A 144,179-nucleotide genomic window follows, 5' to 3' on the forward strand; every position below is an offset into this window, starting at 1 on the left:
TCCAGGAAACGAATGCAGAGTTTTTAATAATGCCAGCTAATATTTTCAAGCATTTACTACATGCCGGTAACTATTCTAAGAGATTTGTGCCAACCAACTCAGTCCATGTGGCAACTTTATGATGTACATACTATTATTATTATTTTCAAAAAAGGAAGCAAAAACAGGTTGAGTAAAAAAAAGTTATGGGAAAAGAAAAGGAAAGAAATTGGTTTATTTTTTGTGTCTCCCGGTTAATCTCCTCTTTTGAGACACTTGAGTATTCTCCAGGGGCTGGTTTGGAATGTAAGAGGTCAGCAGGTTTTTCTTAATGTGAAAATTAAAGCCAATGGAAACCAGCAAGCCTGAAGTGAGTAATACCTAAACCTAACAATCGTGTCGCGTAGCCATCTGTTTCCGCGAGGATCTCTGGCTGTCTCATCAGGTGCTGATAGAGATCAACTTGAGGAAAAGATGGATTTCCCTCCCAGGTACCACAGAAGGTATATGTTTGAATGGAACCCTTGGTCTACCATTATGGTAAGAAATGCAAAGGACAGTCATGCATTTAGATGAAATGCAGGTGAGAATGTTGGATTCCTTACACAAGTTGTCAGCTTTATAACCATGTGGCCGGTCTTCCTGAAGGATAATCAAGTCTGGACAGCAAGGACAGAGCTTCCCCTGCCCCTCTTCATAGTGTTACCCAGGGCACGCGGAACACGGTAGAGTCCCCACTCTCTGTGGGTGGCTGCCTAAGGGCTTGATTTCCTCCCTGCCTAACTGTTAGGAAAACACATTTCCTCAGAAATAAATCCCCACCATAAACGTATATATGAGCTGAGCCTGTAAAGTTATAAGATGGATTTTCACTGTGGCTCGTGGAATCAGTTTCAAAAGCTGAGGAAACAACGGAGGTGATTTAGGCTGCCAAGACGGGTAAGTTTTAAGGGATAATTTATGTGATGCTGAGATATGGATAGAGTTGAGATGATGTAAATGAAGAGATTTTGGAAAGTACAAAGCACTGTATAAATATATTCCTATTCAGGATGGTTAATAATCCCTGTGCTATGCAGCACGCTGACTGGGAATTCAATTATTTTATATAAGCCTTGTATTTCAGGTTAAATATTATCCAAGATATCATTTTAGGAGTTGATTTCTATTCCAACTGGAGTAGTCCTCTGGTTTTTATTACTATTTTTATGTAATTGTCAGTGCACATTTGTACTTAACTGAGGAGGGTGAATATAGTGTTTCTTGCACCTTTTATCCAGAGATGTTGCAATATTTTACACCCAAGCATTAATTAAGCTTTGTTTGTGAATGTAAAAGCACAGAAAGGTTGAGGAAGCCACGAAATCACTCAGCAAGGCAGCCGTAGGAAGAGATTAGGATAAGCAGCCCTGACCCTCAATTATGTATTCAAGTCTCTTGAGCATTCTCCCTACGGCTAAACATTTTTAAATATTGTATTTTAACTTAAATAATAGCCTAATGGAGGCATTCAGGGCTCAGTTTTCAGTTTATAAATTCTTCAGTATAACTCCAAGTTGAGCCAGAAAAAATATCACACAAGCTAGCAGATTTGGCAAATGGAACCATACCATCGTGCTCATTAATATATGGCTGGTAATAAAGATAATCACAAGTTTGCATACTTTTAGCTATAATTTCCTCACTTAATTCTGTAATCCAGATATTGGTGTACTCATATTCTGGGAACACATATGCTTAAGTGTCATTCTGATTTTTAGCAATGATTTTTAATGTCCAAATGCCCAGATATTTCTTTGGGATATGTGTTCAGAATTCTAAAGAGTGAATTTCTAGGTTACCGTGAATGTGGAGCTAAGATAATACCTGGTTGATGTCTCAGGAAGGTATCTTCAGGAAAACGGCATCATTAGCTCGGGCTGTTATTACTGTGATGCAAATGTTCTGGCCACAAGGACTTTCATATCACATCATCAACAGAGTCTGGAGCAGAGACTAATAGGAACGCTGATTTGCAACTGGCCAAGAGATTTTATTTATTGTTATCTATCTATCTATCTATCTATCTATCTGGCATATTTTGTGATTCTGCATAGATATGTTCTGTTGATAGTCCATGATTGCTCTACCTTCATAAATGAGTATAAAAAATTACAAGTATTCAAAATTAATTTGGCATTTCTACTTTTCTATTATATACTTAAAAATAAAATAATAAAGTAACAACAATGACAAACAATAGGCTGATGTCACTGACAGCTATTTGCCAGGGAGAGAGTGGAATGAGAATTCACCTTGAATGAGGGCAGTGTTAGATTGTTACTTTGAAGTATTTAGAGAAGAGTCTGGGGATAATGGAGTAAATACACATAAATCCCTCTCTGCTTTCTAGAAGCAATTCTCTTTTTATGTTACACTACTTTGATAGACCCTGCATTATATTTGTCATAAAGAAAGAGGAAGTTATTATAAACTATAAATGAAAAACAACTTCAAACATAAGTACTACTGATACCATGAAACTAAACTGAACTAAAACAAAATTGTACATATATGTATACACTTATTACATACATGCATTTTTCCCTTGTATTACATCATCTTTTTGAAATCTTATATTCCTGGGGTGCCTGGTAGCTCAGTCAGTTAAGCACCCGACTTTGCCTCAGATCGTGATCTCCTGGTGTGTGGGTTCGAGTCCCGCGTTGGGCTCTGTGCTGACAGCTTGGAGCCTGGAGCCTGCTTTGGATTCTGTGTCTCCCTCTCTCTCTGTTTCTCTCTCTCTCTCTCTCTCTCTCTCTCTCTCTCTCTCAGAAATATATAAAGATTCAAAAAAATTTAAAAAAAAGGTTATTTGAAATTTTATCTTCTAAATGATACTGAAGAACAGGAGACCTTTAGGCGTGACTTGTTACTAACTCTGGAAAGTCATAAGTTATATTGATTTTTAAAATGGAGTATTCCCTTTCATTCACCTCATTATCATTTCATTATCATTTTACCTCAGTCAGATAACATACCAAAAAATATAAATGCTCATGTCTCAATCCTAAAAATACAATTGCCTCCAATGACTTCTAAGACATGGAAATATCTACGCCATGGATCAAAGATGACAATGTTGGCATTGATGGGCCCGACTCCCAAGTATCTGAAACTCATCACGAGCACATTTTTAAAGTATTCACATCTCATGTAACACTTTCAATACAAGCACACTCTCTAAAAGAGCGTAGGTAATATTGAAATGTACTTTGGTGCTATGTACCACACTGAATTTGGGAAACACTAACTTGGCCACCAAATGGCAAATTTGTAGTGTTACCCTGGTGAGCTATTTCATATGCCTTTTTGTTTCTGATACAACCGATATGCATGTGTCACACTTGATGCAGTGGAAGATCTCACTAAGACCTTCCAGGGTTTCAGTACGACTGACATCAGCATTGTGATGTGACATTCTATCTGCCTCACTCTCAACCTTGTGGGGTGGAGGGTCAGAATTTAGCTGGACAACATCCATATGATGCATGAGAGTACAATTTGTTTTATACTAACTCTACCAGGCTAAGTGTGTTTTATTTTTTTTTTAATTTTTTTTCAATGTTTTTATTTATTTTTGGGACAGAGAGAGACAGAGCATGAACAGGGGAGGGGCAGAGAGAGAGGGAGACACAGAATCGGAAACAGGCTCCAGGCTCCGAGCCATCAGCCCAGAGCCTGACGCGGGGCTCGAACTCACGGACCGCTAGATCGTGACCTGGCTGAAGTCGGAGGCTTAACCGACTGCCCCACCCAGGCGCCCCATGGCTAAGTGTGTTTTAAAGAAAATTTGCTGGTCAACTTATTAAGCTCACTTATCCAGAATAAAATTTCACAGTGAGGTAGGAAGACAAGGATACTTAAAGGGGATTTGTGATATTAGACAAAATGCTTTTGATCATAAGGAAATCGCCCAATGTGCCCATTTGAGCATGATTACGAGGGCTGTCTGTGCTGCAAACAGAGGAAAAGTGTGTCATTGCTGAAATCAGCACCTGAACTGAGCATGGGAACTCAGACTCTGTCCAAGCACTGTAGTCAGGTCCAAAATGAACACAAATCAGTGGAGAGCAAAAATTAATCAAATAATTGTTTGGACGAGTATTAAAAAAAAATCATTGTTTTTTTGGCTGAAGTCTTCTTATGATTATGATAAGGGTTCCTGATACAACCTCAGTTTCTGATGTTTCAAAACATGCTACTAGGAATGATAGTTTTATAAAAACCAGCATTTCAGGGACACCTGGGTGGATCAGTCGGTTGATCTTCCGGCTTCAGCTCAGGTCATTGTCTCACCATTTGTGGGTTCGAGTCCCGCATCGGCCCTGTGCTGACAGCTCAGAACCTGGAGCCTGCTTCAGATTCTGTGTCTCCCTCTCTCTCTGCCCCTCCCCCGCTAATGCTCTGTCTCTTTTCTGTCTCTCAGAAGGGAATAAATGTTAAAACACACACACACACACACACACACACACACACACACACAGCATCTCAAAGGAGATGTAAATCCTTGGTGCCAAACAAGATGAGGACAGTCTCAGGAAGCAGAGTTGTCGATGGCCCTGTGCTACTGGAGAGGTGGGGGTGACAGGGTGCAATGCTGGTTGACTGATGCAATGCTCCCCCTTGATATGGGGTCCTAAATATTAACTCAGGAATTTTGTCAAAAGCTCCACCTTTAAAGGATTTTCTCCCTTTCAGAAAAGACTTGGAGAATGACATATTTCCTTTCACAAAGTCCTGGATAGGTCTAGGAAATATCCATTCCTGCCTGTGTTAGCTTTTTGCTTTTCGGAGTGAATTCTCTATGGCAAGATATCATCCAGATCTCTATGACTCTGTGTGTGTGTGTGTGTGTGTGTGTGTGTGTGCGCGCGCGCGTGTGTATTTCACACACATATATTTTTAAATGACTCCTTTCCTCAAGTTCTAACACGTCAGAAGATTTAATTATTTAATTGTATAGCTTTCTATATCATGAATCTTAAAAAATACCAAAATCTGTTTCATCTTTCATCTTAACCCATTTATGGGCATGTCTGTTTTGACTGGACCTGATGGAGGAGACCATATTTACACAAAGAACCAGTTTCTTAAGTTGGGCATCCTATTTTACACGTAAGTAAACATCAGGTGATAGGGAATGAAATCAAAGTACAGAAGTAGAAAGATGAAATTTGGCCGGAAAGGAGTTTTGTCCCATTTATTTATTTGCACCGGATGGAAATGAAAAGGTGCCACTGACTCCTTCAGTGCTTCTTATGGTTGTGGGCTGACCTACTGGAGGCTTTTCACTTGTTCTTCATGTTACACACGGCTCACACACACACACACACACAGGCACACACAATAGATGCTCACTTACTATTTATACATTTTCATCTGCCAGGGTCTTTGCAATTTCTGTTTTGCATTAAAGACAAAGAATTCCTTCCTCTGACGGCTTATGGAGGCTTTCCTGACACAAGAACATAATTAACTCTTTACTGGCCTAACTAATTTCTGCATTTTAAGAAGTCACCAGATATGACAAAAGTGGAGCACTCAATCCACAGGGTGGCCATTAACTGCACTCCGTTACTGGGTGTTCTCAATTCAGACCACAATTACTGTCAGGGTATTGCACTGGAAGCTCCCCTTGTACGCAAACAGGAATACCATTCATTAAAGAGCACTTTCAATAAAACACAATCTCTATTTTTTAATGAATATTTGAGGAAGAAAATACAATCTTGGGCTCAGAAACCTGCAATATGGTGATTATTCTTTTAATAACAGAGGCTCTCTCATGTACATACACTGACAGATGCAGGAGAAGGAAGCAGACAGGAGATGACGGGCTTTAACACAGAAGAAATGAAAAAGCCGAGCCACGGTAAACTAAGTCAATGTTAAATAAGGGATCCCTGGAACCACCTCCTACAGCAGACACAGCTCTCTCAGGATTTTATTGATGCTCCTGAGACGGGAGACTCTATTTAAGTCTCTCAAGCTCAGTTAAATATGGGAACGTGGAGCACTTTGGAGACTTGGAAAACCAAGAGGCCCATCGAAGACTGTCCCTTGCTCCAAGAATCTGCCACTCCACACCCAATTCTTCTTCTCTTAATGTGTTTTTAATTTTAGTGACTGCAATTTTCATATTTTCAGACTGTTGGTTCTGATAAAATACCTAGTTGCAGTTTCTAGGAAATGGTACCAGTAATGTTTAATGCTCACGACAAATGTCTACAATTACTTCCCTTTAATGAACTTTAAATAGGACTCTGGACTAAGAAACCAAAGGCAGGGACGGAAGCGCGTGTGTCAGTGCGGGTGTGTGTACCCAGTATATGCACACACGGGCACACATACATTTGTAAGAAAAGGCACTGGTGGGTTTATTACAGGCAAGAGCAGCTTTCTCCGGTAGCGTTCTACGGTAGCCCAGCTCCATTGCCAATTTCTTCAGAGAGCAAAAGCACAAACAAGCATGTTGATATAGACTGAGAGTGTTTCTTTGACAAGAAAATTCCAGGAATTCTGCTGTTCAAACAAACCTCCCATTGAAAACCTAAATTGTGCTTCCAGAAAAAAGAAAAAAAAAAAAACACAACAAAAAACTAAATTACATTTTTTTAAAGGAATGAAAAATAGGTGGAAATCACCTCTTAAAGTATAATAAGCTGCCAAGGGAAAAAAAAAAATCAACATTCTTATTCCCAAAAAGGAAGGTTACTGATTTAGAGTCTCCAAAAAAAAAACAACTCTTATAGAAAAGCTTGAATTCACAGTGGGGTTAAATAATTTAAAATCATAGCATGCGAGATCCACTCCCCCACGCCCCACAAAAGAGATTGAGTGCCAGTTATTAAGATTATTGTCAACACGCTGGTGTTAATTTCGAATCATGTTTTAACTAATCAGACGATGGCTAATTTTGAAGTAAATCCACTGAAAATGAATGTGTATTTTGTTCTCCCTTTTATTCTCAGTGTGGTTACCTCTGAAGACCACGACTGGGTCGTGCGCTGATTGAATATTTGAGAATAGGGACACGGTAAAAATACTTTGCAGTATTTCCTAAAGCAGGTTGCTTCCCCTCCTGGCAAATGAAAAGGAAGGCTTTCGAATTTCAGAGACAGCACTTGGCCTGTGTGTGCCAGTTATGCATGGAGTGAAATGTGTTAACCTTTAAACAATTTGGGAGTGGATGCAGTTAATAGGTAGGACAGATAGTTACAAAGTCCTGATTAACTACAGAGCGCAGAGACATGTGGAAACTTGTCTGTGGTGAAAGGGAAGAGACAGCGCGATTATTTACCGTTCCAGAGACCAGGTCCCAGGGAACAGAATGAGGACATTCTGAACAGCAACATTGCCCTCTTTTGGCAAAACAGCGCACAATGTGTTTACCTCACTCGCAGGTGAAAGCGTTTCTTCGGGACACAGAAATTTTCCCTATCCAGAAAAACGACACCAACTGACACAAAACCCAACAGAGAGAGGGAAAGCGTTCACCCGTGTACCCATGAGCCAGACATGAATCCAGAGGAAAGGCGCCTAAGTGATAGGCTAACAAAGAAGCTCTTCGACTCGGTCTTTCTGTTGTCCAGTCCCAGTGACAAAACGGTTTCGTTAACCCCGGTATTTATCCCTGACAGCTTCAGGCCATCTGCAATGGAATGAGAACCATGTAGGGCTCAGAATGTGAACAAATAAAGCAGGAGCTCTCGCTCTTTTCCAGCTCCGGGTGCTTAAGTGTGCGGGGAGTCGTCTGCAGGCTGACTGAAGTCATGAATAGAGGGCTGGATCCGCAGAAGAGACGTCCCAGCGGCTTGTGCTTTGCGGTTCTAATGAAGCCTGTGATGAATTAGGACAGTGAAGGAAAAGGGCTTGATTACATCAAAAAAGGAAAAGAAAACTGTCAGGAGGAGCCACAGTGTTAAACTAATTAGTTTTATTCATGTTGGAGGTGCCAGGGCCACTCTTTAAACGATACTAATTTCAGGCTTGTCCTCCACCTCTAATTTCCTCTCTGTTCTTCAAGTTAGCGTCCTTCTCTTGCAGGATCCTTGTTAAGGGAATTTTTTTTTAAGGATACCTCTGGAATTCAAGAATATCTAGTACAAATGCAGGTGTCTTGAGTCAGTGTAGAAATTAATTTGTCATCGTTTTCTCTCCCTGCTTCTGAAACTCATCACCATTCCCTTCTAGTCCTAAATATATCACCTTTGCTAGCTCAAGGCTAAATTCATCTGAAGAAAGGTACAAGTTTTGTGAATGCTCACTGTTCTCTTAGGGACTAGGACAAAGCATGTTCCTCACCTTCCTTTCAACAGTTTGAGATAAAATTCACTCTATGAAGGGAGGGTGAACATTAGGTTGCGTTCTTCTTCATTTCACTGCTTCTCACTAAATAAAACGCCAGTAAGGAGCAATGAGTTTCTAGGAGAGAAACTCTAATTGTAAAGCAAACAATTTCCGTGCTGGGGTAGGGGAGGTCGCTCACATCTGCATTTGTAAACTGGTCTTTCTGCTTCTTTTCCTTCTTGTGTTTGGGAATATCTGGGTCGGCGTGTGTGCGTTATCTTTATTGTCAAAGTAGGATTTGAAGGGAATTAGAGTATAATGTTTAGATCACATTTTCCTCATAGGATTCATTTGCAAAAATGCTTGACTCACTTATTCGACATTGCCCTACATAAAAATTCTGAGAAACTATTTTGAGCTTTTTTTTTTTTGCAATCAATTTGGAAAGGTCAGTTAATTCTACTAGCGCTAAAAGTTTATAAATGGCTTTCATATAAATCATCTTACTTTATCTTTACAAAAACCCAGTGAGGTAAGTAAGGCTCTGTTATTACCTCTCCTTGGCAGGTGAGGAATTGGGAGATCAGAAAGTTAATGTAGCTGTCTAAGAGTACGCAAACCCAGGGTTCTAATTTTTTTTTATTTTTGTGCCCTTTTACTTTTCCTCACATGCGAGGTCAAAATAATTTATTTCTCTACCTGCCTTAAAAGCAAAGGGAGCGGAAAGCCAGGCCCCCAAAGCCTCCAAATGGCATGTAGAACTTGATATCGTATAGAAAAACATTTTAAGAATTAAACGAAACTTGGCTCCTCCTGTTCATTCATATTTAGACAGATTTAAAACTCCAACAGGATCCTCACAGAAGCACATTTCATAAGGAACCCCATTCCACGAGGTGAAAACAAAGTTTTCCACTTGCTCAACTCCTTCTGCAACATGAGTACGCTTCAAAGGGACAGAGCTATCCATTAATGCCCTCCTTCTGTCACAATCAAATTGACATTTATCTCTCCCACATCCAGTGACACCTCACCACATTGTATCTATCACCCTCTGCAGGATTCATACCTGAAGCAAAGGAAACTAATCTCCCAGTGGCAGTATTTGAGGGGCACCTAGGTGGCAAAAGCAATTGTATAGGTCTGCCATGAAACACAAACAGCACTACCTGGGTAAGCCTCGCTAGACAGCCTTGTTCCGTTAGACCGTGTTTTCACTGAATTCCCCTTTGAACCTAAGGAATTTGCTTACTATTACCTGTAGAAAAATATGTCCTTGTGCAAATTTCTCCCGGCCAACATATGCAAGCCCTTATTATGGTAAGAAATAGCCATCCGTGTCTTTCTGCATGAATGTGTTCATTGACCTTTGGGGCCAGCAACATAATTTTATGTGTGTGTATGGGGGTGGGAGGAGGGTGTCATTTCTTCCATGATAAAACAATAAAAAAAAATCAGCAAGGTTGTTGTTTTTCACATGTGGAAAGAGAAACAAATTTTTCCTGTCTCTCTGCGTGCTGACATAGACTCTACACGCTATAGATTTAGAGTAACTCCTGTGGCCGTTTCTTTTTCACGGAAGACATGTAATCCGAGCCACAGTCAAGTGACATTTTCCAACATGATGCCCAAGTGGAAATAATAATCATTCCCAGTTTTGATTCCCCTCCCCCCTCCAGATCAGAATGAATCCAAAATTATTGAAATAGGTATTGCTACTGTAATGTAATCAGTTGGTCAGTAGGAGTACTTATGTTAGTGGCACAAAATCTGAAAAAAAAATATTTTCACTTTTAAAAAGGCGAAATACGTCTAAATACTGGCCGGGAGAACAAGGGGCAACAAGATGTCTCACAGAGTTCATTCAAGAAAACTTTATTAATAAGACATTGTGTCTTACTGTTTTGTAAATACTTTTTCTGATGTCTTAGGGTTGCTTTCACTTCCTGATTTTTGAAACGTCTGTAGACATTTCATAAGCTGCCCAATGTTTTATATAGACGTTTCTTTTTGTTGTTACAGTCCTTAAGTTTGGCCATTCCACATTCTCCAAGTGGCTTCTCAATATTTTTATTAGTATTCCTTTGGCCTCCTGGTATCAGTGACCAGTTTGAATCACAATTTATGCCAGGCGAAGGAAAATAAATGAACTTCCAAAAATTAGCAGCCACTAGCTGCAAAGCTGTTTAGGTCAGAGAACAATGTGATTGATCTCCATGCGAAATTGCAGACTTTTTAATGCTTGACGGAGTGGAGCTGCGGTGCTTTTTAACCACGTAGACAGACAGTCCCCGCCTTCAGGATGGGTTATATTCTGGAAGTTCATCTGTAAGTCGTTTGTGTGGAACCCAGAATGTATTTCCCTGCAGCAACGATATCATAAAGGGGATCAGGAGCTCAGGCAAACCTCCCTCCTTCCCCCAACACACGATGTTGTTGAAACATTGTTTTACATGTTCAGAGAAAATCTATAAAAATTATGGGTGTTTTCATACCAGTAATCAAACAACACAGGGAAATAACAAAATTGAAAAGGACTGTTTTGGAAATGCCGGTGCTTAAGGAAAGCAGGTTTAATTAGAGGAGGATGAGGGTGTAGGTGGAGACTGTTGTGGAAATTCTGAAGGGGACTCCTGGCACCACTCAAGGGCTCTCGCGGTGCCCAGGGCCGGCTTGTGAATGTGTCTAATTTCACCTCACAATTGGAGGCTCTCCCTCACTCCTTATTACAGGTGTAACATGAGTGTTTATGAGCCATAATTGAGGCCATTGTTTCTCTCTGTATTCACAAATGGAAGGGATTGCTAAAGGGCAAAGGATTAATCTGAGGTAACAGTGCAGGGGATAGAAGAGGGGGGAAAGGGCGGGGTGTGCTTGGGAAGGAATAGCAATGGCAATAGCAATAGCAGTGACCACAGTGGCCACCGAAGTTTCCTGAGGGAAGCCTAACAGGCTATAAATGGTGGTTGAGGAGGAAAGTTGAGCAGACAGCATGTCCAGATTCCTGTGGTCCAGACAGATTCCCGCCCTAGATAGTGGATTTCCTTTAGGAAAGAACTAGGGAAAGGGAAAGTTAAGGTACCTGGGTATATATAGTCTGAGTAAGGGATTCTTTCTTTATCAGATACCTACAGTTTGGAAATGTCTATTTTTTGCCTACTTTTTTTTAAGGGTGCTATCATGGATGGAATGAGCTCCCTATGTTCGTCATGCTGTGTTTTAAACATTTGTGAGCTCAATTGCATATGTATATGTGAAATTTTGTATGTGTACATATATATGTAGATATGCAGACATGACTGAATTCACAAATTATCTGAAAATTTGTATATATGTAACTATTTTCTTTGTTGTCACTGTCTTCTGAGCTCACTATTGAATTAAATGGAAATATATTAATCACAACTAAATTAAATAAGATAGTCTTTTTCCATGCTAAGTAGTCTGAAAAAAAAGGTTACCCCATGGGTTTTCAAAAAGGGCTCCAGTTGCATATTCTTTCAAAATTTGCTCTTCATGCAAATCAAAACCACCACAAGATATTATCCCACACCCATCAGAATGGCTAAAATCAAAAACACAAGAAACAAGTGTTGGTGAAGATGTGGAGAAAAAGGAAATTCCGTGCATTATTGGGAATGCAAAAAGGTGCAGCCACTCTGGGAAACAGTATAGAAATTTTGAAAACAGTGAAGTATAGAACTACCCAATGATTCAGTAATCACACTAGTACCCCATAAAAATACAAACACATTAATTCAGAGGGATACATGCAACCCCATGTTTATTGCAGCATTATTTACAATAGCCAACTATGCAAGCAACCTAAGTGTCCATTCAGAGATGAATGGATAAGGAAGATGTGATATACATGTAATGGAATAGTATTCAGCCATAAAAAGGAATGAAATCTGGCCATTTGCAACAACATGGGTGGAACTCGAGAGTATAGGTGAAATAAGTCAGTCAGAGAAAACCAAATACACTATGATTTCATGCATACGTGGAATTCAAGAAACACAACAAATGAACGAAGGAAAAAAAATGAGAGACAAACCAAGAAACAGACTCTTAACTATAGAGAACAAACTGATGATTGCCAGAGAGGAGGTGGATGGGAGAATGGGTGAAATGGGTGATGGGGATTAAGGAGTTTGTCATGACGAGCACTGAGAAATGCTCATAATTTTTTTGTTTTTAATTTTTTAAATTTATTATCAAGTTAGCTAACATAACTTGGCTTCAGGAGTAGCTTCCCGTGATTCACCACTTACATATAACACCCAGTGCTCATCCCAACAAGTGCCCTCCTCAAATGCGTAGAATTGTTGAATCACTATTCTCTATACCTGAAACTAATATAATACCATATGTTAACTATGCTGGAATTACATCTCAAAAAATATAGTGCAAAAAATCCCAAATTTACTTTTCATAAGTTTGTTAAAAAGTTGGAGTGTTTCCTCAGAGGCGATACCAACAGAAATACGATCCTATGGGTCTATGTCACAGGTAACCCCTACTAGCTACCAATTTCTTCAATCTTAACTGTAAGGTATCACTAGGAAGATAGATACTAGTAACAGCAAAGAGAATGAGATAAAGAAACTGAAAAGTGAATACAGAAAGAAAGAAATTATCCAGGGAACAACAAAGAGTTTCTGATACACTGATGGGTTGCTATTCAAATGTGGAGACAACCTAAGCATCCATCAACAAATGGATGTATAAAGAAAATTTTATGTACACACACACCCATAAATGCACACACGCACACACTAGAGTATTATTCAGCCCTGAAAAAGGATGAGATTTTTGACATTTGCAGTTATATGGATGGACCTTGAGTGTATTATGCTAAGTGAAATAAGTCAGACAAAGACAATTATCATGAGATCTCATTTATATGTGGAATCTTTAAAAGAGAAAGACAAAAACCCTCACTGATACAGAGAACAGATATGTGGCTGTCAAAGGGGTGGGGAGTGCAGAGTTGGCAAAATAGGTGAAGGGACTCAAAAAGTACACATTTTGGGTTATAAAATAAATAACTCATGGGAATATAATGTACAGCATGTAATGTATAATGACTATAGTTAATAATACAGTATTGCATATTTGAAAGTTGCTAAGAGAGTAGATCTTGAAAGCTCTCATCACAAGAAAAAAAATTCTGTACGGATGGTGATGGATGCTAACTAGACTTACTGTGGTGAATGTTTTGCAACATATACAAATATCAAATCATTCTATTTTACACCTGAGACTAATATAGTGTTGCGTGTCAGTTTTGTCTCACTTGAAAAGAACCACCACCACCACCAACTACAACAACAAACAAACAAACAAACAATCAAACAAACAAACAAAAAGGTATTCCCAAAGAGAAATATAAAGACAAAGAGACAAAAATTATGGAAAGTGAATAAGAAAGCAGTCAGCAACCCAGGAGGTCCAACATCCACTAATAAGTGTTTATTTAAAAAATAAAAAAGAGAGAATAGTAAAAGTAGGCAGAGGGAAATTATCAAAGATAAAATAGAAGAGAATTTTCCAAAGGTGGTAGAAGATAAATTTTCTGATTAAAAGTGTACCTGACTGTCCTGTGAAATGAATTTTAAAAATCCAGTCCACATATGATCATATAACTTTGAAATCCCAAAATTTTCCAGAAGGCAAAACAGAAGAAATATGAACTACCTAAGTGGATTCTAGAATACTGCAAGTTCTAAATTTTCTGGAAAAAAAATTATATGTGTACGTATATATTCAAGATACAGTTCTAGAACCAATTAAAAAGACCCTTTTGTACATGCAAGAATTTAGAAAGTTTTCTTTGCCTGCAGACTTTCCAAAGGATGTTACTTAAAGGTATATTGCAGAAAAGCAAGGATAGCTTCTAAGAATGAGGAAGAAATGGGATCAACCCAGGAATATGTAGTTTAACTCAATTGGGCAGAAAAGGGAGAGTGACAACCATACACAATTCTACTAACAACCAGTCAAGACTGGAGCCAGAGGACAGAAGGCTCTGAGACAAGCTTTCACGGAAAGAGAGATACTCAAATAATGAGATGGTTTTATTAGGAACCTGAAAAAACTGTGTCTATAAAAAAAACAAATAATAATTTTTTAAATGGGACATAAACTCTAGGAAGAAAATATTTTCAAGAAAATCATGGCCAAAATATGAGACAACTAAAGATATGATCATGTAATCCGTAAGTGTCGCATAAAAAAATGGATCCATCTCTGCTGTTGTCAAAGCTAGGAACATTTTCTATCAAGTCATCCAGAGGTCACAACAGTTGAGCGAGAGATAAAAGTTTATATTTCTAGAATACTAACTGGTTCAGCAGTGCAAAACCTTTACATAGTCATAATAATATAATGCTGAATAGTGTTTTCCAATTTGTAGAGTCAATATGTGGCCAGAATTTGGAAGACAGCTTTGCTAGCAGAACAGAGTGTTAATGTTAAGAACATTAACAAGATAAAAATGGAAGAGCAATCGAAAGAAGGTAGGATACGGAAAGTAAGAGAAAAAGCAGAGAAAGAGGAGATAATGTCTTTATCAGACAAAGTGGGAAACAAAGTGTTATTTTTGGAAGTGCCGCATCAGACTTCACACCAAAGCAGTACAAATTCATGTTTTGAAATAGCTCCTTCTCTTCAAATCGTATAGCAATTCTTGACAATATGATTCCATGATCTGCTCTCAATAACCTCCTGGAAAAGTCTAATCTCCTTGGATCGCACCAATAGTGAGAGTGATCTCATCACCAAATTGCTACAATCACTTCTTTCCTGAACAGGCAGAATAATAAATCCCCCCAAAGAGGTCCATATTTTAATCCCCAGAATCTATAAATATGTAACCTTCCATAACAAAATATAATTTGCAAATGTGATTAAGCTAAGAATATTGAGATAGGATGATTATCCTGGATTAGCTCATGGTCCCAGTGTGAATACAAAGGGATTCCCTTATAAGAGGCAAGCAGGAGGGTTAGAGTCAGAAGGAAAATTTTAAAGAGGCTTTACTGTTGCCTATTGAAGAAGGATATAAGGGCCAAGGAATTGGGGTGGCTTTCAGAGGCAGGAAGGGTCAGGGAACTAAATTCTCCATTAGAGCCTCCCAACAGAACCCAGACCTGCTGACACCTTGGTTTTAGCAAAGACCCCCTTTCAGACTTTTTAATACAAGAATTATGACATAATAAACTTGTGTCGTTTTACAGCACTTAGTTTCTGGTAATTTGTTACAGCATTAGTAGCTCATTAAGAAAATGGATTTCTACCATTTTTCTCTTCAAGGTACTTGGACATACTTGAGATCAGGGACTGGAAGAGGACATCCCTAACCTGGAGAGTATGCTGACTGGAGCTATAACGGATCACTGACTGAGACTAAGGCCTGTATTAATTAAAACGGATATCTAAGGAAAGGGAGACGGAGACTCAACCCTGCATCTGAGACCTGGGTCAAGCCTTGCCCTTAGCTCACGTATCTGGATTTGGAATATTTGTAATTACTCTGAAGGATGGGAGTAATATACTTCCAACACAGATCAGATTCTGTCTTGAGGACCCCAGACAAGAAGCAATGTGTAGTCAACTGAAAAACTTCAGACAAAAATAACTGGGGGTAGAGAGAGAAAGAGAGAAAGAGAAAGAGAGAGAGAGAAAGAGAGAGAGAGAGAGAGAGAGAACTATTAAGTAAACTTAAATAAATTTAACCAATTGCTTTAAAAATAATTATATTCTTAAAAAGGAAGGTGCAATTAAAATTGAAGAATATAATGGGAAAGAAGTAAGCAGTATTCAAATACGCTTATTTCTTATTTGAGCAAAAAGTAAAAAATAATGAAGATCTTGGAATTTGTCATAAAAATATATAGGTACTTCTGAAAGTGTATACAACAAGAAATGCAGGTTGAAACATTTTAGCTAAATTTAGGTGTTTAGCCAATATAAGATTCAAACAAAATTTAAATACACATACGAGCAAAGAGAGGAAGGAGGGAGATAATATATGTGAATCAAGTAGATAATCCAAACAGACAATGGATTCATTGAACTTAAAGGGGTATCTGTTTGGAAGGTGTGATTTCAGTTTGAAAGGGGTGGGATAGGAGGGTTTTTTTTGTTTACACTCTTCCTTATTATTTTATTTGTTAAATTTTTTTTTAGATAAAAAATAAGAATCCAAGTTCATGTGAAGTGCTTGTGAGACATAGTGACGAATTTGCTGTAATACGGCAACACTTTACTGTCACTGATGTCAAAGGCGTTTGCTTATTAGAAACTGTTCTGCTATTAAATTAGGTAGCGCTTGCTTTTCCAGAATGTAGTTTGATGTTGCAAGGAACAGAGTTGGTTCTATTTATTTTGAAACTCTCTTTCCCGAAAACAGCCACGTTTTCCTAAAACTAAATGGGGTTAAAATAACCCCTTCAGTCTAATTAAGCCTTCCTGCTAAAATGAACAGAAGGCAAAGGAGAACAAAATAAAACCACCCAGGATTAGAACTAAGGGAAGCACTGAAGTTGTTGATATTCTCTAAGTGGGTTTTCAGGCAAAGGACTCTGAAGTTAAGTGACCCAATTCCACCTTACTAAAGAGTCTCAAGACAGATTTTTAAAAATTTCCTAAATTTAGATTCTCTTTTGGGATTGGTCAGAGAAACTATTTGAAAATGTCTGCCTTCTTCAGAGAGATTATGTAAAGCTATTTTATATATTTAGTTAGCTTTTCTCTCATTTTTTAAAGACTAAAATATTTTTTTAGAAAAAATTTAGATGTTTTAGGAAATTACAAGGAAGGGAAAATTACTCATGGTTTTGTCATATAATTTCAATTTTTATGAGTTTTACTAGGTATATATCCTCCCCCTTCTCCTTCTCCTTCTTCTTCTCACCACGCGTGGGATTGTGTTTGGTTGCTTTTACAATCTCTTTTTACATAATCGTAATCAAGCTGCATATTAAATTCTGCCTTTTTAAATTGAGGAGGACATCAATAAGTTTTTGCCCCTTTTAAATCTTTTCGCAAACTGCACACTTTATTTTTAATACATAGCTATTGCATTTATGTCTTCAATACCTATTTCCTGACACATAGTAGGCACTGATTGTTCTCGGTGCTAGAGAGAGAAAAACAATTATCTTCCCTCAAGAAGCTCACACTCCAATGGAGAGGTAATAGTGGTAGTCCTAAAGATAATAGTAATTTGCATGCTATGTTAGAAAGTCGTCTGTACAATGGAAGATATATATCTGAATAAGAGACATAAGGGGTGCTGGGGCAAGGTTCCAAAAAAGGTAGAGAAGAAAGGACTCACTGAGAGATAACATTATAGCAAAGGTCTGAAGCTGGCAAGAGAGTGGTGACTCCATGTTGATATCAATGGGAACAGTGCTCCAGGTGGAGGGAACAGCCAGGGCAAAGGCCTGGAAGTGAGAGCAGGCCTGGCATGTACAAGGAAGAACAAAGAGGCTAGAAAAGGATGATCAAGGCATAGGGCACTAGAAGAGCTTAGGGATGTAATGCGGGGGAGGGGCAGGTCATGTAGGGTGTGAAACACTAAGTTCTTGGACTGTTTACTCTAAGACGAATGGAAAGCCAAATTCATGGAAATTAGCTCCCAAGAAAATTTGAGCAAAACGTTTAATATTTAAAACCTAAACTGGAGAAAATACTATATGTTGTATTATAAAGAGAAAACTTTCAGGTCACTTCAGAAAGGACTGAATGACCTTTCAATCTTTTACTTCTAAAATTGGACCCTGTACAGTAACATTCTATTCAAAAATGTTCTTGGAGGAAAAATGCAATATGATGTGTCACTGAGTTATGACTCAGCAGGGCATTTACTCTGCCCTTGATTGAATCTTGAGACACTTGGTGCCAGGACATTCTGACTATGGTCTCTGCTGTGGAATTCTCTGTTCAGCTTGTCTTTTCATTTAAAATTAATTGAAAAAGTATCTTTTGTGCTGCTGTTTTCAACCACCTAAAAATGCAGAAACGTATTGTTGAGTATCTTGCAAAGTGTTCTTGGGCTTCTCTCGTCTTCTTGTGTATTTTGTTGATAGCTAAACAGAGCAGTAAGGTTAGCTGGGCCTTGGCTTTATCGTGAGAGTGGGAATCCTATAACTTTTAAATTGTGCCTTTGATTGCACTAATGATATTTGGGAGACACAAAAATATACATGAAGAGTCGGTATGAATAGGTTGACAGTGGTGAAAAGTATACCCATAATCTATTCTATCTTTTGTAATTGATATGACATTCACTCATAATATTTATCGAGTGCTTGCTCTGTGTCTGGGGCTGTCTTAGGCACTGCAGACACAAAAATGAACAGTAATATTTTTCCTGTCTTCGTAGAGTTTAAATTAGCAAGTCAGTGCAGTACGGTAAGTGCTATGATGATACAAAATGCGGTAAGATCATATCAAGGGGGTATGCCACCCAAGTTTGGATGTGCATGCAGTGTTATTCAAGGCATGCTTTGAATGCTCAAAGCACACGTACATGCACACAAAAACACAGGTTAGGCATTTTCCACATCAAACACCTAAGATAGCATACCCATGGGCTATTTTTTCTAAGCAGGCTTTTGGAACAAGAGAAATAGAGCTGGCTCTTATCCTGAAGAGATAATCAGAGGTTATCCTTGATAAAGTGAAGTGAACAGATATTTATCGTTTCCACAATATCTGCCAACTTTTGGATGTTTCGTCACCTCATTACAAACTCCTTACTCCTAGCAGAGTTTTAACCTGGGACATAACTGTGGCTGCTACTACCAGACTTCCAGATATTTGAAGTCAAGAAAATAGCTGACTTCACCATCTTCGTTACTGACAACTGGCCCAGCCATTGTATTACAGGTAGATATCCAATGAGCGACAGCCAAGAGTCATTTTGAATGGAAGCCTTAAAGTTCTGCAGAGAAAGTAAAATTGACTGCCTCAAATGAACAGGTTGGACGAGCTGGGGCTGGGATTGTCACTAATAATGTCACATCGGCAGCAGAGGCCAAGTCTCTGATTTCCCTTTCCTTAGAGGCTCCATGGAGATTAGATTAGATGTCAGTCCCACTGTACTGTCCAATGGTGATGGGAAAAAGAGTGTGCACGGTGACTTGTAGTTGTCTACTTAACCGAGAGCTGCAATATTATGTTTTTTTAATGCAGAGTTTTCCTGTTTTCACAAACACTCAACCCCCATTTAAATCCAACAACCTTAGGGGCACCTGGGTGGCTCAGTCGGTTGAGCGTCCGGCTTCAGCTCAGGTCATGATCTCACAGTCTGTGAGTTCAAGCCCCGCGTTGGGCTCTGTGCTGATGGCTCAGAGCCTGGAGTCTGCTTCCGATTCTGTGTCTCCCTCTCTCTCTGCCCCTCCCCTGTTAATGCTCTGTCTCTCTCTGTCTCAAAAATAAATAAATGTTAAAAAAAATAAAAAAAAATAAATCCAACAACTTTCCCTTGTGTTTTGCTGACAAATAGTTGGAATTTTGTTTCAGCAAACTTATAAAGTAGAAACATTAACTCCCATGCCCCAGAGGAGAGAGAATTAATCAAGTACCAAGGTGAAGACCCAACCCTTGCCATACTGGAAGGTTCACACTGTTGATTAGAAATCCCTGTATGTGTTAGAAACAAATGGAAAAAGTGAGGTCTAAGCGGAGTCCTGAAGGATGGGAGGAGTTAGTCCGGGAAGTGAGCTTCAGGCGGAGAGAACAGCTTGTGTTACCTGGAACCTAGAATGAACACAAAACCTATAAAGAAGTGAGGTTTCACAAATTCCATATGAACTGAGTAGGGGATGTGAGAGTACAATGTGCAGCCACTCAGTGACAAGGCCTGCATGACTCTTTGTAGAATTAACAGTGGCTAAATATGTAAGTTTGCCCTGGAGAGTTGCAATGCACCTGAATTGTGATTATGGAAAATTTGTGATTTTTAAGAGAAATGGCAGAACTCACTATAATCATTTTCTTGGAGAAGGGAATGAGATCCAAATTTTAATTCTTGGACAGAATTTCACATCCAAGGATCTTTTCATGGGATATCACTGTAAATAAGGGGATAAATCTGACTATATAACCCTCCAAATATATTTTATGTGAGTGAATCTATATAACAAAATGTTAAAGGTATGATGTTGTAAGAAAGCAGTGTTCAAAGACGTATTATATAAACGAAGAAGCTCTTAACCTCATAGTAAACAACATCTATCTGTAATACATTTTTTTCTAGCATTTTGATGATGCATTATTCTTGACTTTCTTTTTCTCCTATGTTACATTTTCTGGAATCAGATTAATTTAGCCTTCCTGTATTTGGAAATCACATACTAGGTCACCTCAAACTGATCCTTTTTTACTGAGAATATCATCTTAACATTTTCAGTGGAATGTGCATTCCAAAGAGTTGGTATCATTTCTATTTCTCTATCCTGTGCCCCTTGCTTGCCCGCAATATGGAAGTGCATGATGCTCTCTTGGAGTCAAAAAAGATGCATTTGATATTAGGCCGGAAGGGTGGTGTCTCCACAATTACAATAGGTTTCGGACACATGGCTTTAATCATTTCACATAGTGCTCTATGCTGGAAAAAACAATGTGGGTTCTAGGGACTCAGATCTCAGCTTGAAACGTAGCTCTTCATTTAAGATGAAAAACTCAGACATATTAATTACCCTCTCTACAAAGTTGTTTTGAATATTAAAAATTTAATGAACGTACATAAAGTGCTTGCAACATGGTCAAGACTTAGTAAGGGACAGTTGTTGTGACTACAATAATAATTAGCACAGTAGTTACACAAACCGGTAGTATTTGATAGATATTGAGCAAAGAATTTAGAAGTCTTAAGAAAATATTGTCTTTTAAAGAGCTAGGTGATACTTCCTTATGAATAATTTCAGTGAAATTAAGAGAGAAACATAAAATAAAAATTCAGATGTTTCCAATTATACATGAGTAGTTGTTGTCTCCATAATGGACTGAAGTGCAATTTGAACAATTTTAATATTTTTATAACCTAAAATATAGTTTTATTGCTTCTTCATTTCTGGCAGCTCCCCCATGTTCTGTAGGCTCGAAATGTTCTACAATTACACTTCCACTTTAATTGATTAAAGATTATAAAATGACTTATAGGTCAATTAGTGTAATAAAAATGAGAATCCTATTTTTTGTATGGTGGCATTTATTAATTTCTAATTATTTACAATTATATGATAGTATGTATACCATAAAGCAATAGCTACATCATGTCATCTAAATTACCAGGCTAACCCCAGTAGGGTTGCTGTGTCCTCCATCATGAACGAGAAAGAAATTTGAATTCAGACTTGGAATCGAGACATTGCTTTCTTAGCATAAGTTAGAATTATTTGGCAGTACTGATAAACAGGCTATGTCAAGAACTAGGAGAAGTAATCCCAAGTTTAAGAGGATGGCTTTTTCTTTAGATGAAATAAAACCTATACAACCTTGGAAATCAGGGGAATAGTCAAAAGCAAAGATATTAACTTACAATGGACAAATACAAAGGAACGCCAATAAGGCAGAAAACCTTAAATAAAATACAGGAAATATCAAAAAGTCTTCCAGATAAGGAACTAAAATTTATGAACCTCAAAGTATATTCTTCTGCTTATCTTTTAAAATACTTTTTTTATGGAAAAATATCATACATATAGACAAAATAATATAATTGTCCCTCATAATGATATAAATATATTATATAAATGTAAATATATTATATAAATAATATAAAAGCCCATCACACAGCTTTAATAATTATCAACGCTTAACCAATTTTGTTTTATACCCTAGCCACTTCCCCTTCCCTTCCTTAGATTATTTTGAAGCAAATCCCAGACAGCATATACTTTCACATGTGAAAATTCAGTATAAAAGGATACTATTTGAAGACGTACTCACAATACCATATTTCACTTAACAATTACTAACAATATATTAACATCATCATATAGCCCATTGGTGTTTGAATTTCCCTACCTGTCTCGGGTGTGGGTGTGGGGGGGTGTGTGTAGCTATTTTACATATTGACCTTTTTATTGCAATTGGTTGATAGGCTTCTTTGTCCTCTGACATTTAAACCTAGAGGCTAGATCAGACCTAGGTTCATGTTTAAACAAAATATTTATTTTTTGTCCAGTTTTATTGAAAAATAATTGATATGTGTTACTTTTTAAGTTTAAGGCAGACAGCATGATGGTTTCATTTACCTCCATTGTGAAATGATGACCACAACAGATTCAACTTATACCTATCTTCTCATGTAGATACAACAAAAAGAAAAGAAAAAGAAATAAGAAGAACATGGACGTGCAGATATTTTGTCAAACTAGTGTTTTTGTTTCCTTTGGATAGAGTCCCAAAAGTGGAATTGATGGAACATATGGTAGTTCTATTTTTAACTTTTTGAGTAGTCTTCATCCTGTTTTCCACAGTGGCTGCACCAATTTACAACCCCACAGTCAAAAGGGTTCCCTTTTCTTCACATCCACACCAGCACTTGTTAGCTCTTGTCCTTTTGGTGATGATCATTCAAACAGTCATGGGAGCTCACTGTGGTTTTAATTTGCATCTCCCTAATGACAGCTGATATGGAGCATCTTTTCATATACCTGTTGGCTTTTCATGCATCTTCTTTGGAGAAATGTCTACTCAGTCCTTTGCCCATTTGTTAAAACTGGGTTATTTGTTGTTTTCGCTATTGAGTTATACAAGTTTTTTTTTTTTAAATATATTATGAATAGCAACCCCTTATCAGATATATGGTATACAAATATTTTTCCCATTCCATAGGCCATCTTCTCATTTTACTGACGGTGTATTTTCTGCGTAGAAGCTTTTCAGTTTGAAGTAGCACCACTGTTTATTTTCAATTTTGTTGCTTGCGCTTCAGGTCTCACATCCAAAAAATCATTACCAAAACTCTTCTAAGGAGCCTTCATATTTTTCTGCTAGGAATTCTATAGTCTCAGGTATTACATTTAAGTCTTCAATCCATTTTGAGTTAATTTTTGTGAGTGGTGAAAGATATGGGCCTAATCTTTCTTTCACATGTGAATATACAGTCTTCCCAGCACCATTTACTGAAAGGACTGTCTTTCTCTCCATTGAGTATTTTTGGCTCTCTCGTCAAATATTACTTGACCATTTACACTCAGGTTTATTTCTGTTTTTTTTTTTTTGTTTTTTTTTTTTCTATTCCCTTAGTCAGTTTGAATGCTTTTATGCCTGTGCCATACTCTTTTGATGACTATAGTTTCATAGTAGAGTTTGAAATCAGAGAATGTGATGCTTCTTGTTTTGTTCTTTGTCAAGATTTTTTTGGCCATTTGAGGTCTTTGTGGTTCCATATAGATTTTAGAAGTTTTTTACTTCTTTTTCTATAAAAGAATGTCACTAGAATCTTCATAGGGATTGCATTGACTCTATCGATGTTTTTGGTAGTACTGACATTTAACAGTGTTAATTCTTCCAATTCATGACACGATACCTTTCTTTCCATTTATTTGTGTTTCCTATTTCTTTCATCAATGTCTTGTAGTTTTCAGAGTAAGGATATTTCATCTCCTTAGTTAAATTTATGCCTAAGTATTTTATTGTTTTCAATGCTATTGTAAATGGGATCAATTTCTTTATTTCTTTTCAGAATATTTGTTGTTGTGTATAGAAATGCTACCAACTTTTGTATCTTAATTTTGTAGTCTGTAACTCTCCAGGATTCATTGATTGGATCTAAAAGTTTTGGGGTTGAATCTTTAGGATTTTCTCCATTGCCATCTGCAAAGGGAGACAATTTTACTTCTTTCTTTCCAAGTCTTAGGGTTTTTATTTTTGACCTCGAGTAGGATTAGGTAAGACTGTTTGTGGTCTTCTGGTTCTCCTCATACCTTTCAGAAAAATATCTTCACCTGGCTTGCTCAGTCAGTAGAGAATGTGACTTGATCTCAGAGTTGTTCAAGCCCCACATTGGGCATAAAGCTTACCAAAAAAGTTTTTTTTTTTTGTTTTTTGTTTTTTTAATTAAAATAATGACAAAATCCTCTTCCATGGGCATAGGCAACTCATCACTAAGCAGTTATTAATACAATAATTCCTGGAATATGTCCTTTATAATACTGGGATATATTAGGCAGTGCAGCTCTATATTAACATCAGTCTTAATCTTGAAATATAGTAGGAACAAGGATACATACCGAGAAAATCTTGTAATCTTTCTTAACTGGAAAATTTCAGTTTCTAGAATCATAATCTGTTCTGTGCTACAATTTTGTAAAAAATATAGAAATATGTGAAAAAGACCACTTTCAACATCTTAGATAGAAACAATAACAAAAACCATATAATTTAGAATAGTAACAAGGGGAATATAAAACAGGGTGGACCCAATGATCCTAACTATTGCTCCAAATGACCTCAATTTCTCTCATGGTCAGCACAACATTTAGGTGAGATTTTGCATATGAAAATCTGAATTCTTAGAAGTGAAATAAAATATGCCATTGTCAAGGCAGAAAATAAAATGGCTATTTAACAGCACTACACACGCCAATAAATCACTGGGAATCTCTCCCTCCCTCACTCCCTCTCTCTAGTGGCATAGACATGGTTTGTCACATTCAGAGAATATTGTATACCATAGGAATAATCAGAACATATTGTTAGCTCCAATTTTCCGTCATTTATTTTTCCGTGCCAAACAAAAGTAAATCTCACCACACAGTTTATTCATGGGTAGAAAGAGAATTAGCCTTTTAATGGGAGCTACTGTTTTAAAGAGTAGCTCTTAGAAGTAGAAGATGGAAGGAAACACTGTTCAATTAGTGCACAATTGTTCATTGTGCTTACTCATGCTATATACAAAAGCCTCTTTAAAAAGTTTTCATTACTACGTATTTTGCATAATACCCATATTAAAAATCAATGCACTATTTTGCCTCTGAAAATACTGCAGCTGATCTGTAAGTCAGTTCGAAAGAAAACTGAACTCAATAGACAAAGACTGATTCGCCATCCATCTGACATGTCATGCCAACAAATGGTTTTTTTGTGCACTCTGTCAGTGTCTTAATCAGTGTCAAGACAGCCCCCAGCACCGACTCAGCTCTGAAAGCTCTTCTCACACTTAATCCTTCAACTTGTGTATGTTGTAGAGACATTCAGATGAGGCATGATAATACACATGATTTACATGGTTCTGTCAATTCTTGGATTTGTCACACATCAAAGTCACATAAGCTGAATTTCTCCCTTATTACCATCTGAGCTACTTTAGAATAAGTTGCAAAAACAAGTCTAATTGCTATGGGGAATTATTTATTGTAACTTCGTATTCGAATTTTTATAAAAATATTTATTTTTACTTTTAAAAAGAGGTTTCATAAGACGGTTAGTAAAATCTGACAGTAATTAGGTTCTCATGCATAGATGTTTGTGTGTGGAGTGTTTTCTTGCTTTTTGGTTATTAAATACACGTAAATTAATACATGGGGTTAGTGAGTAAAGGCTGAAAATGTGTTTGCTTTCTCCTAGGGACCTTTTCAGAACCATGCAATTTCAAAGCTTTTTGGTTAATACACACATATGAACAAATAAATTTTTATTTCAAACTCAATATAATGCCTATGTGTTTCAGATTAAAATAATATTCTATAAGAGGCACTATGGATGAAACAGAACAGTATATATCTATTAGACAGTTCAAAGTAGAGATTGGCTGTGTCTCTTCAATAACAGATGCGAGAACTTCATACTTGGATTAAAATGGAGAATACATATATATATAATATATATTGTATATATAATATACATTATATATACAATATATATAATATATATTATATATATTATATATATGTACATATAATATATAATATATATGTATATATAATATATATGTACATATAATATATAATATATATGTATATATAATATATATGTATATATAATATATATTATATATGTACATATAATATATATTATGTATGTATATATAATATATGTATATATAATATATATGTATATATATAATGTTTATTTCTTTACAGATCAAGACATTCCTGATTTAGGAGAAATAAAAGAATCTTTCTCCCTTCGGTGGTGACAGGATGACAGGAACAAATGAAAGTTTAATTCTATAGTTCACAATAGAACTGAAGAATCCAGTGAAGCTGAAACTATACCTACATTACTGTTAAAACTAATAAAAAGTGTTTGATTATGTAACAGGGTATAAAATAAATGTTTATAAATAGAAATATTTTGATATAATGGTAAAATTAGGGCCTTATAATTTAACTTTTTACATTTTAAATTTAAAAACTTTCTTACTAGCTATGGCATCACAGATAAGTTCTTTATCCTCTCTATGCCTCAATTTCCTTGTTTTTAAAGATGCAGCTAATATTAGTAATTGCCTCCCATATTGTGAAGATTACACTAGAGATTTCATGAAAGCTGATTAAAATAGTAGAATAGGTACAATAAATATTAATTATCATTATATTATACAAGTAATAAATCATTAGAAAATATAATGAAAACTGTCTCATTTACATCAGAAAAAAAAATACTGGGAAATAACCTCAACCAGAAATGTATGGGACACGGAAAAATCCATAAAGTTGTATTCAGACAAATAAAAAGAAATACTCAGCATGTGTAAACATGTAATTTTTCCCCAAATTGACCTAAAGGCATATTTGAAGGAATCTGACAAAGAATATTTAATGTGTATATATATATATATATATATATATATATAAGAATATATGGGAAAAATAGTCATTAACTTGAAAACAGGAGGGAATTAATGGATCCACTTATAATACAATTAACTTAGTGTCATAAAAATGGAAAACTTAAAAATCAAAAGAGCAGAATAGACAGTCCTGTTCTATTAACTAGATTGAACTATATGAAATTACTTATATTTAACTGCTTTTTATCTAGATCTATAAAACTAGTAATTTTATATTGTTTAATATATTATTTGGTATGATTAAAGGTAGCATTTAAATGAATGGGAAAAATAAAACAGTCAATAAATAATGCCTTAAAAATTAATTAGCTAGGGTCGCCTGGATGGTTCAGTCTGTTGAGCATTGACTCTTGATTTTGGCTCAGGTCATGATCCCAGGGTTGTGGGATCAAGCCCCACATCGGGCTCCACTCTGAGCGTGGAACCTGCTTGAGATTTGCTCTCTCTGTCTCTCTCTCTCTGTCTCTCTTTCTCCCTCTGCCCCTCTCCCCTTCTTGTGTGTGCTCTCTCTAAAAATTAAAAATAAAACTAATTAGCTAAAAACCATCAGGTTAGAGCCTTAGATTTCTTTTTGATGAGTTAGAATTAAATAATAAATAAACATAGAAGGTGCTTATTTATAATAACCAAATATTGCTTTCTGTAAGCAACTCATATCACCCACAGAAATGGTTAAAATATGGTATACCAATATGGTGGAAAACTATATTGTCAATAATAATGGTGTTTTGGTAAAAAATTAAAAATATGAAAAATCACTCCTTATATATAATGCTGGGACTGAAGTAGAATGTACTATTTTATAAATGATCCAAATCAATCAAATATTTACAGAAATTTATTTAGACCAATAAATTATATAAGAAAATCTATCTTTATGGTAAATATATTAATGTCAAATGTATATATACATATTATGATTATGTGAATGTTGTCAGGGTTTAAAGGTTGCCTAAAATATTGAACATTTTTCTACATTTTTTTTAAATTAACAAACATAGAATTTGAGCCACTTTCCCTTTGCCTTCCTTTCTTATTCTGAGGAAATCTGTTCTTGAATTTAATGTTTATTTTTCCCATATAATTTCTTATATTTTCTTTTTTTTTTAAATTTTTTTTTCAACGTTTATTTATTTTTGGGACAGAGAGAGACAGAGAATGAACAGGGGAGGGGCAGAGAGAGAAGGAGACACAGAATTGGAAACAGGCTCCAGGCTCTGAGCCATCAGCCCAGAGCCTGACACGGGGCTCGAACTCACGGACCGCGAGATCGTGACCTGGCTGAAGTCGGACGCTTAACCGACTGCGCCACCCAGGCGCCCCTAATTTCTTATATTTTCAAAGTAGTTCCTCTTAAATAGTATAAGTTCTTTAAATAGGTTTCAACTTTTATGTAAATATTATCAGGATGCATGTATCATTTTTATAGTTTTATTTACTTATTTGTGGATTTATATGTCATAAAATCCACCTATTGTAAATGTATAACTCTTGATTTCTTTAATTGTTGTAGAATTATGCAATTATCACCATAATCCAATTTTAGAATATTTGCTTCATTCCTCAAATTCCTTGAGCCCATTTGCAGACAATCCCAGTCCCACTCCTACTTCCAGAAAATCACTGATGTGCTTTCCTTCTTTACGATTTTGCTTTTCTGTTCATCTCATACATGCAAAATCACGCTTAGTGATCTATTGGATTGCTTCCAATTTTTCACTCTTATGAAAAATGCTGCATTTGTGGGGACTTATGTTTTCCTTTTTCTTGGGTGGATTCTTAGGAGTAGAATTACTGGGACATATGGCAATTTATGTTTAACTTTTGAAGAAATTGCCAAGCTGTTTTCCAAAGTAGTGGTACCATTATGCATTCCTTTTAGCAACATATGAAGGTTTTAGTTTTCCCACCTCTTCACCAACACTTGCTATTGTCTGTTTATTTTATGATAGGCAATCTAGTGGGTATGTAGGCAGTATGTCATAATTTTTATACACATTTCCTTAATGCCTACTAATGTTAAGCATCTTTTCATGTGCTTCTTAGCCATTTTTCTATCTTTGGTGAAATGTCTATACAAGTTTCACCCATTTTTTAATTGGGTTGTTTATGTTCCTATTCTGAATTGCAAGAGTTCTGTGTATTCTAATACGAGACCTTTATGAAGTATGTGATTTGCAAATTTTTTTTTCCAGTCTTTTGGTTGTCTTTTCATTTTCTTAAAGAGTCTTTTAAAGTGCAAAATAATTAATTTTAATGAAATTGAATTGATCATTTTATTTTATTATGGATTGTGCTTTTGGTGTCATGCCTGAGAACTCTGCCTAACCTAAGGTCATGAAGATTTTGTCCTATGTTTGTTTTTATTTTGTATTTTTAGCTCTTTACATTTATGTCTATGATCCATTTTGAATTCGTTCTTGTGTATGATGTGACGGAAAGGTCTAAGCTCAGTTTCTTAAATATGGGTATCCAATTGTCCCAGTAACATTGTTGAAAAGGCTTTCCTTTCCCTTGTTGATTTGCCTTGACACCTTCCTGAAAACTCATTTCATTTCTGAACTCTGAATTCTAATCCATTGATCTATATGCCTATATTTATGCCAATACTAAGTGTTTGGTTATTGTAACTTTAGAGCACATATTTAAATCAAATAGCGTAAGTCCTTCAACTTCGTTCTTTTTTAAAAGTATCTTTGATCCTGTTTCAGCTAAGGTTCAACCAGATGAGCAAAACCAGTAGGAGATAAATATGAAGAGATTTATTATAAAGAATTGGCTTCTGTGATTGCAGGGACTGCTCTGACCATTCCAAAATATGTAGGTCGGTCTACCTGGAAAGGTGAGTTTAAGCTCGCCTTTCCTGGAACCAGTTGAAGCTGCTGTCCACAGCAAAGAAAATTTTGTTTAGAGAAATCACAGCTCTGCTTTTAAGACCTGTTAGCAGATTCAGGGGCGCCTGGGTGGCTTGGTCGGTTAAGCGTCCGACTTCGGCTCAGGTCATGATCTCACGATCAGTGAGTTCGAGCCCCGCGTCGGGCTCTGTGCTGACCGCTCAGAGCCTGGAGCCTGTTTCACATTCTGTGTCTTCCTCTCTCTCTGCTCCTCCCCTGTTCATGCTCTGTCTCTCTGTCTCAAAAATAAATAAACGTTAAAAAATAAAATAAAAAAAAAAAAAGACCTGTTAACAGATTGAATCCAGCCTGCACAGATTATCTAGGAGAATCTCCTTTACTTAAGGTCATGTGATTATGGGCTGTGGTCACATCTACAAAATGCCTTCAGAGAAACACTTAGATGTTTGATTGAATAACTGAGGGCTCTAACCCAGCCAAGGGGATATAAGGAAAAACCATCACAGCTGCTCTAGGTCCTTTGCATTTCCATATACATTTAGATTCAATTTCTACAACCAAAAAACAAAACAAAGCAAAAAGTTTATTGAGCCTATTTTTCTGAATCACCTAGCCAACTTTTATCAGAAATTGCATCTCTAGGGGCACCTGGGTGGCGCAGTTGGTTAAGCGTCCAACTTCAGCCAGGTCACAATCTCGCGCTCCGTGAGTTCGAGCCCCGTGTCAGGCTCTGGGCTGATGGCTCAGAGCCTGGAGCCTGTTTCCGATTCTGTGTCTCCCTCTCTCTCTGCCCCTCCCCTGTTCATGCTCTGTCTCTCTCTGTCCCAAAAATAAATAAATGTTGAAAAAAAAAAAAAGAAATTGCATCTCTAGATGTTTTCTCTTGAGTAGTAAGTATTGACCATGTTAGCTATAAAAAGAAGTCACAAAATTGTAGCACAGTTGCAAATTAATAAGCTTGCTTTCTGATATTTTGCTTTGTGTGAATCAGGTTTTTTGTGAATGTGTGTAGTGAAATGTGTGTATTTTGATGTTTGGTACAGATATGAGTCTCATGGTGTTACGGTACTAGAGAGTAAGGCATAGGAAAAGAATAAGCCAGAAATTACACCCTAATGCTAGATATATAATAATACAACTTTAATAACATTCAAAGTTTTTTAAACATTTATTTATTTTTGAGAAACAGAGAGACACAAAGCATGAGCAGCGGAGGGGCAGAGAGAGAGAGAGAAGGACACACAGAGTCCAAAGCAGGCTCCAGGCTCTGAGCTGTCAACACAGAGCCCTCTACACGGGGCTTGAACTCATGAACCATGAGACCATGATCTGAGCTGAAGTCAGACACTTAACCAACTGAGCCACCCAGGTGCCCCCAGCTTTACTAACATTTAAATAAAATATAAATTTAAGAGTTGTAACAGGAAGTAGAGTTCCAAATGTAGATTCTAGGCTCCTACACTCCTTTGGTCATGCACATCGTATCTTGGGTTTTTCATGCAAACTTGCCCAAGTACCATTTTGAAAGATGTGATTTTTAAAAAAATTTTTTTTTCAATGTTTATTTATTTTTGGGACAGAGAGAGACAGAGCATGAACGGGGGAGGGGCAGAGAGAGAGGGAGACACAGAATCGGAAACAGGCTGCAGGCTCTGAGCCATCAGCCCAGAGCCCAACGCGGGGCTCGAACTCACGGACCGCGAGATCGTGACCTGGCTGAAGTCGGACGCTTAACCGACTGCGCCACCCAGGAGCCTCGAAAGATGTGATTTTAATAGAATGAATGGATTCACAATTTGAAGGACTTACCATTTTGTAACAGTGAGGTGTTTGTGTAGCTCTTATATTGCTTTTTGTTTTATGTTTGCTAAATGGCAGTATTTAGTCATATGATCAATATATAAATAAAAGAAGGGAAAAGATTAGAAATGAGAGGGGCTTGCTATACTATTTATTTTTTATGAATCTTATTTTATCCTTCTGTGAGAAGGAATGTTCTTTAATGACCGCAATTATCATAAATATATTTCTTAAGGCTTAATAATATTTGTCCAGACTCCTATTTCAAACTTTTAAATGGCTGTTGGACATCCCCATTTGTATCCTGAGCTGTCCCTCACACTCATCACGTCCTGAATGGAATTCATTAAGAAGCACTCTTTTCTAGTATTGTCATTCACGGTAATGGTGCCATAATTCATGCAGTTTTATAGACTCAAAATCTAGTCATCTTTGTCTCCTTCTTTTCTTCCACTGTTCCCTATCCTCGTCTATTCTACTAATAACAATCTATCATATTTCACGATGTGAAATTTTGAATTAGCTGATCTCTAAGGGCCATTTGAGCTCTAACATCTTAGGAAATATTTTTTGACTAGCTCCTCTCAAGTTAATTGCCACTGCTCTAATCTTAGTTCTGGACCTCCCATGCCAATCCTGCACTAAGTCAATTGTCTCCTATGTAGTCCTCCCTTCTTCCAGCTTTAGCAATACCTCATGCTCCACCCAGATTAATTCTGCATACTATTGCCAGAGTAGTGTTCATAAGACTATGTTTCATGTTTTAAGTTACTCTCCCGTTCAGGAACTTGCATAAGATTCCTAATTTCTAGCATAGCATTTCCAAAAATACATCCCTGGTTTGGTAGTAGTTATCTCTCTCTCACTTATAAATGCAAACACACACACACACACACACACACACACACACACACACAGAGTTCTGAAGTCAAAATATTTAGAAAAGGCAGGTTAAGGTAATTTAAACATTTATTTTATGAAAAACTTCTTGGACTCTTTCATATGCTAGTATCTAAAGGGAAGTCACATAGAAATTCAGCATTTCACAAATAAATTTCAACTTTTTCTTCTGTCATAAAGGATTTTGTGACACCAAGTGTTCCACGTGGGAAACTCTGCTCTAGAACATTAACTCTAACCTCCTCTGACTTGCCAGTGTTCCTCATTGTTGATTTCCCTTTTATATCTCCATCTTTTCTGTGCTCCAGTTAGGCAAGGATACTATTGACATCCTCTGAGAGACACCACTGACTGGCTCTTTTAAGATTCATTCCAACTTCCTTTTTGCCTTTTGTTTATCTCCAATAGACTGTGTGTGTGTGTGTGTGTGTGTTTCCTTCCTTTCCTTTTGTCTGTTCACTGGTTGTCAGCCTCCCTTGCAGCTAAGCACTGATTTCATGACAACATTCTAGCAAAAGACCTTAGGAAAAACTCAGAGTTTGAATGACACGCAAAGCCTCAATGGGAGCAAGCTCGTATCCTCCTATCTCCAACTTCCGTCCTGGAAGATGCCTATGGCAGCTTGAGAAGCAGCAGAAATCTTGTGCTCATGAGAGGATAAAGCATCAAAAGCTATCTCAGCAGTGTTTGCTCCCTGAGCCTATTTAGCTACAGCACCATTGGGATTGTGGAACATAGTAGTACTTGCTCTGACATCACGAAGACTCTGAATCGATACTAGAAACCTCTCACTTTGAATTTGTTTTGAATGAAAAAAATTGGTTCTTTTCTTGTATATGATCCCGTAATATGATTTATTCTTACTCATACCAATTTCAGGGCTGACTTTGATACTTCCTATCACACTGTACCATTGAATGCTTTTGTGCGTTTCCGTATATTATTGTCTATGCCCCAAATGATAATGATTCTTCAATTCAACTTTGTAGGCCCTGATCAAGCAACACGTACATCTAATATTATTTTTCTAAAATGAACAATTCGTATGCTTTATTATAAATTATTTTACCAAAGTAGGACAGATTTGGGGGGTGTAATAGGCATAATTCCAATGGCACCACATTTTTTTTTTCAACGTTTATTTATTTTTGGGACAGAGAGAGACAGAGCATGAACGGGGGAGGGGCAGAGAGAGAGGGAGACACAGAATCGGAAACAGGCTCCAGGCTCTGAGCCATCAGCCCAGAGCCCGACGCGGGGCTCGAACTCACAGACCGCGAGATCGTGACCTGGCTGAAGTCGGACGCTTAACCGACTGCGCCACCCAGACGCCCCAAGCACCACATTTTTTTTTTATGATAGAGTGACATCATCACATTTTATTACACATATATTGTAAATAGAATTTTAAATGATTTTTACTTATGATTTTGTATGATTTCATGGGTTACATATGTGAACAAATACCCAGCTTATCTTCTAAAACTGCAAACTAAGGTCAGAAGGCTGATATAAATCAAATAAAATAATGTAGCTTCTACTCAGGGCTAAAACTTCATTGATATTTATTATATATTCGCTGACTTATATTAAAATTAGAATATTTGTAGTCTGTGAATGTAACCCAGTTTAGTATGAGAAACATTATACCCATATTCCAGAGTATAGAAATATTTCTCAGCAGTATTTTTTTGGAAAAAAATGTATTATTGAAGCAGATTAAGAGTATTCACCAACCACAGTCTCCTAATATTGCTATTATATCTCCATTAATTACCTTCAGTGCAAGATTTACAAAATAACCAAGTCCAAAATGGTGCACTGAATATATAGAAATGTTAAAATAAAAAAAAAAAATGATCTTAGCCTTCAGTTTCTTGCAAGGAACTCCTAAAACCCTTGTGACTTCCTGAATGATGAGTAGTATGAGTATCGTTGTTCTAACGCAGTGACTCCCAGCAGCCTCTTTAATAGCTTCCAGTGTAAGAACTGGTCACCGGAAAGAGCAAGTCTTGGAATTTTTGACCCAACACATCATCCTCTGAGGAGGGGGAGGGGGGATGGAGATTGAGTTCTATAAAAACTTTGAACAAGGAGAATATGGGGAACTTCCAACTCCAAGAAGACAGGGTCTCCCGTATTTGGGGACTCTTCTAGGCCTCACCTTATGTACCTCTTAATCTGGCCATTTATTTGCATGTGTCATAATATACCGTAACAGTGAGTCTAGTATTTTCTTGAGTTATTTGAGTCATTCTGGCAAATTATTGAACTTTAGGGGAGAAAGGCATTTGTTGGAAGCCCTGACTTCATAGCCAACTCAGACAGAATTGTGGGAAACTTGGGGATCTGACACAGTTGTTACCTAAAGTGAGAGCAGGCTGGGGCTCCTGGCTGGCTCAGTTGGTACAGCATGAGACTCTCTTAATCTCAGGGTTGTGAGTTTGAGCCCCATGTTGGCTGTAGAGATTACTCAAAAATAAAAACCTTAATTTTTTTTTTTTTTTTTAAAGTGAGAGCAGCCTTTCAGAAGTGAGACCTTATATCTGTGGCTTTTCATGCTAACTCTGGCTAGGACATCTAATTGGTGCCAGAGAATCAGAGGGTTGGTTGGTGTGAGGAAACAAACAAACCTCTCAATATACATACCTTCTCTTCTTCCAACAAATCCCTAGAAATGCTACAAAAAAATCAACATTTATGTAAGAAGAACAAAAGGATGACCCCAGGGAACTAAAAATTATGACAAACATTTAAGGATGAAATGTAGCTGGGGTTGGAGCCATAAAGTAATTTATCGTCTAGGGGTGCCCGGGTGGCTCAGTTGGTTGAGCATCTGATTTCAGCTCAGGTCATGGTTTCATGGTTCATGAGTTTAAGCCCCATGTCAGGCTTTGTGGTGACAGCTCAGAGCCTGGAGCCTGCTTTGGATTCTGTGGCTCCCTCTCTCTCTGCCCCTCCCCTGCTCACGTTTTGTCTCTCTCTCTCTCTCAAAAATAAACATTAAAAAAATTCTAAGTAATTTATTGTCTAAAATACACACAGTTAAGAACTTTTTCAAACATTTGGAAGAACCTCTGCAGGGCTGGATAATTGATGTGGGAGTTACAGAAAGTATGAGGAACTGTATCCTTGGAAGAAACATGCAAGGTATTGGTGAATGTATTAAATTTATAGTAGCTACTCAGTTCACCCATTCTCTTCACACCAACTTTTATTTTAAGGGGTATGCACTTTAATGATAACAGTGAATATGAGAACATGAGGTGTAGAGATAGCAAAACACTGGGTGGCCACAAATGCCAAAGAGAAATAGAAAACCCATAGTCCATAAATCAATGTCTGGCTCCCTGATTTTATAGCTCATTCCACCTCTTCACCATCAGTGGAATCAGGATTCGGCAAATAGGAACAATAATCCCAAAATGGTTCATTGGAAACCTTAAAGCCAACAGAATTAAATTACAGAATGTACTAGTTTAGAAAACCATGCAAGAAGTATCCATCTCAAAAAAATAAAACAAAACCAAACCCAGAAAAAAAACATTACTGGAGGATACAACAATAAAGGAGAAATAAAAAGAAAAAAACAAAGGTAGATAAATATTTTATGAGGGATTGTAAATAATATCACAACCGTAGAGTAAGAACAGTATTGACGGAAAGGGGGAAAAATGAAAATACAAGTACTAAAATTTAAAAAGTTTAAAAGGAATTTTTCTTCCAATTGGGACGAAAAAAGCTTCAAGATAACATCATTCACATAACAACAACGAGAAAGATCAGAAAATCATAATTTTCTATATATTAGAGAAGGAAGATTTCACAAGTGAATTAATTCCGGTGGTTGACAAGCTCATTCAAGGGAAAACAAAATACATGAACTATTTCACCTTTCCCAAAACAGAAGAGGAAGAAGCAGCTGCCACAGACCAGCTAAGAAAAACAAAAAACTGAAATTTTAATAAACTCTTAAAGGTGAATATGGGTGACATGACAGCTTAGAATGACAGCAGGCTAGAAACAAGGGAAATATATGTTCTAGGCAGCTCTTTTCCATGGACCTGCACTGTAGGTTCATAAAGAAAACTGATTGCCCAGAAAGAAACCTGATGGAGTTCTCCTCAGTAATGCAGACATGTAGACTTGGCTTGGATTTAAGGGTGGGCAGGATACTTAGAAAAACCCATTTGGAGTCTGGTTCCTAAAGAAATATAATATGGTATTTTTGTCATTGTTGTGAGAAGGAACAGGCATGAAAATCACTTGTATTCTAGTCTCTTATGTCAATAGAAGAAAACAAGGAGATTCTCTCACCCTCTCATCACCACCCCTCAATCATTGTCCCATGCTAGAAAAAGACAGGCTGCTTCAGAAAGGGGGTAGGAGGGGTGCCTGGGTGGCTCAGTTGGTTAAGCGTCAGACTTCGGCTCAGGTCATGATCTCATAGTTTGTGGGTTCTAGCCCCACGTCGGGCTCTGTGCTGACAGCTCAGAGCCTGGAGCCTGCTTCAGATTCTGTGTCTCCCTTTCTCTCTGCTCCTCCCCCACTCATGCTGTCTCTCTCTGTCTCTCAAAAATAAAATAAAACATTAAAAAAAAAAAAAAAAAGAAAGAGGATAGGAAACCTAACCCTTAACCCTGCACCAGCACTGGGCAAAATCCATTTCAACTGGGGGAAGTTCAGAAAACTCATTTATTACTAAAATTCCTCCTGAAATGGGTCAGAGATAGTGAGGGAGGGACAGGAAAACTATGTGCATTCTAAACCAGCCCTGAGTAGGAGGCAGAGGCTGAGGGAGGGGCATGGATGTTGAGAAAGTTTCATCCCAAAGGAGCAGGTGCCCAGGGCCTGCCTAAGACTGGAGCGATAGAACTGAGAGATTCCATTTTACCTCCACCACGAGCCTTGGAATTAGTTAGTACCCAACAAGAATAGTATGTGCTAGGGAATGGGAAAGAACATTAAGAGAGACCCACCTCTTTGGCACAGGCCAGTTGTTGCTCTTTGGCAGCTGCTAAAAGTTTAAAGTGGAGCAGAAATTCTAAGAAAATATTTTCAGGCATAGAGCTCATTCTTAGCATGTTAGCAGCTGTCTACTATTGGAAGAATTTGAAGACTCTGGATTCAACCATTCATACAAATGGCTGAATAGGTCTATACTTATTTTCAAGCATAAATATTATTTACCTTGGTATCAGTTGTTGCTTATTTTTATACACAATATCTGACATCAAATCAAAAGTTACAAAGCACACACAAAAAAGCCAGAGAAAATAATCTCACATTAAGAGATAAAATAAAACTTCACCTGGAGATGGCCCAGATATTAGGAATTAGTCATCTCTATTAATATGTTAAAGAACGTAGTAGAAAAGGTGACCACATGCATGAAAAAGTGAAGAATTTTGGGGGAGATAGAACTGTAAAGAAAAGGTAAGTAAAATGCCAGAAATGAGAAGTATAGTATTAGAGATATTGCAAGCCTTAATCGAGGTATCCAGTTAATTACTAAATGTGATTCATAACTATATAAGGTGATGAAAATCAAAATAAATATGGTGAACTTTTTATTATACTGATACTTTAATATCCCTTTTGCATATTTCAACAACAAAGAAAATGTAAAAACTAATAAACATGAATTTTACAAGGTTATTTGCTTTCTAAGAAGTGTTCCCTCTTCCAAAGTTTCGATTCAAATGCCAGGTATTTGAACTCTTCTTTCCAGTGTATCATACCCAAAGTTTCTCTGCCAACTTCTGAACATTACTTTCCTTTTGTGTTCTGAAATGTATAACCATAGCCAGCTTTGCAGAGCATACCGAATGCGAAGTCAAGCGAGTCTTTGTTTGACATCCAGTTTGTCTGGCGTCTGACATTAGCATTGCTAAGTACCTAACCGCTAAGTGCTCCCAATTCAGATATTGTACATCATTCATGGACACTGGCAACCTTTTTTTTTTTTAAGGGAACACAATAGCAGCATTTTGTATAATATAAAACATAAGGTAACCAATTTGACAATAAATTTCATATATAAATAAAAAAAATGAAATATAAAAAAAAACATAAGGAAACATCATTTGGCTATATAAATGAACCAATTTCAGATACATACACACATACAAATAAATTATAGCAAGTCAATCACAGAAAACAAAAGTTGTTACATATTGAGGTAGTTTAATAAAAATATTGGAATTCTCTTTAGATTTTTTAAATCAAAATTTGTTGATCCTTAGGCAGGATCTGTTCCGTTTTGCCTGAAGAAAAGGGCTAGGATTAGCTCTGTTCTCAAAGTAAGGCACCTAACAGGGTAACAGTGAAGAAAATACTATGTACAGAGGGAGGTCACAAAGGAAAGAGAAGACTACAGTCTAACATTACAGGATAAAAAGTAAAAGGCAAAGATTTTAAAATATGTAATACACGGTGAGATTTGTCTCAAATCTATGTCCATGGACCTGTGTGAACACCAAGTACCTATCAAGGCGGCAAGTATTAAGGATAAGGGCAATAGAACCCACCGGAAAAGTTTCCGTGGAGCCTGGTGGAACATGATTGACAAGCAGTGACAGCCCATATGTTAGTGAAAGAGAACAGTCTGTATAAAAGAAGTAGGAGTGTGAAGGCCTAGAGGAGGGTTACTGGATTAGATTACACAGGAGATGACGACAGTCAACTAAAAAATTCAATTTAAAGACTGGAATAAAACAGGGCACCTGGGTGGCTCAGTTGGGTAAGCGTCCTCTTGGGCTCAGGTCATGATCTTGTGGTGCCTGAGTTTGAGCCCCACGTGGGGCTCTGTGCTGACAGCTCAGAGCCTGGAGCCTGCTTCGGATGCTGTGTCTCCTCCTCTCTCTGCCCCTCCTATGCTCCTGCTCTGTCTCTGTCTCTCAATAATAAATAAATGGGAAAAAAAATTTAAAGATTGGAATAAAAGATTTGAAATTGGAAGTTTGCCTTTTTTAATCATAGAGACAAAGTATGAGATCTAAATCTGGGAGATTGTGATGACGCAGTGTCGGTATTTAATAAAAAGGAAAGAAGGAGGGGGAGAGGAAAGGGAAAGAGGGAGAGAGGGATCTATTCTTGTTTCCAAACGTACATAATATAGTTGGAAACCAGGGTAGGAAGGAACAGAAGAAAGAAATAGAGATTCCATGAAAACTGTCAATTCTCGGACTTGGAAATAGATTGGGACATGCCCTCTACCACGTGTAATTTTCTTCAACCTTGGAGCACTCTTGCGGGTCATATAAAGTTTAGGTAAAATCTGACCTTGAAGTAAGAGGATGAACTGGATACCTTTCAATATGCTTTCCGTTCATGGGATAGCTAGTGATTCTATCTGCACTATTCTTTCAGAAAATTATGGCAGGTGGAAGGAAGGTATAGACAATTCTAATCATTATATAGTTTGAGATCTTGAATTTTCCATCCTTAGTAACATAAAAATATCCCCAAGAAATACAATTATATTTCAATCACCTTCTGAAATAGTTACTTGCTCATATGGAAAAAAAAATCTCAAGTGAATTATTGCAACAGTAATTGTGTCTGCATCGTCAATGCACTTCCCAGTGAATGTGTATGTTTTCTGCAGATGGGAAAACAGGAATTCTTTTTGAAAACACTACCCTGTGCTCTCAGCGGCGTATTTGGGCAAAGGCAAATGTCATAACCCAAAGGTCTCCAACAAAAGTAAGCACTGCTTAGAGACACTGCCATTGAAGAAATATGGCACTGTGGACTGCCAAGAAACATTCAGCATCCAAATCTGCATGAGGATTGTTTTATTTCATCGTCTATGAGACATGCCTGTGAGAAGCCTTTCAGTACATGCATACATTTCACTGTGAAACAGACTCTTGTGCCTTTCATCTACCACTTCCTTCTGGGGTAAAAAAAAAAAGACAGAAGAATTAACTAGTAGAATAAAATTGCTTATTTAAATCTTCATAGGCACTTATTAATTCTTATTCACCCGTTTACTCGGCAATTATTAATGGAAGAAAAAAATGCTATAAAACACAAACAATCTTAAGAAACAGAAGTTAAGAGTATAGTTCGAGAGATAAGACACACAGGGAACTTTGAAAAGCAAATGGAACCAGAAATCCTTTTATTACATAGATTTTATTTTTCATATCATTGCTCACATTGAATAAAGAAATAGGCAAGATTTGAATGTGTGTATTAGCTTACTTAACATTAGCTGATACAACAAAGCACCTTCCAAGTCTCAGTGGCTCAACAAAATGAAAGTTTGTTTTTCACTCACTTCCCAGTCCCCTGCCGGTCAGGCAGCTCTGATTGACAGATTTGCTAAAACTGTAGATAAGGACAATAAAATACAGCATCAACCCACATTATCCCCAATTCTCCTCTGTCCCCGTCTTTATCTATCAGCAGCATTTAACATGGTGAATTGCACCCTCATCTTGAAACACTTTTCTTTCCCCCCACACATTTTCTTGGACGGTGAGTTGCTACTCTGCCCAAAATCCCATCAATAGTTCCTGTTTCACTCCGAGTGGAAGCCGAATTCTTGCAAGGTCCCACAAAGGCCAACGTAATCTGACCCTCCAACAACTTTCTGACCGTATTTCCCTTTACTCCCCCTCTCTCACTCATTTCTACCCACACTGGAGTCTTTGCTGGTTTTCCCACACATCTGCCATACTCGACTGCTAGGTCTGCTCACGGGCTTCTCCAGCTGCTTGCAAATTCCTACTCCCAGAGAACTCATTTCGTATCCTCAGATCCCTCTATCTAAATTCATTTCCCTACTGAAGTTTTTCCTGATCATCTTATCAGAATTGCAATCACTCTTGTTTTGTTTTGTTTTGTGTTTTCTTAGCAGGTGTTTTATACAATATTTTTATACTTTACTCTTATGCTTACACTCTGACTCTTCTCACTAGAATAGAAGCTCTCATAGGCTGCTGTTTCTGTCTGCTCGTTCACGTTTCTAATTCCAGTTCTTAGAACTGGGCCTAGGGCTCAATATACATACCACGTTTTAGGAGATACGAGGAAGGAAAGGTTGAATGTCACATTTTGCCCCTTAAAGTTTTTCACAGAAGGGAATACTCTCATCAAAGTGTGGTTCTGGAGAGCAGGAGGACATGATGGCATGTGGCGTTATGGACAATGGAGAAAAATGGAGTCACAGAGAATAATTGGGGTTATTGAGATTGCTTGGGCACAAAGCCATAAAAAGAAAACATGCCAAAAAGCCTACTTTAATATATGGTCAGTTAGAAAGGAACAGAAAATAAGAAGGCAAGAGACATTGCGTACAAAATCCAGGAAGATTGGGTGAGTGTGTCTATGGAGTGCAAAGTGGAAAGAACTTTAGAGACACAACGGTGGGTAGAAACAGAAAGTGAGGAAGAAGAACAGTGTTGAATGAGGAGAATGACAATAATGATATATGCATTTCATGGTGAAACAAGATCTAGTATGAGTTGTCTGGCACGCTGGCCACGGTTGTGGGAGTGGAGACAAAAAATGGAAATGGAGAAGCTTGGGGGTTCCTCTGTTTAATGCAGTGAATTTACAATTGAAAGGCACATGGGCAGCCAGCTCAGAGTGTTGTCCCAGAACACCAACACCCATCTTCTCATGGGTATTTGGCTGTGCCCCCCACCCCCACCCGAGTTTCCTGAGAGGGCCCAGCCTTTTGTTATGTGAATAATACATGTCTCAGATGTCCAGATTTGCACTGCACGCGTGTAGTGTGAGGGGACCAATGCTCTTCTCAGTGCCCCTGCAGGTGTTTACCAGTTTTTTTCTTTTCCTGGTCACCTCTGCTCTGCTTTCCTCTGCCCACTTTATTCCTCATTCCACAGCTCATCTCGCCTTGTTCATCACCCACTCGCCTGAGGGTGGGGTATCACCACTAATGGATGGATGATATATTGAGGCTGATGTCGGCCCCATGTTACGTGATGGAAAGAGAAAGCTCAGCCTTATGCAGACTAGAATACAAGGCTGAACAGGAGACGCCAATGTCATAATCGTATCTCAGCCATTTTCCACCATAAGGAATTTCTCCCTTGCTTTGTCCTTCCCTCTGGGCCTTGGTTTGTTGACATCTTCTCCATCTTCTTCCCATGAAGCCTCTTCTCCTCCTCTCAAATCTGCTGAGTCTCATAGTTCGCAAATTCTTATCTCGCAGGAAAACTCACTCACAGGAAAAGCTCAACATGCCTGTTTCCTTCTCTCCTTTTTCTCCTCTGTTCCTTCTCTTTCCTTTCCGCCCCCTTTTCCCCTCTCCTTCCCTCCTTCTTCTTTTTAAGCACAATTTAATTCCCCTTACTTAAAACTTTTCCATCTCAACTATCGTTGCCTGGGAATGAAGCTCTTCAATCTGGGGGGGGGGGCGCAAAAGACGATTAGTATATTCTTCCTAAAGAAATAAGAACAATTCTCTTCCTAAGCAGAATTCCACTTACTCCTCCTGTGTATGAGCTACTCCAGCTGTAGTCAGCTTTTAAATTAACTAATTTATCTCTCTCCGAATCACATATATATTTTTCCTCTGTGTCAATCCACATATTATGGAATATTAAAGTTAGACAGAAACGTCCTTCTCCTTAAGGAGTAAAGAGCCAAATAAATTCATTCTGACACGTAAGCAAATAATCACACTCTTGTTAAATAAATGCTAAAGAAACATCCAAGGCTGCACTACTCAGGAGCCCAGGGAAAAGAGTGAGTGAGTCCCTGTGCCCAGGTTGGTGATGGAGGGGCCAAGCTGTGCTTCCCTTGGGGACAGATGTTGAAAGTGACTCCCCAAGGATGTGGAAGAGTCTGTCAATGACAGCTGAATCCTGAGGCATGGTTGAGGTCTCCGAAGGTTCAAGTTCAGGTTTAGTGAAGATCGCAGGTTAAGAGTTGAGTTCCCGTCACGTGAAACCGATCAAAGATTCCTGAATTTGGAAAATCGCTATTGTTCATTGAAACTGCAATGACATTTAAACGTTTTTGTGCAAACCCTTTAATACAACAGTGAGTACTAAATATATTTCGGCAATTAGAATTATGAAAATACAGGGGCGCCTGGGTGGCGCAGTCGGTTAAGCGTCCGACTTCAGCCAGGTCACGATCTCGCGGTCCGTGAGTTCGAGTCCGTGAGTTCGAGCCCCGCGTCGGGCTCTGGGCTGATGGCTCAGAGCCTCGAGCCTGTTTCCGATTCTGTGTCTCCCTCTCTCTCTGCCCCTCGCCCGTTCATGCTCTGTCTCTCTCTGTCCCCAAAATAAATAAACGTTGAAAAAAAAAAAAAGAATTATGAAAATACAGACATGGCCATTACAATGGAATGCAGGTAGAGAGGTTGGAGAACTAATTTACCCTTATCTGAACATAGCTGTGAAATGTCAGAGTTTCAGTAATATCGATTTTATACTGTGCACTATAAAAAGAGGATAACTCATGACATGATAAGGAGTAGCCTCTATTCTGTTGGAATCGAATGCTTACGTGTGATCAGTTCAACACATATTTTAAAGCACATTATGCAATACATTAAAAATAATGATTTTGAGACAAATTAAGCTGTAACAGTCTCAAATCAGTTTGCCCACACAGTTAATATGTTGATTAATGCCCTGTTAGGCCTGAGACACTCATTTTTGTCTCATTATTCAACCCAGTGTTTTCCCACAGCTATTGAATAAAAATCTAATTATTGCTCTAAATTATGTTATTATTAACTTTCACATGGTGTTTCTTGATAAACAGCAGCACAAAATAAAAGACCACAAGGAGCAAGTAAGTTCGAATAAAAACCACGTAAGGATATGGAACCATTTACTATTATGGGTTTCAACTATATTCAATGCTGGGAGGAAGAGAGGGTAATGTTTTTCTTTACAGAATTCCAATCAAAAGAGTGTGATATGAAGAGTTTTGAATATTGATGCCTCAAAGCCTGCATTTGTCAAATCAAATGCAGTTGACGATAATTCCAAATATCGAATTTCATTCTCAAAATCGGTGAATATAGGTAAAGTCTCTTCTCGTGTGCCTATATTTATGGATTCTTGACAGAGTGATCAACACAAAGGTCATTCACCCCAATATTGCCATATTTTCTTCTAATATCTGAAGTTTCAAAAGGAGCATTTCTTGGTGACCTTTACCTAAAACAAACACGACTTCAGAAACAGAGCTCTGGGATCAGATCTGCACCTGTGTACTTAAATGGAATACTTTCTTCTTCTATCTTGTCAGAGATATTATACAATGCAGAATCACAAAGCATTTTGGAATTCTCTAAAGATAATGTATCAATCCTCCGCTTGAGTTTTATAACTAAGATGGACCTTTTCAGAGTTATGCTTTTGACATTATTGTTATGCAAAATGGCATTTTCATGCATTAATCCCCACAAGAACACTGAGTGCTACCCAGTAATGTTATCACATTCAATAAAAGAGATTGCACCAGAGTTTGATGGCTGCAGTTTCTTTGGCTTGATTATTAGAAAGGATAAAGTGTTAAGCATTTCCATTTATATAGAAATGCCTGTATTTTAAACAATCCTAACAATATGCCAAGAAGCTAATAATCTGATAAATAAGCCTCAGTGCTGACATTCCGTAGTAGGTGAAGCTTAAGGCCTGAAGGAAAGCAGGGTCTAACTGAGAAAAAGATGCAGTCTTTGCTGAGTCAGTGTCCAGAGCTTTGGCACTAGTGACCTTTGGCTATAGTGCCAAAGACATAGAATAAGGTCAGAAAAATGGGAATAGAATTGAGTCGTAGAAGAGATATTTTATATAATGCTAATTTAACCCAAGGCTCAATGAGGTTATGTAACTTGGCCAAACTCACGCAACTGGTTGGTGTTAGAGCTTCTTCAAAGGACACTATATTAGGAATATCATCCATAGGAGGCTTTACCATAAACCATAGGAGGTCTGCTACAATCAGAACGTAGTGATGAGGACAAAGATTCAGGATCAAGTAGATAGCAGATGATACAGTACAACAGGTCAAAATAGATATGGTCCTTGGTGATTTGGGTTATAGTCAGGGTAACCATAAGGACCATTGTCCTGGCATGATTAATAGCTCTCATTTTACTCTCAAAATTTCCCTGAGTTCTTTGGACAATGAATTACATGGTTACCTTAGTTACAGTGGAAATAGCGAGAAAGCCTGAGTATGAGGAGATCTGCCTCAGGCATTTAACAGCTATCTGATCTTGTCCAAGAAAAATGAACTCCATCCTATAAAATGATGATAGGAGTTGAGGTTAGGCTTCATTATTGCAGCATCTAAGGTCTCCTTGCCTCCCTCTCATTCCACACATCCCCTCCCACCCCCCCGCCCCTTCCAACCTGCAGAAGCTTTTCTAGTCTTGGGTCAAAATGTGCTTCTTGTAAAAATCATCATATTCTTCCAAATGCACTGCCTTCTTCAAAGTCCTTTCTATATTTCCAAAGGCCTGAGCATGAAAACAAAATAGCTTGTCAAAACTTTCTATCACCTCTAATCCTTTTCTGAGCTAACAATCATGGAATGATTTAGCTGACAAACCATTCAGGGACAAGAAACATATAAGTTAATACTTTTAAAAAAGCATCCAACTATAATTATTTGCAAAGGCTATAGCTTTTTGGTTCTTAAATTCCAGAGTGGTAGAAATTCATCTCACCATCAGGATCTGCAATTGTGGGAAAAGATTCTTCAGGAAAATACCAACAGAGAGTGGTTGCAGGTAAGGCTTTGGTATATTAAAGTTGTTTAAGTGTGGAGTCAGTTATGTCAATAACATAGCTTCATATCTTTGTACCATTCAACCATGTTTAATTTGGTCTTTATTTTCCCCCTCTCTGCCCCCCACCCCCACAAAAATCCTGAACAATTATGTTGTAAAGCGTGTCTTTAATCACTTGTAGAAGTTGAACAAATTTGGGGCGCCTGGGTGGCTCAGTCAGCAAGCGTCCGACTTCAGCTCAGGTCATGATCTCACTGTTCGTGAGTTGGAGCCCCTCGTCAGGCTCTGTGCTGGCAGCTCAGAGCCTGGAGCCTGGAGCCCGCTTTGCGTCAATGAAAAGGAGAAGGGCTGTCTACTTCACATATAAGTACATTGTAAGAATCAGTTCATACACCCAGTTGCTATTAAAATAAATTCAACGAACTAAATTGTATTTGTGGTTACTAGAGTCGAGCGTAACTCCACCCCAGTATAGATCGTGCCGTCAGTAACTTACAGGGTGAGACTCAATTCCTTTTTCTCTGAGTCAGCCACAAATTGTCTTGAGTCTTTGTTCTTGGAGCTTCAAGGAAGCTAGGAAAACTCACATAAATCCTTAAATAAGTAACTAACTAACTAAATAAATAAAATAATGATTTTTTTAGTCCTAGGACAACTTCCCACACCTTATAAGCATTGTTTACGTTGATAAAACATATTCATTCTGTTACCTGAAGGCAGAAAAATGTGTGGCTGATGTGTGGGGATGGGAAATGAGAGATAAAATACAGATTGTCCAAGGAACAAAAATTGGAGGCTTGGTCCTGAGAAACTTGCACTTTGTATCCAGAAGAAGCCCAGATTCTGGAGCAAGAATGAATGAATTCTAAAAGAAGTCCTTTATGGAACAGTAGCACTGTTGATCTGTGCCTCAAGATCTGGTCACCTCACAGGCAATTCTTTGGTCCCTAGCCATGCTTCAACAGAAATCCCTTTGAGTCCAATGGTGGATGATCTCTCCGATTCTAACACCAGCTTCCTTTACTACTTCTGGCTCTGAAATGAGACGGCTGGTTGACTATAATTTCTTAAACATGGTAAGTGTATTTTTCCTATACTTCTATAGCCACAGTGCATCTTAGGGAGGTACCGCCAGCCATCCTCTAAAATTGGGACTGAATCCCACAGATGGTTTCAGTGTTTTAGAAGAAAAACAATGTTATAGGAGAAAATTGGGATGGGACAGACTTTCCGGAAGTCGCTCTACCCGCACATTCTCGTGGGATTTCACAGCAAGGAAATTAGGCCTTGCTTCTCTCAGTTAGAAGAAATTTATTAGACAATGAGACAGGATGTGTCCTATCACTGATATGCTTCATACCTTCTCATTAGATCTCACAAAAATAAAAGCATAGAAAGCAAACTTGCTGAGAGCTTCTCAAGGAATCCTTTGTAACATCGTTGTACTCTAATTCTGCTCCTCTGTGTTATCCATAACACCCAATTTGCCACAACTAGATTGAATCAAGTATAAATTCATTTAAAAAATATATTCAGGATTTAAACTTCAAAGAAGTAAATCAGCTGACATTGTCCAGCTAGGACAAAGTAGACTTGAGACGCTCTTGGGTAATCTCCCCACCTCCAAAAAGCTGAGGAGAACTATGACAAGGAAGAAAGTTTTTTTGAAAGCATACTCTGTGTCCTGTTATCTGGCCTGTCTTTGAATACAATTAATTCAACTATGTGGTAGGAAAAGGAAACATGAAGATGAAGGTTTTAAAAAAATAGAGGTGGTTTATAAAGAAATGCATTATGCCTCAGTTTTAATTACATAAGAACTGCTCAATGCTCACATAATCGAAATAAACACAGACCTTAGGTTGCTTTTCATGTGTGTTATGTTTGAAATTTGTCTAGCTTTAATGTTACTTATCCTGAAGTTTAATGTGCAAGCTACTAAAACACATGAACAGTGTGGGGATAGAGTTGAATTATGTGAAGTCCATTATAGAAAGAGTAGTCTTTGGGCTTGCTTTTTTAAAAATTCACCTGGAGTTGTCATGTAGTTAAATACCAATCTCACTTATTACATACAATCTGACTTAATACTTGGGATTTTTTGCATGTACTAAAAAGGCTTATCTCTTGTTTGTGTCAGGTCTGTGAACATAAATGTCAAGAATAAGAGATTCTTTTCTTTTGAAATGTGCCTCTGATCATAAGCATCTTGATCAACGTAAGGGTAATTCTCTTCATGCTAATATTTGAATTTCAGTTATAATAACTCCAGGAAGAGTTGGCTTTCACTTTCCTCTTTCAACCAAGACATGGAAAGAGATTCCCAAAGACCTGTTCATTCATGCTGCTGAAAAATAATTCCAAAAAGCTTCAACCTGCTTCCAAAAAAAAAAAAAATCAAATCCATTCTCAAATGAAGATTTTCAATCCTTAAATCTAAAGAACCAATTGCCGACCTGAAAGTAATTCAACAGAAACAATGACACTCATTTGTTTTTGTTTTTGCATTTTAATACCAGATTGCTTTAAAACCACACCTATTTTGGGGCGCCTGGGTGGCGCAGTCGGTTAAGCGTCCGACTTCAGCCAGGTCACGATCTCACAGTCCGTGAGTTCGAGCCCCGCGTCAGACTCTGGGCTGATGGCTCAGAGCCTGGAGCCTGTTTCCGATTCTGTGTCTCCCTCTCTCTCTGCCCCTCGCCCGTTCATGCTCTGTCTCTCTCTGTCCCAAAAATAAATAAAAAACGTTGAAAAAAAAATTAAAAAAAAAAAACCACACCTATTTCATTTCAAGAATTTCCATACATGTAGTCAAATTTCTTGTGTTTTCTCCAAATGTACATTTCCACAAAACTAGAAGAGTAATTTCCAAACATAACCACACATCAGAATCCATGAAAAAAAAAATCAATATACATTTTAGCAGTCCATCCCATATTTGCAAATTCATAAGTCAAATGCCAATTTTAGGTCAAGCATTTGAATATTACTCTCTAGAATATCTCTAATGTGATATTCTTATACTTGAATGCATTTGACAACTGAATAATCTTTTTCACATCTAGTAACGATGATTCTCTCTGTATTTTTCTTTTTTATCAAAGATAACACTGCCTTGGTTTTGTAAACTTCATTATATTGGTACCCTGTTATTTTTCTCTCCTCTCTCTAACAGATCTTAAAATGTAATCATTATAACTTATCGAATGTTTTATCTTTCTACAGTCATGACTAGTCTGCTCGTGTTTATAACAAGCCAAAAAACCAAATTAACCAACCAAACGAAACACCTTGTAAGATCCATGGTGACAATGAATCCCAAAGTTCTGAGCGGAAATGAGAAGAAACTATAGCTCAACGTAGCAGATGCTGGTGAGTAGATATGGACATCGAATGCAAGACAACAAGGCTATCTTTAATATCTCCAATAGCTTCCAGGTGACATTGGACTGGAAGCTAGGGTGAGGATCACTCCACGAGATTGGACCACTGAAGCCCCATAGTGGCAGAGTCACCAGGAAAGCAATCAATTAAGTGAGGCAGTTTAATTGAAGTGATGATTGGGCCCAAAAAGTAAGGCTATTTCTCAGCCACGAAAGAATCCTGGTGATACCAAGCCAGGCACTTCTCATAGTGACTTCACACATAGACACATGTGTGCACATATTTAGAGGTGGCACAAACTTCTTCATTCATAGTTACCCAGGGCTCCCGTTCCACCTTCGTGTCCCCATGCTTCTCTGGATCACCGAACTAGCAACAGCATTTAAATGTGGGTTATAAATGTTTCTAACGAAATTCAGGGAGAGACGGAGGAGATCCAGGAGAGAGCCATCTTCTCTGTTTCTGGATAAAAGTTGTATTGTTTGTGAATAAATCAGGATGGGTAAGTAAGTAAACACACACCCACACTCACACACACACAAAGAAATAGTGTTCTCTTTCTGTATAATAAAAAGTCAAACATTGTATCCATGAATTGGAAGACCAAAACGTTTATGAAAAATGATTTCTTCAGAAAACAGTAAGATTCAAACCATGGCTACCTTTTTTTTTTAAGTTTAGTTATTTATGTTGAAAGAGACAGTGCGCACGTGTGCACACACATGAAAGTGGGGGAAGGGCAGAGAGAGAGGGAGAGAGAGAGTCCTAAGCAGGCTACGTGCTGTCAGCGCAGAGCGTGACTCAGAGCTCAGTCTCAGGAACTGTGAGATCGTGACCTAAGCCGAAATCAAGAGTTGGACGCTTAATTGACTGAGCCACCAAGCACCCCCAACCTATGGCTTCTTCTAAATCTCCATAAAAAACAATAATTGATTTCTTTAAAAATAAAGCCTTGGTGAAACCATACAGGGGAAATGAAGAGGAAACCAGAAGAGATATACAATTTTTTTTAAAATAGTTAATAGGATAAATGAAGAGTTTAAAACAAAATAGTTAACCACACGTTTTGAAAATACAAGCAGTATTGAGCAGAATCAATAAGAGATACAAGAAATAAGAAGAGTTGAAGAATTTGGAAGAAAATTACTGAAGAATAAATACATAATTGTTTTGCGTCTTTGTTTTTTTTTTTTTTCTCAGCATCAACTAGAACGAAACAGAAGTGTTATTCAAAGATTGAAGAGAAGAAAGTTTCTCTGCATTTAAAATGCATACTACATACCAGAAAATATTGATAACAACAGTTAGCTATGTCCTAATCGAAGTTTTAAATACTGGGACATATAAAGACACATTTTTGTTTTATTTTTTTATTTATTTTATTATTTTTTTTTAATTTTTTTTTTTCAACGTTTATTTATTTTTGGGACAGAGAGAGACAGAGCATGAACGGGCGAGGGGCAGAGAGAGAGGGAGACACAGAATCGGAAACAGGCTCCAGGCTCTGAGCCATCAGCCCAGAGCCTGACGCGGGGCTCGAACTCATGGACCGTGAGATCGTGACCTGGTTGAAGTCGGACGCTTAACCGACTGCGCCACCCAGGCGCCCCATTTTTGTTTTAAATATTAGGTAAGAATCCAGGCTGAATGAAAGGCATGTTCTTTATGATGAATGAAATGTGTTGTTTACATGAAGAAAAAATTGAACTATTTAGAATAGTCAATGGAACACTAACTGCCATAGGAAGACAGAGAGAGTTCAGAGGTAAATAAAAATAAAAGTTCAACATCCATACATAAAACTAATATTTAATAACAAACAAAAAAATGTAATATAACCATTTAGAAGGTTAAAAATACTTTTAAAATGGTATTGAAAACAAAGGATTTGAATGGTGTCAAAGCCAAATCACAGACCCTTTCGAACGTTATGTCATTGAAAAGACTACATCATAACTTATAGACTGTGTTCAAATCCAAAATCACAGGAAAATTTATAACATAAAACATAGTACAATTATAAACAAATATAAAAATCATGTAATCCTATTCGGATAATATACATCATTATATTATACAATATACAATATGTATGTATGTATTATACAATACAATATAATATATTAATATATATATTCAGTTTAAAGGTCATGCAAAAAATAAATTCACATTAGAGACTCTCATAAAAAACTGAACATAAACAAATTTAAAGATTAATAAATTGGGGGAAAAACTTACTTGATAGATTTGAAGATGAATATCTGAAGAGATTTTAAAAAGTGATACATGTTCTGTAAGAACCCTTAGCCAAAGTGAAAAAGAAACTATAAATTTATAATGTTACAAATTAGAAACAGAATATAAGCACTAATGTTCAGAAGATCTAATATTTGTAGAAGAATATTATGCCAAATTTCAAAACAATAAATTTGGAAATCTTAGGAAATGAAAATTTTCTAAGAATATATGTATTAATATAACTGAAAGATAATTTTAACCAAATGTATTATAGCTTAAAAGAAATTTAGCCAATTAGAATTAAAGTTATCAAAGAACTACTCCCATGAAAGGAATTTTACTGAGAAAATTTAAATATAGTGTCAATCAGACATTAAAGAATAAGTTAATTACTGGATTTTTAAACTGTTTCCTGCATGTGTGCTGAAAAAGAAAGGTTTCTGAAGTGATCTTCTAAAGTTAGTTTAATTCAGAATTTAATCTGCGAAATTTGATAGGTAAAAATGTCAAATGAAGACCATCCTCACTTATGAATATTAGGAAAAATCTAAATATTTATGAAACATTTATCAACATAGTATCAATTAGATACATAAAATTTATTCTAATGATGATAGTATGAATCAATGTTAAGAAATCCATAATTCATCATGGTAAAGATCAATAGGAAAAAACACTTATCGTTAACTACACAGATACCAGAAACAAAATGGCTGAAAATACAACCATGATTGATTTTAAAAAACCAAAAACACATTAAAACAAGAACAGAACAATGAGTAAAAAACTCAAACCATCTCAATTTAAAAACGAGGATTGTCCTTTAAAAAATGAAATTGGGAAGAAGATGCACATGATTAACACCACTATTTAACCTCATCCTTAGAATAGTTACCTGATGCAATTGTTCAACACCATAATATTAGATATATAAATATTAAAAATATGATTGCTGTGTTATGGTTTATGATTCATGTGATGGCCCATATGGAAAATCAGTTAATTAAAGTGGCAAACTGTATAAAACAAAAGCACTCTTTTTTTTTTAAGTTTATTTATTTTGAGAGAGAGAGAGAGAGAGCATGAGCAGGGGAGGGGCAGAGAGAGAGGGAGAGAAAGAGAATCCCAAGCAGGCTCTGCACTGTCCGCACAGAGCCCAAGGTGGGGATAGAACTCATGAACCCTGAGATCATGACCTGAGCTTAAACCGAGAGTCAGATGCTCAACTGACTGACCCACTCAGGCGCCCCTAAAACAAAAGCAGTCTTAGGCAGTAAAACAAATAAACAAAAAAATTGCCTGAAAAAAAACATGTTCTCAATCTAATACTTAAACAGATACTTAAAATCATTTAAAAAGGAAACTGTTAAAACAGACTGAAAATTTCCAGGAAAAGCGATGATGGAAGATTTGCTAGTTTCGGAAACATATTACTATAAACTTAAAACAAAAAAATCCTGAATACATTGGTGCCAAAATAGAATGCTAAATAGCTGGAACCAAAAAAAAGGTTATATATATCCCTTGTGTGTGTGTTTTATTTCTCAAGGCCTTTTGAAGTCTCAATGAAGTTTTAATTGAAATATTTAACAAAAGACAGAATTGTGCATCTCCTTTGATCAGGAAATTAAATCTAATTAAATCTAAGAATTAGCCTTAGGAAAAACAATTCTCACAAATATGTCAAAATGTGTATGAAAATAAAAATAATAAGGAATTTATGAAATAAATCATGGGTATTGGCCAGTGGAATACTCTCTACAGCCACTAAAATAATGATATAAATTGTTAGTTTTGAGAGGGGAAGATGTTTATTTTTTACTACGAAGTGTGTAAAGCAAGTGTATTCAGTCTCATTCCATTTTTGTAAACATAAAATCAGCACATGCATATAAAAAATGTCTGAAAAAGTAAGTGTGAGAGAGATAATGGAAACGCTTTATTTTCTTCTCTGTAGTTTCAGACACCTATAAACATTTTTAAGTCTTATAATCATAAAATAATGCTGGTATTAGCATATTTTGAAGGTAATGAAGAAATAATTTACCGTTCCTCGTTTCTCCAGTTCATTCTTTAATTCTCTTCAGCATGTTTCAAAAATGTCTCTCCAGCATTCTTTTTTTAAAAATGTTTCTTTATTTATTTTGGGGGAGAGAGAGAGCGAGAGAGAGCGAGCACTAGTGGGGGAGGGGCAGAGGGAGAGAGGGAGAGAGAGAATCCCTAGCTGTCAGCACAGCCAGACTCAAGACTCTATCTCATGACCTGTGAGATCACGACCTGAGCCAAAATCAAGAGTCACAGGCTTAACTGACTAAGCCCCTCAGGTGCCCCCCACCTTTTTTTCTCCAGCATTCTTTTTTTTTTAATTTTTTTTTAACATTTATTCAATTTGAGAGACAGAGAGAGACAGAGCATGAGCAAGGAAAGGGCAGAGGGAGGGAGACACAGAATCTGAAGTAGGCTCCAGGCTCTGAGCTCTCAGCACAGAGCCCGAGGCAGGGCTTGAACTCACGGACAGTGAGATCATGACCTGAGCTGAAGTCGTATCCTCAACCGACTGAGCCACCCAGGCGCCCCTCTCCAGCATTCTTAAGGCAGCAATAATAATAGGATATGAACAGGAGGCCAGAATAGAATAACATGACAGGACACTTCCCCTGAGCTCAGGTGAATCACTATTATTCCTGGATATTCTTGGAAATACCTGGAGACTTTTTATGATTGTGCAGAAATTGTTCAGTTGGCCCTCAGTTCTTTTTCAAGAGGAATTGTTCTATAAATAGGTGTTATTTGGTATTTTCGGTGGAGGAGGTATGTTCAGGGTTTTCGTATGTCGCTATTTTGGATCAGAACCTCTGGAGACTTTTTTATGAATAAAGAGAATGCGATGAAACAGATAACAGCGTAGAGGTCTTGAGGTCCTCATATTACCATGAATGCTTTTGTATTCGAATCCCATTAATGTGTGTGACATATAAGCCATTCATATATGAAAGTTAACATTTCTCCTAATTGCAAACCCATTTACTTATTTAAAGAGAATTTCAAATCATTAATATATAAAAAAATTATTTCAATTGGACACTGTAAAGTGAATTTATACTCTAAATGAAAAATTAAATTCTCTTGACAGAAAAAGGTACTGGGCAAGTTTAAGCTCCTGGATTAAAATCTTCAACAGAAAGATAAATGTGCTTATCTTTATGTTTTTAAAAGCAATCGGTCCAAGAATAAGGAAACAAAGATCATCTATGTACAGTGGAAAATGATTAAAAGAAACCAATTGTAATTTTAAAAGAGTCAAAACCTCTTAATGAGACTTAGTGAGTGCTGAATTACCACTGGTTCCCTAAAATCAAATCTAAATTTAAATAAAAATAAGATTCATCACCTTAATAATATATGCATTTATAAAGTTGCATTTTGCTGCTGGAAGTTTCATTGTTATATGAGTCTAAATGCTAATTTAATCTGAAAAAGTATTATTTATAATGATGTGTCCCAAAGCAGGCATATCTATCAGAGCAAAAGAAATTTTTTGAATTGTTAAGGTGAAAAGAAATTTATAAAAAACCTTTGTCTTGGGGCACCTGGGTGGCGCAGTCGGTTAAGCGTCCGACTTCAGCCAGGTCACGATCTCGCGGTCCGTGAGTTCGAGCCCCGCGTCAGGCTCTGGGCTGATGGTTCAGAGCCTGGAGCCTGTTTCCGATTCTGTGTCTCCCTCTCTCTCTGCCCCTCCCCCGTTCATGCTCTGCCTCTCTCTGTCCCAAAAATAAATAAACGTTGAAAAAAAATTTTTTTTGAAATAAAAAAAAAAAAAACCTTTGTCTTAAATAAGTATTATTGTTTATATTCTGGTTATGAAAGTAACATATATTGTTGAAATTTGGAAAATAGAAAAAAGGGTAAAGAAGAAAATAAAGATCATAATCTCACTGTTCTAAGGCAATTGTTATTAATATTTTGGTGTTTTCCTTCCAATAATTTTTTTTCTTTTGGAAATAAATCTTTCTTCTGCCAAACTAAAATCATACTCTGTGAATTGCTTCTATATTGCTTTTTTCACTTCACGTTATATTATAAACATATCTCCAAGCTATAAAGAATTTTTCAAATACATTGTTTTTGTTTCATACTATTCCAATGTATGCAATACCATAATACATTTAAACATTCTATAAAGTTGGACATTTGAGTTGTTTCCAATTTTTTTATTAAAAATATCGCTTCAATAAGCACCGTTATACATATGTTTTGCCCATATTTTCTATCTTTTCCTCGGGAAAAACTCCTGAAAATGAAATTTCACAGTAAAAGTATAAGAAATGTCACAGATTCTGAACATAATTTCTTTTCAGAAAGCTATACCAATATACACTCTCACTTACTAGGTACACATATGCCTAACAAGAACACTGGGAATTAACCTGTTTGAAAAAAAATAGATTTTACTTGGTACCAAAAACATATTATAACACCTAGAGCAGTTTTTATACAGTTATTCATTCCATGACAAAGGGAATTCTCATAAGAAGAAGACCAAGGAATTTCTATTTCTTCCCCCAAACAAATCATTTCAATCTCCTTCAGAGGTAGTCCAAATTTCCCATTTCTTGGACATCAACTTGTCCTTCTTTCTTTTTGGTTTTCACCAGCTGCAGACATCTGCTCTAAGGAGCTTACATGAACTCTCAACTAATTGTCTTCTACAAAGGATTCATTATTTCCTATCATTGGGGCCATCAGCTGTGCTGTGTGTATCTAAACCTGTGTGTTCCTGGGGCGCCTGGGTGGCTCAGTCGGTTGAGCGCCCGACTTCAGCTCAGGTCATGATCTCACAGTTCGTGAGTTCAAGCCCCGCGTCGGGCTCTGTGCTGACAGCTCAGAGCCTGGAGCCTGCTTCGGATTCTACATCTCCTTCTCTGTCTGCCCCTTCCCCGCTCGTGCTCTCTCTCTCTGTCTCTCAAAAATGAATAAACATTAAAAAAAATTATAAAAAAATAAATAAAAATAAACCTGTGTGTTCCTTACCAAAGAAGGCATCTTGACTTGGAAGAAAGGACATAGACTCTGCACTGAGAAAAGAGTTCCAGGCCCTTCTTTTGCATACTGAAGCTAAACCCTCTGACGCTGAGCTTCTATGTTCAAAGGCTAAACGTGCCATCTCACAGGATTATTGTGAAGATTTGAAAATAATGAGGAGCTACCTAGAAACCAGTATTAATTAGGTACTGAAGAACCTTTGAGGTATGAACAAAAGAGCTAAAAATACGAGTTCTCATTTCGAACAAAATAAGCCACTCCCATTGTATAGGTAAACCGAACGAAAGGTTAATATGAGTTGTTCTTAGAAGGTGAAAACACCAATGGACTCTTGCATTTCAGATTTTTTTTTACTTATGTCTTTTAAAGGATTCTGTGTTTGGGAGAACAACACAAATTAAGAAGACACTGTAACAAGCCAAAAATTATTACCAAATCAGGTTCGCTACTCCTGCAAAGGTGGTTGCCTGGTTTTATGGTAGGTCTATTTCCAAACTTCATTAAAATTTATGTTTCTTGCTTTAAAAAGAAACCTGTGCCTACCAAAGCGCTTCTAATATGAAGCACGTAAAGAGTAGACCGGTTTCTATATTCTGCTCCACATTCTTCTTGTGGTCTCTGATAAACTAGGGAATACAGGGCTTACAGTTTTTTCTCTGGTGGCGGGAAGACTGGAATGAAAGAAATATTTTCCGAGCCATACAAATTGTTAAAATCCAGTAGATTTCAGCAACAATGGTATTCCTAATGAGTTTTAAGGGGAAGGAAAGGGATTGAGAATAGTCTTGATACTGTCTTATCTTTCACCAGTTGCTGCTAATCTTTTGAAAGGTTTTCTATTTTTGACCTACATTCAGACGGACCCTGCTGTTTGACAAAGCTTATTTTCAAGTCTGATTCACAAGAGCGTTGCAGGGACTCCAAGGCTTGGAGGTAATTCTCCTAGAAATATAAAAGTTTCCTTTGGATAATTAACCACTGCCACAGGAAGCTTGGAGTACCTAGAAATCTGACTTTCCAGGACAACATCCCTCTATTGGTAGAGCTGAGGAAACAAAGCCCTTATCCCAGCATGCTCTGCACTGAAGACCGAAGTTGGGAGCCTGTGGGGCAGAATCAATGCATCAGTGGGACACAAGAAAGCTAAGACAAACACTGGGAAACAAGATGCAATTACTGTATATCCAAACTATCCTCAGGCAACAAGACACAGATGTTTGAGCTCCGCAAACAATTTTTTCTCTCAGATGTTAACTGTTGTAAACTGGTGAATTGATCTGAATGTACGGTTGCTTAAAGATTTGGATTTTATGACTCCGTTTCTAAGTGATTGTATTCTACTTCCTTCTCCTTGTCTCTTATGTGCAAGGTCCATGTTCACTGTCACCTCTTCTCCTGATGACTGCCTTCTCTGAATTCTCATTTCATTCTACCGTTTAAATATGAATGGGATCTTTTGTCCTACTTTAATATTGTCATGACTCTTTAGGAACAGCAATAGATTTTGTTATCACCCCACAATAGACAAAATAATGTTTCATGAATCACACACCTGGGATTTTATACTGCTCAGTAAAAGAAGGAACTTTGAGACTGATATTCCTTATTTCATGACCCATCTTAGAAGTGTTTTCTGGTTTCTCTCCATAGGTTTCCAAGGAGAGGCCTTAGTTGGAGGGCTCTGCTTAACAACCAGAATCAGGCTTTCCAAGCAGAGAAATTCCTCTTATATCATTAAATATGGGGTTTTCACGTGAGATTTTTTTTTTTTTTTGACATAAGTCTTCTGCTCCAAACCAAAGCAAACTAACAAAAACCTCTAGCAGCAACTCTTTGGATGGTTTCAACAGATACTTATTTCTATATTCCTATTCAGTAGATGTGTACGGCTATTCATTAATTTTTAGTTTTAGGTATTTTACCAGTCAGGTCTAGTCAGGAGATGGAAATCACACCAATTATTTCAACACAGAGAGTTTAATCTAAAGAATGGTTAACCAGGAATAGAGAATGTTTAGCTGGACAACTTCAAAGGCAGTAAGGAAAACTAAGTTATCAAAGAGGTAGTGACTAAGGGAAGTAGCTACCAAATCTAGGTCTCTTGGAACAAAGAAGAGAGGTTAAGGTTATTCGAAGTCTGGAAGAGGGGCCCCACAGAGCCAGGACTCAGCTCGCTAAGGGGGAGATGCTGACGGGCTGGTGGAGTGTCTCTGAGGGCGCTGCAATATGGCCGATTCTGTCAATGAGGCTAAAACTCTACACCGAATTCAACTGGAAAGATAGGCTGTTGCTGAGAACAAGAGTTTTATTTATTGTCTTTCCACTACGGAGGAGGAACATTCAGTTCTCTTACTTGTTCCGCCTCTCCATCCCTCTGCCTGCTTCTTGCGATTCCTTTCAAACCCTGCCCCCCACCCCCCGTGTGCAAATATGGTTGTATCATAATCTTAGTTTAATCCACAATTTCAGTGTTGACATTACTCTGTGTAAATATATTCACAGCTGAGCCACATCACGGACTATGAATTACTTATGAGTGCAACATTTACATTCCCTGGAGTTAATAATTTGTTGGATATTTTGTTTGTTTGTGTTTCAGTGTATTTCTCACTAACCCACCCTCAGACTCTCAATAGACACACTCCGCGGGTGGCATAACTTTCTTTTCTTCCATCACTCCTTGGGAGTCCTCCCACTCCATCTGGCCTGGTGGTTATCGTCTGTGGCTCTTGTGTCCTCCGAGAATTTTCTATCACCACTGCCACCGCTCAGGGTGGCCTGCCATCTTATGACCTGGGTTTTAGTTCATTTTGGTTTATTCCTTCATTCTTAATGGAACGCATCCTCGAATAATTTCCTTAGGAAGTGTACACGGCAGGTAAATTGTTGAGACCCTGAATATGTGAAAGCACATTTAGTTTAGTTAATCCCTAAAATTAATTTCCAGGGTGGCTAGATTTAGACTTCAACACATCATTTTCCCTCAGAATTTTGAAAGCATTTTTCATAGCCTTCCAACCACCAGTGAGGTCGTTGAATGGTATCATATTGAGTCTCGATTTTTGTTTGTGACCTGTTTGCCTACTCTGGAGGCCACTGGTATCATTAGTTAGGGACTAGCATTTTAAAATTCTATGATGTTGTGTGCTGAAGTCATCCTTTTCCCTTTCTCATGCTAAGACTTCAGTAGACTCTTCAATACTGAAATTCATGGTCTGCGGTCCTGGAAATTTTCATTTTATTGTTTCTCTGGTAACTACAGTTCTCTATTTTATTTGTCCCTGTCTCCTGGAAATCCCACTATCCACATATTGTACCTCTTAAAACAATCATGTAATTTTCTATCACATTGTGAATTTGTCATTTTAGTTCAGTTTGGAAGAAATCTTTTCCACTTATCTTCCAACTTTTCTGTTTCCCTCAAAACATTTTCTACATTTTAATTTTTTATTTATTTAATTTTAATATTTGGGGGTTGCTTTCTGAATGTCATACCATCTTTCATGGTTTTTCAAATCTTTCTACAACTCACAATTGTATACTTTATATTTTTAAAAATTCTCTCTCTCTCTCTCTCTCTCTCTATATATATATATATATATATATCAGCTTCCTGTCTCCTTTGAGATGGTTTTCAGTTTCTTTGGTTTTTGTCTTAAAAGTTTTTATCAAATGTCTGGGTACCTTTGGAGGTTGGTTAATATTTAAGAGCAAAGCACTTAATGGTGGATTACAAGTTCTGAAGTTCCTTGAGAAGCTTCACTGGACAGTGATTGAGTGAGACACAGCCATTTTGTTGGGAATGGGTGAAAATCTTTTCTTTTTTTTTTTTTAATTTTTTTTAACATTTATTTATTTTCTAGAGACAGAGAGAGACAGAGCATGAGCAGGGGAGGGGCAGAGAGAGAGGGAGACACAGAATCCGAAGCAGGCTCCAGGCTCCGAGGCATCAGCACAGAGCCTGACGTGGGGCTGGAACTCACGAACTGCAAGATCATGACCTGAGCTGAAGTCAGACACCTAACCGACTGAGCCACCCAGGGGCCCCGAAAATATTTTTTCTTGAATCAGTCTCCCATGCAGGAAGACCAGCAAGAGTTCTTGGAAGCAAACTGGAGGAGCAGGGCCTCTCACTGGAATCCATGGAGTTAAAAAAATTTCTAATGTTTATTTATTTTTGAAAGAGAGAGAGAGAGAGAGAGTGGAGGAGGGGCAGAAAGAGAGAGAGACACAAAATCTGAAGCATGCTCTGAGCTGTCAGCATACAGCCCAAGGTGGGGCTCAAATCCATGAGCCATGAGACCATAATCTGACCTAAGTCCGGTGCTTAACCTTATCTGAGCCAACCAGGCACACCTGGAATCCATGGAGTTTTTTATGACTTCTCCCCTGCTCCCCCGTCTCCCAACTCCATGGTACCTGAAGTTCATGGTTCTGGCTCAGCTTTCTTTATATCAAACCTCTAATTATACATGAGCAGGAAGGAATCTAGATTCCGTCCTGATTTTATCCAGTCTTTCAGACAGTCCTCATGTTTTCAGTCCTATGCTCTCCCATATGGTGACACTGGGAAACTTTAATTCCTCAGACTTTCCAGGGTCCTGAGACACAAACAAGGTTCCTCAATACACTGTCACATTAATTACCACTAGTGCATCTGCTTCCCAGCAGTTAATATTTTTTTGGCATCTCTCTTCTGCTATTATTGCTGCTTCTGTTTTCTTTGCCTTTGTGGGTTTTTCCTTTATTCCTCTACTATCATTATAAAGGAGACTTTGGAGGAGTAGCATGGAGATTTTTTAAAATAGTGCTTTTGGATGAATTATCAAGTCTTTTCAGTATTAACAACATGGTATATTTGCATAAGTTTATTTCTGAGATGTTTTATTGATTTACAATATGTTTGTTTTTATGCCAATAACGTACTGTTTTGATTACTGTAGCTTTGTAAAATATTTTTAAGTTAGGAAGTATTAAACTTCCAGCTTTGTTCTTTTTTAGAAAACAATTTTAAGTTTATTTGTTTATTTTGAGTGGGGGGCAGAGAGAGAGAGAGGTGGGGAAGAACAGAGATAGAGGGGGAGAGAGAGAGAATCCTAAGCAGGCTTTGCACTGTCAGCATATAGCCTGATGCAGGACTAGAACTCATGAACCATGAGATAATGACCTGAGCTGAAACCAAGAGTCAGATGCTTAACTGACTGAGCCACCTGGCCACCCCCAACTTCATTCTTCTTTTTCAAGATTGTTTTGGCTATTTAGGGTCCTTTGTGGTTTCATATGAATTGTAAGTCAGCTTTTATTATTTTTTGAAAACTGTCTTTGGGGATTTTGGTAAAAATTGCATTAAATCTGTAGATCACTTTGAGTTATATGGATGTTTTCACAATATGCAGTCTTTCGAGCAATGAACATGGAATGTCCTTCCATTTGTTTGTGTCTTTAATTCCTGTCCGCAATATTCTGTATTTTCAGTGTGCAAGTCTTTTGCTCCCTTAAGTTTATTCCTAAGTATTTTGTTTTTGATGCTATCGTAATTGAATTGTTTTCTTATTGTTTTTGTAGATTGTTGGTTGTGAGCCTATAGAAATGCAGCCGATTTTTACGTGTTTATTTTGCATTCCACAACTTTGCCGAACCTATTAGTTCTAACAGTGTGTGTGTGTGTGTGTGTGTGTGTGTGTGTGTGTGTGTAGAATCTTTGGAGTTTTCTGCAGAGAACATTTTATCTATGAACAGAAATAATTTTCCTCTTCCTTTCTGATTCAGATGTCTTTAATTTCTTTCCCTTACCTAACTGCTGTGACTAGTACTCGTGTTACAATGTTGAATAGAAGTGGTAAGAGCAGGCATCCTTGTTTTGTTCTTGATCTTGGAGGGAAGGCTTTCATTTTCAACATCGAGTATGATGTTAGCTGTGGGCTTTTCTTATGTTTTGAGGTGAGTTTCTTGTATTCCTAGTTTGCTCAGTATTTTTTTAATCATGAAAAGGTATCGAATTTTGTCAAATGTTTTTCTGCATGTGTTGAGATGATAGTATGGTTTCAACGATTTGTTCTGTCAATGTAGTTTATCACAGTGTTTGATTATTATAGGGTGAACCATTCTTGTATCCCTGGGATAAAGCCTGGTCATGGTGTGTAATCATTTTAATGTGCTATTGAATTTTGGTTTGCTCGGATGCTGTTGAGGATTTTGCGTCTATAATCATTAGGAATATTGGCCTGTAGCCTTCTTTTCTTATAGAGTCTTTTTTTTAGCTTTTGTATCAGGGTAATTATGGCTTCACAACATCCATGTGGAAATAGTCCTTCGTCTTCAATCTTTTGGAAGAGTTTGGGAAATACTGGCATTAATTTTTCTTAAATATTTGATAGAAATCTCCAGTGAAGCCATCTTGTCCTGGGCTTTTCTTTGTTGGCAGATTTTTTGATTGCTGATTCAATCTTCTTCCTCAATCTAGGTCTGTGTAGATTTTCTTTCTTCATGATTTAATCATGGCAGGTCACATATTTCTAGGACTTTATCCATTTATTCTAGGTTATCCAATTTGTTGGCATATGATTGTTCACAGGAGTCTCTTATGATCTTTTTAATTTCTGTGACATCAGTTGTAATGTCTCCTCTTTCACTTCTGATTGTGTTCACTCATGTCTTCTCTGTTTTTGTTTTTTGTTAACCTACCTAAAGTTTCATCAGTTTTATTTATCTCTTTTTAAAAACATAAACTTTTATTTCTGTTAATGTTTTCCATTATTTCTGCTGTAACTTTATATCCTTTTATGATAACTTTAGGCTGAGTTTTTTCTCTTCTGGTTTACTGAGGTGTAAAATTGGGATAACATTAAATCTTTCTTTTTTTTTAAATCTTTCTTTTTTTTAAATCTTTCTTTTTTTTTAAATCTTTCTTTTTTTTAATGTAGACATGTATCAGTATAAACTTCCCTCTTAGTACTGTATCCCATATGTTTTATTATGTTGTGTTTTTATTTTTGTCTCAACATATTTTCTAATTTATCTTTTAATTTCTTCCTTTACCCAATGATTGTTCAAAAGGGTGTTGTTTAATTTTCACATATTTATGAATTTTCCAGTTTTCCTTCTGTTACTGATTTTAGTTTCATACTATTGTACTCAGAAAAAGATATTTGATATAATTTCTATTGCCTTGAATATTTTGAGATTTGTTTTATGCCCTAACATATAACCTAGAAAATGTCCTATGTGCATTTGAGAAGGATGTGTATTCTGCGGTAGTTGTATGGAATGTTCTAAATATGTCTCTAAGTTTCATTTCAGCTTTAGGGTTGTTCAAAGCCAATATTTCCTCATTGATCTTCTGTCTGAATATTCTATCTATTATTCAAAGTGGAGTACTGAAATCCCCAGTTACTATTGTGTTTCTGTTTATTTCTCCCTGCAATTCTGCTAATGTTTGCCTCATATATTTGAGTGCTCTGGTGTTAGATGCATAAATATTTATAATTGTCATATCTTTCAGGTGAATTGTCCCTTTTATCATTATATGATGTCCTTTTTTGTCTCGTGACAGCTTTTGAATTAAAGTCACTTTTGTCTGATAAAAGTATGAATACCTCTGCTGTCTTTTGGTTTCTATTTGATGGGATAACTTTTTCCATCCTTGCATTTTCAGCCTTTGTGTGTTCTTAAATCTAAAGTGAGTCTCTTGTAAACAGCATATAGTTGGATCTTAGTTCTGTGTTTTTCTATATTTCATCCATTTAGCCTTTCTATGTCTTGTGGTTGGGGTATTTAATACATGTACATTTATGTATGTATATATGTATGTATGCATGTTTATATATTTTTGAGAGAGAAAGAGAGACAGTGCATGAGTCAAGGAAGGGCAGAGAGAAAAGGAGACACAGAATCTGAAGCCGGGTCCAGGCTGAGCTGTCAGCGCAGAGCCAGCTGTGGGGCTCAAACTCACAAACAGTGGGACCATGAGACCGTGACCTGAGCCAAAGCCAGACGCTTTAACTGACTGAACCACCCAGGTGTCCCTTAATGTAATCTTCTATGCACAGTTTACATTTTTTATTATTTTAATTATTTTATTTAAGTTCTTAAAATATATGTATATGAAATTACATTTTTCTTAACAACAGCCTAAAGTTCTTCATTATTCTATTCTTCCAAGCATGACAAGGAATTTAGCACATTGGTTACCAATAGGACAACCCACCCAATATTGTCAGGCTTTCTATTTTTATTTTGACACAGAAGTACTATTTGTTTTAAATTTATTAATAGTTTTAATCAAATTATGTGCTCATTATCTTATTTTATTTTTTTACCTCTTCCTTTTGGGGTTACCTTATTTTGTCCTAAGTGAGTAATTGTACTAGTTCTTTTGGTAAAAGTATTTAAAAAATCAATTCTCTGAATGTCTGTAATCATGTTAATTCTTTAATCATTTTTAATAACTCTTCAGTCTTATACTGAATTCCAGGTTGATAATAATTTTTCCTTAGCTTTTAAGAGATATTACTGTATTATTTACTTGTTACTGAGATTTCTGTTTCCATTCCATTGTAAATAATACATATTTTCTAAAATTTTAATGATTTTTTTTCCTTTGATCTTTAATAATGCAGTATCACCCAAATGTGACTGGGTATGCTTTCTTTTGTTTTCCATTTAGCCTACTCATGGATGTGAAAAGTCTTAGGGTTAGTTCCTTCAATTATGAAAAACTTATACCTGTTATGTATGCAGATATTGCTTCTTTTAAATTTTCAACAATTTATTTTGGAATTAATATTGGGCTTACAGTGGAGCTTCTCAGGGTGCTTTAAAAACTGCCCTTTATTATTTTTACCTCTCTCTCTGTGTTATGATCCACATAAATAACCCGGTGTAATATTTCAATGCTCTTATTTTCAAACTGCCTTTAGTATAAAGTTCACGTCTATTGTGACAAGTTAAAAATTTAATAGCCATCTATAACAATTCCATGTTCTTTAATTTATTCTTTTTCATATCTCTCCGATTTTGTTTCGTGAAAACCTACTTTTGCTTTGTAATTTTTGATTTATTAAAATGAAAGTGATAACTTTATCAGCACACTCAGCTCAATTGATTTATTTCAAATTCATTTTCAGACTGTTGTATAAAATTAAATTAATTTGGGGTCAACTTATATTATGATGGTACGCTATTGTGAAGGGAATCTTTTTGATTTATTTTTCCCCCTCTTTCTCGGTTCACATCTCTATCACTAGTGGTCTTTGAAGTGTTCTCATCTGGCCTCTGTGGCCCTAATATCAAACCAACACTCAAAGTCTCTGTTCTACTGTGATATAGGAGATAGTCTTCAACACACTAGTCTGGTGGACTATTTTGTCCAGTTTCTGCTCATCAGACATTAGGTTTGGGTCCTCTCATCTATCACGGCCCAGCTTGCTATAACAGAGTCCTGATAGAAAGTAGCATTAGCTACTGACTTCACAAAGTGAATCTGACTCGTTTCTCCACGCTGTGGGGAACATTTTTAGTTTCCTTTGAACCACACGTATCAAACTCTGATGATTTCACTTACTTCTGTGTCTAGAGCCCAGAAGTCTTGTGGCTTTATGTTTTTGCTCCTTTTCTGATTCGTAGAGATGTATACCCCGGTGCTACCTTTTATACATTCAAATTTTATAGTTTATTGTTCAATATTATGAAGAGAGTAGAAACGTCCCTTAAAACATCACCTCATTGCCCATTGTGAGGAAACATTCCTGTCTACTTTTTGTATAACTTTTTTGCAAATCCCATTGATTTACCCAGTGACGAGTCATTTCACCGCACATCACTTTACTGCATCTCTAAACACTAAGGCAACACTGGTAAAAACAGATGCCAATTGTAAGCTCAGGACCTTATTCTCAGGAGAGAATTTTGTTTCTTCCACCTAACTCTCCCCACAAGTCTCTAAGTTGCAGAGCTAAACATACTCTAGAACTAGAGACGCTTCTGGATACAGGTAAACTTAATCAGTATCTACTCAGTGTTTATGGACCCTTTAAAACACTGGAAGGAACTATGTCCTCAGTTCAAACTATTTGCCAAAGGAAATTCAGGAAATTAGTGGCTAGGCTGGAATTAGAATCCAAGTTTGTACGATTCTTCACTCATAATCTTAACTATGTTGCTATTACTACCTTGGCCTCATGTATAATTTTGAACTCTTGGTTTTGACAGAAAGTACTGTCCAAACTAAAAGAAAAAAGTGTATTTACTCATGCAACTGGGAAGTCTTGGGGGTAAAGCTGTTGTTAGGAATTTTGAAGCTATCTATAGGCTCAAACAACACCATTAGGATGTGGTTTCTCCCCTCTCCTGGCTGGACTCACTTTCATTTGTTGGCCTCATTTCCAGATCTGTGTAGTAGCAGAATGGCTACAGCAGCCAGCTTCACATCCTCTCAGGCTCAAGTCCCAAGGAAAAGAAATAGTCTCTTCTCAGCAGCTCTCATACTTGCCCTTTTAATCACCCTGAGTGGAGCAACGTGGCTCCTGAGCTCACCTGCTTACCAATCGCTCAGGCCAGGAAATTGCCTGTGCTGATTGATCTAAGCCTAGGGTACATGTTCCATCCCTGTAGATAGAGGGATGGGATCCACCCAAGTGATGGATTTCTGCTCCCAACTTGTTGGCACTTACCAGCAATCAGCCAGAGGTTGTTAGAGGACCCAAAACTTATACATGTCTCCCTCAGTTGTGATCAATCGTTGAGACGATTTTGCTATTAAAACATATTATCCATTACCATCAAATGTCTCCTACTTCTTCAAGAAATAAGATTTACAAAAGATGCTTTTGAACTGAGGAAAATTATTGGTATTCACGATACTCTCGGGATGATACTCAGGAAGCACAGTGTGAGACAGTATTACCCGTCTAAATTGATGCCTCCCTTTCATTCAGTGAAGGAAAAGACGTGGATGTGCAGCAGTTGAGGAGGTGTGAGGGATGCTTAGCTTGATTGAGAAAGGTTAATTACATGTGAAATGAGGTTGGGACTCAGAGGATGTTTGCTCTAGATTTTGTGTAATGTTATATGAACACTGGGATTCTCTTTATTCTATTAACAAAATAAACTCATTTTGTTTGGTTTCATTTCACACTTGCTTTAATCCCACTGAACATTTATACTATTATTTAATTTTACTAAACATTTGTGGATAGTAAAATACCTATAGAATTAAGCAAGGGCAGGATATTAAATACATCCCGTTCTTGCAGAGATTTGATCTGCTAATTAGCCACACCAATTTTATGGATCATTGCATCTCACTTAAAATGTATTGTTATACGTTTATAATCTTTCCATAATGAGCTTTTATTGAGTGCATGGGCCAACTTCTGTGGGATGTACAAGAGAAACTCCCTTTCCTCCACCTAAAAAACATGTTCACAGACCTCATAAATCACAATAACATTCCACTGGAAATGGTCCTCTTGGCATTATTAAATGGATTATTTGGGACCACAGTAGAAAATGCGTATACCTGAGGAGGGAAGAGTCAGAGTGTTATCCAGAAACATTGAATAAAAAAGAAGGATGGAGAGGAGGAAAGCCAACATTTAATGAATTGATGGGCAATATAAATTTATGGAGAAAACATATGATGGTCAGATTTTCTTTCATTATCACATTGATCTAATATAGTATTTGCATTTTGGCCTTTTTGTTACTTAAACAGGCTAAACAGTGCGTAGTTTCGTCACAGGAAAATTCATTTTCAGAATTAAGTATTGACTTTTGAAATACACTTAAAAATTTTTGATTTGAAAAGAACGATCAGGTTGAAATGCTACTGACAAAGTTAAACAGTGATGGTTACCCTTTTGGCCGTACTCTTTTGTATCTTAGGAAATGGCTCACTGTAAAGAACCTCCCTTCCTCAGACAACTTAGATAAGACTTGTGAATGGCCCCCCTTATTTACCTATGACAAGGCCAGATATAGACCCTCCAAATTTCTATTTTCATAAATGACTAGATGAGTGGTTCATTCCTACTGACCCACTTGGACAAAATTCCCGCTAACCCTAGTTGGCCAAACCTTAGTCAGGCTTCTGCCTTGTCCTCAGGTCCCTGAACTTTGGCCCACCCTGGAGCATGGGAAGAGTGGAACAGCCGCTCCAGAGAATCAGCTGACCTCTAGGGAAAACATTCCCTGGGCAGCTAGCTGTTTATTATGCTCCTGGCTCATCGCACTCCTTAACATCGGGTTCCTTCTGGCCTTGTTTGCTACACCCTGCGGAAAAAAAAGCCATTGCTGCCTGACCTTTGAGACACTCGCAGATGTAATGATGGGAGCATTCTCCCTGTGGCAATTAATAGTCCCACCTCCCCTATCATCATGGTCCCTTTCCCCCTGTTGCAATAATTCTTTCGAATAATGTCTTTCCTTACCAAAGACTGTTTTTTTTTTTCAATTTAACACTACAATTAGTTAAGGCAGAGGATTTATTAGGAATTATTTATGAGAGAAAAATCTCCTAACATTTGTTTCCCTTTTACTCTAAATAGAAATTTAGTAGCATGTTTTAGAGATGCTAGCAGCACACATAAAGTTATTAATGAAAAGACATACTACACATTTAAACACCAAAGAATGCTTCATATCACAAACTAAACACCTCAGCCTCACTACCAAGTGCCTTCCTGCATTCTTATCTGGGAGGGGCAGAGAGAGAAGGAGACACACAGTCCGAAGCAGGCTCCAGGCTCCGAGCTGTCAGCACAGAGCCCGATGCAGGGCTCGAACTCACAAACCGTGAGGTCATGGCCTGAGCCGAAGTCGGATGCTTAACTGACTGAGTCACCCAGGTGTCCCTAGAGATTGGGTTTTAAAGTGAGAAGTCAAGACAGTAGCTTCCCTTAGAGCTCCTGAGAGATCTGGGAGCCGGACTGCAAATAGAAAGCTCAAGGCCATGTTTGAGAAACCCTATTTTTTTTAACGTTTTATTCAATTCTGAGAGAGTACAAGCAGGCAGAGAGGGGGGCAGAGGATCCAAAGTGGGCTGCACACTGACAGGCTGACAGCAGCCAGCCTGATGTGGGGCTTGACCTCGTGAACCGTGAGATCATGACCTAAGCTGAAGTTGGCTGCTCAACCGACTGAGCCACCCAGGTGCCCTGAGAAACCCTATTTTTAAAATACAATGAAAAGAAAAAAAAAGTTGAATAGTAAATATAGACGAAAATAAGCTTCTAAATATTGAAGTCAAGATCTGAAAGTCAAGAATGGTTGGATGGAGTAAGGGAAAACAGGCCGGGATTAGATATCTGTATATGAAAAAAGAATACGAACCGGTACAAGACTGTTTCTATGTAATTGTTTCCAGTGAGTTAGAATTGGCCTTGGTGGTTCAGCAGCAGGCAGTATCAGGAAGGATATTCCTGAGTTAAATAGTGAGGCTGAGTCAGTCTGCTGGAAACTTATGCTTTCCTAAATTAGCTAGAGCAGCATGTCTGGAAATGCTTTGAGACTTTGTTAAGCTGGGAATTGGTTCCCATGTCTGTTCTTTATCATCATACCTTTTTTAAAACACCAGATATTACAGTTAATTTGGTGCTACGATCTAATTTTGTTCTGTTTTGTTGCACTTTATTTCCTAATGATGGTGATTCAGTCGGGTGATTCAGGAGGAGACCAGGCAGTATTTTTATGGGCTGGCAAAACTTTCCTCAGGCTGTCCCTTGTTCGTGAAGTGGCTGACTCAGACAGGATGAAGGCGCAAGTTCTCAGCCGGGCATTATTCTCTGGCGTTAGTAAGGTTCTAAGATCAGAACCCAGCTTTGATAGCCGTATCTTCTCCACCATGTTCTCCTCCCTACAGTGACTGTCATTGTGTTGAAAAGGCCAACAAGTTCTGAGCTAAATCTCTAAGATCATCTAAAGCACCGTACTTCCCAGCCCTTATTTCTTTGACCACGCCATTCCCTTTCTTGGATAATGTCCTTCCTCAAGAGTATAAACCTTACTAGATTTGAAACTACTTGTGAGCATGAAATATACATTTGCCTTAAAATATTTTTTATTGGAACTTATTTAACATAACACAATTTAGTACAGTAAGGTTGTGATGGTAGAGAATTCCAGTTTCCTCCTCTTTTCAAAATGGATCCATCCAATGTTAGATGGACATATGGTTGCCAAGCACAAATTACATTTTCCAACCTCCCTCGTCGCTACGTATGGCCATGTTATTAAAGTTTTGATCTATTGGATGTAAGTGGGAATAGTGTGTAAAACTTCTGGGTCGTATCCTCAAAGAGAGTGAGCATGCTGTACATTTCTCTTTTCTCACTTCTGACTGCCTGGAATGCCGATGTGATAATTTGATGGCAGGAGCCAGAGAAGCCATTTTGGTTACAATATGGAAGCTGTGTGCAGAGAAAGACAGAGCCACCATATTAGTCCTGGACAGCTTACACTTGGACTGCTGGAAGTGACAGAGGGTATTTTATCTTGTTTAAGTCACTGTTATTTTAGCATTTAATACAGAATGTGAACCATATGCTTTCTCTCAATAAATCCTTCCCGAGGGAAAGAATGAATAAGTATTGTGTCATTTAAATTGATCCCTTTTGTTCATGTTGGTTTTCAAGACTGGACATTGTATAGCCGTGCTAGGTAGCTTGGTCAGAGGTCCCACCTGGAGGCACTTGGACTTGGCTTGTCACACAAACACATGTTGATTGGGCCATATATTGTTTTTAAATTAAAATGATTACCAACATTTATACCACAGAAGATTGCACATAAATACTCCTACTTCTGGATAAGAAGATAAAAGATCAGATGATATAGCAACCCTCAGCCCATAGTCTGGCTTTGCACCAAATGACAACAGTCAGTTGTGTCTTTAGATGGTGCATGTGGTCCTATGTTCACCAGTTCAGATCAGCTTTGCTCATTTGTATCACTGCTTACCCATGTGGCCATTTGAGTTTGTGACCTGCCATGTAGTATTCTAATAAAAATGGACTTCTATTACTGATGAGTGCCTACTGCTTCACATGTGCACACTATCAGAATGCTGGAAGTAAAGCTGTTTCACTGGAATTTTCTTCTCTTATGAGCTCTTCCAGGTCAGGAGCTAATTACCCTTTGCTCTTTGTCCTTTACATTCACTCTGGTGAAAACCACACTTCTAAGCTGTTTTATGGCCTTTAATCTAATTGAAGGCAGAACTAGGGGCTTCCTGCATGAGTTTAATCTTTCAAGCAGGTTTCAGCATGAATAACCCTTCCATAAACTGGCAGGCTTCCTCTCATGGGTTCTCCTCGAGTCGTTTTCCTGAAAGCCAGGGTACTTGCTTCTCTGCACAATAAATGGACCCTATTGATAATTAGAACCCTAGCCCAATCTCATAATTGGGGAAAAAAACCTTCCAAATAAGCCCCTCAGAAAACCAGCACCTTCATCTGATTTACAGCTTATTTTTTTGTATGTCACAGATGGTCTCTGATTTATGATGGCTTAACTTCCGATTTTTCTACTATACAATGGTGTAAAAGCAACATGCATTCCGTAGAAATGGTGCTTTGAATGTTGAATTTTGATCTTGTCCTAGACTAGCCTGTCTTGCGATGCTGGGCAGTGAGTGTAGACACATGATCATGGGGTGAACAACAAATACACTTACTGCCATTCTGTACCCAATCATTCTGTGTTTCACTTTCAATACTGTAGTCAGTAGATTACTGGGAATATTCAACACTTTATCATAAAATAAGCTTTGTGTTAAATGATTTTTCCCAGTTGTAAGCTAATGCAAGTCTTGGAGAACATTTAAAGTGGACTAGGCTAAGGTATGATATTTGATAGGTTAGGTGTACTAAATGCATTTTGCCATATTTTCAGCTTAGGATGGGTTTATCATGATGGAGCTCCATTGTAAGCCAAGGAAGATCTGTGTTGATACATGGAGTAAAAATTACTTAATGCATTTCTGGAAATTAATTATTAAAAACAAGTTAAAATGACATTGATGCTTTTTTAATGAGAAAGGGTCTCAAAAAGTTTTGAGAACACTTTAGATAAGTGGGATAAGATAGAGAAGAAGACTGGAATGGACTGTTTACACATTATACTTTATAGAAATTTTAACTAATTAGTATATATTATATTTGTGTGCATAAAATTAAATATACTAGTAGAGAGAGATTTGGAGGAAAATATTTTGGGCACTTTGCACTTCTAAAAAACTCAAAGGAAATATACTAGTAAGGAAATATAGCTAAACTATGTTATGAAATAAATACATATAATAATATATGTGATGTGATGCAATTGTTTTTATGTAATAAAATCCTTTATCTCCATATGTACACATGCACAGGAAAAAGTACTGAAAATGGAAGGACTGAAACCAAATTAAGACTACCAGTGAGGAAAGAACATGAGATCATATATGCTCTTTAAGTATTTTCATACTGCTTACCTGTTTCTGAATTTCATATACTATTTGTGTAATTTTTAAAATAAGTTATTTATTTATCTTGAGAGAGGCAGTGTGTGAGCAGGGAGGGGAAGAGAGGGAGAGAGAGAATCCCAAGCAGGTCCTGGACCATCAGCATGGAGCTTGATGTGGGGCTCAAACCCATGAACTATGAGATCATGACCTGAGCCAAAACCAAAAGTCTGATGCTTAACCTACTGAGCCACCTAGGTGCCCCTACTTGTGCAATTTTTAAAAGTATTTAAAAAAGAAATGCAAATCATAATGTTGACCCAATAATTTTATTTCTGAGAATATATTTTAATTATTCTCAGTAGAGTAAAAAAAACAACAACAACAAGTATTATGTGTACAAATACCTTAGGAAAATATTTTGGCTTTGAAAAATTGGAAATCACTTAAATATCCAATTATAAGGTACATGTTAATTATGACAAATCCATACAACTTCATGTTTAGTTCATAAAAACCATTATTACCAAAAGTATGTAATGTCATAGAAGCATTTGTGACTTAATATCAAGTGTAAGAAAAAAGTAGGATCCAAAATTAAATGTTAAGTTTGGTAATAAAATACAATAATTGGGAAATAATACTGGAAAAAATACATCAAATGTTAATGTGATTTTGTTTCACAAGGCATTATTGGAAAATGAAAGATTCTGATACCATTCATCTTGTCTACTGGGCAACCTGTAGTATGAAGAACATAAAATATGGGATAAAAGGATGAACAATTGTTGGTTTTTTTTTAATATCCAGGAAATTTTGCTTTTATCAATTACAACCAACTTCACATTTATGTCTAAATATACTGGTGAAGAATTTTAAAGAAACACTAACTTAGTATGTAATTTGAACATTAGAAACAAGTGGAATAAAAAAAAAGAAGAAACAAGTGGAATTTTGACTAGCCGTATCATTTCTACATGAATTTGTCCATAAAGAGTAGTGTTCAACATAGGCAAGAGTATAAACTCATGTTATCTCTGGGAATTCTACTTGGTATTAGTGAATGGCTTTCTTTATAATCATAAAGATATTCACTAGAAAACTCCTATTAAATGACTTTTTTTCTTATGGAAAACAACATTTGATTGATCTTCTTTGCTTTCCTATTTTTCTCATTCATTTGGTTGAATGTGTTTCTATTTAAGTTTCCCTCCTTTTTTCACGTTTGCTATTTTTCTAGTACTACAGTAAGAAAAGTGTGCCTTTTAGACACTAACAATATTCCAGAAAATTCAATCAGGATTTTTATCTTCAAGACTTTGCCTGCACTATTCCTGTCATGGCAAGATTCCATTTCTATGTTTCCTGATTTGCCCATTCATCATATGAAGTTACTCAGAGAGCTAGGAAAACCTTGCATGGACTAAAAATCTCATGTGATCATCCACGAATTCACCAAAGAATTCTTGCCTCTCCCCACATAGTGTGAGATATTCATACTCTTGTTCTATATTCAATGTTTGAGTAATAATGTGGTGGGATTTGAATGACATCTGGAGAACATCCAATAAATGATAAACTCTGTTACATCCTTCATCTTTCCTTTACCCTGCAGTATCTCCCCAGGTAAAGCCTATAACCTTCTGCCTGTTACGTTTCTGTGGAGTTAAGTGACCTTAGCTGTTTGTATATTTTTGCCAAAAATATATTCCTTTTTATTGTTTTCTTTGTTTGCATAGCCGTGTATTGCTTTGAATGTATTGTAATATAAGCTGGGGTTTAAATCACAACTCCAAATAGAAGGATTCTAGATCTTTACCAGGAATGTGAATTTAACCTTTAGATATCTCTCTTTGTGGTTTTATGAGTAGACGCCATGAATTGACGGATGATTGAGTAGGAGCAGACGCTATGAACTGCCAAACGATTGAGACTTGACTAGTTCTTATTTTTGTAGGTACATCTAAATTTCAACTTATACCTGGATGACTAAACCACATTCTGATTTTAGAAATATAACTTTAGGGGCGCCTGGGTGGCGCAGTCGGTTAAGCGTCCGACTTCAGCCAGGTCACGATCTCGCGGTCCGTGAGTTCGAGCCCTGCGTTGGGCTCTGTGCTGACAGCTCAGAGCCTGGAGCCTGTTTCAGATTCTGTGTCTCCCTCTCCCTCTGCCCCTCCCCTGTTCATGTCTCAAAAATAAATAAACGTTAAAAAAATTTAAAAAAAAGAAATATAACTTTAATACAAATTATTTTTTCAAAGTGACTGTTATAGGATTACTTTTTCTATGGTCCTTATACAATTTACTGCATTAGTTTCATTGCCATTTTACTTTCCTCAGTTGTCAGTTTCCACTCCATTATCAGGGACATTAGGCCACATAAACATTCAAATTATAGAGGCCTACTCTGGGAGACAGGCAGATGATTAAATAAAAAAGTAGGATGAGATGAGATGAGACAGGGAGCTGTTTATGTTGAGACCCTTTGTCAGTATTTCATTCTAGCCCACTGAGAAAGCTACATTCCACAGTAAAACAAATTCTTGCAGCTTAAAGTAAGCCAAGAAAAGAACGATCCAGTCCCATACATTTTCTTAGCATTATGCTAGGAAAATATTTTTCTATCTTAACAAATGAGATATGTGTGGTGAGATATCAAAAAAAAAAAAGATTTGTATATTTACATATACAGTACTCATGTAAGATACTTAGAAAGCTCAATCTTCAATACACTTAAAATTAAAGGACTCTTGTTTTCGTTAAATGATGGGTCAGCTTAATGTTGACAATCTGATGGGGGGAAAAGGACTTTAGGGGTACAGGTGCTCTCCTTAACCTAACAATTCTTCGTTTTCCATTGCTTTCTGGGTCATTCACATTTGCGTTTTGAGAGAAGAAAGAAAAAAAAAAAAAACAAACCAGGCCCTTGAGTAGATGCTTTACATATTCATATAAATTAAGAGTAAGAGACTTCACATGGAAGAAAAACAAAAAAATGAGCGTCAGGGGAACGAGGCTCACTCCTCTTGGGGCACATCAGCACATCTCCCAACTGATTGGTTGTTCCTTTGTCTTTATGCCAAGGTCGGAGTAAAGAGTTGTTTTGAGACAGAAGGCACAAATAGAAGTGGAAAGTCAGCTGTGGATATCTTTAATTAAGTCTTTAAAATCTTCAGAACAGTGTTATCTTAAAGCACAGCGTTAATGTTTTGTCTTGCTCAAAACCATGCACTATTTATAAGCATAATGATAATAAAACCAATACAAGGTTTACATTACTGAATTCACTTCTTTGTATAGACAAGTGTTCCATAATGCCCTATTCAGAAGTGTTTTCACATGCAGAGATGGAAAAAAGGCATTTTTTTTTCTTTCAGGAAAAATCATTAATATATTCAAGGTTTAACTTTCCTTTTACAAGTGTTTCTGAGCGTACCATATGGCACCAGTTAGATTTGAAGGTTTTCATTTGCTTTTTAAAAATCTGAGTGAGGTTTCCTTTCATAAGCTCATACATACTGGTTATTTTTTAATAAGCATAAAACTTCTATATAACACCAAATGCATGATTTAACAGGAAGGAATAAAAAATACATGGCGATGTAATAATTGGCTCATTTAGTTAAGAGCCGCTTTGAAGCTTAATAGTAAAGGATAAGCAGTCATTAGCTTATTAGCTCAAGTTGGACCCGGTACTTATTTTTTTTTAAATAAGTGCTGGAATACATATCTTGACAAATTGTGAAATGCCTTTCCCCTTTCAGGGCCCCCTCCCTAGTTCTACATTCACAAAGGGGAGTGGGGGGTATTCGTGCCAAATGAGGCAGTTAGGATAGAAACGTTGGTATAATTGGGCAGATGTGTGTCAACATCACTCTGGAAAAAAAAAAGTTGTCTGTACCCTTCATTGGCACACAACATCCCCCAAATAAAAGCTGCTATGATTCGGCACTTCCATTCAAACTCTCCTATGGCATTACAGTTATAATACAGAAGATTCAAAGATTTCAATGTACTCGCCCTAATGACGGTGATGAAAGGAGAGCCTCAAATAAAACATTATCACACCCTTTATAGGAAATGTAAGTAGGATTAATAAGTTGGTCTTTCTTGAGTTTTATCATATATTTGATAAAGGAACTAGTGTGATAAGCTACTAAAAATCGAGGTGTTTAGGTAAATTGTTTCCTTTTCAACTTTGCCTAATTTTTTTCTACTAGGTTTTCAATCTAACTGATCTTAATTTTTTTTTTAATTTTTTTTTAATGTTTATATTTTGAAAGAGAGACAGAGGGCGAGCAGGGTAGGGGCAGAGAGAGAGGGAGACACAGAATCTAAAGCAGCTCCAGGCTCCGAGCACCGAGCTGTCAGCACAGAGCCCAACGCGGGACACGGCTCACAAACCACGAGATCGTGATCTGAACCAAAGACAGCCGCTTAACCTACTGAGCCACCCAGGTGCCCCAAACTTCTGGTAATTTCTAAAAGGACTCTTCTTACTCATGGGGAGTTTATGACTGCTTTTCTCCTACACATTTTCTCTAGTAAAATTAATGGAAGACGATTGTATGTGACAGTAGTGGGACCATTAGAAAATGAAGACATTGGGATGTGCATGGCAAAAAAAAATTGATGTCTTATTGGATTCCTCATTAGTAAGCATAAAATTCCCAGGGGAATTCAATAATCCTAAAGCTGACATTTAAAAGGACAAATGGCACCTACAATGTTCACGTGTCTTTTGTAACTATTCTACCTGTCCATTCAATAAATATTAATTGAGAACATATTATTCTCTATGCATCATTTGAAATTCTTATGAGTGACATGAAGGGTGCGATTCATATTTTCAAGAAACTAACAGTCCATGAAAAGAGGAGACAGTTACAATTATAAAAATTACCATAGAGATACACAATGTTACAGCAGCAAATAACAGGTTATTCAGGAGGCATAACTCCGGTGGATCTTCACAAGATTAGTAAGAGCTATCCTGGTAGAAAAAGTGGTGATAGTATCTGTTACAAATGAAGGAAAGGTTGCAGCTGATATGGCTTGAATATTAGTGTGGTGAATTAATGTGAAAGAAAGTCAGAGGGGAGCTGCAGATAATTGAAGGCTTTACATATTATCTTTATATACCTGGTCTTTAGTCAACCAACAGAGTAGCACTAGAGGATTTGAATCATAGGAGTAACAAAATTAAATGGCAGCACTGTAGAGGGCAGGTTAGCAAGAATATGAGAATTTACAGGCAACCACCAGAGTAACTTAGGGAAAAATAAAGGGAACTTGAGGTAACCAGTGGCATTGGAGACATGAAGAAAATATGTAAGAGGGAGAAAGGAGAGCATATGTTGACAAGGTAACCAGCAGAGAAGTTTTCTAGATGCCTCCATTCTGGCTTGGGAGATTGTCTATGTGATAGTCCTCATTTCCAGATTGGGGAATATAGGAAGATGATCAGGTTTAGGGGGAAATCATTGGGAGGAAATGAGGGCACATAAACCAAGAATGTGGAGTTTTACAAGTTGAGTTTGAGATACTTCTAGAACATACAGTGCAAATATTCAGTAGGTTCATTTGAATAGAAAGGTTTTTGAGAAAAAAAGATATGGAAGAAACTTTAGCCTGTATATGGTAATGGTACCTCAAGAAAAGGATGTAGGTCAAAACTCACAAGAAAATTGTATAGTGAGAAGAAAGTAGGGCCAAAGGCATGCTGCTTGGAACATCAATATTTAAAGGGAAAGTAGACAAACTCAGAACATCAAGGAACAAGAAAGCAAAGGAGGTGGGAAAGACATGTCGAAAGAGTGGAACTGTGGGAGTTAAGTGGATAGTTAAGATGGCTTAATTCAAGACAGAAAGATTGATTCACATAATTATCTAGCGTTAAATATCTGGACAGAAGCCAAATAATATAAGGTCTGTACTAGCTATGTCATTGATGACTTTGGGGAAAGGGGTTTCAGTGGGCTAGAAGGGGGAAAAATCGCTGTACACTTTACCAAAGAGTGAAGGAAAAGTTTCAAGAGGCTGGAAGATCAAAACTGTATATGTGTGTGTGTGTGTGTGTGTGTGTGTGTAAATTTTAATTGTAATTCCAGTGTAATTAACATACAATGTTAGTTTTAGGTGTATAATATAGTGATTCAACAATTCTATCCATTACTCAGTGCTCATCACAAACACCCTCCTTAATCCCCATCACCTATTTCACCCATTACCCCCCCACCTCCCCTCTGATATCCACCAGTTTGTTCTCTATATTTAAGACTCTGCTTTTTCATTTGTCTCGTTCTCTCTGTTCATTTGTTTTGTTTCTTAAATTCCACATATGAGTGAAATCCTACGGTATTTTTTTGTCTATCTCTGGCTGACTTACAAAATGGTATGTATTTTTAAAAATAAAGTTGGTTTTTTGGATAGTAAGATGTAATTGTAGAATGTTTTTAAACTTCTGGAAAAAAATAACTAGGAGGAATGAGAGAAGATATCAGACATTCCATAGGAATATATACATATGCATTTCACTAAAACATTTATCTGAAAAGAAGACAATTTATATTAATACCAACAAATGGGGTGCCTGGGTGGCTCAGTCGGTTGAGTGACCGACTTCGGCTCAGGTCATGATCTCACGGTTTGTGAGTTCGAGCCCCACGTCGGGCTCTATGCTGACAGCTCAGAGCCTGGAGCCTGCTTCGGATTCTGTGTCTCCCTCTCTCTCTGCCCCTCCCCCATTCATGTGCTGTCTCTCTCTGTCTCAGAAATAAATAAATATTAAAAAAATTTTTTTTAAATACCAACAAATGAAAGGTGAAAATGTGGAGAGGAAAGAAGGAGGAAGTCAGACAAAAGGGGTACAGTGGGAGTTAAGAGACAGTACTAAGATGGTTAGGGTTAAGGTTTCAGGAATAAATATGTTCTTTTTGAGGTAAAGGTCTAAGATGTGGCTAAGGATACACGTTGCCAAAGTGGAATAGAAAAAGAAAAAAGAAATTTGAGTTGAAAATTTGCGGAATTATGCTGCAGAAGAAGCTTCACTATTTTTGGAGTCTCCAAAAATGATGAGAAAAGCTCAAGGGTAGGAAACCTTGATTGTGATACCAAAGGACTCAAATTTCGTGGGAAGCCCACAGTACAGAAAGTAAATGATATTGATAAGAAATAGTCCTATCTCAAATCAAAGACGACAGGGAAAGCGGGGGCCTAGGAAACTGTTGGCCCCATTTCCCGGCCAAGGAGAAGTATAGTATGAATAAACAACAGCTTCTGCTAAGGAGAGCTGAAATGGGGGCCATGATTTAGTTTTAGAGCCACATTTTGGTAAAGTCTAGAAAAAGAAAGAGGGTCCTGTGATGTGCATAAGAGTTTGTATTAAAAAAAAGTGGCGATGTAAGAGGATACTGATTCATGTCAAAACAAGCAAACGGTTATAATTTTTAAAGTAAATCCGTCTCTATTGAATAAAGTGATTTGGGTCATTGTTGATTCCAAGAGAGCTAGTGTTTCTTTCATTCTACTAATATGTGATGAGAAATTACTAATCACTTTTTTAAAAGTCTATTTGTTAATTTTGAGAGAGAGAGAGAGAGAGAGAGAGAGAGAGTGCATGTTTGCGAGCAAAGGAGGGGCACAGGGAATCCCAAGGAGCCTGACAGGGCTTGAACTCACGAACCATAAGATTGTGACCTGGGCTGAAACCAAGAGTCAGACGCTTAACTGAAAGAGCCACCCAGCCGCCCTCTTACTAACCACTCTCGAGTGAGTTGTTTTTTTTTTGTTTTTTTTTTTTTTTATATATGAAATTTATTGTCAAATTGGTTTCCATACAACACCCAGTGCTCATCCCAAAAGGTGCCCTCCTCAATACCCATCACCCACCCTCTCCTCCCTCCCACCCCCCATCAACCCTCAGTTTGCTCTCAGTTCTCAACAGTCTCTTATGCTTTGGCTCTCTCCCACTCTAACCTCTTTTTTTTTTTTTTCCTTCCCCTCCCCCATGGGTTCCTGTTAAGTTTCTCAGGATCCACATAAGAGTGAAACCATATGGTATCTGTCTTTCTCTGTATGGCTTATTTCACTTAGCATCACACTCTCCAGTTCCATCCACGTTGCTACAAAAGGCCATATTTCATTCTTTCTCATTGCCACGTAGTATTCCATAGTGTATATAAACCACAATTTCTTTATCCATTCATCAGTTGATGGACATTTAGGCTCTTTCCATAATTTGGCTATTGTTGAGAGTGCTGCTATGAACATTGGGGTACAAGTGCCCCTATGCATCAGTACTCCTGTGTCCCTTGGATAAATTCCTAGCAGTGCTCTCGAGTGAGTTTTAAGTAAACTGAACATCCTAAAATTTAGTCCCTGCTGTTCTTGACTCAGATTATCGACTCTCAGAGTTTGGGAGTCAGGTGGCCTAGTTCATTTCACTATCCAGTCAAAAGTCACAAGCAGGCTACCTTCTCAAGACTCTGAGATATATTATGTAAAACAAAAAAATGTTATTGCTAGCAGTAATAACCACATTTATTCTGAGACTCAACAGAATTCAATTATACACTGGGTTGCAGTTAGCAAATTAACAGAATTTTTTTTGAAATAATTATTAACCAATTAGGATAATTGGACTTCAAGTTCTTATGTTGAATCCTTACTCTTTAGATTAAAGCCATCGACTTTTTTCCCCTTTATTTGAAGGCAGGCGTAACATTCAGCTATTCAACTTCCAAACTATGCTTTGCCATCTGCTTAGTTCAAATGGTAGTGTGGCTTCATCTCTTGTTAGGCTTTATTAAGCTGGCACCAACAGAACATTTTAACCTCTAAACACAAGAAAAGCAACAAACAGGTGAAGATCAACAAACGCTGCAGGAAGATTTTAAGTGACTAATCAGATGGAAGGAATGTCTAAAAAAGAGCAGGCAGGAAAATGGGATGCCAACTGTCATAGCCACAAGCTTGCGAAGGTGAGAATGGATGGCTGCAGGCCAAGGAACCTCAGGCCCTGTAAATAAAATGTGTTATTACAAACAGTAGTTCTTGTACGTGTGCGCGCGTACACACACACACACGCATCTTAATAAGAAAGCAACAGTGAGTTTTAAACAGGGACCTGTGAAAACCTTCAGCTTTGCTGGGGGAGCTTCCACAGTCTAGGCTTAAGGTCAAAAAGAAATGTTCAGTAAGGATGGATTTTTAGAATCAGAAAGATCCGGGTCAAAATCCTGCTGTCCTCACTCAGTGATCAGTTGTCTGTTCTTTAACCTTTCTAAATTTGTACTTCTTCAGTTTTAAAACGGATTAAAAACAGTCCCTATGTCTGGGCTTGTTAATGGAGATGGAATGTGTGAATGCAGGAAGGGTTTTCAAGCCTTACACAGAGCAGGCAGTGGGCACACGCTGGCAATCATCAATTAATGTGACTCCTTGGCTTCTTTGTTGCCCATTTGCAGCTGTGCCCCACCCGCCCTTCCTTTAAAATAGAAACAGGAAAGCCTGGGTGGCTCAGTTGATTAAGTGGACGACTTTGACTCAGGTCATGATCTCGCAGCTCATGAGTTTCAGCCCCACATCAGGCTCTGTACTGACAGCTCAGAGCCTGGAACCTGCTTCAGATTCTCTGTCTCCTTCTCTCTCTGCCCTTCCCCCACTCACTCTCTGTCTCTCTGTCTGTCTCAAAACAAGTAACATTTTTTAAAAAAGTTAATTTTGTGATTTTAACACCAGTTTTTGCTTCATTCATGTCTGGTGACCTTGTGTATTTCCTTTTTTTGAAATTTGCTTCGTCAGTTTTTAAAGTTTTACCTATAGATAATTTGAAGATAATTTCAAACGTTTCTCCTTTATGCCCTTAATTCCTGTACCCCTGGTTATCTTAAACTGTGGGGCGAGAAGCAGATATTGGTCGCTATAATTTGAGACTTAAGATGAAAACTGCCTCTAGAGGATTTTTGTGATTTATTCTGCCGGATCCCTGGAGATAATAGTGTTGCAGGATTTTTTACCTCCATACCTGTGTTTCGTTGTCTCACCGCCTCAAAGAATGGAGAGGTGGGCCCAAAATAAAATAAGCAGCAAGCAAAAGTTTATTAGAGTATAAGATCAGAAAGTAAGAACAGTATGAAAGCTCTCTTTACAGAGAGGGGGCATTCAAAAGTGAATGTCCGTGACCATAGGCAAGGCTTTTTGTTTTATAAGGTTCTGGTCGCTTCCCCCTTCCCTCCCGCCTCTTCTCAGGTCCTACGCTTACTGGCTGGATAACTGCAGGTGCTGGGTTGTCCATTCCTGATTGGCTCTGCTCCATTGTGTGAGGAGTCAAACCATGGTCATCCTGTCCCTCATGTAGCGTAAATTTTATGGTTTCCTTTTTTCAGTTAAGTATTTTGATTGTCAAATTCCTGAGGGGAACCTGAGGGGGAGTAGGTGGCATCTGTTACATTCTTAAGAGGACCTTAAGCCCTAGAAGGTTTGCTGTGGTCAGAGGCTCCCAGCATTGTTCCAAAATACATGTTTTTTTCCACCCAAGGACGTCAGGTCCTAACCTTTCTCTCGGCCCGTTTTATCTTATCTTTTCCTTATCCATAGCAATCTAGGGCCAATTTAACTAAGTTCAAAACCAGAACTCTTCCTAAAATAATCCAGTCCACTTGAAAACATGCTGTAATTCCATGTGAGAACTTTTCCCTTTCTATTTTACCTTTTCCCCAAGTGAGTGAAATTCTTTGGGATCTCAGACCATTACGGGGAAAGTCTCCTGTTAGACTCCCAAATTTTTATGGGTCTTCGTTTTGATTATTGTTTTGATCATCGTACAACAGCTGCCATGCTCGTTTCCCTCTCTCAATTTCCATTTTCTTTCCACTTTTTGTTGCAGAATATTTTACCACAATACCTGGGATTCGACCTCAGGTCCTACTCTACTGAATCCTATCTTCTTCTATCGTATTTTGACCTGATAATTCCTTATTGTCTTGTCAGGTTTTCATTGCTTTTCAGATGACTTTAAAATATGTCTTCTCTACTTCTTTTAGTTCTCTGGGTGTGGGAAGGGGGAAAGATTGGTCTAATTATTTAACCAATCATTGTGAGAAGCAAATTATGATTATAGCAAATGGATTGCTATAATCCCAGCCCAAATTGCTGAAGTGAAATGTTTCATTTTACATATGTAAAAGATTAAATACCTATTATAAACTAAGTGAGATGGTGAGTTGGGAAGTGGATACATGAGTCTAAAGCTCTCAGGAGAGTCCAGTATTAGAGGCACGATTTAGAGAGACATCAACATATACATGTCACTTAACACCATGGGATCACTTAAGATGTGAATGCAAATAGAGGAAAGGGTCAAAGATCAAGAACCAGAGATTCCAGACAATAGAGTTCAGAAAGAGGAAGAGAAGCTGGCAGATTGGGCAGAAGGAGCTGATGGTGTTTGAATAAACCAGGGTATCTTGGTTTAGAAAAGATATCCTTGGTTAAGAAAAGAAAGTATTTCAAGAAAGGAAGGTAGCCAATGGTGTCAAATACTCCTGAGAGCGAGTAAATGAGAACAAAGAAGAAACCATTGTTTTTGAAACTATGGAACTCTTAGATTAAAACATTTTTAGGGAGCAGTGTGACTCAAACTTTAATGGAGTAGTCTGAAGAGGTAATATGACAAGAAGTGGAGAGAGACATTGAATGCTGACAACTCAGTATGGTTTACCTTGAACAACCCAGATTTGAATTGCATGGATCCATTTATACAGGACTGGGGCTTGTTTTTATATATAAATACAGTACTATAAGTACAGTACTATAAATGCATTTTCTCCTCCTTATATTCTTAGTAACATTTTCTTTTCTCTAGCTTACTTTATTATAAGAATACAGTATATAATACGTATACAAAATGTATGTTAACTACGTGATTGGGAAAGCTTCTGGTCAACAGTAGGCTATGAGGAATTAAGTTTTGGGGGAGTTGAAAGTTATATGTGGATTTTCAACTGCATGGGGAGGTTGATGCCCCTAATCCCCGTGCCTTGGTCAAGAGTCAACTGTACTCATTTTCTATGAAAGTGGGGGGGGGGGGGCGGGACCATGGGGCAGTTGATGGAAGAGAATTTATGATCAAAGTGGGGGTACTTTTAAATAGAAAATGACATGAATTCTTTCTTATTGAACTGATCTTGTATAGAAGGAGGAATTGCTGATGCAGAAGAGAGTAGGAATACATTCAAGTATAGAGTGAATGGGCAGGAGGGGAGAGAGTCAAGACAGTATGGGATTAGGAACATTTCTTCTATTGCAACCGAGAAAACAGAGAAAGTAGGTTGATATCTATGTAGATTGATACAGTTGGTGGTGGGCATTTATGTTTTTATTGGTTTTCATGGAGTCTAGACATATTTCCCAAATATTTTTGATCTCTGACAAGAAGTTGCATGTTGGAGAAGAACAAAGAGGAACATACCTAGGAGAGAGTGACTAGCATTACAAGAGGGTCTCAAAATTTTACTACTTAAGGAATGAATACAGGCACATTTAGTCTCTTAAATAGGCCTTGGGAACTCATGCTTCAAACAACTGAAATGCAACCATGAAGCAAAGGCAGAGGTCTTTTGTGTGTGTAGCTCCAGACACAGAGCTCTGACCAGTGGATGGAAGTTATAGGGAGGCAAATTTCAATTCACAATAAGAATAAACCTTGTAATAACCAGACTTTTGCAATTGTCAAGTTGCACAGTTTCCTTTATAGGACATGTTCAGAGAGGTAGCTGAACTCCTTGAGGACCTTGTGGAGATATCACTTGCACTGAAAGGAAAATTGATGTTAGACAGTTTGAATTTGTATCGGAAGTGAGTTCCACCAACTGTATGACTGGTTCATCTTCTCAGATCGTTTCTCAGCAATGTCTTTTCTTCCTCACACTTGGTTCTCAACTATAGCATCACGGCATCTCAAGAGTTCTTAATGGAGACTCTGCAAACGGTTGAGGTGAGATAGGAAATATAGTTCAGATTGCCTTTTACGGTCACATTTTACGAGCTTCACAAACAAAACATGCAGCATGATAGAATTCCTCTGACCTAGGATTGTCAGAAAACCTAGAGGAATCACCTATCCAATTTCCAGTTTCTTCTCCTTTCAGTGCTTTTGAACTTGAGTCTGGGCATAAGATGCTTCAATGGGGTTATTGCTTAATTAATTAGAGACAAGAGAAGAATAAAATTTTAAAGAGAGAATCGTAGATTACAGAGTCCGCTGTTCAGCAATGACATAGACTAATTCGACAATTGAAGGGTCAGTACCTGCAAAAGTAAGGACACTGCTTACAAGCATTAGCATCCAACTAGTAACAATGTGCGCGCCAGGATAATGAACTTAAAACAATAGTAATTAGCAGGCTAAGACAAAGGATTAAAATTAAAAATGAATAGTGCAGTGCTTTCGCTTCCTTGTAAAACAGCATTAAGCCAACTTAATCCATTTTAATTCATTGTGAAACCTGCAGTGCAAATGAGATGGATTCAAGGGTCAGGTTCAGCTCCTGAGAAAGTGCGATACATTCACCTGTGACAATTCTTTCTGGAATGATAAAGTAAGGGAAGTCTCTTAAGAACTCTGAGTGACTCCATAAGGTCCCCAGGGATCAGGTGTCAAAGTTGTCTATCAGATGCCTGAAAAGAAAAAAGGGAAGCATTACTCAATGCTATTGTGAGACAGTTGTCATTGACTGATCAGGCCTTTGAAGCACGCTTTCACAGTCAATGAAACCACCTGAATAGATGAAAGCCAGACAGCTTCTGACAAACAAGAGTCTATGGAATATTCATTGTGCATCTGGGAGGGAAAGATTAATGTATTAGAAATTAAAATGGGACCAGAATGTATGATCTTGCTCTAACACTTGGCCAGACCTGTGTCACCCACTGCTAGTGCCTGAAGTCAACAGACAATTCTGCCAAGGTAACTGAGAATCATTAAGCATCCTGCTATTGTGCATGGTGAATAATAAAACTTTCCTCCTATTCTTTGCCTGGAGCTGACAATGAATAATTCTGGAGCTATTTGCAATGTTAACAGCACCTATCTTGCCCATCCATTCCTTTACGATAAGGATGGAAATATGCATTTCAACAGTCTGTACAGATACCGATTCACAGGCATTTCAAAGGACACCTGTCACTCAAGTGAAGGACCTGTCAGTCTTCAATGTATGATGGTGCCAAGAAAATGGCCAAAAAGATTATCTGTACTTTATTTCTCCCCTTTTTCAGATTAAAACACTGTTACATTTGCCATAGACTGACAAGTGATTTACGCTGGCAACTGTAATGTGTTTAAGACTAGAAAAAAAGCTATTCTCTTAGGCAGACGGTTTCTTCCAGGGTTTACAACTGTAGCAAATATACTATCACAAATGTGATCTAGACCATACAGAATGTCATTATGCTTGGTATTAGAAGCATTTAATCCGTTTGCTGACATAAAGGTGACATTGATAGAGTTGTATTTTTGATGTCACTACCCGAGTAAATTTACTTTTAAGAAATTACAAGTAGGCTGGAATTATAAGGAGTCCTTAGAGTATGACCAGCTTTGTACTGGACATCTTCATTAAAATGATATGTGAGCAACTAAAGATTTTGCTCCATTGGCACATCACTGAGTGTATGGTTTAGAATAACACCGCTTCCATAATCCGTAGAAATTCATGTCACTTACCAAAAAGTTAAAATTCAACTACCAAAGAGATTCTTAATATTTTCTTCCCCTGGACCAAAATAGTGACCACGATCTAGAGTTTTAGAGTTCTTCAAAGTTTTATTCCCCTGTGCAAATACTGTAACTCCCATTGGGATCCTAATGTTTAGGAACAAATCATTCTGCCTCGTTCAACTATAGTGAAATTAATAACTGAATTAAATATTAAATTAATAAACTTCAAAGAGGTCCACCTTTCTCTCCCCTACTGAAGGTCTTGAGAGCTCATCTTTTTACCAGGATGTTATGGGTCTTCTCTTTTTTCCTAGGAATAATGAGCTTATTACACTAGCCGTTGACCACAAGGCAATTCTTGGATGTTTTAATGGTACTTAGGTGTAACAGAAGACTTGCGTTTAGTACATTAAAGAACTGACCTGTGAATGTCTTTAGCCTCTGGTTAGTGAGCAATCTTTCTCTTTCTTCTCGACAGGAAGTTCTTATAAATATCGATCTTTTTTTCCTAAAAATTATGAACCAGAAATTGTTTAAAATGCCTTCTTAGGCATTCTGCCTGTAAGATATTATAAAACAAATATATCAGATCCCAATAGCCTACCAAAAATTTCAGTGACTTTGTAGACAACCAAGATGTTAATCACCCACACATTCTCCAGATACTCGTTTTAAGTGGCTCCTCTTCACACTGCTTTTCTACCTTACCCAAATATGTGTTTTAATTTAAACTTCTCAGCATTTAAGGTAGTAAGATTTCCTATTTTCCATGATAATGATATCAATTTATAACATATTTATTTTTTTATAGCCCTCCTTCGAAGTACTATGATTATCCCCATTTTATAGATGTGGAAACAGTCCAAGATCATGCCGTTAGATTTAAACTCAGCCAGTTTGGCTCCAGAGTCTATGCTCAACGTTTGGAATCCAGAAAGAGGTGCTTTGTCTTAGAATGAACTCACAGTCAGGGAGTACCTAAGGCAGCAAGATCCATTAAAGTTATCACACTTTTGGCTATAAACTCCTTGAGAGATGAATTTAATTGTTGCACAATATTGACTCACATAACACAAACGTTCTCTAATTAGTGGATATTTAAACAATAACAAAAGTATGCCGTTTTATAATGTCCATTCAAGTGATTATTAAAATGATATCAACATGAGGAAGAGAATGCATTTATATTCTCAACCCTATGTATTACTAATTACTTATTACTTTTTATGCTCTGGGTTTTCCCTAAGAAAGCCTACTTCTACTGGTTCCAATGCACAACAGGTCTCAAATTCAGTGCTGGCTGACATCATATTCACAATGTTTAATTGTCCATAATAGTACACATAATAGTACATGATAGTACACAACATAATAGTGCACTTCATGCAGACTGGAATATAGAACAGTCAAACATCATTTCAGGTAAGGGGAGAATAGTAACAGTGCAGAGCATTATTTTAAGATTTTTTTAACTGATCAGAAGCAAAGTCTCTGTGTCTAGACCAAAGCACTGTGAATTTTTTTCTTATCAATTCACCTCTCTATAAACATGTCCTTTGATGTCCATGTTATCAAGAGACATTAGATTTTATAAGTAAAGTTATACTAAATACTCTAGTAGTCCAGAGACCAGCTAGGATGTTACTTGCAATCAGCTCAACATGAGATGATAAGCGGCTGGGTTAGGGAAAGAGAAAGATGGCAGGTAAGTGAGAGAGAGTTCTGAACTAGGAGACGCCAGTTAATCCCGGGCAGAAGTGAGGCTCGGAGGTAGTCTAGTTCCTCATCGCCACTTCTCTGCAGAACCCAGGGGCAGGAGTTTGTCTTTTGATTGAAACAAGATGGAAGTGGTTCGATTGTGATGGAGGATGGGGACAAGCTGCAACCATTCCACCTGGAGGCAGAGGTTGACAGAGTCTCCCTGAAGATAGGAGTGGTCTCAAAAGAGTGGAGCTGTTTTCTTGACAGACTTGGTGAGGCTCTTGGAACACCCCGTGAGCTTTGGGCCTAGGGTAGGGGAGAGGCCCATTCTGCCTCACCTACTCTTATCTCTGGCCATGGCTACATGTGTTGGCATTCCAAGAATGACCCAGCTTATTTGTGTTATGAAGGAGACCATGAATCCCAGGAGAGCAGTGATGCAATTTCAGGGCGACTGCCCTTTCAACAGATTTGAAATCTATGGAAGCCAGAGGGGAAGAATATGAGGAGATTTGTCTATAAACACATGTGGTGCACACACTAGATATTCCCATAACAGCTTGGGAGACTGGGTTCCAGGGCATAGCATGCAAGACAACAAAATAAAGATATGAAGGTCCGTTGTCCTCATTTGTAACCGTAGTCTGATTAAACCTGGGGACACTAGAGTTAAATTTAATGGAGAAATTTCAGGGATGTGTTATTCGGTGATAAGAAGTAGAGATGTTCCATAAGCATAAAATACACCCTGGATTTCAAAGATTTAGTGTTAAAATGATAAAATACTTCATTTTAATTTTTATATTGATTATACATTTAAATGATGATATGTTGGATTATATAAAATATATTATCAACATTAATTTTGCCTATTTGTTTTCACTTTTCTGAATGTGGCTGTTAACGATTTAAAATTAAATATGTGGCTCACATTTGTGGCATGTAATATAGTTCTGTTGGATAGTACTGCCCTCAACAGTGTTTCCCAGGATGTGGCAATTAGAATGGAATGGTAGAAATCTAGATTATTTTAGTTGAGGGACACCTGAGTGGCTCGGTCAGTTAAGCATCTGTCTTCTGATTTTGGCTCAGGTCATGATCTCACGGTTTGTGAGATCAAGCCCTGCATTGGGCTTTGTGCTGACAGCCCCAAGCCTGCTTGGGATTCTCTCTCTCTCCCTCTCTGTGTCTCTGTCCCTCTCTGCTCCCAGCTCATGTTCTCTCTCTAAATAAATAAACAAGTAAGTGAACTTAAAATAGACATATATAGATTATTTTAGTAGATTAAAATATTTATTTTACTTTGTTATGTGTATATTTTAATGTATTAGAAAAAGATAACTATTAAGCCATAGCTTTATATGGTATTGCTTTGGGATAAAGATAAAGAAAGTAGGTAGCACCATAGCAATCCTGTTTACATAGACCCAGGAATTACCAATACCACAAACTTTCCATTATCATCTGTTCAGCAATACTGATCATGTAGATGATTCCAACTGCTAGTATCTTGAATTTCTATGTTTATTCCTGCATTCTTTCAACTCATACCTCATACTATACTACATGTAGTCAGTTGACTATACGTAGTATGAAAAGAAATTCGAGGCTTTGTAAATAAAATGTCTAATATGAAAAATCTTACACCTTCTTAGAACTGACATATGAATATATCCTGCACATGAGTGTGTATATATGAGCAATAAAAACTTATTCTTACATTGCATGTTTCTTACATCAGTATTCTCTTAAAGCATCACATGAATTACTTGGATGCAATGAGGCCAATACTGAAGCTATAAAATATTGAATTCTCTCAACCCTAAGATCTGGTTAAGAAATCATAGACCTCCCTGAAAGTGCACTTATACATTCAGTATATATCTACAGTGTGGGTATCAAAACAGTTTTAGTCTTAGGAGATAGGGCAGTGAACACAAAAAAAATCCCTGGAGTGAGAATAAAAGAAGAGGAGCAGAGGAATAAATGAATAAGATTCTAGGGTTTTGTAGGCCCTCCAAAGACTTTGGCTTCTACTGTAAGTGGACTAGAGTTTTTGGCAAAGCAGTGATATGATCTTATATAGTGAAAGAATGATGCTGACTGCTGTATGGACAAGTAGTTGGAGTCTGAAGGCAAGACTGCAAGTCAGGGGACCAGTTAGGAGGTTGTGAAATAGTCCATAAGGGACATGATGGTGGCTTAGAAAAGATGGTAGTGATAGATCTGATGACACATGGTTGGATTCTGCATATAGATTCATACAAATTTCTGACTGATTTGGGTGTGTGGTACGGGACGGGGGGAGTGAGAGAGAAAGAGAGAAAGTGAAACGGAGAAAGAGATAAGCACTAAGTCCAAGGCTGGAGATATGGTAGCTATTATTAAGATATATTTAAAATAAATGACAAAAGATGTTTGTGCGTGTTTTTCTCCAACCAGATGGTAAAAGTGGTGGATAAGAAATGCTTGTTTGCACCAGACTATGAATAGGACAGATTCAAAAGGAATAGGTTTGGGAGACTGCCTCGTATGGTTTCTTGAAATACGATTGTATTGAAAAAGAATTACATATCGATATGGTTAGTAGTTAGTTCTCAGTATCAAAATCTATCAAAAGAGGTGGATGAAATATCTTGCTCTTTCTCAGTAGATAACATGTGTGAGAGGAAATTTTCATTCTTGTTTAGCCTCACCACAAACAAAAAAATGCAATCATCTTACCTATATGGAACCCATTTTATTTTCTTCTACTAAATATCATCTAGCCAAGTAACACTTTATACTATTATCCAATTGATAACTTCATTATTTTTAATGACACACTTACCTTTAGGTGAGAAGTATCTGATTACATTTGTTATTAACTTCATTTTATGTTTTAATTTTGAAGTTAATCATATTGTTTTGCATTGTGTTTGTTTTCATGGTTACTTTGATTCATGGCACGTGACTGGTAATACTATTTTTAAGGCATTTCAAGAACACAGTTGAACTGATTAAAAAAATATTAAAGAAGGACTCCAATAGATGGTATGGGATATGGCAAAAATCACAAAGATTTGGGTCGGATGATTAACGTTTGGGGAAATGTTAGTATTTCCGATCAGCTGCGTCAGTCCTGAGCGAGTAGGGTTATCTAGCCTCGTGCACATCTGACACATTGCTGATTCTTATCAGCTGTAAAACATGTATGTTCTATCCTGGTGTGACATTGTTCTAGGCACTACATGTAGTAGGTTGTAAGGATATTACTCTTATCTTCTAGAAATGTATAATTTTATGCAGGCATATCTAATTTATTAAAGGAAAATAGACGAAACCTGAAAAGACAATCACGTAAGTCACAGATGTTTTCCTCTTGATTTTAAGAAATCCGGATCTTTTACTTCAAGGCAAAGTTCAAAGCTTCAAACTTCACCTCCCTCATAAACCTGTTCCTCTTAACACCATCCTCTTTGATTGTACTTTGCACACATCCCCTTAATATAGAGGTGCACAGGCCACATTATAAACTTAAATACTACTTTCTTGTTATTTTCTAATAATTATGCATTTCTATGAAGTTGTAAGTTTTTTTAATGAATTATAATTTTTAAAAAATTTCCGCAGCCTAGAGAAATCACTGTAGCTAATAAGTGTTGCTGAAATAAAAGTGATATCCTTTTTTTATTTTTTTTTTTTTTGCCTTTACCGGATGCCCACTTTCAAGAACGACTCTTCTTATAACCTTGTTTAATTATCACTCACGGCTTCAAAAGTTTTTTTCTTCCCAGGATCAAAAGTAAACATCAAACCTTTGCAGTTTATTGTTGGCCCCCCCCAGCACATGATGGCATCGCTGTCTGTATTACCCACACACAATGCAGAAAGCCGAACAGATAAAAGCAGAGGACCGCATCAGAACACGGTATTTCCACTGGTTCAAGTGATTCGACCTGTACCAAGCTCCTGGTCAGGTCTGGTCCCAGGACAACGGAGCCCTATTAAATATTATCATTCTATTAAGACAGTAATAGCTTACATAAAATAAATAGAAAAAAAATGAAATAAATTCCAAAGTTAGGATCACCTCTGGGTTGTTATGTAAGCCAAACGGCACATTTCTCTATAGATCTGTCTCAAAACTGGTAAGGGGCTTTGAATTTTCAAAAGTCATCCTGAGGTTCTTGACTCATCTCCGTTGCCCTGCTCTTTTGCTCTGAAATATTAGCATCTAATCCTGTTTATCTTTGATGTTTTCAGCTTTAATGATTTCCAACTCATAAAACATCCTATTCACAAGAGAATCCATCTGAAGTCCCCACTTTTTGCGGTAACTGGCGAACAACAAATAGACTGACAACAAAGGCTGCTTAAATACATGCAGAAAGCTCAGCAGCATGACAGACATCCCTGGGCAAATAAAATTAGGCCTTGCAGAATTTCACCCTACTAAATTTGGGGGGAAATAAAGTGACATGATTTTAGCAAAAGGGTTTGGAAGAATCTGCATTTTTTTAAGATTTTTTATTTTTAAGTAGTCTCTACACCCAACGTATGGCTCGAACTTATAACCCTGAGATCAACAGTCGCATGCTCTATTGACTAAGCCACCCAGGTGCCTCAGAGTCTGCATTTTAAAAACTGCTTATCTCCCCAGGCTGTGAGTTTGCTGTCAATATCTTCTATCAGGTATATTACACTCCTAAAAATAATTTCTCTGAAACATTCCTTCTAAATTTTTCTTTCAATTCTTAATAAGGGAAATGTTTCTTGAGTCATTTCACTTGAACTATTGTAATCTACAATTGATGAAGTGACAGAAATTTTTATAAGCAAGAAATATCAAAATAAAGCTTAGAATCCGGCTTAGAGGTCATGGCATGTTTTTCCCTCTTAAAAGAAGCTGAGTGTTTATTCAGAAACTAACTTTTTTGGGGGGGAAGATTAGTAGTAGGTTTCAGTTGAAGATATAGACAGAAAACATATGTCTAGGTGAGAGCTTTGCTACCTTGACTTGGAAACTGAAAGACATATGTACAATAAAAATGATTATTTTGATCCAAAGTTTATAAAAAGAGGCAAATTTCAATCTCCTCTCTGGACAAATATCCAAAACAGGATTGATGAAGTACAATCAGGAATTTAACAGCCAGACCACCAATGCATTTACAATTAATATGAACAAACATAGCGAGCATCCTATTTCTATGATTCTACACCGTTTACCCGTGACCACCGTAGATGTAATGTCTTTGTTCCCTGCCAAGTTGTGAGCTCCGTGACTCGTCCATTGGTGTTTACTAGTGCCTAGTGATACACCTGCAACATGGTAAATGTTCAAAAGGTGTGAATGAATAAATGAACTAACAAACAAGTGAATCAGTAAGTGTGTTGAGTGAAATAGTAAATAAATAACAGTTATATGTTGCTAGTTTTACGATGTCATCCCCCCGCCCCCCCCGCCAAATTTTTTGGCTACAGGAATTGCATGTTACAAATGCAAGATCCTAGCCCCCATCACAGACTTTATGAGCATACTTCATTTGGCTGCTGTCTCTTTCCTAGAATTTCTTTTAATCTCAAATATGTGATTTATTATTCAATTTTCAGGAGGTCTGCTCTTTTTTGTCAGTTAAAAGAAATGTTACAGCTGGAAGTATAACTCCAATCTCATGATTGCTTATTAAGAAAAATAAGTATAATTTCTAACATGGGCCTAAAAAGACTCTGCTTATCAGGGCAAGTCTGGGCGTTGGATGTTGATCACATTGCTTTAAGAAATTTTTATACTAATATTTTAATTTTAACTGTCTTGAAGCAAAAAAAAAAAAAAAAACACACAAAAGCTCTGAATGACAGCACAGCATATTCTTGTCAACCTGTGCCATGGGAGACTTCTCTCCACCCTTATCCCAAAGTCGAAGACTCTTGGTGAGTTTGTAAAATGGGAGTTTTCTGTTTGTGTTACAGAACTATGTCACTGATCTCAACTTTGAAAGTTTGAGTCTCCCAAGGCACTAGTAAACATCAATGGACAAGTCACAGGGCTCACAACTTGGTAGGGAACAGAGATACATTAGCTCTATAGTGGCCATGGGTAAACGGCATAGCAACAGGGTACTCACTATGTTTGTACATATCGATTGGAAGGGCATTGGTGGTCTTGCTGTTAAATTCCTGACTGTACTTCATCAATCCTGTTTTGGGTATTTGTCCATAGAGGAAGTTGAAAGTTGCCTCTTTTTATATCCTTCGGTTCAAGATCAGCAATATTTGTATTACACACATGTCTTTCACTCATATGAGAAATTGTTAATGAAACCTTACTGAGGCACTTCTTAAGAAATCAAATGTAAAAGAACCCGTTTCGACGGTCAGTAAATGAAAATATGCTTCAGCAAATCTGCTCAATAACACTGGGAAACCCAGTGTTGCTCACGTTGCAGACGGGACACAAAAGTCTACTTTCAAGAGAAAGAAGGTAGCTTATAAGCAAGAGAAAATCCCATCTTGAGAGGCCATAGCTATCTGAATTGAATTAGAACTAAGTTAATATGTTATTGTAGGAGCTCACAATATCTAACATAAAACGATTTTGAATATGCAATCAGCAATAGCGCCGAGAGGACGAACTCTATTCAGAAAGCGTGCATGAGGCTTTAAGATATTGTAGCATTTACAATGGTGTTGTAAGTGTCCTGTAAATGGAGTTATTCCCCAATTGCATAATATGAGTAACTGGCAATAATGTTTCATTAGATAGATAGATAGATAGATAGATGATAGATAGATAGATAGAGAGATGATAGATAGATAGATATTGTTTATTTTTCTCTCAGTTACAAAACTGCTGAAGTCACCAGCCTCACTTCAAGGCCTTGGCAATCATACAGTTGATGTTAATAAAAATTATAAGTGCATCTGGAATATGGGATCACAAGGGTACAGAAAGGTTTCCACACTACCCAGCCACTGAGATCTTATCAAATATCTCCATACGCTTTCATAACCACAGAGAAATTAAAAATATGACTTACAGTGATTTGCAAATAATTTGGAAAAGTTATTTGATGTGGACAAAACTTTATCTGGAGGAAAAAAAGGTTTACTGCTACATGCTTTCTTTCTAAAATTAGAATTAATGAAAGTAAGTAGAGGCATACTTTGTTTTATTGTGCTCCACTTTACTGCATTTCGTAAATATTGGAACCTTTACAAATTGTAGGTTTGTGGCAACCCTGCATCGAGCAAGTCTATCTGTGTCATTTTTTCAACAACACTTGCTGAGTTCCTGTCTCTGGGTCGTATTTGGGTAATTTTTGCAATATTTCAAACTTTTCCCTAATCATTATATTTGTTATGTGATCTGGGATCAGTGATTACAACTCACTGGAAGCTCCAATGATGATTAGTAATTTTTAGCAGAAAGTATTTTTTTTATTATTTAAAAAAAGAGAGAGAGGGAGACACAGAATCCTAAACAGGCTCCAAGCTCTGTGCGATCAGCAGAGTCTGATGTGGGGCTCAAACTCTCAAACCGAGAGATCAGGACCTGAACTGAAGTCGGACGCTTAACCAACTGAGCCACCCAGGCACCACATCAAAAAGCATTTTTGATTAAGTTATGCACATTGTTTTTTTTAGACATAATGCTATTGCACACTTAGACCACAGTATAATGTAAACATAACTTTTATATGTACTAAGAAACCAAAAAATTCATTTGACTTGCTTTACTGCAGTGGTCTGGAACCAAATCCACAATTATCACTGGAATATGCCTGAAGTCTAATGAAGAACTCACAAAAACAACATAAACATCAATAAAACAGGAGCAAGAAAATATATTCAATGATTTTATTATTTGAAAATAGTTTTTATCTTCAAGAGCTGCATCCTTGACAATAAACTTATAAAACAGACAAGACTCTAAAGTCTAATTTAAAAAGGGAAAAAATACAAATCTAAACCCAGGAATAATAAAGGGAGTTAAACTCAAATATCATGGAGACATAGAAATAATAATGAAGATATAAAAACAAATCACAAGTTAATGAACTTTAACTAGATTCTGATTCAAATAAATAAACTGTAAAAAGACAGTGGGGAGAGTTTGGATATATGCCGGATAAGAGATGATATTTTTAAACTATTGTTCATTGTATTGGTGTGATAATGGCAAATGAGAAGGTAGAAAAAAAGATAAGCATGTATTTATAGATGAAATAATATTTGAGATTTGCCGTGAAATATTCTGGAAAGAAAGTGAAGTGAAACTTAACTTGGCAAAATGTTGATAATTGTTAAAGCTGAATAATGAGCACATGGGGTACATTGAACTACATTTGCTTTAAAAATTACAGCAGAATTTATTCTTTGCTAATGAACTTGGAATTTTGATGGAGTGTACTACTTTTTGAGAAATAAAAATTGCTGAATTTGACACACAAAGAAGTGTTAAAAAAAACTCTGAATATTATAGAGGAAAATGGGCAAAGAATTTGAATGTATAATTTTGAAACAAATGCAATGGACAGTATATACAGATAGATAAGATCATGTTATAGTTGATGTATAGAAAATATCAACCATAATTTTTTTGAAGTATCATTAACATAGAATGTTATATTTGTCTCAAGTGTACAACATATTGATTTGACAATTCTGTATACTACTCAATGCTCACCAAGATAACTGTAGTCAATTATAAGTTGACAACTATAAGCGTATATCAACTATAATTTTTAAAGTCTGCCATTTTAAAGAGAAATGCGATAGATAATTTTACCTCTTATAGTGTTTCTTTTCATTTTGCCTTCAGCCTCTGAATACTCTGATGCTCCCAACTAAGATTTTGGATTTGAGGAAATGTCACAAAAGTAAATTGTAAGTTTAAGGTTTTTTTCTTGGAGACTACTGTAGAGTTGAGAATCCAGTGACTTTGAGGTGACTGCTTATGGAATCTAGCAGCAAAGTGACTTATTCCTCAAGTAAAGTTTAGTGAGACAGAATCTGTGCTGGAAGGCTAAAATGGATCATGACTAAGGTAGAATACTGATCATATGTTGTTTCCCTTGGTTTCTGCACAACTCAGATTCTTTATCTTTCCTAGTGATTCTGTGCATTACCTGGTTCAAATCCTATACATTAATTTACTGCTTAAGTTAGGCAGAATCGACTGAAGTTGTTTATAATCAAGAGCCTTCTGTAGTTCACTTATGTAATTGACAATGAGTGAAGAATAAATTGAAAGTATCCATTTTTGGGACGCCTGGGTGGCTCAGTCCGTTGGGCCTCCGACTTCAGCTCAGGTCATGATCTCACGGTTTGTGAGTTCGAGCCCCTGGTCAGGCTCTGTGCTGACAGCTCAGAGCCTGGAGTCTGCTTTGGATTCTGTGTCCCTCTCTCGCTCTGCCCCTCTCCTGCTCGTTCTCTGCCTCTCTCTGTCTCTCAAAAATAAACATTAAAAAAAATTAAGAAAGAATCCATTTTAGATGAGATACAGTTTTATTTTTTTACTAATTTTTTTAAGTTTTTATTTGAATTCCAGTTAGCATGCAGTATTATTTACTTGCAGGTGTGCAATACAGTGATTCAACACTTCTATACATTAGATTGTGCAGATGAGACACAGTTTTAAAAAGCAGTTTCTTGGGGCACTTGGCTGGCTCAGTCAGTGGAGCATGCAACTCCTGAACTTGGGGTAGCGAGCTTGAGCCCCACACTGGGTGTAAAGCTTACTTAAAAAAAAAAAGCACTTTCGAATGAAGTTAGTTAAAGTGTAAGTTTTTTTGAAGTCTATGAACAAATGCCTTTCAATATGCATGTCTGATGATATTTTCCTTTTGAAAATATATCCTAAAGGAAAAAAACAATCATTAAAAATCACAAGGATATTAATGTTCACCTTTTTAAAATTTTTGAAAATTAGAAATGACCTAAATGCCAATCATTCAATTATAGATTACGGGGCCATTTATTATTGGCACAGAGCAAGTTCTTAAAACAATTTAAAATGCAGAAAAGTCATAAACCTTTTGGAAAATGTAATTCTAACTATATTGTGGTAGCCAACTTCCAACATGCCACCAAGATCCATATCTCCCAGTATTCTAAATCTTGTATGGTCCCCTTCCACAATGAATCATGGCTGACCTATGAAACCAATGGAATAGTGCAGAAGGGACAAGATTTGATTTCTGAAGTTAGTTCCTAAAAGACATTGCACCTTCTGTTGTAGTCTCTTGGATCACTCTCTGTGGGGAAAAGCTGCTGCCATTAGGAGTGGCTCATGTAGAAAAGAGGTTTCCAATCAACCACCAGCACCAATTTACCAACGAGCCGTGTGTATGACCCAACTCGTAATAAACTTTCTAGCCATAGTCAATACTTCAGATAACTACAGTCCTAATTGATATGAGATTGCAATATCCTGTGAGTATTCTAAGACAGAAATGCTCGATTAAGCCATTCCCAAATTACCAACTCATAGAAATTATGAGGGGTTATTGATTATTATAGTTTTAAGCATCAAGCCTTACATGTTGCATAGCATTAGATTAATAGAGACTTGCAAATAAGTGTGCGTTAATATGTGCATGAACTTAAAAAATACCTGGAAAGATATAAATTAGAAGGCTGGTCATGTCCTCTTTTTTATTTTAATTTTGTGGGTTTCCTTTATGTATTTGGTTTGTTTGTTTTTTTTTTTTTGCAATTGTTAAGCAATAATAATTATATCACGTCTCATAATGCAATAGCTTAAAACCAGTGATAAACAATTCCAAATGAAGTCATAAAAGGCAAGACTCAGCATAAGAAACACAAAGGTAAGAACTCTAGCAGACATTTATTGGAAGCAATGCAAAGCAAAACAATTGTGGAGCATCTTTAGAACTGAGAGAAAAAAAACTGCCATTCTAGACTTCTACAGACAGCATAAATGTATTTCAAATAAAAGTGAAATAAACACGTTTACAGGCATACAAATTTTCAAGTATCACCACAGACCTCTATTGCAGAAAGTGCTTAGAAAAGAAGAAAATTATGGCAGTTGTAGAAACAGATCTACAAAGGAATAAAGAGTACAGAAAACAATCATTATGTGGATAAATATATACTTCTCTAATTATTGACATTTTTTTAAAAAAAGTAACTGATATTAAACAAACAAACAAACAAACACAAACCTATGTCTTCTGGAATTTCTAACACGGGTCAAAGTAAAATGTCCAATAACATTGCCACAAGGGAATAGAAGGGTACCGTGGTAAGTTTCTAGTAACTGTAAGGGAAATGGGATCATATCACTGAAAGGTAACCTTTAGTAAATTGAAGGTGTGTAATACACGCCCCCAAACAACCACTAAAATAACAAAATAAAACTATAGTAAAACAAAAAGCAGACAGTACAGAATTATAAAAAATACTACCTACCACCGAAGGCAGAAAAAGAGGAAAATGAGAGAAGAGTCTATGTGCTTACCAATACTATCCTAGGTAGTTGATTTATTTAATCTTCCATGAGTTAGATTTACAGCCAAAGGAGAACAGGAAAACAAATATCAAGGTGGCAGATTTAATCTAATCATATCAATTTTGTATAGACCCCAATTAAAAGGTAGAGGTTATCATATTGAAATCAAAAGCAAGGCCTCGCTCTAGGATGCCTAGAAGAAATGAGCTTCAAAATAATGGCACAGATGAATTAAAAGTAAAAGGATGAGGGGCGCCTGGGTGGCGCAGTCGGTTAAGCGTCCGGCTTCAGCTCAGGTCACCATCTTGCGGTCCGTGAGTTCGAGCCCCGCGTCGGGCTCTGGGCTGATGGCTCAGAGCCTGGAGCCTGTTTCCGATTCTGTGTCTCCCTCTCTCTCTGCCCCTCCCCCGTTCATGCTCTGTCTCTCTGTCTCAAAAATAAATAAAACGTTAAAAAAATTTTTTTAAAAAAGTAAAAGGATGAAACAAGATATAACGTGATAATATGAATCACAAGAAAACTGGAGGGATGTGTTAACATCAGATAAAGTCGATTTCAGAGCAAAGGATATTGCTAAGGATAAAAAGGGTTGTTTAATAGTAATAAAGTGATTAATTCACCAAAAAGATATAATAAGGTTACGTGTTCAGTATATATATATATATATATATATATATATTTTTTTTTTTTTTTTAACGTTTATTTATTTTTGAGACAGAGAGAGACAGAGCATGAACAGGGGAGGAGCAGAGAGAGAGGGAGACACAGAATCGGAAGCAGGCTCCAGGCTCTGACCCATCAGCCGAGAGCCCGACGCGGGCCTCGAACTCACAGACCGCGAGATCGTGACCTGAGCCGAAGTCGGACGCTCAACCGACTGAGCCACCCAGGCGCCCCTACGTGTTCAGTATATTTTGTCCATGGTTGCAAATGCAGCTAGTATCCCTGACTAACTACAAACCCTAGCTGCCTCGGAGGAAACACTTGAAAGAACGCAAGGAAAAAACAAAAACAGAAACAAAACAGAAGTTACCTCTGGTAGACAGAACGCTGGCCTAGCCAAATATGTGTACTCCCTAATCCCTGGAAGCTGTGAATGTATACCTTACATGGCAAACACAACATCTCAGATGAGATTGAGGGTAAGGACCTTGATTTGGGAAGATTACTCTGGATTATAAGGGTGGGTCCAATCTAATCATACAATTCCTTAAATGTGAGAATCTTTCCCTGCTGAGTGAGGGAGAGATGTGATGACAGATGAGTTAGAGAGATGTGACATCGTTAGCTTTGAAGATACAGGAAGAGGATCACAAGCCGGGGAATGTGGCTAACTTCTAGACGATGGAAAAGCCCAGGAAATAGATACTCCCCAGAGCTTCCGGAAAGGAACACGACTCTTCTAATATTTTGATTTTAGCCCAGGAAATCCGTGTTGGACTTCTGACCTAGAGAAATGTAAAGTAAAATAATAAATGTGTGTTTTTCACACCTCTACGTTTGTGGTAATTTGCTGTGCCAGAAATCTGAAACTAATACAGTCCTAATTACTAAGAATAATCTGAAAAGGAGCTTTGGCATATACTAAAGAAACACTAATAAGTTTTCCTGCTCAACTGGGATACATTGCAGTCTACAGTGCTTTTAGATTTGTGGTTATTGTGTTTCCAGATGGTAATGTCTCAAGATAATTGTCGCTCTCTAAATATCTGAAATAGCTTGAAGAAAATCTAGATGCTTCTTTATTCACCCCAACTACTTGATTTTATTATTTTGTCCTACTATCAGACTACAGCTTTGGATGTGTGGTGCTGGGCTAACCTGGCTACTTTCTGGGAGTCACAGCTCCAACAGATTGCAGTTGCATCCATACAGAGATCAACTGTATAGAAAGGCGTTTCTCTGAACAAAGGAAGCACAACTTTTAGAGAAGGTCCCTATTTTCAACCATCTCTTTTGGGGACTAGTTGGATTACAAAATTAAGGAGTCAGCAATTCATCTTTGTTCCCTGAAACTGCTTGTTTCTGCTGACTTCGTTTTTCCATGGTGTCTTACTCCATCCAGGCTGTCATAACCGAGCACCATTGTAAGGTCGTTTATAAGGCTGGGGAGCTTATAAACAGTAGAAATTGAATGCTCACAGATCTTGGAAGTTCAACATCAACGTATCAGCAGATTTAGTGTCTGGTGAGGATCTGGTTCCTAGTTAATAGACGGTCCCCTTTTTACTGTGTCCTCACACGGTGGAAAGGATAAGGGCCCTAATCCCACTCATGAGGGCTCTATACTCATGACCTCATCACCTTCCAAAGGTTCTACCTCCAAATCATCACACTGGGTGTTAGCATTTAGTATATGCATTTGGGGAGGGCACACATATGCAGTTTATAGCACATAGTATAATATAACTCAGTAACATATTTGCAAAAAATATCATAATGATTACATAAATAGGGAAGCTTTTCGTTTTCATGGATGCTAAGTGATTTTATTGTTTACTGTGATTGTTATATTCCTTTTAGTCTCTTATAGCCATAGACTGAATTAATTTTAGCTTGAATTTGCTTGCCTGTCTGGGTTGTTTGTTTTGTTTTGTTTTGTTTTCCACAATGAATGATATTTTGCAGACCTGTTCATCTCTGACTTGTTTTATGTCTTCTCAACATAATGCACAGTGACAAAAAGGAAAACAAAAAAAGGTTTTTCCTTTTCAAACGTATTTGGATGTAAAAGGATTCTGGTATATATTTAGTGTTGTAACATCATAAGCAAGCCCAATGATGACTGGTACTTTAGAGACTGTGAGGTTTTGAATTCTTATGTAGCCAGAATTAATCTCTAACTACTTTCTTGGGCTTAGTTTAAGAAGACAGGCATACCAAAGAGATTGAGGAATAATTGGCAGAATTTGAACATGTGCGTATAAATATCATATTTAAAATATAATGAATTTCGAGACAGTATAGTGAGTTCAAGTTACATTAAAAATTATTTTAATTTAATTAATTTATAATTATGTTTCTCTAGTAAAATGTTTTAAAAATATGTGCATACCGCTATGAAAAGTGGCTCCGTCGGTTAAGTGTCCAACTCTTAATTTCAGCTCAGGTCATGATCTCACAGTTCATGGCCATGACTGGCCATGCGTCAGGCTCTGCTCTGACAATATAGAGCCTACTTAGGATTCTCTCTCTCCCTCTTTCTCTGCCCCTTCCCTGCTCGTGCTGTCTCTCTCTTTCTCTCAAAAGAAATAAACTTGTAATTAATTAAATATAAAGAATCTACATTTCAGCCCAGTGTGGTGCCATGTGATTCAAGTAAAGGAAAGGTACAGTTCACTGGAAGAAGACGATGTACTTACCAGGTATTATTACTAGATACTTGACTTCTCATTTAATTTTCATCATATTTCCATGAATCAGACTTACAGCCATTTTAAAGATAGGCACACTGATACTGAATTTTATAAATTGTTTACAAATGCTCAGCTAGTGACAAAGGTTGGATTCAGAAACAATATTTAGGCTTCTAAACACTATGGTCTGTTATAACCCAGTCTCGATCCAGTATGTGCAAAGCAATAAACTAGGTATGGACAGTTGTTAAAATGAATAGAATTAGGTTTCTCCTAGGGTACCTAGAAGCCAGAAAGCAAAGGCAATATAAAGAAAAATGGCATAGGGGCGCCTGGGTGGCTCAGTCGGTTAAGCGTCCGACTTCGGCTCAGGTCACGACCTCGCGGTCCGTGAGTTTGAGCCCCGCGTTGGGCTCTGTGCTGACAGCTCAGAGCCTGGAGCCTGTTTCAGATTCTGTGTCTCCCTCTCTCTGACCCTCCCCTGTTCATGCTCTGTCTTTCTCTGTCTCAAAAATAAATAAACGTTAAAAAAAAAATCAAAAAAAAAGTCGCACAAAAGCTAATGATTTTCAGATTCACATCACTTAACACCTTTCTACTGTGTTACATTTTACTTCTGTGTCATAAATTCTGTCTATTCGCCATTCTTCTCTTACCTTGCCACCATGGTACCACATTATTCTAGCTTCTTGCTTTTCTTACCTCCAGTATCAACTTCTATGGACGTAGGCCCAAGGTAGGTGAAGCATTGCTTATCCTATCTTCTTATTCCTACTATCTTACCCACACCTCCCTGCTTGATAGTTCTCCTGATCTCTGAAAGGCCATTATAGTTGCAGTCTGTTGCTGCATGAAACTCACCTATCCCCAATACCATTTTTTTTTTAAAAACAAAAGTTCTTTTAGTCTTTACCTTTACCTTGATCTTTCTATCTATGCCTCAGCTTAAGAGAAATCCAGGTTTGTTTGTTTTTTTTTTTTTTTCAAACTCTCTCTAAGTGATATCTACTGACCTGTTCTCCCATACCACTAAAAAATTCCCTGGGGTGCCTGGGTGGTCCAGTCTGTTAAGTGTTTGGCTCTTGATTTCGGCTCAGGTCATGATTTTGAACCCTGCTTCTGGTTCCATGCTGGCAGTGTGGGATTCCTTCTCCTTTTCTCTCTGTCCCTCCTGGGCTTATGGGCATGCTCTCTCTCTCTCTCAAAATACACAAATAAACTTAAAAAATAATTTCTCAATAATATTCTAGGCAGTAAACTCCATGAGTGAAAAATTGTAAGGAATTATACCACTCCAGGATGACCTCCTCTTAACTAGATATATCTGCTATGACCCTATTTCCAAGTAGGGTCACATTAAGGTCACATTCTGAGGTACTTACAAGTTTTCACGTCATACAATTGAACATATATTCTAATTCCCATTGAAATTTCCTATTTTACCTATGTATTATTTTAATCTGGTGACTTTTCTTATTGTATTGAGTTAAAAACATTTTTTTCTTGATTACATATGTCCATATTATCAGACTTACTCAAAACATGAGTGGCATTCAGTATCACACTTTATTAACAACCAACAAAAGATTCAACACAGTCACAAAAATTGCCACATCAATATTTAGGAGACCCCAAAACCATTAAACACTTTTTCCTCAGACATGTCTTTCAAACAAGGATGTCATTTAGATTCAGAATGATAAGCACTAACTTTGTGTCCTCAGTAAATTAGTTGGGGCTATTTAGTTAAGGATCTCTCAGCTTTTCTATGTTACTAGTTACATAGCCAGGAGTATGAGAGTAACTTCCATTTTTCAGGATATCAGTGGCTCATATATCCAAAAATTGCAGGTTTATTTATACACCAATTATTTTCTGATGCAATCATTTCTCAGATTAACAGTCAAACATCAAAAGATATCTTTGAAATATACTCATTTATAATCTAGGTTGTAAATTCCAAAGGTCAAAAATTACAAGGAATTTGTTTAGGGTCAAAGTCAGCCTCCAGTTTCCTGACAAAAGAGAAACTCTTCGCAGACCAACTCAACTCAACCTTTTTCTACCCAATTCCACCATGATCAGAGTACATACTCTGAATTTGGCCAATCCTTTGAAAGTTGTTAAAAATCTGGCTTTATGGCCCATATATGGTCAATTATGGTAAATATGACCCGTGCTCTTGAAAGAAATGCATATTCCTCCATTGTTAGGGCAGAGTTACATTTCTATAATTAGCTTAAGTATTTTAGAGATGTTATTTGACTTCTCTATATCTCTACTAATTTTTTGTCTGTCCTATTTGGTAGTAGGAGAGATCTCCTATGGTTGTGGATTTATCAAATTCTCCTATTCTATCAAAGCTCTGTCTAGGGGCGCCTGGGTGGCTCAGTTGGTTAAGCAGCCGACTTCGGCTCAGGTCACGATCTCGCAGTCCGTGAGTTCAAGCCCCGCGTCGGGCTCTGTGCTGACAGCTCAGAGCCTGGAGCCTGTTTCAGATTCTGTGCCTCCCTCTCGCTGACCCTCCCCCATTCATGCTCTGTCTCTCTCTGTCTCAAAAATAAATAAACGTTAGAAAAAAATTTTTTTTAAATCTGTCTACTTTGCAGCTTATTAAAAGTATAGAAATTGACTTTACTAGATGATTGCCCTTTTATCCTTTTAAAAGCCCTTGCTTATTACTGGCATGTCTGACTTCTTTTATTATTATTTAAGTTCAAGTTAGTTAACATATAGTGTAGTATTGGTCTCAAGAAGAGAATTTAGTGATTCATCACTAAATCATATAACACCCAAGTGCTCATCCCAAGTGCCCTCTTTAATGCTCGTCACTCATTTAGCCCTTCCCCCAACTATCTCCCCTCCAGCAACCCTTAGTTGGTTCTTCATATTTAAGAGACTCCTGTGGTTTGCCTCCCTCTTTGTTTCTATCTTATTTTATTTTCCTTTCCCTTTGCCCATGTTCGTCTGTTTTGTATCTTAAATTCTTCATATAAGTGAAGTCATATGATATTTGTCTTTCTCTGACTCACTTATTTCTCTTAGCATAATATCCTCTAGTTCCATCTACTTGTTGCAAATGTATGTGTATCTATATCATCTATATCTGTCTATATCTATCTATATCTATATCTATATCTATATCTGTATCTATCTCACTTCTTTATCCATTCATCAGTTGATGGACATTTGAGCTTTTTCCATAATTTGGCTGTTGTTGATAGTGCTGCTATAAACATTGGGGTGCATGTGCCCCTTCGAATCAGCATTTTTGTATCCTTTGGATAAATATTTAGTAGTGGAATTGCTGGGTTGTAGGGTGGTTCTATTTTTAATTTTTTTGAGGACCCTTCATACTGTTTTTGAGAGTGGCTTCACCAGTTTGCACTCCCACCAACAGTGCAAAAGTGTTCCCCTTTCTCCACATCCTTGCCAACATCTGTTGTTTTCTGAGTTGTTAATGTCAGCCATTCTGACAGGTGTAAGGTGGTATCTCATTGTGGTTTTGATTTGTATTTCCCTGATGATGAGTGATGTTGAGCATCTTTTCATGTGTCTGTTGGCGATTTGGATGTCTTCTTTGGAGAAGTGTCTATTTATGTCTTCTGCCCATTTCTTCACTGGATTATTCATTTTTTGGGTGTTGAGTTTGATAAGTTCTTGATAGATTTTGGATACAAACCCTGTATCCGATGTCATTTGCTAATGTCTTCCCCCATTCCATTGGTTGCCTCTTAGTTTTGTTGATTATTTCCTTCACTGTGCAGAAGTTTTTATCTTGATAAGGTCCCATTAGTTCATTTTTGCTTTTGTTTCCCTTGCTTCTGGAGACACTGACATGTCTGTCTCAACATCAACCTTTACTGTCTGTGTCCTCATATCTAAGTTATGTCAGTTGTAAACAGTGTATCTTAGTCGTTTTTTAATCTATCCTGAAAATGTTTATTTTTAATATTTAGGCCAATTATACTTAGTATAATTATTGATCAATGTGAGTTTATAGTTACCATTTTGCCCTTCGTTTTTTGTTTGAATTATTAGTGTTTCATTTCTCCAAAAGTCCTTATTTAAGTGGGCCCTTCTATCTGGAATTCCCTTTCTCTTTTGCCTACATTCATTTAGTTATCTCTCACCAAAACTTTAGTTATTTTCTCACAGGGGACCATCTGGCCCTATCTCTAGATATGGTTTCTTTTGGTAGTCAGTCTTGTAGTATCATATTTCTTCTCTTCAGTGCACATAACTCAATTATCTTGTGTACTGACTGATGTGTGTTTCTTCTAGACCATAGCTTGATGATGATAGGACTTATTTATCTTCTATTAATAAATACTTGCAGCATTAACAAATGAACATGTCAATTCTAAAACAAATTTTACCTTTCTTTACAAACAAATGTTAAATAAATACAAACAACACTTTCAGAAATGATCTACATATTTACACAGAACCACAGTATCTCAATGCGGCACCACCATTACATTAAATCTAATTCGTCTTGCCACAGATCTTATCAGGCACCCTTTGCAGAAGCCAGGGGATGCTTTACAGCTTCCTATGGGCTTATTCCTATATAAGAAAACAAGATTTCCTGAGACAATTCTATTTCTTTCACACCCACATGGAGGGAGAATAGGACTGACCAAGTGCTGGTTTATTTCAAATATTTTCCAGATTATTTGGTGCAAATTCTTTTCTACAATATCCCATTGTCATTTTTAAGTGAACTCGGCAAGGCTCAGGGCTCTGACTCATGAATGTTCACTTTCTTACTGGATTAAGTAGGCAGTCACAGGCAAAAATGTCTGATGACTCAAAGTTTCTCTGAGCGTGTTCAAGTTTTTTCCCTTTTGGAAATCACTCTGAGTACAAGTGGGAGAAATAATGATGTGCTATGGGTCCTTTCTGTCATTCCTGTGCAAACAGTACACTTTTTAGGACTTTTACCCTTTCAGAAATATTCCAGTTTATCAAGGTCCTCTTAGCCACTCCCTTATTAAAGGAAGAAATTATTTCCTCCTGTGCATTTAGTTTGAGAAAGTTTATAACAAATAATTTAAATTAAACAGAATAAATGTCCTGGAAATTAGAGAATAGTAGGTGAATAGACTCATTGCAAATAACCTGGAGTTTGAACCATCCTTGTGTTGAGTTACCTGGTACTGGGCTAAATTTAATCTGATGGGTTTTAATAAAAATTCAGGGAATGGTGCAGCCTTATCATCATCAGATATATTACTCTGCTTTACTAGAGCAAACAGAGTAAAAGAATATATATCACTTTGTCTTCTTAACATTAAGAGCTTAAAATTTGTCAAATAAATATATATATATAAAGAAAATTTTAATATCTAATTCTTATAAGAAATCCTTTTTGCCTCTGCTTCCTTTGAAATAGACTACTATTGGGCGCCTGGGTGACGCAGTCGGTTAAGCGTCCGACTTCAGCCAGGTCACGATCTCACGGTCCGTGAGTTCGAGTCCCGCGTCGGGCTCTGGGCTGATGGCTCAGAGCCTGGAGCCTGTTTCCTATTCTGTGTCTCCCTCTCTCTCTGCCCCTCGCCCGTTCATGCTCTGTCTCTCTCTGTCCCCAAAATAAATAAACGTTGAAAAAAAAATTAAAAAAAAAAAAAAAAGAAATAGACTACTATTTTTGAATCACAAAACCTCAACATTAAAGGATTTTTTTTCACCCTCGCATGCCCAAAATCTCAGACTGGTTGAAACTTCAACTTCACAAAGAATTAAATGTTGTATTTCTAGCCCAGAAAGGTGATCGCCTACCATTTTTATCGTATAATTACTTAGATTTTCATATAGACTGTCACATACAAACTTTAAGTAACAAAATGCAGAATACAAAGCTGCCCCAAAGTATAATAACTCAGGTATTCATTAGATCAAAACATAAAGGAAGTTACTATGAAAAAAATTAGTCTATGTATTTAAGAAAATTAATCATAGGTAAAAACAACTTTATTCTATCAAAGAGGACAACTCTGCCATAAATTTGTTTTAGCAATAGCAATAATAAAAAAAATACTTCTTGTTTTAAGAAAATCCAGTTATTTTCAAAATTTTTAGAATTCCCCATTTGTATATATTCACACTTGTTGGAGAACTACATCCAGAAATAACTCATCTCATTTAGTACCTCTCTCTTTGAGAAAGTATTCCATATATAAGATATATATAGCAAATGCTCTAGACTTTGGGTGTAAATGTCAAATTAACAATCCAGTAAATACTAGCCATTCCCTTTTATTTCCCACAAATATAAGAAAGCCATGTTTTAGTGGCCTTTCTACCCCTAACAAGTCTAAGAGTTCCTGACATTCATCTTCTTCGTCTTTATATTCTCAATCAGTCATTATCTCCTAATCCCCTGCTCAATTTTTTATAGGTGGCATACTATCTCTACAAACCACCTTTTCCTGTCTGCTACCTAAATTCTGCAGTCTCTTAACTGCAATTTGAGCATAGAGCATAAGTCATCAGAAAGCAGGTAAAACAGACTGGTATTTAAAAAAAAATATTACATAGGTTCAGGAATCAGAAATGAATAGGAACGTAGAGGGAAAAAAGCTTCAGCTAGATACCAGGCATCACGGCTTCTGGACTCCATAGGATTTGTTCATACCAAGAATAATTACAACCTCCTTTTCCTCTATAGGACTATTGTGACCACATTTTTTGTATACCAGGCTTCTCAGAATTTTCAACTCTCTCTGGGGCCCAGCAAGAGGAAAATCAGTAGTGCACCCCTCACTCACCCATTGTCTCAGCCAACTTTTGATTGTACTTCTTAACTCTATAATAACAATTTTGTTCCTGGGGTAACAAGTTTTGACATTAACACACTAAACAGCTTATTCTCCATTGTGACAAATTTCTTCATTCCACAATAAATTAGGGTTTTGATTTTCACATAACATAATACTGGGGGGGGGGCGGGCGGGGAGCACTTGGGTAGCTCAGTTGGTTAAACATATGACTCTTGATTTTAGCTCAGGTCATGATCTCATGGTTTGTGAGATCAGGCTCTGTGTTGACAGCATGGAGCCGGCTTGGGATTCTTTCCCTCTCTCTCTGCCCCTTCCCTGCTCACTTTCTCTCTTCCTCTCTCTCTTTCAAAAATAAATGAATAAACATTAAAAAAAGAACATAACACATAAGCTTACTGAAAACAGAGAAAGAGATACACACACACATACAGAGAGAGAAAGAGAGAGAGAGAGGGAGAGAGAGAGAGATTTTCCATTCTAAAGAGAATTCAGTTCTCCAAAACATAAACTAGGAAACCCCATTTCTGGCCCTGACAGAATGAATAACTGACTAGATTTGCCCTCCCATATTAAACAACTAGAAAAATAAAGAAAACACATGAAAACATTTGTTTTCAGAGATTGGACAATAAGCAGTGAAGTAATATGATTCTGAGGTAAGGGGAACAAACAAGATGAGTCCTAAAGCATGATTGGAATTTGAGGTTGCTGACATTTCCTTCACTGTTAATTCAGTCCACATTCTGGAAAGAATTTTCAAAACTGTTAAAGACTTTTTTTTTTAATAACAGAGACACAATAGGAATGACAAGCAGAGAGGGATAACAGTTTCACGTGTATTAGTATATAGGAAAAGAGTAATTACCCCAGAAATTTTCGACAGAAAGGAATTCAATACAGGGATTTAGAGCTAATGTAATTGTTGGAAGGACCATGGAAGTGTTCAGGGAAAGACAATGTTGGATTTTAGGACATTATAAAGTGGAGGAACCACAGGAATCCACTGTTGATGGTCAAGGTTATCTACAGCACGAAACTGGATGATTTTCGATAAGACGTTCAGAAGCTTTCACATGTATCCTTTGCTGCCACAAAAACAATGGCAGCTAGTACTTGGCCTTCTCTTTCAAAGCATCGACCAGTATCTTTCACTGATGGAGTCTAACCAGGACTCTGGTGGTGGGGGGAGGGGGATTCTTGAAAATGCACTCCAAGCTTTGACTGCTATAAATACAGGAGAGTAGAGACAATATGACATGGCAAGACATGCAAACTGTAGACATTTTACTCATACAACAAATCATTGTGAGTATCTATTTACAATATGTGAAGCATTGCACTAGGCTGTGAGAGGAGGCATGGAGAAATTAATAGATGTTCTCAAAAACTTGCAATGTAGAAGCAAAGATCAGACTTGTAGTGAATGCCACCGTTGAGAGAAGCACAGTAAAACCTTGGATTGCGAGTAATTGTTCTGCAGGGAGAGCAAACATTTCTAATAAGTTTTAACTTGATAAATGAGCGATGTCTTGCAATATGAGTAGTATGTGATGCTGAATGTCACATGATCGCAACTGAGCCAATGGTTCTTCTCTCTCTCTCGCCGTGGGATTGTGGGTGATCATCTCCTATGTTTGGATGCTCTGACTCAGGCAGAAATCAGTGATTTTTTGGAATGTTGGAAGATGCCCACAACTGGCACCGGTGTATTTTTTGCCACTTCAAAGCACCTATGGACAGTCCTTTGTTTTTCTATTCAAGAGTAAGCTTAGGAATGCTTTGCTTCATTCTAAGTCAGGCTACCTGCAGATATAGACCCTTTCTTCTGCTGCTTTATTGCCAGAAATCCTCAAGAGGAGGTAAAAGCAAGTGTCTTTGGGTAGGTTCCTTGTTAAAGTTGCAAGAAAACAGAAATATTTCATGGAGCCAATAGATAGCAGTGATTCCAGTAGTGAGAGCGAAAGACATCCTACACAATAACCCTCCTCTCTCTTTTCTCCCTCACACCAGCCCTGAAGGTTTTCAAAGGTAAGTGCAGATTAATTTGTTTATTTTTCTTTATATTTTGTATTTTCTTTGTTATTTTGTATTATATTACAGTATTGTAATCATTTTTATGTGAATATTTTGGGGTTGTGGAATGAATCATCTGAGTGTCCTTTATTTCTTATGGGGAAATTCACTTTGATATACAAGTGCTTTGGATTATAAGCGTGTTTCTGGAACGAATTATGCTTGCAAACCAAGGTTTTACTGTACGTGGTTAGTACCAAATCTGTAATGTAAATAAAATAATTAGAAAATAGAGAAAGCATTTAGGAGATCCAAATTTTATATTGTTCAATTAATTGCCTTGTATTGTAAATTAATAATCCTTTCAGTCGCTCAGCATTGCAAAAAAAACATTTGCCATGTTTAATTAAATGTAATCCACTGCAAATGACATGTTTTCCTTAAATGGCTGAGCCATTGCTGGCCTGTGACTTTTTAGATGAATTATAACTTTGAGTAGCTTCCCTATTCCAGAGTCCATACCTCAGCTATGCACATGGAGAATATCTACTTCATTAATTCACTCAGGGATTAATATGTCAAGGGTTTGACCCCTACGAAACAATACATAACAAGCAAATGTACAAATCAGAAGGCCAATGTTTAATTTACCATGAGAGACTCATTTAACCAGGTCACTGAGATTGGCTGTATAAATGGGGCATAGCTTTTTGATAGGAGGAGCTTGTGCCTGAGAGTCAGTTTGGAACTGTCCACTCCTTGCATCCTATTGCACAATTGTTAAAGCAGTGAATCTTTTTGTGAGTGACAAATCCACTGAATAAACAGAGAAAGACTCTACGTCTTTGCCTTAGAGCAGTGTGTTGCAATAATGACAAATCCTTATGCAGAAATGTACTTTCTACACAACACTACATTTGTGTTTGTGATTGACAGAAGCATGTAATTATTCCTGGACTTTCAGCCTACTGTACTTTGGTTTTACTTTTCATGGGCATCTGCCTGGTAATTTTTGGTGACACCTGGACTTATTTAAAACGTCTCCTAGTGTGGGTTAACTCTGCACATGGCTTATTGTTTTAAATTTTTTTAATGTTCATTCATTTTTGAGAGACAGAGAGAGAGCGCAAGCAGGGGTGGGGCAGAGAGAGAGGGAGACAGAATCCAAAGTAGGTTCCAGGCTGTGAGCTGTCGGCACAGAGCCCCATGTGTGTTTCACTCGAACTCATGAACTGTGAGCTCATGACCCGAGCCGAAGTCAGTCGCTTAACTGACTGAGTCGCCCAGGCACCCCTGCATAAGGCTTATTGTTTTAATTTTCTGTTGATTCTTACTAGCTACAATTACAGAGGGTGATAGTTAGAACTGATCTCCAAATGCTAGGGGTGTGCTTCATTCACCGTTTGGAGATACATTGACTCCAGTTAATATTGGTAATTATAACTATAAATACCCTCCAAATATTCGGGATTGTTTTTAATAGAGGTTATGAAACATTTTAAAGCTACTTTGTATTATTTTAATGAATTAAATACACACTGCTTTTAACAGTCGTGCAGATGTCAAAAATTGCTCTCATTACTCAGAGAAAAGTTAACACCATATTGTAAAATATTATTTTTATCTCAGCAAAGGTTTAAAAACAATTTCATTCTGATCCTCAGCCTCTTATTCTACTTAAACTCTTCTTTCATATGTAGTGATACAGATTTCTATTTTAAGTTACTAACAGTTTGTGATTTTTGTCCCTTTCTCTATTTGCAATGATAATTGGCTAATTAGAGGGTTGATCATTCACAAAAAAACACACAGCACTGTTGAGAAGCTGGCTTTGGATATGCAAATGTTCTTATGTATCAAAAGGGATTATTTTTAATGTTTTCCCCCCAAAACTCAAGCGTTATTGCTTCACTTGTCTTCACTTCTGAAAGGTCATCAATGACATTTTTTTTAAAACACACCAAAAAAATAAACTGTGATTAATTTGCTTTACGAACTTTGTACTTTTATGTTTGTATACATCTTTTTAATGTGCCACTATCATTTATTTATGCATAAAATCTTGGCACAACCTACTATGGCGTTAACATTCAGTTTCATCTTTACATGTGGTCATTAGCACATTATTTTTTTAAGAATTATAAAGCCTCTTTTAGAAATTTTTATGGGAAAGGTATATTTACTCAAAGAATGTAAATTTAGAATATCTATTTTTCAAACTAAATAGGGCACTAAATAGAACCATATCTATCTCTTGGTTCCCAGCCCAGGTTTTCTTCTGTTTTTTGAATCTTTATTTATTTATTTGGAGAGAGAGAGAGAGAGAGAGAGAGAAAGAGGAGACACGTGGGGGAGGGACAAAGAGAAAGGCAGAGAGAGAATCCCAAGCAGGTTCTGTGCTGTTAGCGCAGAGCCCCACACGGGGGCTCGATCTCACGAATCATGAGCTCATGACCTGAGCTGAAATCAAGAGTCAGACACTTAATTGACTGAGCCACCCGGGCACTCCTGTATCATTTTCTTTTTTTATAAAGTAAAAACTACAACAAATCCAAGATTTGTGAAAGCTCATTTTGCAATTAATTTCTTCTGTTTCTTCGTTAATTTCTTCTAAGTAACTCTTGCTCATGAGCATCTATTAATCTTAGGGCAATATTAGTTATTTTTAAGTCTGTCTTTTGCTATCTGCTTACTATGTGCAGTTTACAGATATTATTTCATTTGACCCTTATACAAACTCCATTAAATACAACCAGAAATTTTAGAGATGAGGAAAAAGAGGCTTAGAAAATGTGAGTAACTTACTAAAGTCCTACAGATAACAAGCAGCCAGTCTAAGAATTGAGCATATGGCTACATGATCCAAAGTCTGTGTTCTTAATCTCTTTGCTATCATCAAGCTCTACCACTGACCAGCTATTGCAACGGAAGACAAAAAGGTACGTACATAACAATACGTAGCTTAAGGAATGTACTTTCATTTTGAAACAGATAACACCTCTCAGAGTTCAGCTTTTCTTTGAGCAGGTCAAGATCAATGTTGCATTACTTCCAATGCCTGAAATGATATCTCTTAGCTTTCCTTGTTGTCCTTATTGAGTCACTTCTAAGAGATTTTTGTATATCGAAAGTCAAGTCACCTGATTCAACCATCTTGGCCATGGCTTTTTGGATCATCATGGACATCTGACCCATGGTTTATAGTCTAGAAGAAGTCTAGCCCAAAGCTTCGCTCCATAGAGATGATGACTTGGCCAATAATATACTGTCATTAGGAGAGTTTGAATATAAAACTATAAAGGGGCACCTGGCTTCATTGGTTAAGTGTCCGACTTCAGCTCAGGTCATGATCCCATGGTTTGTGAGTTCGAGCCCCGAATCGGTTCTCTGCTGTCAGCTCGGAGCCTGCTTCACATCCTCTGCCTCCCTCTCTCTCTGCCCCTCCCCCACTCGTGCTTTTTCTCTCTCTCTCTCTATCTCAAAAATAAACATTAAAAAATTTTTTTGAATATAAAACTATAGAGAGATGTTGTTAGTTAGTGGCCTGAGCGGGGATATCTGGTTATAGGAGCAGAATCTAAAAGATAACTAGAGGGGTGCCTGGGTGGCTCAGTAGGTTAAGCGTCCAACTCATGATTTAAGCTCAGGTCATGATCTCATGGTTCGTGACTTCAAACCCCACATCAGGCTCTGTGCTGGCAGCACGGAGCCTGGTTGGGATTCTGTCTCTCTCCCTCTTTCTCTGTCCCCCCCCTGCCCCCCCCTTGAGCTTTTCCTCTCTCTCTGTCTCTGTCTCTGCCTCTATCTCTCTATCCCTGTTAAAGTAAATGAATGAACATTAAGTTGTCTAAAGGGGCAAGAACTATAGAGAAGAGAGGGGGAAATCAAAGCAACCAACAAGAAAGCAAGGTCATGAACTCTTGCCCACTCCTTTAATTCTCTTGATGAATGTTTAATTCTCATGAAGAATTTTCTCACCTTTTATGTCCAGCATATTGGCTTCAATTCCCTGCTGTTCTACTTATGTCGTGTCTTAAGCTAATCTCCTACCTCTTTCAGACAATGTACTCGTCTATAAAATGACAGGGCACGTATTGTGTGATAGCTCCTGGCAAATGGTAGACCCTCTAGAAACATTACTTGAATTTACATGTGACACAAGCAATTCTGCATTGAAGCTTTATTCAAGATCAGGCTCTATTCCCACTTATTCTGCCCCATTTTCTCCTCTCCCACATCTTCCCTCATTTCTCCTTGAGATGAGAAGAGAGGGGAGCTCAGTTAGATCCTTAGTTCAATTACATCCTGAACTTCCCTGCTAGCTTCTACACTTACATTCTATTTAAGACCAGACTCTAAATAGGAGGATACCAGTGGACCTAATATACCCAACATCGTTGTTTTTTGTTGTTGTTGTTATTGTTTGTTTGTTTTGTTTTGTTTTTGTTTAAATCAAATTCCCAATCATCCTTTAAATCTATTTCTAAGAAATTTAGCCTGGTTTCTCCCACCAAGTTTATTGTCCCTTGTATCAGAATTCCTTTTAAGACTCTTTTATCACTCCATCAAAGTGGCAGTCTCTGAGGGCAGAAACAATATATTACTCATTTTTCATCTCTAGAAGTATATAACACAGTACCTGGCACATAGAAGGTATTCAATAAATATGTGAACTGAAATGCAATGTGCTGAGCCATGGGGCAGGCTGCCTGAACAGAAGTACTTACCAAATCAAAAGGGCAGGGGAATGCTTGAGCTGGTTTTGCTGATTTCAGGCCTTCTGTCCTTCCGAGAGGTAGGAGATTCACTCTTATTGTACATGGGTGGCTGCTTTACCACACCCCAGAAGTGCAGGTGCAGATATTAGCATTGAGCAGATTTGCACAAATGAGAACTCTTCGATTTGTCATGAAAAGCTAGGATTCCAAGAAAGAAGGTGATAAGTTGAAAAATTAGGGGAAAATATGTTGTAAGAAGAATCTGGCACACCCCTTCCCCACCTCCATATTAATGAAATGAAAAGGGTGGGGGAAGGAAATGTTATGCTACACATTGGCAGGAAAATTGTGCGTGTCCTGTGAGCAGATGAACATGGGACTGTGAACAGGAAGCTGATTATTCCAACACATTCTAGTTCTCACTGGAAATATCATCCTGGAGGAAAAGTCCAATATCTCTACTTTTGGATCACCTACTGCTCTAACTTTCTGTATTTTCTTGGACTGGAGATAAGGAGACATGTAACTATCTTAGAGGCAGGGCATTTAAAACTAAGGTAGATAGGGGTGCCTGGGTGGCTCAGTTGGTTAAGCATCTGACTCTTGATTTCTGCTTAGGTCATGATCTCACGATTTGTGAGACTGAGTCCTTCATCGGGTTCTGCGCTGACAGTGCTTGGTATTCTTTCTCTTCTTCTCTCTCTCCCTCTCTCTCACAATAAATAAAAACTTAAGAAAATAAGGTAGATGTTTGTTACATATATGCATTCAGCCAAAAGCTGACCTCGACTTACCATACTACCATTTGTGGAAATTACCTCTCTCTCTCTCTCTCTTTTTTTTTTTTTTTCTCCCAATTATCCAGGGAGAGTAACTTATTTTTTTATATACTGTCCGACCAGTATAGTCACATGTGGTTGTCCCAGTACTAGTAACTAAAGCAATCTAGACCAATCAGAATCTCTTTCTTTCTTTCTTTTATTTTTTTTGTAATGTTTATTTTTGAAGGAGAGAGAGACAGAGTGTGAGCAAGGGAGGAACAGAGAGAAACGGAAACAGAAAGGGAGACACAGAATCCAAAGTGGGCTCCAGGGTCTGAGCTGTCAGCACAGAGCCGGACGCAGGGCTCGAACTCACAAACCATGAGATCATGACCTAAGTCAAAGTTGGACGCTTAATGACTGAGCCACCCAGGCACCGCTAGAATGTCTTCCTAAAATGGGTACTGAGATGGGAGAGAATTCAGCCTATAATGTAAGAATTGGAGAGCCTCTGTCAGCCAGATTTTCTACTCCTTGGACCAAAGACATAGAGAAAGCTAAAGTGGTACTGAGGTAATAATGAATAAAAATGAAATAGCTATAAAGAAAGGAGAAAGATGCTCACAGATGGTATTTCAATTATTGTTTCCAAATCATCCTTGAGGACCATTTGTTTTCTATTCCTTGCATATGAGACACTCCCATATCCTTAAAAATGACTGCACCACCACCCCCCCCCCCCCCCCCGGGCTTGGAATTGTTTTCTGCTAAATACAATCAAATGAGTCTTAAATATTTCAATTTCAGATCACATCAATGTCAGTCTGTCTGAGAATGACCCAGACAGCTCTTATCTCATCTTTATTTTTTAAATATTTATGTTTGTTTGTTTATTTATTTTTGAGAGAGAGAGCGAGCAGGGAAGGGGCAGAGAGGCGAGGGAGAGAGAGAATCCCAAGCAGGTTTCACAATGCCAGGGCAGAGCTCAACTCGGGGCTCGAACCCAGGAACCGTGACATCGTGACCTCAGCTGCAACCAAGAGTGGGATGTTAACCGGCAGAGCCCTCAGGCGCCCCATCTCCCCTCTCATCTCTAAACTGGAATCATTCCATGACTACCCAAGACTAAAAACATAATCATAGTTACCATTAAACGCGACTCTGAAGATTATTAAAGCTGGGCCATTAGAAAATAAAAGTCAAAGGTAAGAGCTGCAAAGGTTTTTCAAACAAGAAATAATGTTTAATAAATCACAGAAGCCAAAAAAATATCATGCAGTAAGTAAAAGCAGCCACTTTCATCAATCAATAAAGCAAGTTTTGTGGGGGGGTTTTTGTTGTTGTTAAATTCCATAAAGTTGCTTTAAAGAAGTTGTGTTTAAAGCTGTGCTGTGCAGCGGTATCCTGAGTCCCCACATGGAGGGTAGTATTTTGAAATTGGTAAGACACGGGTGTGCATCATTTGAAGTGGAATTCATTAACAGGTTGTATTATTTTATTCAGCCCCCATGGAACATCACAATGAACTGATCAGCTGCCACGCTTCAGGTAGAGGGAGGTACGTAAACACGTTTTCAGATGAAAAACCTGTGGGGTTAGGAACATACACAATGTGCCCCTTGCCAGCTGATTTATCCAGTAGGACAAGGGGGAAAAAAATGATCTTTTCTTCATTTCACTGCATTTTCAGTGTGATAGAGCACCAAATCCAGTGACTAACCCCACTAAATTACTTGGCAAGGGCTGGACCCTATTTTTCTTTGGAAAAAAAAAAGTGGCAGTGCAATAAGATAATTTGTAGGTCTGGGTTTCTAATATACAATAATTCTGACCATTTAAAACAGTTTTTGCAGGAAATATTTTATAGTTAGAGAAATAGTTTTTGACATTTTGGGGGGAAAAGAACAATGGGCCGTTTACAGGTCTACACAGCAGATTAATGAATCTAATTGAGTCTGTAGGGAAATGTTTCAGTTTAACTACTGGAACTAATTTATACATTCACTACATCGTAATAAGTCAATTTAAGTTTCTGGAAATAAAACTGGATATCCTGGGTATAGATTTGAACTATAAATTTCTGCAAGAAAGGAGTCTGTGTGTTCATTATACATTGTAAAATTACCATATGGACCTGTCAACACTTCTTAGCACAGCTTTGTAATAATGTCATTTAGTTTAACATTGTAATGTGCCAACTGAATTAATGTGTATGACACAAAGCATGCCTCCCTCCCAACCTCTGCTTCTGGGGAGCTGTGCAACTTTTAAAGATTTTTCTCAAGGCAAGAGCCTCCTGCATTTGCATAGAGAACTTCAACACAAAGATTGAGTGTAATCACATTTACCAGGAACTGCTGAGACACAAGCCATGGGGCTCTGACGCCTAAACTTTCCAGAAATATGCAGTCCAAAAATGGGAATAAATCTTCACCTGCGAAACCTTACTTTACAACCAATACTAATCAACATCTAGATAGCAATGGCTTTCTTCATTAATTGCTTTTTTAACTGTGTAAAACTCTTAAGAAGGAGAATTGAGGAAACATTCTGCACATAATAACACGTGGTATTACTCTTTTACTCAACTGTTCTTCTCAATCTGGATACTTATAACACTCATATAAAAACATTTATATCCAGATGTCATTAGACCATGACATAATATAACCCTGTGGAGAAATAGTCAAGCAAAATGGAAAATGGCGGGGGGGGGGGGGGGAGAGGGACAACTGCTAGCATTTACCATACGTGAACCATATACATGTATAATCTGATTTAATTCTTACAACCCATTCTGTAGATGAGGAAACTGAGACACAGAGAGATTAGGTAGTTTCTCCAAGGTCTTGTACCTAGAACAGTTTGGATTTGAATACAGACGGGTCTAATGCCAGAGCAAGAGTTGCGTACCAATATACCATACTCTCTGTCCAGAATAATAATTACTAACTCTTACATAGAGCTAGTAGTGTTCCAGTAATTAAATTACTTGACTCATCCCCATAACCATCATGTAAGCTAACTGTTTTCATTATACCAATTTTATGGATGAGGAAACTGAGACACAGAGAGACCGTGGAACTAGTTCAAAGTCACATTGTTAGAAAGTGGCAGAGCGGGAGTTGGAACCAAGGCAAAGTGACTTTAGGATTTGATTTTCTTCACAACTACCACATACATGCAGTTGCCCTTTGAATAAAGCAAGGGTTAGGGTGCCAACCTCTGTCCAGTTGAAAATCTGCATGGACATTTTGACTCCCTGCAAACTTAACTACAAACAGTCGAATGTTGACTGGAAGCCTTACCGATTGCATAAACAGCCAACGAACACCTATGTTGTATGTTACATGTATTATATACTGTATTCTTACAATAAAGTAATCTAAAGAAAATGTTATTACAAAAATCAAAAGGAAGAGAAAGTACATGTACATTACTGCATTACTGCACTGTATTTATTAACAGCAACAACAACAAAAAAAGTCCACATGTAAGTGGAGCGATGCAGCTCAAATTCCTGTTGTTCAAGGATCCGCTGTAGATAGTTTCCTTTGTGGCGTATCTTAGTAAGAGAGTGAATTTCATCTTATATTCAATCATAAGGGCTTCACAAGTGTGTACAACCATTCTTTGGGTTAGGACATTGCCTTAAAAAAAAATTCCGTTTCCCTTGGAAGAGCAATGCACTATCACACAAACCTTCACAATCACGTAGGGGCGCCTGGGTGGCTCAGTCTGTTAAATGTCCCACTTCCACTCAGGTCATGAGCTCACGGTTTGTGAGCTGGAGCCCGGCGCCAGGCTCTGCGCTGTAGGTTCAGAGCCTGGAGCCTGCTTCCAATTCTGTGCCTCCTTTGTTCTCCGCCCCTCCCCCGCTCACGCTCTCTCAAAATATGAATAAACATTAAAAAAAAAATACCTTTACAATCACACTAGGGTAGATGAGTTAATCTGATAAGCAAGCTGCCTTTATGCAGAGAGTCAAGTTTCAAGCGGAGGAACCTGTGTTAAGTCGCTGATAAAGATAAAGCTTTCAGGAAACATCCGGATGCTCCCGGAAAAAGCCATGCCCGGTAAGGAGTGAAATGATAGAAGGTCCTGAATAAATAGGCCACCACTTTGTACCACGAAGAGAAAGAACACCTAAAGCTTGGACCTTTAAGCCACACCCAACTGACCACCTTAAAAGCCACCCTTTTAAGCTGACACACCCCAACACCGAATGGGATAACAAACTTAACTTCTTCACAGAAAACTTCTTGCTTGCTTACAGACTAAACGTTTCATTCAGCGTGTTACTTTTCTCTTGCTGCTCTGTTCCTCCCATTTACACTCAACATTTGAACTTTGATTTTCTCTCTTTTGATCCTTGATGCTCTGAGTCTGGGCTCCCTGTCTGCTTGGATGGTTTACACCCTAGTTCTAGTCTCCATGATCTAAATGAGTTTGTCATTGATAACTAGTACCTTAGGAGGGAATAGATAGCCCAAGCCTTATGATGAAAGTTCAGAGTCCCTGAAGTCATATGTGTATTTTTACCGTTTTGAAGTCTCGGTTGGTGTGGCTGACTATGGGTGATGGTGCACGTTGCAGGAATTGTAAAAGTAGCAGGGCTTATCATACACCACCACCTTTACCATCAATATCATTCTCAGCTATTTAGATTTGTCCTCTAAACAACTGCTCTGAGAAACCCTTTGTCAAAGTTTATGGGATCCCCTGCCATTCATTCAGTATTGATGGCTATCTGCTATCTTACAGGAAGATAGAGTAGATACACTATAACTTTAGCAAGTTGCATCGAATTCTGGGCACACCTCCCAGAAGAGAACTTATATTTACAAAAATACTGTAAATAGGTGGCTATCTGTCCAGAAAGTATGCTTCATTGCTGTTTTCCCTTTTAGTGGAACATTATAAGAAGTCTAATTGTCAGTGTCTCAGATGAAGGTAGGAAAGATTGGATGACATCGTTTAATCCACTTCAGATGAAGTGGAGAGAGGTACATCTCAGATACCATCATTTATGCCCCCAAAAGATGTTAAAGGGCACATAACACCCTGTACTTATGAGCAGTCACTTGGGATAAACCACAGTGGTTGATGCTGAGTTGATGCCAAACCCCATTAACCAAGGGAACGGTTCAATGTAATAATACCATGCAATAGTAATGCTTTCTGATTGGCCTCTCGTTTTCATTTTCTGTAACATCTGTCTCATTGGCTTTAAAAGGAAGAGAAGTAAGGAAAGATTCCAAAATAACTACCTTTACCAAACTGAAACAAATACAGACATACCTCATTTTATTGTTTATTGCTTTATTGTTTTTGCTTTATTGTTTATTGCTTTGCTGTTTTTGCAGAACTTGCATTTTTTACAAACTGAAGGTCTGTGGCAACCCTGTGTTGAGCACATCTATTGGTGCCATTTTTTCCCAACAGCATTTGCTCACTTCATGTGTCAAACTTTGATAATTCTCCCAATATTTCAAACTTTCTCATTATTATATTTGTTCTGGTGATCTGTGGTCAATGATTATGACTGGTTGAAACCTCAGATGATAACATTTTTTAGCAATAAAGTATATTTTAATTAAGATATATACAGTTTTGGGGCGCCTGGGTGGCGCAGTCGGTTAAGCGTCCGACTTCAGCCAGGTCACGATCTCGCGGTCCGTGAGTTCGAGCCCCGCGTCAGGCTCTGGGCTGATGGCTCAGAGCCTGGAGCCTGTTTCCGATTCTGTGTCTCCCTCTCTCTCTGCCCCTCCCCCGTTCATGCTCTGTCTCTCTCTGTCCCAAAAATAAATAAACGTTTGAAAAAAAAAAATTAAAAAAAAAAAGATATATACAGTTTTTAGATATAATTCTAGTGCACACATAATAGACTACAGTATGCATAAACATAACTTTCATATGCACTGGGAAACCAAAAAATTCGTTTGACTTTCTTTATTGTGATATTTGCTTTATTGCAGCAGTCTGGAAGTGAACCAGCAATATCGTCAAGGCATGCCTATATAATTCCTACAAGAGTTGAATTTCCCATATGACTCACGTTTAGAAATCACAAAACTAAGTATGATCTAATAAATTTGCTGAATAGTTTAGGTGAGAAATCATTAGGACAGAAAGCTCACATTAGAACATAAGTACCCTGGTTTGGCGTCTGCCTGGATCAGTGTGGGGCACTGGCCTTGATTCTTCTTTCCTTTGCTCCTCCCAGGCATTGGTATAGTCTTCAGCATTGGAAGACTTCAGCATTGGAAGGTATAGGAAGGGGTTGGTAAGTATCTTACAAATTCAGGTAATGGATCTAGATCTAGATAATGTAGATTCCAAATTAGATGTTTTGGTCTTGGAATTAAGAGCCTTATAAAATAAGCTCCTTTATTAGGAAGTCCTGCCTTAGCTCTATTAAGAATTTCGTAAGTGTGAGAAAAATTGTAATACTTCACTATTTTAATAAATTTGTATTCTTTCTTCAACATTTTTATAGAAATGCACAAATCTCTTGTTTTTATGATCATGGGAAATGGGGAGAAATGTAAAGGATAATTCTCATTTTCTTGATTACATTTGCACTTTCCCAACCAGCTCCTTGTACTTTCACCTAATCCCTGCCTTTGGAATATGCCTAGCTTTTCCGTTTGGATGAAACATAATTTGTTCAAATTGTCCTTTCCAAATTTGAAGAAGTCCTATCTAGGACATGAGGCAACACATGGCTTTAAAATACTTAGCATTTGTGTGATGCTGCTCATCTTTAATCCACTTCAGAACTATTACTAATTAATTAATTAGTTCCTGATTACAAGGGGGTAGAAGTTCAAGGAGAAAATTGACAACACTTCTCCACCTTTATAAGAAATATTGCTTATTTTAGAGAACATTATTTCTCCTGAGCAATCTGTAGTATCATAAAAAGTATTGCAGATGCCCTTTGCTGGGACTAGGTACAATAATCATTAAAAATGACGAATAGTACTAATAATATTAGTACAAATGCAGCGATATTTTGTAAGGTGGATACACATTTGTTAGATTCCTAAAGAGCAGGAACTATATCTCGTTGTCCTTTGTGTCTGACACCTAACACAGTCTCTGGCACAGAACATACGGAAACATGAATTTATAGGTAATGAAGTCTAATTTAGAGAGTTTATTTCAGCCAGTGATAAATAAAATGAGAGACAACACAAAACAGAATTGTGCCACGTAAAAGGAAAGTAAGAAATCAACACTGTGGTTGATTTTCTGATCACGAAGTTGAGTCCGTTAAGCCTCAGGAAGAAAAGGCAAAGGAAAAACGAAACAGAAAAAGAGCCCTTATTAAATATGAGCATATTCCATGTGTAGAGAAGATTCAGATTTTGACGCCATTGCATACAAAGAGCAATCTAATGCTTTCAAACATAGTCTCAGCTATGTTTTCTTAGAATAGTCACCCTGATGTTATAACAGTTGAGTTGGTGGAGAGTGTAACCTCTTCTCATCCATCTGATGTCAAACAGCTAGATTTTTCAAATTGACTTTTTAGTTTTACATGAGTCCCTAATACAAGATAGACACAAAACTAAGCCGTCCACACACATAAACACTACACTGTTTTGATCCCCAAATAAAGTATTTAGCAAAAGAGATAAAATGACTAATAAACTTTTTTAAATTTAGAAATGACTTTTAATTTTGTAATTTTCTAAAATCTAAGATTTAAACTTCCTTTATGGACAAAGAAGGGTCCGCTTATTCTCTATTATTGAGGAAAACCAAATCAATAACCTATAATTTATTCTGGTATGTAATAGCTATAATGTAAACAATATTCTTGCAAGGGTAGCCTAAAAATTTAGATTTGTATATATTGTTCATGATACATAAAAGAAAAATAGATGTTAAATTTGGCTGTGCAGCAAGGATTTTTTTAAGCTTTTTTTTTTTTTTTATATCTGACCCTTTTGAAAAACCAATAAAAATTCTTGGGGCGCCTGGGTGGCGCAGTCGGTTAAGCGTCCGACTTCAGCCAGGTCACGATCTCGCGGTCCGTGAGTTCGAGCCCCGCGTCAGGCTCTGGGCTGATGGCTCGGAGCCTAGAGCCTGTTTCCGATTCTGTGTCTCCCTCTCTCTCTGCCCCTCCCCCGTTCATGCTCTGTCTCTCTCTGTCCCAAAAATAAATAAAAAATGTTGAAAAAAAAAATTTAAAAAAAAAAAATTCTAAAAGCTTTCTTCAGAATAAAGAAGCATAAAGGTAATACAAACATAATGTTTTACACTTTATATCAAGAAATCCACATACCTTAAGAATCCCACGCATGGCCCAAAGAACCTAGGTCCCTTGGAAGATGGTTGAACAATGAACAGAAGTTGAGACATCCAGGAGAAAAAGTTTAGGAGAGTAAATTAATTCGTGTTTGGGTGTTGAAAGTTTCAAGGGTCAGTAAACATAAAGTCAAATTGTCCAGCATATAACTGAAAAATCAGAAGCTTGAGAGACAGAGGTTGGGGCTAAAAATAGAAGCTTTTCTTACATGGAAGTGATTACTAAAATCATGAGTGTTAATAAAATCAGCCAGGGAGAAAATAAAGGAATGGGAAAGAAAAGATAATTGAAAAGATGGTAGGATGCTTACTTGCAAGGAGTGTGAGAAGAGCAAATGAGAGGAAAGTGGAAAATGAGAAACCAAACATGTAGAAGAAAAGCCAGGAAGATCATTGTCTTATTGAGAGACTCAAGCAGCAGATAACCAACAGGCTCAGAAGCTTAAGAAAAACATATTGAGAATTGAGAAAAGACCAGTTAATTTTGTGACTAGGAGATCTCTATTAAACTAGAAAGGACTAGTCACTAAATTTTAAGGGGTTAACGAGAGAAGAAGAGGAAGAGTGATAAGGAAGAGAAGCCGCCATGTTACTGAGAAGTTCTGTAGTCCAGCAGAAGGAGAACGGAAGGTAGACAATACTTAGACACGATCATTTTCATCATTTGAGGACTCAATTCAGAGAAAGTTAGGGAAGAGCAAAACAGTGAGACCACTTTCCCGCACACTTTCCTTTTCCTGTCTGATTGTTTTCTGTCACATATTGTCCTTTTCCTGAGACATCAAAAGCTGCTGAGCTGGGTAGAGTGGAGCATTTGACAAAGCCAGTCACTCGCATTTTAGAGAGAGACACACATGTTTATTATATTCATTGTATTAGGACTGTGAATTGCTTGGAAAACAAAACAAAACAAAACACAAAAATTTAAAAAAGGATCCTTGACTCTTTCTACCTGAAATGGGGGGACTTCTATAGTCATAGGGAAGTTGTCACCTGCCAAAGTATGAGTCTGAATGATGTGGCTTGACTAGCATAGTGTTCTATGACTGAACTAGTGTTCATAAGCTGATGAAATGCTGTGAGATTTCCCTGTGGACACAGTCTTGATCCAAGCACTAGTGAAATTACGACAATCCTACCTCACCGAATTAGATGATCAGACTAATCTTCACAAATGGGTAGGATTTAAGATATGATTGTAAGATTTTTATCCAATTGCATAAATCTATGTATGGATGTAGGTTCAGATTAGTAGACATTAAATATAACAGAAAAAGATATGGACATTTCTATCTAGCAACTTTTATGTATATTTTAAATCGTTTCGTTTTTGTATGTATTTCTCTCAATAAAAGTAGCAGACTGAAATGGAGGAATTTGTTGCAATAAAAAATAAAACCGAGCTATTATGTTACTAGCTCAAGAACACAATGCCTTAGATATTTAAATTTGTGCAGAGGGAGTTATATATATAAAATCTCTGGCCGAAGTCACCACGTGTGAAGTTGGAAAGACAGTATCTATATATGGCTGAATAGAAAAGTTTGAAATATTACTTAAAAATTACCTTTTTACAAGAATATGCACATGAGAATCACTAAAATTAAAGTATTCTTTTTACTTAAGTACTTAAGTAAAGAATGCAAAAAGTATTGTGTTGGTAAGTATGCATAAATTCACCCTTAAAACAAAATTTCAAATAGTCTTTAGATAAAATCCTTTGCCAACCTGTTTTTTTACTCCATGTAACTGAGTTTTTATTTTTGGTGTTACTATAAACTTGCTTTCTATTTAATTCTGATCAAGAATACACACATTTTATCACACACACACACACACACACACACACACACACATACACACACACACTCCTGGGTCATAGAGTCAGGGCATTAACAGCTGTTAGGAAATTTTCAGACAAATCGAACTCCAGCCCAGAGCTAAGAGACATGAAACTTGGCTCACAGAAGGTGAATCCTCATCCCCAGTCTACAGTATGAAAAATCTGGTAAGAACTTTGGTGCTCAGGCTCATGGTCAACTAACTTTATTCCATATCACTCTCCTTCATCATTTCACAAATATCCTCTGAAAATGGCTTACTTTGTGCCTTGGTATCTGATGCCGACACGTATTCCCTTCTTTTGTACCTTAAGAGGGTCAAGGTGATCTCCTATATTCCTTCAGACACAGAAAATAGGCTAAATATACAAGGCTCTAATCTCATGATATTAACCTAAGCCTTTTTTTTCCCCCTGCGATGATTCTTTTCCCAGAGATGGATTATTGGTTTCAAAATCAATGTTGTAAAGGTAAGAATTGATTCTCTGTAATATCTCTGTCCTGGTCCCATTTCTGCTGGATCCGTAATGTAAGACAACACCAAATGACTTTATATGCACTGATTTTGAGTTTTGTGCAAAGTTTCTAGCCTGAAATATTATCAACCCCATTGTCATGTGTACAACTAGCTTTTGGCAGAATATGTATCCGGTGGGTCATTCCATAAACCATGGAGTCTCTGGCAGTCATCCTTTTGGTAGTCCACACAAGGTGTTACTGTAGAGCTGTAGTAAAGACAGAACTCTACCTTATCATTCACACTCCATCTAAATGAAGAGGTCTTAGATAAGATCGCTCCATTCTTGATTTAACCCAGGGTAAATATTCAAATAAACCATTCTATTTTTTCAAGTCCTAATCTGTCTTTTCCTAAGAATGGAAGAAGAATCTAGTGTTGTAAGAGACGCCTAGGATCTCACCTGAGATAAAACCAGGTATCTCAGTATTGACTAATAGTTGACTGTTGTTGACTAATTGACTAATAGTTCTAAATTGACTAATAGTTCCAAGTGACTTTAAAATACATCATGTCATGTGGATTTACCGAAGTGTTTAACCACCTGTGTTCCTACTTAGAAATTGTGAAAGTAAGGCTTAAGGAGAGTTTTTCAAGGTCATGAATCCAACACATGTTCCAAATATTGTTCTCTTTGTTGTTTTTATTCTTTACTGTTATTTTCAGTTTAAAAGCTCCAAGTACTATATAGTGCTGACAGTTTTTAGCCTGCATGTAGAACACAGTGCTCACAATTAGGGACTACTATGGCCCAATGGAAAGGGTGTGTTAAAAAACAAAAGGTAGGAGGATCATAAGCTCATGAGAGTGCTTCCTCACCAGTATGCCACTAACACGTGCCAGGGGACTTTTTTCCCCTAATCATCCTGTAGGGTATTGAATATTGAAATATTTCCCCCAGACACCATAATCTCAAGATCCCTCTATCAGATGACACAAACCCCATTAAGAATATTTGTCATATTGGAAGAAAGAAAGTTACATTTTGTCTTCCTCTTCTACTTGTGAGCCTCTTTGATTGAAATGTCCCTTACTGATGTCATCCGGATCAGCTCAAGTTAGACATTTGACGAGTCCATCTGTATCCACAGTCACCCACAGACATGGGAAACTGTCACCCATCTGCCTCCCTGTGCTCTCACTTTGTTCCTGTCCTGGATATTTTGTTCTCATGTAGCCACAAGACATACTAATACCCTCCTCCCTCCAAGAGATGTGAAGAGAATAGAGTCTCTGCTAGCTTGTGCTCCAGAGAGGGATATTATAGAAATGGCATATGTCATTATACTGCTATCCACATATGTTCCACAAATTCTCTAGCAACATCCTCACATTCTAATGAGCATGTTGCTTCACTTTCTGACCTGCATTCACTGTTAATCATTTCAATGACTGATTATGACTCATCAGTTACTCCACACTTTCCCCAAGTTGATTGTTTTCTCTCAATGTCAAAAAGTGCTATAAGTTTGGGAAACCTTCTTAGCTTCTGTTGCCTTCTGGTGTATTGCCTAAATTGTCTTTCGTCACTAATTAAGGTGACTTTGTTGGACTTGAATATTTGTGTTAGTCCCTTTCTAACTTTGGAGGGAAACATTTCACTTTTGGGGAAAATAATGCCCGCATGATTTTCAACCAGAGAAAGGGCAAACTTTAGACGTGAAACTTAAAGATGAGAAACAAATGAAATTTTTTCTTTATCACACTCCTGGGGCACTCTGTATAAAATCCCAATAGTAATTAATGAGCCTAAAAATAACATGATTCTAATAATTCCATAAATATGATAAGAATTCAGAAGAGCTGTCAAAATTCCAAAGAAAACCATTTTGTCAGTGAATTTAAAAAAAAAAAAAGATTACTTGAGTCAATTTTAATCATTTTTTAAAGAAGTCATATTATTTGAAACAAATTCTACAGATTACAGCTGAGTGTACTAACTTGCAACCATGTCATATGAATTCAAAGTCTTGTAAGATACATCCATTCACCATTGTCACGTAAGTACGAATGGTGCAAAAAAAGTTATTGTTTATCTGCCAATGCCTCTCATAGGCAGTTTCCTCAGTAGGTAATATCAGTCATACTTAAGAATATGTCTGAAATGCTATTTTGAAGCATCAAAATAATTTTACTGAGGTAAAGACTATTTGTAGTTTCAAAATCTGCAGTTTTCCCTTAAAAAATGTATTTTTGTTGTGATGTATTTCTGGATGCCTAAGCAACGTTAAAGGAGTTTAAATCTCTAAGCGTATTTTGAACGTACAATCATGTCTATGACTAATGCAGAGTTCATTTTGTTCAAATGAAAGTTACTGTAAATATTCTCTGAAATGATTTTTTTTTTCATTCTTTCATTAGGTAACTGATCTTTAGACAAAATAATAAAAACAGGTTTGTTAAATGAGATAAACCTCGGTTAATCTTTTAGGAGACAAATTGTTGTTCTGGTTATTGATTCTTTCCTAGTTTTATGTGGAAATGAATTAGAGAGGCTCAAAATTCTCATTTTTTAATTTCAAGAGAATGTGCCCGTAAATGTATTTCTGTGTAAATGCAATAGCGCCCTCTGGAGGTCCGGAACACAGTGCATAACTTTCATAAATCAGTGTCTTCTTTTGTTAACCCTGCATATTTTTGTTGACTTCGACATTTAATATTTTATATTCTGATAATTGTATTTGTCCCTTCACATGATTAAATACATTTAATCTATTATTACTTTCTATCATGCATTCATCGTGATTTGTGTGTCATCTCATTTGTAATGCGACAGTGTAATAACAAAACATACAATTCTGCTGATCTTGGTGATGGATCCATAACTTTTCTATTTTTTATCATGTGAAAATATTTTCCAAACAAGAAATGACAACTTTCCTTGCCGAAATCCCTTAATATCTGGTTATATGCAGACAACAGTGAGCTAATTTTACCTCCTTTGAAGATGCCTCATGGAAACAGTTACTTTCATTCTTTGAGTCCCTGATCAACAAACACAGCTGTGGTTTTTCTGTGGTTTTGAAGCGAATTTATTGGAGATGGGGGAATATGGAAAGGAGCAGAGGTCAAAAAACATCGGAAAAACTATCATGAGTCACTGGAACACATTCAAGAACCAGAGTGACTTCTATTGTGCCATAATAATATAAATAAATGATCCCATAATCATTGGCCTCTCTGTAACAGCTTTACACACAAAGATCTTTTTGAAGTCCAGGGAGATGCAAACAGAGTTTTTCAGCCACTATAAAAAAGGGGATGAGCCTATGACTAATGCAGGGTGAGAGGAAATAATGTCATGCAACTCTGAATGAAGCTTGGGCTTGCTTCTCCCGGAAGGTTTTCAAGAGGCCACATGTCAGCTAGGTGGGGGTGGATATTGGAGTGTCCCTCGGTTGGGTTGACCTCTGGGGAGGTTGGTCTTTCTTGGCTCAAGTAAAGGAAGTCAGAGGACCCACCCCCGTTCTGACCCCTGAAGGCAAAGGAGTGACTGCAAGCACGTCACAGGGAGTCTTCCTACTACATAAAAAGATAAACAGACACAAAGGTGAATGGAATTATAATTCTAGCCCCCAGCACTCACATACACTCAAACATGGACGTACAAGGGTGTATAACACCATAATTTCTAGAGCAACTAAAATTCATAGAAAAATGTAACACTGAAATGATTATATATCTAACAGGGAAGAGGAAAGAGAAGATTGGAAGAGCTAGAACTGCCTCCATCATTCTGTCCTCAAGGTCAGAATGCTCCTTCTCCCCGTCTCTCCCCTCTCCTCCTTTAATGATATCGTCGAGAGGAGTCAGGGCACAGCTGTCAGCAAAACCGGGAACATGAACTATGTTCATTGTACAAGTTAATCATCATAGAAGTTAAAGATGTCCATGTTGTGTTGTTTGGATTTTGTCACTGACTTTCTTGAGTTTGTATCCAGAGTAAATGTCATAAGTAAGCTCCTGGTGTTTTGGTTTACCTACAGGGGTGAGGAGAGTTAAGTGATGGGGTGCTTGCAAAGCATGAGATAGTGACCATGACATAGAAACAAAGGCTGGCTTTCATAGAGTTGTAATGATTTGACAGACACTTAGCAACTGTATGGACTGGGCACTGATCAGAATACCTCATAAGTTCTAGCCAGTAGACTCTTTCCGGCAACAGTGTGAGATAGTTAACATATTCTTATCATCCATCATCTTCATCAGTAAATCTGAGACCCACAGACTGAGCAATTTTCCCCAAGTCACACAGCTAACAAATTCTGGAGCCAACATTCAATCCCAGGCAACCTGGCAAGTCTATGCTCTTAGCTACAGGGTGATTTTGCAATTCTGCCACTGCAGCCATTATGGTCGTTGTTGGACAAGACCGTCCTGTTACTTTGCCAAATTTATCAAATAAACCTGTATTGCAAGAGAGCGAGGATAACTTTCTCTGTTGATATAAATACAATGGCATGATTGAGGTATCAGCATAAGAAATGGAATTTGAGAAATAATGATTTGTTTCTTAAATTATCCTTAACATTTCTTTTTTTATATTTGTTCTTCCCTTGGTGGCCATAAGTTACTGGATGATCATCCCTCGGAACTCCAGATGGTCTCCATGTAGACATTGAAAATCAAATGAGAAAAAGAAACAAAACAAGGGCCACTGACCCGTCTTGTGCCCTTTGCATCCAGCCTTCTGGTTGTGTACATGCTCTGGTGGTTCACCATCATAGCGCTACGGTTTTTCCATCAAATATTCCACCAGTGATTCTCACAGGTAAAGACTAGAATTGTTGAGGGACCCACACCTTCCTAGAAAGTAGTGGGTTTTTATGTCTGGTGACATTTGTGTTTTTTTGAGTCACGAAAGAGCAGTGGCACTTGCTCTGAATAAGCCTTTGGAGTTTTGATGTCATGTTTTTGGCTCTTGATGGCTTCGACCCAGCTCCTTTTATAAAGGACTCATTGCTTAGCTTACTGCTAAGACTGAAAGGGCATCTGTCCACATTCCTCTTAATCATCAGATCTCAAACTCAAGTGTGAATCAGAATTTTCCCAAAGATTCTGGCTCAGTATCTCCAAAACAGGGTCCAGAAAAATCACAGATTTTCAAATGATTCGGATGCAGGTAATTCAAGGATTGCACTTAAAGAAACAGAGCAGACCAGTTGGTCTGGAAGCCAGGGGGAACAGTGGTCTCCTGCAAGGCTCTTTCAAATCCATGTGCCTGAATGCCATACTAGATGTGAAGAATCAGAATCTCTGGAAGATGGAGGGCTGAGCATATGTTTTTAGAATGAGCTATTGGAGTTTTCTGCCATGTCTTCAGAACTTGCTCTGTTCTGGGATTGTGGTTTGAAGGCTGTGTTGAGTGGAGCCCCAGGAATTTAGGAAGTGCTTCAAAGCCTTTTCTGTGGCCAAATAGGCAGGCATTTCCCTTCAGGCTTCGTACCAAAGCTCTGCTTATGTTGCTTTTTCAAAATATTGGGATTCCACACAGTGTGAGGACACTCACACTGTGGAGAGGGGAGGATTTCTGGGTGGGGAAAAAGAAAGAAAAAAAAATATATTTCAAAACTGCACCTCTCAAATTAACATCAGGGATGTCACTGAGGCCATATAGATAGTTCTGGTCATTTTGAACCACCTTTGTATCCAGCTCTATTCCCCAATCTCCAACAGACGTGTGACTGACATAGTGTCTCGAATCATGGAAATCTCTGAGTCACAAGTGATACGAAGAACCTGTTGATTTTATTTTAAGCCCATGACCTAAAACACACAAAGAATCACTTTTCATTTTGTCGTTATCTAAAGATAATTCCACAGAAATAATCATAAAAATCAAGACATTGACATCTGACTCCATGTTAGTCAGAGCTGATTTTTTACAAGCTTTCCACTTCCACTCAGCTATTAGCATCAAGAAAAAGGCTGATTTATTCTAAGCCTCAAAATGAGCACATGGACTGAACTGAATGTTCTATTTACTCCTGGTTACAAACTGACAAGGTTGCCATTGGACCAAGAAAAATGTTTCTCCTGCGATTATTAATATTTGTTGAGAACCCAGGGTCTGGATTGCCACCATAAAATTTATAATACAAAATTTATAGTCTGTCAAGCACTAAAAGTCAGAAACTAAAAACAGGAAACAAACTAGATGTAAAAATATAGGTGAACTAAAGAACCAGAGTTAACTACTTTCTTGACAGATATTATTCTTTTATTTTTATAGATGGCTTGAACAGGATCATCTTGAGGCACAAGATCAACTAATTAAAATATTTGCACAGGAAATGCTTATACTTACAAGTTCTGATTTTGCTGCCCATTGGCAAGAACAATAATTAATGAAATGGGCCAAATAAATTTCAAACTCACTTAGACCACTAGTTTCACCCCCTCTGCTCATCACCTTCATCCCTCTCTACCAGATTCTCCAAGTAGCAAATATGAGCCATGTACACTTTATTCTCTTCTCTGTCCCCAAGTACAAACAAAACAAAAAACAAACAAAACAAACAAACAAACAAAAACAAGGACATAGCTCAGACTTAGCCTCAAGACAGAGAAGAAATGCAGTAAAGTGTATTATGGCTGAAAAAAAGTTTTTTTAAACATTTTCAGAACTATCCTCTTCGTATAGTCATCCATTTAGCAAATATTTATTGCGTCCTACTGTATTCTAGGCATGGGGGAAGCAAAAATGAATAAGAGGCAATTCTTTGCCATTTGGGAAAGACTTTTTTGAATTGGGAGCTGTGGCCCATTATTGAGCTGCGAAATCAATAGATCATGACCAACAATAAAAAAAAAATGAGAGTAGAAAATCTCAAAGGACACTGCCCATTGTAAGGAAATATATTCTTTTTATTAATGTTTATTTATTTTTGAGAGAGAGAGAGAGAGACAGAGAGAGACAGAGAGAGAGAGAGCAAGCATGAGCAGGGAAGGGGCAGAGAGAGAGAGGGGAACAGAGGATCTGAGGCAGACTGCGCTGTCAGCAGATAGCCCGTCGTGAGTGAGATCATGACCTGAGCTGAAGTTGGATGCTCCACTGATGAGTCACCCAGGCGCCCCAGGAATATATTCTTTTATGGAAGTTCTGTTTCAGTCTGTGTCTGTGCGTGCTTTGGGTCACGATGTAAACACGTATTTTTAATGGTAGTTGCATTTGAAAAGTTTAAATGATACTGTGAAAGCATCTTCCTAAAGAGGCAGACAATCAATATAATTAACACAAAAGATCACAAATGCTCTTTCACAGGTGTGGAAAAGGAAGCCTGAAATCTTAAAGAGAGAGAGCGTCTATCTCTGCCTCGAGACTTGCAAATGGCTGTTGAAGAAGAGTTTTGATATTTGAACTGGATCCAGAAGGATGAAACTGAAGGTAGAGAGGGCGACCCTAGAGGGAAATTCCAGGAAGAAGGAACCAACTGTGCGAGTTCTGAAAGGGAGCACTGTGCTTAGAGTGGTAGGAATGTGTCTGTGGGGGAGCACACAGTTCATGGGGGTGAAGGGAGGGGAATGGCATGTCATAAAAATGGAGAACCGTATATGAAACAGGCTGGCCATTGAGGAAAGGAACGACAGATCCAGTTTGCTCTGCTTCATTTGTCTGTTTTTCAGAGGGTAACGCTGTTACCATCAAGATGGACTGGAGAAGAAAGACAAGGGAGGAGATCATAGCAATCATTCTGAACATAGTGAGGGTGGAAAGGAGAAGATGCCACATTTGGGAAGATGCTAACGTAGAATCCAGATGAGTTCATCATTAATTAGACATGTGTGGGGTGATGTAGATGATTCAAGAATGATCCTATTGTTACAGAACTACGGAGACAAAAGCATCACAATGTGAGCGAGACGTCTATTTCTCCCCTTATAAATTAACTTCGTTTTCCGTGGTGGGCCATTCGGTAACTTTTTTTGAGCCTCCACTTTTTAGTCTGCTAAATGGAGATGTATGTAACATAAAGATGCCTTTAATCGGAAGTTTCTAACTGTATAGCCTTTTGAACAGACTATGGTTTATTATTATAATGGCATAATTCTGTGATGCAAAACACATGTTTGTTAGTGTCATCCTCACTATGATTCAAATATCTCACTTCTCAAAGTATTATTTGCTCCAAGAAGTCAGAGAAAGAAGCTAATTATTTTTCTTCTACTTCAAAAACAAATCTAATAATACAAACTCAATTAAGATTCTATATAGCACAAACTTACTTAGGTAAGAAAGAAAATAAACTATATTGGTCATCTCGTTAAAAGAATAAAAAAGCTGTCTTCCTTTCTCACCTTGTTCACACCAAGGACACACAGACCTCTAAGCATTATCTTCTCATCCTGACATAATGCGAAAGAAATTTTGTGGTCTGTGTGTTTGTTAATAGATACATTTCAAACCTTCCATCTGGGCATCACAGAGTCATTTTCTCCCCCCCAAAAGACATCCAATTCACAGGAGAATGCAACTAAAAGCAAGTCAACTCAAGCTCTGGAGATTTTTTAGAGTATAAGGTGTGTGGCCCCAAAATCTGTTTAGCCGCCCTAAACAAGATTCCACCACTCCCCATCTACATACAAATACTGATAACCACTCTCATCAATATTCTTTTAGAATTGTAAAAGTCTAGGGGTGCCTGGATGGCTCAGTCGGTTGAGCATCCGACTTGGGCTCAGGTCATGATCTCGCAGTCTGTGAGTTCGAGCCCCACGTCAGGCTCTGGGCTGACAGCTCGGAGCCTGGAGTCTGCTTCTGATTCTGTGTCTCCCTCTCTCTCTGCCCCTCTCCCGCTCATGCTCTGTCTCTCTCACTCTCAAAAATAAATAAATCTTTTAAAAAAATAGAATTATAAAAGTCTACATTAAAGTAAGCCCTTAGTTATCAAGAAAAGTTGAATATTTTATGGATGAATCATGTTCTGTATGTTGGGCTGTGTAAGGCCCTATAAAAGTATCCAAGAGCAGATTCCTTGTTGCTTAGTATGAGAACCTTAGACTGGATCGCCAGATATCGTGGACTCGAGGAAGGTGGTTTGGAGGAATCCAAGAACGCTGACTGAGAATTTATAGAGTTGGATTCCAGGCTTCACTCTTTCTCCAGCTAATCAATGTCATGTCTTCATTTTTCCTTAGGGTTTGCTCACTCAGAAAAGAGAGGGTTAAAATTAAAGGGATGTTAAGATCTTTTCTAGTTGTAGTGGTGTCCAGCTTTATAAAAAGCTTAGAAAATAAGAGAGAAGGTAAGCGCATTCAGCTCAACATCCTGGTAATTGTTAAGATGAATCTGAATTGGAAAGAAAAAAGTCATGAAGAAATTTAGTTTGGGGACCATCCTGAGGTCCCAGGTGGAGAGGAGAGGAACAGTAGTTGTTGGGCTCCCTCCCCATCTTGAAAACAGTTTATTTGTAAATCCCTCTAAGAATGGTGGATTGTGTCCTCTTCTCTATAAAATGCCTTCTCTTGTTCACCATAAAGTGCAGATTTTATAGTTTCACATGACCAGCCTAAGAATTATTAATAATACTTATTTGTTCACCATTCTGCACGTAGGTGGGGAATAGAGAGCAAATAAAGACTCGTTCTCTCATATTTTCCATATCTAGGATTTCTTAAGCTTTTGAAAACCATTAGTTCATGTAAAGGCACATTGTCTTTGAGGAAGTTTATGGCCTTGTCTTCATGAAGGAAATTAAAACTACACATCTGGTAATAAAATATGACTGTGGGTATTTACCAAGATTCTCCCAGAGAGCAAATCTACTCTCACTGAAGTGTAAGACTAAGTTCCTCTGTTGAAACACTTTGAATCTCTGGGAAACTTATCCTTTTCCTAGATTTCCAGTTCTGGAAAATCTATGCAGAATAGAAATTAGCAGATGGACTGAGAAATCATCAGAATAACGCTTTTGGTGACAAATTCTCAGCAAGTGCCTTGTGAGCATGTTCCCATCTAAAAAGGATCGCAGCTGTCTTTCCATGTTAACTCATGGGTAATGGGAAGAAGTCCAAGTCAACTCTTTGATGGGAAATCAACTCCTAAAATCAGGGTAAAATCAAAGCGCTATTTTGGGGGGTTCCTCTATCCTGGCTTAATGTAGGCACATTACACCATTTTGAGTGAAAAGTGGCCCTGGCCCTCTTATCAATTATCACCCTCACTTGGCTAGAAGGAGAAAACCATTTTGTTGTTTAGCGAGAGAGACTGGCTTGCGCATACCTGCCAAAAGGTGAGTGTGGTGAACTCACTCTAAATGCGTGCTTTGCTTTGGTGGATCTTTGTGTTGATATGGTGTTCAGGATCGATGGCCCTCCAGTTAAATGTGAATGCCTGGCAACAACACATACACATTCCGTATGTACTCATGTTATGTATTTATATGTCAAAGAGGAGACCTGATTGTCTAATATTCAATACTTCCCCCAGTAACATATACCACCTGGGATCTGTTTCATGTTTACAACAGGCTAACAGTTCCAGTTCCAGGGAATTTGCTCCTTTTGTTTAATTCTGTCTCTACCAGGACCAAGTAACCACATGTGACTAGTGGCTACCATATTAGACAGTGTCGATTTATACTTTGACTTTCAAAGCATCCCAAGATTTTAGTTAATGGCCACCCAGATTCTGAAATCCAAAATTGTTCCTGACTGTCTGCCATTCTTCAGTGGCTAAAAACGCCCTTTTTTTGTCTTATGAAGTATAACTCAATGTCAAAAGGGTTTATGTAATATTTAGACTTGTATTACATGAAATTAATCTTAACATAAAAAATCTTTTGATTACAGAGTATGCTTTGTCAGTGATTGATTAACTAACTTATTTATTCATATAATAACGTCACTATTTCCTTTTATTTATATTCTTGAGCTGTAACAGAAAGTTTCTATTTGTGCTATGCTAGAAGGCCGATTACATGGTTATCATAATCTTTCCACCTGTTCTACTAGGCTCCCTAGAAATAACCTTTTATTTTCTTTGTTAATGACTCTCCCTCAAAATCAGTTTCTTCATAGAACCAAGATTTGAGGACAATGATATTATGGTCTATAGAGATTCCTACTCTTTTCTCACCTTTACCTCTGCCCTCACCTCACTGGTGTGGAAAGAATAAAATCTTTATTTTCATCATGTCTTCTTCATAAATAGTTACACTTGGAAGTGAAGTGACATACGTATTTCCTAATGCACACTCTGACCCTTGGCTCTACTGTTTTGTATTATTCTTGCCTTTCTTGTCTCTCCGTGTGTAAAGTGAATTGAGGACATTAACAATGACCTTGTAATTTGTTTACTTTCTGCATTAACAGGATAGTTGATAGGTATGGAATAAACTAATAAGATCCCATACATTGATTACTTTGTTGATTAAGACCTCCATAATGAAGGAAACCAAGAACAAGTTCATTAATCAATCAATTAATCAACATTTATTTATAGTCTACTATGTACTCTGAATTGAGAGATATATAAATAAGTATAAGATAGGATACCGGCTCTCAGAAAACTTCCGGTAGTTTAGGAAACCAAGATGAATACTCAAGAAGCTACTGTGGACTGAAACAACATGAAATTAATCATTACATTTATGTCAAAAATCCGTAAGCATTTTATACTTTAAGCTGTAGGATTTCAGGAACCAGAGAGATCAGTGAAGACGAGTAAAACAAGGAAAAATTCATGGAGAAGATGGTACTTCAGCTGTGCCTTAATTAGCAAATAAAATTTGATGAGACCCCTGAGAAGACAGATACTATTCGAGGGAGAGAGTAACTCAGATGTAAGTCAGAAAAGCCCTGGAAAAGGGCAGTGCTGGTAGAATGGAGAGGTTGGCATGGGTGAAAGAGAATCTTGAAAGGAAAAATGGAAAGTAAGCTCCAGCTATAAGTGCAGCAGATACACAATAAATCTTTGTCCTTCATTCAATGATATCATATTTTAACAAGAAATACTATGTCCTAAGATTTTCTTCTGCTTCACAAATCTTCATAAAAGGACCAGATGGCAGTGGGATCTTCTCCTCCTCCTTTTTCTTTCCTTTCCTTTTTCTTCGTGTATTGTTATTGTTGTTATCATTATTATTTTCTAAACGCCATGTACCCACTCCATATCAGAGGACAGTTTCAATCACATCGGTATAGTCCTCTCCTCACAAAGGTGATCAAGGAACAAATGAGTGACAAGGAAGGAGAGTCAGAAGGATGCATGGAGCAAGGAAAAATTCCCAAATTGGATTCTGGGCACTCCAAATTTCCCAAAAGGATTCTGAACCCTTCCTGTATTCTCTTGCCCTCTCCAAAAGCAATATTTCCCTGGAATGGTACAAACACGGCAGCTGAGGAAACCAAAATGCAAACATTACCCACATTATATTTATTTTCAATATGAATTTATCCCTAAAGTGTCTCCTTGTGCCTTTTATGTTATCAGGTAGTCTCTCATCATTAATATGCTAAGTTAATAAGAGGAAGTCACTGTCGCGATGCAATTTGCCAGCCTAGGTAACCAAGTACTACCGGAGAACCAGGGAGCTTAAGGAGGAACAGCATAAAAGTTGAACAGCTTTTTTATTTTGCTCTTTGTACAAGGGAGTTGCCAATTCAATTCAGTGATGTTTCAGCAAGATTTTGTTGATCTTGTTTCAGATCGGAAAATATAAAATCTAAAGCCCTTGCCGCAAACATAGTGTTCACATACAAATATATATGACAGGCGTGTGTAGAATATAGGATAAATATATGCCCAGAAGCCAATGATATGCAAATTTTGCTGTAAATTGTCTATTACTGTCACCACTTGTCAGCATGTCACCAAAACAGTAGCTATCTTAGACCATAACTCTCTCTAATGAGTAAATTAAAAGATTGTGAAATCAGAAGAATGCATATTTTCAACTCTAACAATCATAATAATGTTATGATGAAAAATCATAATAATACGGAGTACCTGCATCCCACTACAAGAAAAATTTCAATGAAAATCCACTAAAAATGGCCTAGATTAAAATTATTAGTACTATAGAAGTCATTTCATGGTGGGGCACCTGGGTGGCTCAGTCGGTTGAGCTTCTGACCTCAGCTCAGGTCATGATCTCACAGTTCGTGGGGTCGAGCCCCACGTCGGTCGAGCCCCGCGTCGGGCTCTGTGCTGACAGCTCGGAGCCTGAAGCCTATTTCAGATTCTGTGTTTACCTCTCTCTCTGATCCTACCCCACTTTCACTCTGTGTCTGTCTCTCTCAAGAATAAATAAACATCAAAACAATTCTTGAAAAAAAGTCACTTCATGGTAAGCTAAAACATTTAAAGAAGATAAGTGGATGTATCCTTTCCAAGGCATTTTATAGATGTTGGGGTTGAAAATGTAATGTAAAAATACAGGGAGGCATAACCTCATAGATAGAGGTAAGCTATAGCATCCAGGCTTAACTTCTTTGCCAATCTTTTAATTAATTTTGGAACTTTCTTTTCTCTATTTATCCCCAATGCATAACCAGCCCAGACTAAAATTTACTTCATTTAAATAAAGCATTATCCCATGAGGAAACTGCAGATTCCAAGAGATATGCACCAGTGGAGACAATTCCAGTACATGGCAGCTTAGGTGTGTTATGAGTGTAAAAGCATGTAATTGTCTTCCCTTGTTATAATGAAAAATGTTATAGAAACCTATGAAGATTCATCCTTCCTAACAGGTCTTTTACAAGTTTCCTGTCAGTATCGAAGTCAGCCTGGGGCTAAGAAATGAAAATGGGATGTATGTCAATTTAGTAAATAATTTTCAGCCTCTACACACAGCCAAGAGACTCTTGGTATTAAGATGTTTTAAATTGCTGCTCTCTCAATTAGCAACACTACACTTAAGATCTTTAACTGTTATCTTGGTTAACTAGCCCTTTTGCCAGGAAGGGTCCAGGTCAATGACGTAGATTTAGAAGCATCACTGCAAAAGGTAATGTTAGTAAAAATGGAATTCTAAGAAAATCTTTGTCATATATTATGCCGTATGTTGCAAAAATATTTATTGATGAAATTTTTTAATATCAGGGATTGTATTATGGTATAAAAATATTAGAAATATCTCAAGAAAAATATCCAGGAAAAGAGAGGGAATAAAGAAAACATGTTAATTTGAACAAGATATATTCCTGGCACCAATATTAATATGATTGAGCCCTGACCTTTGGAATATTTCATGCATTATTAATCCATTGAAGACAGTAGGTAATATGATTTTATATGCTTTTTAGGTTATAATTTGCATAGCTGGGGATGTAGTTTATTTTTTCAGCGCCTTGCATGCTGTGAGTGCTCAATAAATACTAAACAACAATAATATGGTGTATAGTGTATTCCTGAGCTTTAATTTGCATGGCCATCTGGAAAACTCTTGTGTTGTAAACACTAGTTTTATTTTGAGTAAGAATGAAATTCTGCAGAAGTTGTTTAGCATTCTTGG

Source organism: Herpailurus yagouaroundi, unplaced genomic scaffold (assembly GCF_014898765.1).
Source record: "Herpailurus yagouaroundi ecotype Mexico unplaced genomic scaffold, PumYag 140, whole genome shotgun sequence".
NCBI classification, from domain to species: domain Eukaryota; kingdom Metazoa; phylum Chordata; class Mammalia; order Carnivora; family Felidae; genus Herpailurus; species Herpailurus yagouaroundi.